The sequence below is a fragment of the Centroberyx affinis genome, unplaced genomic scaffold, assembly GCF_046629955.1.
Source record: "Centroberyx affinis isolate AG114_WGS23_722 - 3 ecotype Tasmania unplaced genomic scaffold, CSIRO-AGI_Caff_v1 ptg002190l_1, whole genome shotgun sequence".
Classification (NCBI taxonomy): Eukaryota; Metazoa; Chordata; class Actinopteri; order Beryciformes; family Berycidae; genus Centroberyx; species Centroberyx affinis.
Window position 1 is genome coordinate 1 of NW_027280498.1, and position 144,179 is coordinate 144,179.

Genomic DNA, 144,179 nt, shown 5'->3' on the forward strand with positions numbered 1-144,179 from the left:
TTTATTTTTTGTAACGCAATTTAGATCATTTGAAGTCAACATGTTTAACATTGCTGCTTTCTCATCATGAACATCTATGTGGGATTATGTGTGTGTAAATCCCACAATTTGTATCTGCCATTGACAATCAATTCAATATGTAGTCAGTATTAGATTTTGGATAGATATGTAAGATGCAAACCTCAGCACTACTGCCACTTACATTTATATCTCATCATTTATAGCATGTAATATCGGAAGGCTTTTGTCACAAAATGAGATAAACCTATCCACAATTTTAATTATCTGGGATATTATTGCTATAATACAATATTGTGGTATCGTATTGAGCTCATTTGCTATAGTGAAACAAAAAAAAAAAAAAATCACTAACCATGAACTGACGTCACAATTTTTTTCCCAAAACAGATTAACTGTATGGTAGTTTTCAAATGATTAATGCAAGCGTTTATGTAATTTTACTTTTTCCTACGTTTACTTAAGTATGTTTTGAAGAATTTACAAATTATACACTTTTATACTTTTATACTGGTACTGCTTCCACCCTGAGCAACAGTGTCTGTTCTGCCCTGGTCAGGTTCTGGGAAGCGTCGCAGGAAGCAGGATCAGTGCTGCAGTCACCTGAACTCCCTCTCCGCCATCAAGTACGCCATCGTCTCCCTCTACATCCTGGTCCTCCTCAGCATCTTTGGACTCTGCCTGGCAGGTAGGGCGTGTGTGTGTGTGTGTGTGTGTGTAATCAACATTGAAATCCCATGTAAATGTAGTGCCAAAATGAAAGATCCGTAGTCGCCCATAGCTGCTACCTACATCGTCTTCAGGACCTAAATATGTCTGATATCAGTTCAAAACAGTTTCCAAAGCTGGTTAAATGTGAATTTTCACCATGCCATAATATCATATTGTGGCCGTCTGTCAAATACTAGCTGGGTATGAATGAAAAGTATGAAAAATTATGAATTACAGCATGTATGCAGGATGTGCAAAATAACAGCAGTGGAACATAGACAGAGAAAGAAAATGAATGAAAAATATGCACAGTATGAGAATATACCAAAAATAAAGGATACGAGAGATACGAGGCATAGGAGAATATGAAGACTACAAATATGTGAATTACAGCATATATACAGGATGTGGAAAGTGTACATAGTGTTTCCACACAGTAAAATTACATGTACATGCATAATGCTGTGATATGAAGTGGAAGTTATCATACTGGTGCGGCACTCAGGTCGTCTTTCAGCTCTTCCAGACAGCTTCCCTCGATCACCTGTCCATCTGGCTTCACTCAAAGAAAGAAAGACAGAAAGAAAGAAAGAAATGAGACAAAACAAGAGTAGAACTACAGTATATTCGTATATTGTTCATCTCTTGTTCCCAGAACTCTGTGATGTCTTCAGCCATCCCTCAACGTTAACAAGTAATGACCAACTCTCGGTTCACACACACACACACACACACACACATGCACCATCACAACCGCTGTATAAAAGCACTTAGTCGGTCTTAGGTAACACTCTGGGATCTGGCCTGTAACCTTACTCCCCTCTCAATCTGAACAACTGTCTCTTCTGGTTTAGCATTGAGGAGCCCCACCCCCCTCTTACACACTCTCACACACACACACACACACACACACACATTCACAATGACAATAAACAATCATTTGAAGCAAACCTGAGCTCCAGTAATGGGCCTGTTGATCAAGTCAAATTGAGAGTGACTGTTTTCTATATCGTAGACTTTCTTAACTTGACTTGATTGAAAATGGAAATTTAACTGCAGTATTTGTTGAAAAGTTTGTATTATGAGCCTGTTTTAATGCCAGAAGTAGCACAGGACTGCAAGGAGGGTCTTTGAGGCTACACCATCTTTGGTTAGCTTTCTGATTTGCATGTGAGAAAGTTATGTGACAGCATTTTGGAAATAAGCGTGACCTTTTGCGTGTGTGTGTGTGTGTGATTGGAGGGGAACACAGTGGTTTTAACATGCCAGCTCTACTGTGCTGCATGCTTCTCATGCTCCCCCATGGCCGTAGGAAGGCAAAGTTTCATTCTGCCGATGTGGGATCCCACTGTTTTACATGAAGGCTTCTCAAGCTGAGGAGACACTACACGACTTTGAGGCTCATTCTAGCCACAATGTGGCATCATGACTGATTTTCAAGATCGGAGCAAGGCGCCAAATCCAGTCAGGACCATCACCATTATTTTAAACATGTTTGATTTTTATGAATCGAATCAGGAAAAGTGTTGACGTCCTCCTGTAGTGTGAGCTAGTCAGCGAATCACATCTGACATCTGCACATCTCACATCTGCACATTTTCAAAAAAAATCGTGATCAATTTGCACTGATCAAATATTGATGTTTGTTAGGCCCAAATATATTACAAGGCCCCCCCCACTCCAAGGCCCCGCAGTGATTGTAAGTCAGTTTTAATTGGGATACCCATCTGCTGCAGCGTGGTGGAAATCTCTGCATGCGTCTTGCCAGTTTCAAATAAGTCTTTAATTAAATTAGCGTATGTTTCCAGTGTGGCCATGGTGTCGATACCAAATTACTGATTCACTGACTTACAATCACTGCGTGATTCTGTTTTTTCAGGCTTTCTTTCACACTGAACTGTTGGCGAATTTGCTGCAAGCTTACCAAGTGCAACACACGAAGAAGTCAATAACTTCCGGGTCACACAAATCGGACAAATTAAATATCAAAATCAAGTTTGGCCCGTGGCCCGTTTTTTCATTTCCTATTTTTGATCTGAGCATAAAATCGAAAGTACGAAAAACGAACCGTTATTTGTTTTTTGGTATCAGATTCATAAACGAATAACGAAATAACAAATCGTAATTTTTCATTTTCCGATTTTGGATTCTCAATTGAATATGAAAAGAACGAATGATACACGGATTCCCAAATCCAACTGTGTGCTGCCCAAATCCATCTGTTTGTCAAGTGTCTGTTTCCAAAATGGTTGTAAGGTTTTAAGGTATGTGCGCCTCTTCGAAGCAACACTTATGTATTTACACTTTGTTGTTAATGAGGCCAAATCTCCAGAGGTGGTTTTGGTGATCAGATCTTCAATGCATCTTAAGTGCATTAACACCTGGATTTGACGCGTTTGTGATTAGAATCCGATCACCCAGGATGCACGTTAACAGCAGGTCCTTGTCTCTCCTTCCATGGCAGCTCTGTATTGCAGAGGTATTGCATCACGGCCACAGTCATCCACCGGGACACACTCATAATTCTGACCTAACTAACCCTTTTCTGTGTCAATGATCAATGTCATGACCTGCCTTACAGTCCAGGTACTAAAGCTCTGGTGAGCGTGTGTGTTTCTGTCTGTGTGTGTGCCTTAAGCAACCTGCTCAGTAAACTTCTTCTTTTATAGCAGTGGCCTAGGGGAGTAGTTTGAGGCAGGGTGATGCAGGGTTACACACATGAGCAGAGCAGGGAGCCGCACACAGTCTTATACTGTTGGCCACCGAGCAGCTCCACTGCAGCATTCAGAGGTTAAAGCTACAATACGCTATGTTTTCACATTAAAATAACAAGAAGGCTATCAAGGTGAGGCTAGCAGTCTCAACCAACCTGGCCAACCTCCCAGTCACAAGCCGGCTTTGTCTAACTTTCAGAGAAGTCAGTAGGCTAGATATGGAAGCACAAACAATATTTCTTTCAAACACCATAGTCCTCTGTGATTGGCACAAAAAGTGAAACTGTAATGTGGAAATTTGAACGTGTGAGCTATGGAAATTAGCATTAGCTGTTGTTATTTCATATCACTCAGCCTGTGACGAAGTGCCGTAATAAATTCCAGCCTCTTCAGAATTACACCATTGCAATTCTTTTTCCTGCTTGATTTGGAAAATCCCCTGGCGTGATGCCACAGTAGTCTCATGGCCAATCCAATCCAGAGTTCAGTGTGTGTGTGTGTGTGTGAGTGAGTGAGTGAGAGCCTTTGGAGGTATGTCAGATTTTGTCTATTACCTTCTGCAGAACCCTGCTGTGGCCTCCTTGTAAACGTCAAGTCGGTGTTATTAGAGGAGAGAGAGAGAGACAAGGAGAGAGAGAGTCAGATAGAGACAGAGTCACATGAGAGAGAGAGAAGTTGGACAGAAAGAGAGAAACTGAGAAAGATAGAGAGAGCGAAAGAGAAGGGACCCGGACACAGGTTTAAGAGCTTTCTGGCTCCAGACCAGCAGGATCCTGGAGGAATCGACGCTTTCTTCTAATCCTGATTTCATTTCAAGACCACCTCTCCCCAAGCCGCTCACTCATAACCACAAGGCTTGATGGCATTAAATGCATACGGCTGTGTGTGTGTGTGTGTGTGTGTGTGTGTGTCTTTGTGTGTGCGTGTTCCCACAGTCGCGAGGCAGTTAAGTCGTAGTTAAGAGGAGTTTGGAACAGCTCAATGCCGTCACAGAGGTATTTGGTTATTTAGGCCTTTTAGATGAGGCTGTTTTAGAAGGCAATCAAACCGAGCTTTTCAACTATAGCCTCTCCTAAATGAAATGCTGGCCATCCAAAAGCTAAGTGGCTCCAGTGTACCTTTCTCACACGCACGTACACGCACATGTGACACACTCGCGGCTTGTTGCCAATTTTCCGACGCGAACACGACCGCCCCGGCTCCCCCGCTCCGTGTAATCCGAGGTTTGCTTTTTGCCCGAATTCGCACTTGACTATTTATGAGGTTTTTTCAGCTCTGACGTTGCCCTTGGCCTCCGCCCCAAGCTCACGGTCCGGCCAGCGTCTCCCATGCACCCAGATGCGTTCATATTTCATCGAGGGGGCCACATCTTTGGCCCGAAACACATCCGCATTCATGGCGGTGATAACCGCGATATAGTATTTTCTTTGTCAGCACATCTGATCCTAAATCTTGGTTTTGGACAAGAGAAACGGGGGGGGAGAGCGAGACAAAGACACAGAAACGGAGACAGAGGCAGATAAGACGGAAACAAAACGACAGAAGATCAAAGATGCCAGATGGAGAGAGAAGTCTCGTGGGTCCATTTGTTATTTGGTTAAAAGCCGCCCTTATCGGCCCATTATTCCTACAGGCTTATCGCCACGCTGATAGGCGAGTGCTCCGTCAGCCCCGTTCAGGAGGCAGGGCGGCATTAGCGAGATCGTTCGGTAATTGGAAGGTCACAAGTTCAATTCCCGTGACAGCCGGCGTCCGCCCCTGCCAAAATGTTCTTGAGCAAGAGCCTGGACTCTTATCAGCTGCAGAGGCGCCTGCTGGAGGAGCTTTTGTCTCTGTAGTGACTTGGAAGGATGGGTATTATTACAGCAGAAACGTGTTGTTTTTTAAACATTAAAGCTGCGCTACAGGCAACGTCGCACATTGGCGGCCCCAAGTGGCAGCAAGCGAGAAGTAACTGTTTGAATTTTGAGGACTTCACTACCCAGAAAGCCTGTAGGGTGACGTCAGTAAACTAAATGTCTTCCTCTTTGTATCTGGTTGGGGTGGAGGTGGTGAAGAGGTGGCGAAGAAGTGGCTGACATGTCCGACCGCTCTTGCGTTATTTTCAGGTTTCAAATACAATAAATCTATTCTGCCGAAACGCCAATGAAAAACCGTCGCACAAACGGTTCAGACTTTAGTCCCGCCCACAAAGGCGGCGATTGGCTCGATTGTTTCTCAGAGCGAGAACAAACCGTGAGACCAGATTCCAGACTCTCTGAATCGCTCGACAAAATCTGAAAAGTGGGCGGGACGCGAACCAGGCTACTTCCTCACTTATTCTAGCATGGTTTTAAAGCTGAATGCCTATCAGTTTAAGAATTTCAGTACGTTATTCATATGCTCTAGGACAGTCCAATCAGTATTCATGGATAACTATCTCCCAAAGCCAGAAACTAACACTTAGAAACGTGATGTGATCAGGTATACAATGAATGGGACACTGATTTTGTGGTCCCACAGAAAGTTCAGGTTTTCATATCGAAATGAACTTTATTCTACCGTTGTATTTAAGTTCTGACTGAGAACTGCTGCTTTGTCCATTTTCATTCTGGTTGTTGTTTCTGTCATTGTTATCAACAGCTGTCTTCGTTGTGATTGGTTTTCATGTCATGTGTGACACTCTACAAAGTTGAACTTTTCTCAGCTTTTCTAAAAAGAAACCAGACATAGCGCTTTTTGTAAAGCAGCCGCTTTCCATCCTCTCCCCACTGACATTAATGTAAAAAGGGCGGTGGCAGTTCAAACAAAGTTGAGAAGCGTGAACCTCCTTTTTAGGAAGTTTCTGCGCTCCGTCGGACGTTCTTCTCCGAGTGGAACCAAAGTTCTAGAGTGTTCTAAAGTCATGTGTAGCCCTCGGGTACTATGAGTGAGTTCATATTGTGTCTGCCTGCATGTACATGGGGGCCTATATGTGTCTGTAAGTACATAAGTGCGAGGCAGACGTCATCGATGTTCGTCTGGCCACCGGTGCCATCGAGAGGAAAAACAGACCACTCAAAGAAAAGGTCACTGAGCTGAGAACGACGCCAAGTGTAGTAAAACTGTAAGAGAAATAGTGAGTGAGACAGAGAGGCATTAATCATGAGTTAAATGATAAGGAGGGCCTAACTTTGTTTTTAGTCTTTCGTTCTGTACTTTTTTTGAGTCGGCAGAAAAACAACTTAATTGAATTCCCCAAGTGGCTCTTAAAAGAAAATGTCTTTTTATTGGTTTTTCCAAAAGTACAGTGAAGATAAACAAGACAGATAGGTGAGAGAGATGTACGTGGCAGCAATGCATTGCGGGAGTCTAACCTATGCGGTCAACAGACTGGCATTTTGTTTTTGTTCAAAGGTTTCTCTCAGCACACTTTTTCATAATCTGCCGTATCTAATACGAGAGCGAGACATTTTCAGATTTTTACGCTAGTATTTTGAAGTATTTTCAAAAGTAAACAAGTTTGTTATACAGCTTCAGTAAAACCCAAGAGGCTGTTTTCTTACTATGGCACACAGGTTATATCAAGCAAATGAAATAATGCATCAGAAGTCATTATGTTCCCTGGAGCCCCGAAAGCCAAAATGCAAAAGAATTAAATTAAAACGTGTCTGTGAATTCCAGATTATAAGAAAAACTGATCCTCCAAAAAGGAAAAAAATATACAGAGAGAGGGAAAATTGTACAATCCCTACAACAGAGACAGCACCATCATCTTCATCATCTCAAGAAGTCTTGTCATCATCATCATACAGTAGTTTTATCGTTACCATCATCACCTTCATCATCATCTCACATGGTATCCTCATCACTATCTTCATCTCTTGTCGTCTTAATGTCATCACCATCTTCATCATGTCATGTAGTCCCATCATCATCTCATGTAATCTTATTTTATGCAGTCCCATTCATTTTATGGAACTCTAACAATCCCACTAGATCGTTCAATAGTACCTTAAAGTGTCCAACGCTGTATGGAACTGTATCAGCTGAGTGTTTGCTTGCATTTATTTGTGGACATAAAATTTAGTGATTGACCATGGCTTTAGAGAAAAAAAGTTTAACAACATGTTTTTAATCTAAGCCTGTGAATTATAATCAAATGCTGCCTTGTCATACTGGAAGGGTGTATGTGTGTGTGTGTGTGTGTGTGTGTGTGTGTGTGTGTGTGTGTGTGCATGGCTGTGGGAGCTATCAAAGGCAGTTCATATTTCAAACGTAGGAAAACGCCAACATTAGCTGGAAGCTGAGGTTGTAGCAGGAACCACTACAAAACCTTTTCTGTCCTCTCTCCTTCCTGCTCCAAGAAGGCAGATATTCTGATTTTCAGTCACTGTTTTGTTGGTCGATTTTATTTTAAACCTCAGTGGTAATAAAACACACACACACAAAACACAAAGGCTACATATGATTTTAGTTATATGCTGCATTACTCTCCATTCTGCTAGAATGCATGTTGACTCTTGCAAAAAGCGCATACACTCTAAAGAAAAAAGGGTTCTATACAGTACCGGAAAATTGTTCTTTTGGCTTGTACCATAGTGGAAGCCATTTTGGTAGCGTAAAAAACTATTTTAGAAAGGTTCTCTATAGCATTGTACTCATATAGTTCTACACAGGACCTTTATAGTGCTGTAAAGTACCGTTTTAGAAAGATCCTCTATAGCACCGGGCTCATATGGTCTATATAGAAGTCCCTAATCAAAGAATCCCTTGAAGAATCCTCCTTTTTCTGTGTGAAGGGTTGGGTTGTTTTTGACCATGGCACTGCTACAAATACCTCAGTCCTGCATCTGGAGACAGTTCTCAGAATAACAGGGTTGTGTAAAACGTCCAACAAACACACCTATTAGTCAGAGATTGGCCAATGTATGGCTCTTCGCAGGATATTTGGGTTGATAACTGCCTGGGTGTCCAGGATGGGAGGTTCCAGTAGAAAACACTGAACTGTCAGGAAACACAATTTCGGTATCCACGTGTTTTTTTGTATGAGTCAGATATCTAGTGGTCTTATCCACCTGTCATCAAACTTTGAGTGCATATGCAAAACTTGTGATTGAATAGATACTAATGACCATGCAAGAGATGGCAGGATGGGTGTACTTTGGTGATCCTATGACCGAAAGTTCCAGATCTTTTCGAGGTGCCTGTAAAATAGGCACGATTCCAATTGATTTGGATCATTTTGAACGATTCCTATTGAATCCTGAACCGCTTTTTGACTTGAGCCCTTCCTTTAAGGTTTATAGAATACCTTGGGCTTTCTCTCATGTCCTGACAAGGCCTCATACAGCCTCACTTTCGAATAAACTCCTTTCCACCCATCTGCCAATTGTAAACCCATGAAACGCATTTCATTTACTTTTAACAGACACCTGTAGTATTTTACAGTTACGGCGGAGGACATCAACCAGATATGTTTACTGGCTTTATGGGGTTATTTCCTTACCACATGCAAGAGAATTTAGAACATGGTCTGCATGCCTCAGTTTAACATATAGGTGCATTTGAGTCATGTTTTCCAGTCAGAGCAAACAAGCATGTTGCCAGCAACATGCAGCCCACACGTTTGGCATGGGTATGTTTTTTTTCCTTAGCAAGTTAATTAGTGGAAAACATGATGGTAGGTTTGTAATTCTTCTTTTAAGCCATGAAATCTTCCGACCAGAGTTTCCGTCTGTCATTGATAGGTAACAGCTATGTTACTGGCAAGCTGAACCACCAACTATCATGTCTTTCGTTGGTGCGGTCTCTGGGCTTTGAAGCAGCTTGGGTTATTATGGTCTCTGTCCTTTGTAGCATCTTTGTTTTAGTCTTGTGTTCATTATCATTTTCATATTGTCTTAGGCTAACATCAGAAGAGTATAACATGGGTGACGCAGAAAAAGAGAATCACGTACCAGTTCTTTAATCTTTCTTCATTGCCATTTTTCGTTTCAGTGTTCTCTTTGATTTAGTTTTTTTTTAAGTTACATTTTGTTTTACAAGTTTTAGTATTTTGTGTTTTATGTATCACGTTTGACCTGTTACAGAAATATCCTATTTTGGCTCTGATGAAAGAAGATTGGAGTTTTACTTGTACAAACATTTGTACAAACATTTCTCAGAGGCAGAAATAATCTGATTGCTTGACTTAAACCTCAGTGGGCGGAGCCAAAGAACCACTGTTTTTCAGAGCGCAAGTTAGCTAACTGGCAAACTTGAGTGGCAAAGAAGGAACTCTGATCAAAATAAAAATGAAAAAATAATATTTTTTTTCATTCACTGATGACCATAAGGCACCTTTGAACTTGGAAGGTCAGTTAGGCTAGATTGCGTTTTCATTTAGTAGCCTATAGCAGAATGCTAGGCTTCCTCCTCTCTTACCCCTTGCTCTTTTTGCTGGGTTTCAGTTTAATGTTACTTAGTCAAAAAAACAGATGAAGGCTTACTAGCCGAAATACGTTTTGCAATAGCTTATTTGTGGGATGTGCTGCCTTTTACTCCTTTTTGAGGATCTTCTGTGGAGTTTGTGTCCAGCACTTCTCATGAAGATATCTATTGTTGAGGTGCAGTGTCTTTCTCCCATAGAAACATCCTAGTCAGGCTAATATTAGGAGTGTGGGACACGGGCGAGGCAGAGGACATCCACATACCAGACCTTTAGAAAAATAATGATAAGTTTAGCACAACCACAAGCTTTAGATTTCTTTAGGTCCTTTGAGGTTATTTAAGAAAGCAAGTCCTCTATGACAACATGATGCAAGATAAAAAAAAACTGACAGGAATCTAGACCATATGTGTCTGGCTAAGTTTGTCCATAGAAAAACTTTCGGAGGGTCAATTTGACACCACAAAGCGCCACTCCTAACAGCTTTAAAGGGGAACTTTAAAGGCCCTCCACCACACCCGTATGAAAACAATAAGGATTTTATGCGCTCAAGCTGAGGTCGTCTCTGATTTTGGTGTGTTTATGTTCGACACGGGTGAGAAAACCCTCCCTCAAACACACATCGCCTGGCAACGGGAGGAGTTAATGCTCTTAAACACACACACACACACAACACGTATACTTAAACACACAAATGCAGGCACATATACATACATAGATACAGATACACACACATAAACACTCACTCACACATATACATGCACAGATATGCACAAAAACACACACATACACAAACACACACACATATGCATATACAGTGCACACACATAGAGCCCACACATAAAAACACACACATGCACATGTACGTGCATACACACGCACACATACATACACACACACACACAAGCACACGCACAAACATATGCACACACACACACAGTCATGCACACTCAGAAACACAAGAATACACACACAATCTCACAAACACACAAATACACACACATGCATACACCCCAGACACACATATACTCATGCACACACGCACATAACACATACACATATACACACACATGCAAACCCACAAGCACACACCCACAAACATAAAAATGCACACGCACACACACACACACACACAGAAATTCACACATGCATTTTCACATGCATACACACTCCCAGAGCCCCTAAAAAGACCCTGAGAACATAAAGCCTCTTCTAATGAGTTTCTGTACTGTGTTCAGGGTCCTTAGTGCAGAATAGAGTCTGGAGAAGGTCCAGTGCTCCCAATGGGAGTCTATAGTAGGAGGCACACACACACACACACACAGACGCACACATACACACACACAAAAGTCAGTCTCCTCTATTGCTGTATAAGAGAAGTCCCACTAGTCAGCAGACAAGCCCATTCAGGCAGTCAAAAACACAGGTCATTAACATGTCAAGCCTAATTGGACCAGACCTCATATTCATTCTCTCTCTCTCTCTCTCTCTCTTTCTCTCTCTCTCTCCCTCTCTCTCTCTCTCTCTCCCTCTCTCTCAAATATGTTTTGCTTGAGGTTTTTTGGCATTAAATACATTATGTCTTTAATGATAAATAGTGATGGAAAAGCATTTACAGTTTGAATAATGACAGCCGTTTGCAGCCAAAGGCTTTCTGTATGTGTCCACCACAACTTCCCAGAAAGCTCTTACACGTTGGCACTCCCATGTACAAGCCTCCATCAATGTTTGTGTGACCTTTAGTTACCAAGTGTATTCTTTGTTTTCATCTTCAGACACAGTGAAATATTGCCAACATTAGCTGACATTTAAGAACAACAACAGCTTGTCCAATGCTAATCAATTCCATTTTTCTCACGGACGTGTCTTTTTGGCGTTCTGGAAGCCGATTTATTCTCTTCTACCCGGCTGATGGAAAGTCATAATTTTTCAAAAGTTTGCTTGACAGTTGGATGGAAACATAACAACATAAGTCCACTGAAGTTTGCACTGCTACAATAAGGATACTTGCAATATACTTCATGCTGCTGTTCTTATATGCTTTATATATTTGTATATTTTCTTATGTTTTATTTGATGGCCTCTACGTTTCTTTGTCAGCTCCAAACATTCATCAACAAAAGCACCAATTCACTGCTCACCTTCCAAACCTGCTTCTAACTAAATTTGGACTCTAACTCTAACTCTAACCCAGCTAACCCATGTTTTAAAAAAAATTAAGTCCTCAAAGAATATTCCACTTTAGGCTGTAACCATGCAGAGCTTCAAGAGATTCCCGCATTCAGTTCTGTTCTAGACGAATGAAATCATTAGACGCAATAAAGCGGGACACCGGAGCGTGTAAATAACTACAACGCAAATAAAAGCAGCAGGCCTCACTGATGCAGCTCTCCGCAAAAACAGCTCCAGTGATTTTATAAATGTGCAGCAGAGGGGTTTTAAAGCTCCGGGGAATTCAAGAGCACAACAGCAGGCGCCCAAATTAGTCCTCTAAATGTTTTTTTTCCTGTTTTACGAGCGGACTAATTAAGCAACAACAGATTCCGAAGACTCATGGCAGGCCGCGCTCACGTCTTGCACACACACACACACACACACACACACATACACACCGTGGGGGAAGAGTGGGGCGGTTTCAATCTACCTAATTGCTGCACTGGAGCACAATGAAGTATAAAGGAACATCCAACGCAAAGTTATGAGAGCTGGCGTCGCAACGCTGCATAGTTGTTAGTTAACAACTGTGTTTGGGTGGATGATAACATGGCATAGATGAATTAAACAAATGGAGAGGGGGAGTGTACTGAGAGGAAGAGAAGAAATAGAAAGAGATTGTCTTTAAAGTACTAAAGAGAAATAATCCATGATGTTTTCGTATAAATAAATCTCCATTTTGCTACTGATTGCTATAACGCAATAGTGATTCAACCTATATGCAGTTCATGCAAGCTTTCACATTTGCTGTTCTAAACATCCTCTGCCGCACAGGAAGTGATGCGTTTTACATCTTCGGTTTGTTTGGAAGAAACAGAAGAAGAACTGGGTCGTTAGCATGAGCAGGGATACTCACCATGGCTGAACAGACGAAGAGAAGAAAGTCAAACTTCATCGACACAGAAAATTCAAGGAAAAAGACATCACTGTTTGATTGACAGGTGATGTCTGGGAAGAGCAGTGCAGAAAACACCACAGCGATGAGCGCTGAGCACCAAAGATGTCACTACATCAGGAAAATGAGTATCTCGAGGATTACCACTTTAAGAAGCCGTGTGATGGTCGGTTTGTTTGGTCCTTGTCTGAGCTACAGAGCATGGAATACAAGCTAAGTTAGATGTACTGTGATTGAGACATCTTGTACATATTGAGTGGTTTCTCTTCTCATTTCCTTGAGAAGAGGTTTTGTAAACCGCATTCATGACCTTCTTGTTGGGTATTTTTGTTGTTTCCAGCGGTCTGTGTTGCGGCAAGATGTTTTCCTCCCTCTTTTCCTGCCGTTGTCTTTAAGGTGAACCCATGAAATCACCATGACTCTTAATCTACTGCTTAGAGTAAACATTTTGTTGGTTTGCCTCTAAACTTGGATTTTGTTTTGAGCCTAGACCGTAAGTCTGCTGGGAATTTCCTGTCATGTGAAATGAGCCCTAAACTTTTGTTTCACAGTGAAGGCTAAAGCATGGTTAGATTTCACGGCTGAAATGGCCTATGGTAGGAAACATACTTTACCTCTTTGTTTGCATCTACATTTCAGTTATGCATACTTTTATGAGTGCTGTAAACCAATGGGAAGATGATAAAATTCTATAGCTTTGGTGCATTTAGAGGACAACTTAATGCTCGGCTCTCTTCTCTCATTAAATAACTAGGTTTCAGATAAATAAGTCTGTATTTAATTAAGTCAGCCTTTAAGAATGCAAGGAATCAAGCATCACTACAGGAAATACACAGTTACCCCACAGGGAGGCAAGGGAACAGGTGCTTTTAACTCTCTCTCTCTCTCTCTCTCTCTCTCTCTCTCTCTCTCTCCTCCCCCCAAACACTCACACACACACTCTCTCTCACACACACACACACCTAAGTCAATCAGCGTTTCACGCAGCAAGAGCCCCACTTTGATCTCCGCCACATCAGAGAACGTCCAGGGTTCGAAATCAAACAAACCCCACCACCAACTTTCTATGGACATTCCTGGTGCTGGGTTACAGCTGGCTGTTGGGAATTCCTACCCCCCACCCCCGAACCCCTCACTAGTTACAGACCATATTAGACTCTGCTAGTCTACCGCTCCCACCCAGCCACAGCAAAAACCACCACCTATTTGGCTAAAGTCCATTTTCTTCAGAAATCCATATGTAGTAAATTGACGAACAAAAATAAGCAATTCAAAGCAATCCTATTATCCTATATTTGCTACATGAAGGTAACGGTTGGTTCGGGTTCTTTAGGGCAGTGGTTCTCAAAGTGGGGTCCGGGGACCCCCAGGGGTCCTTGAGGGGGTTCCAGGGGGTCCCCAGCAAAAAGGGGAGTAATTTATTTTCACTATAATTCCAACCATAAATAACACAGTGACAGAATGTATGACTATTTTGGTCATGGGTTTCATACACTTTCTGTAATAAAACATCTGAAAGCAAAAATCTTATCAGATGAAGGACCCAGGGACAAAATCTTATCAAATGGGGGTCCGTGGTCTAATTTGTGTAAGTTTAGGGGTCCTTGACGTGAAAAAGTTTGAGAACCACTGCTTTAGGGAACCTAAACCCGTACCTAAATACGGGTTTCCTTAGGGAACCTAAACCCGAATGTAAATACCTCTACATACCCAGAGCCATCACTAGGGGGCAGCACCTCAAAGAACACTTGTGAGACTAAAGATGCTCCGTGTAGCATCTATCATCGTCAAATTAATAGTGATTCTTTGGTATAATTGCTGTAAACAAGTGAGACCATGGTGGAGACGATATCTCACATCAGTGGTATTGTTAGTGCTAGTCAGTTAGTCATGTAACTTCACTTAGCGATTCGTACATATTGGCTGCTTATTCGCGCACCGTGTATTTGTCCCATTAGGCCCGGATAACATTTGTAAGTCCAGGGCCCGAGTGCAGCGGACAAAATCCTCTCTTTCTCCCGTCATCCCCTGTTTAATGGATTTATCCTTCTTCCCTCTGGCCAAAGGTTCCCAGTCTCAGCCTACAAGAAAAACAAACTATCACTACTAAACAAGCAAAGTACATTCTTTCACTGCAGCTGCTCTGGAATCGACGGAGCCGTTGCTGTCTGTTGTGGTCGCAGCTTGTTTATTGCACCGTCCAGTATCTGGTAGGATCGTTTTACTGTGACGATCCACCGGTTTCAACCAAAACCAGGCCCGTTAAGCAGGTCAGAGCAGGGAGCACAAACAGAATCACTGTCACATTAGCTATGCTTCCATTCCAATTTTCAGTTCACTTTTGAAACGTCGCAAAAAATACAATGTGAATCAGGTGTTTTTGCAGCTGGGTTGAAGAGAATAAACCGGCTTCCTGAACGTTCAAAATACACATGAGAAGAATGGAACAAGTCTTTCAAGAATTGATTAGTATTGATTAGAAATACACTTGGTAATATTCTAATGCACCAACTGATGGCCATACAACCACAATGGGCACCTTATACACAGTAGCTACAGCATGTATAATATTGTCTAATGTTGATTCTTCATTAATATAGCACCACCAGCTTGAACGACTTTGCTGTTAATTTACTCTTCCTTTACTCTCTATTTAGACCAACATCACTGTAGTAAAGGGATTAATTCATAATGAAGGAGGTGGTTTTTCAGAGGTAAATTACTGTAGAAATTGTACACTGGTAATTTCTCATGTTCTTCATATTCTCATATTTTCTAATTTGCTATATATTGCATATATACAGTATCTATATATGCTATTGTGTCATATAGTACATATTTTTCATTCAATTTTCTTTGTCACAGTTTTAGAACTGCTGACATTTTGCAGACCACATGCTGTAATTAATATATTGGTCACACTCTATTTGGATAGTCCCATGTTGATACTCAATTTCATATTGACTATAATGTGTCACTAAAACGTCTTCTGAGTTTCAAGTGAGACTCATAATTGTGTGAAAAGTAGTCTATAACTTTTTAGTGTCTGGGCTAGGGTTATCTTAGGGTTGGGGTTCATTTTAGAATTAGGGTCAGATTAGGTTTGGGTTTAGGTTTAAAATTGACATAAGGGTTAGGCTAAGATCAAGGTTAGGGTTACATATTCTGTAGAGATGCACCAAATAGGCAAGTGACACTTTATTAAAACATCTACTCTAAGCATGTGTTTCTCAATGTGAAAACATGGTCTGTTATACAGCTTCTCAACCCATGACAAGTGTTTCTGTAATGACCTTAAAAAAAAAAAAAAAAAATCTACTTTTTGTCACCTGATAGCTGAGGATCAACATTGGACTATCCAAATAAAGTGTTGCCAATACATTTTCATGTTTTTCATTGATATATTTCCACTTTATATGTTCACGTGTTGAAATTGTCAGTTGTTCAGTTCATCTTTATACTAGTTGGTGCCGAAACTGGTGGAGTGGAACTCCGGTTAGGAATTTAGCCCTTTGTAGTCGTCTACTTGAAATTAACTAATGGCCGCCTTTTGATGTGATGTCAAGGAAAGCAGGTTGCTCCCTCTCGTATTTTAAGATCCTGTAATTTCATTCTCATTCACCCTGGAAGACTCCCAGGTCTGCCGCTCACAAAAAGACTCTTTCTTCTTTATTTCCTTCCCTCCTTCCTGCCTCTGGCATGCCCTCAAAGTCAAGTAGGATGTTGGTCAGGCTTTGTCTGGGTGAAGGTGACTGGTTTCTCTGTCTCGCACACACACACACACACACACACACACACACACACACACACAGACACAGACACAGACACAGACACATACACATCCTAACAAATGCAAACACCATAATGACAGATGTGGTCTGGATAGCTGACTTTGTGTTATTAGAGGAAATGGTTGCCATCAAAACGTGAGAGAGTTGGTGTGTGTCCATTACAAATAGAAGATGAGATGGTGCACTGCACACACACACACACACACACACACACACTCACACACACTGCAGGCGGTAAATTAGCTGGTTTATACAGAGAACCACTTGTTTTTGATATTTCTTTGGACCGCTGGTTCTCTCATCCTCCTCCCAAGGCAGATCACATTCATCTCTGGATGGGCAATTATAGAACCAGCATTCAAATGAAACATGGACCTGCTATTTTAGAGTCGGTTATGTTTATAGTATATGTATATACTGTATATGTTTACTTACTGAAGTTGTTTAGAAATTGGCCGTTGGAGAAAAGTCGTCTTCTAAGCTTCAGTGAACATGCAGCTTCATCCTCAAAAATCTGTCAATTTATAGAGCCAGCATTCACCTGAAACATCTAACCAACATGTTAAACATTTAATATTGTCATTGCATCTTAAGTAGAACCAAGCATCATTTCCCAGCCTTGTTAAGACATCTAAGACATCAGCCTTGTGGAAGTTATTGCAGTTATTCTCTGGACCAAACACTTGAAAAAGAGAACTGCTTGTCCCGACTGTTTATTGCATCTGTGTGGGTTGGAGGACTGGACAAGCTTGATAGGTTTCGCGGAAGCTTAATTCCAACAAGATGTGCTGGGGAAAGTCACGTCAACACCATCCCCATGTCACTCAACTTCACTTCACAAGAAGAGGCCGACAGAGGCTTTGTAGATGTGTCACAACTCTTCTATCAGCCATATGTCTGGCGCCATCCTGGAGCTCCAGTGAGAATTGGTTGTGTGCAAATAATGGCTAAATATATAACAACCAGGGAACAAAAAGAAGATATCTGAAAAAAATGTCACATGTGGGCCAAGGGTCCAATTGAATAAAGTTATAAGTAAAAGTGAATTGTCTGATAAGGTAGATATGTCTACAAATTTCCATTACTGAAACATAGAAAAATGTGTTGTCTGTAGCCTTAGTCTCTACTCCACAACACTGAGCTGTAGCTTGAGAACAGTCAGACAAAAAGTTGAATAACTAGTAAAGCTAAAACTAATAACATTACTGGGTAATTATATCATTCAACTACTGGCCACTACTGGCTACTAGCCGCTAGTTGCTACTAGCCACATAACATTAGCTATTGTGCAAATCAGATGTCGTAAGCTAACCAGATAATATGGTTAGCTAGCTAATCAAATCGAGCTGACGGTGATGAAATGATCTGTCTCCAGTTAATAAAAGCACAGAAATGAATCATGTCTACTCAATACTGTTGACATGGTTGTGTTGTAAGCTGTTCACAGATGTTGTTGCCAAGAGCTAAGGACCTCCAACATGGCCACCAGAGCTGAAAGCTCTCCAGTCATAAAGAAACCCAGTTTCCTCATGGGAATCATCAAAGTTTCATTTTGTATTAGCTTTTTATTTGCAAATGTGTCATATGTTTTATTTTTAGATGTGGTTTTCAAAGAGTAAGTAAGCAATGGTGCTGACTATGGGTCCCCAGAGCAGCCAGTTCTGATGGACTTCCTCCTATAGAGCCATGTGCATTAAAAGTGTAAATATTCCCCCAAAGTTAAATATCTCTTTGAGGTGTAAATCAGTTCAGGCGTCCAATAAGTCTGTTTGTCATGGCAGGGACCTAAATGAACGTGCTAGTCATGTCACGACCCTTTCCTTGGTAACACACGCACACACACAAACACACATACACACACATCCTATTAAGTAACTTTATTAAAAAGCCTGTGAGAACTGTGCTAAACAGGGAGATTAGTAACCATGGGTGCAGGGCCAGAAGGCAGAGCACTGCAGGACATTTGACTTGTACAACACTTTAACACGACACAGGGTCCAATGATGAAAGGCCTGTAATTCAGTGGGAAGGTGAAGGCTGAGATTAAGAAACTTCTCACCTAAACCAGCTATTAATACATCATTTTGCGCCCCTCCCCGCTGATAGAGAACTGGCACGAATGCATGTAAACGGAAACATGTACAGGTTCTGTACAGGCCCACGGCGCATTCACAGTGATGACATACAGACCTAATTAGATTATGTTCATTTAGATGAAACTTTAATGATCCCTGTCTGGAAATTGCGTCATTGCAGCAGCTAATAATAAAGGGACACAGCAAAGAAAAACATAGGATATAAATAACAGTTGAGCATATGGGGCGTATGAAACATAACACTGGCAATTACAACACATGAACATATAAAATTAAAATATATCAATAGAAAAATATGGAAATAAAAGAGTTGGCTACCTAGCTAATCAGCTGCGTTCATCTCATCTATGGACTTGGCTAGCTAGTTAACACTAGCAGCTGAACTGTTAGCAACATAGCTAATAGCATAGTTTTTAGGATGAACATGGAATTTATTATAGTTGGGAGGGCAATGTGACATCAAACAGTCTAGTCTAGTCTAGTCTAGTTGAGAGGAGGTCTTGGGATTTACTGCATCACTCCACACAACCCTTTTTACTGCAGCCTGAGTACAAGTTTATCCCCCCCCCCCCCCCGCACACACACACACACCCACACACACACACACACACACACACACACACAGATACACACACTCAAACAGCAGATAAAGAGATAGATGAAGGCACCATGTTGTCTTTGGCTTTGCCCACAGAGGAATGCAGCACTTATAGTCCTCCCTCTGTCTTGTTTTTCTGCCTTGACCATGACACTGTCCAGCCAGCCTGTCTGTGTGTGTGTGTGTGTGTGTGTGTGTGTGTGTGTGTGTGTGTGGTCCATGGTGGCTGTCGGGGGTCTGGCTGATAACAGTCTGTTTTGTCATCCTAGGCTCAGACAGAAAATGAAAGAGCTTGCTGTCTGTTTGCTGTCAAAAATACAACCCAGCCTCCATGTCTCCATGTCTTTTGTCTCCGTCTGTCTCATTGCCCCTCCTTCCACCTGGCATTAACATGCATCCCATATCCGGATCTAGATATGATTCAGCTAGATTATATTTACTATAATAAGTATATATTTACTTGACTTAAAGTTAAAGTTCTCAATGTCACCAATTCTGAAAAAGAAAGAAAATAATCTATCTTTGGGAAAGCCAGAGGTGTGACCAAGTCAACTTTGCTCGAGTCCCAAGTCAGTCTCAAGTCTTGAGGCACAAGTGTCAAGTCAAGTCTCAAGTCTGAATTTAGATTACCAAGTTAAGTCCAAGTCATTAATGTCAAGTCTCAAGTCTAAATGTAGAACAGCAAGTCAAGTCAGAACAAATCAAGAGTCCAGTATCAATTTAATATCTTAAAGAAAACTAAATATCTAGGACTTCAATGCAATACGGTTTTAATAGGATAAAAACTTGGTAAGAGCATCATGAGTTTGATTTCTATAATCAGTTTCAACTTCAATAAATTCAATCATTCCATATAAATTCAGAAAACAGAATTTAAATTCAGTCGTCTGCTGGATCAAATCTCATCACTTTCAATCTAAGTCATTTACACAAACACAAGATCTCAAGTCAAGACTTTAGAAACCTTTTCAAGTCATCAGAGTACAAGTCAGAGTCGAGTCCCAAGTCACCAGAACCCAAGTCAAGTCAAGTCTCAAGTCTTCTCTTCATGGATCAAGTCAAGTCTCAAGCAATTAAAACTGTGACTTGAGTCCAAATCATGTGACTCGAGTCCCCACCTCAAGGCAAATGTATATATATACTGTATATATATGAGAGAGACCATCCACAGGCTGAACCATTAATGCAGGATCCATCCACATTACATGCGGAAGCCCAGCTGTTGCGCTGGCTCGGCCATCCCCGGGCCAAGCCCTAAGCCAGACCATATGATGCATGGACGGATAAAGTGTCCTCTGCTCCCCAGACAGCCCTCCGCCGGGGAACTCAAACACCATGAAGCTGTGAATTTGGGAATACGACTCGAATCTGTTTCGAATACCGCCGCCATCACGCCATCGCCACTGTGTGTGTGTGTGTGTGAAAGAGAGAGGAGGGAACAGGGAAGAGAAAAAAGACAAAAAGATGACTTTCCCATCCCGGCGACTCGAGGACATGAACGGATTCGTCAGACGTACGGCTCGTCTTTCGGTCCGTTTCTCATCGTCCTTTTCCGGAAGTCGCCAAACACACACCTTAAACCCCCCCTGCTCCCCCCCCCCCTTTTCCAGACGTAACTCAACAGCAGTGTGACATTATGAGGGCTGATGACTGAAAGAGAAGTGGAGTATGACTCTTCTCCACGGGCCCTTTTCTCCCTTCCCTTCCCTATCACGGCCGTTGCTCGAAAATGTTCTTGAGTTCTTCGATTTACCGTTCCTCTTCCGATTGTTTCCAACGCTGGTCGATCCCCTCTAGTGTCGTTTATGCGTAGGAATCTCCCCGAATCCAAATTCAAATTGTTGTTGTCCATGTTTTTGCGGTCAAGCGGACTCCGGTCTGACGGCAGCGATCCGTCCCGCGGGAGGCCGACGTAAGAAACCGCACGAATTCCCGCCCGGCGGTTCAGACTGTGGTCGCATGACCGTGGATCCGACATGGATCCGATTTAATAAAGCTGACTTGATTTAGGAGCACGTGTTCCCAATCAGAAGTGAAACGGTTAGATTCCATGTGTTTGTTTTCTGTTCACTCCGCATTAAAAACATCAGATCTGCGGTGCATAGGACTCGCATTTGCTCATATTGTAAATGTTTTTTTTTGTCTAATTTTCCATTCACTGTCTTTGTGTCGGTATGTTCTGCAGCTGTCGTTTTACACAGTCTGCATAGAGGCATTTTCATTCATATATTTTTACTAAATGTTCTCCTGTTGAAAATGTTTAGTACCCCCCCGTTGGCTCGATTCCTCTTCATACTCTTATTTTTCTTGGCTGTATCCTATTATTTACTGCAGCAACCGCCCAATTTCCCCACAAGGGATCAGTAAAATCTAATTTAATCTAATCTAATTCCCATCACGACATGAAACAAAGGAACTTTGAACGTAAAGCCAAATCGTCTTGAGTGTTCGGTCAAATGAATGTCAGTATGACTTGAAACTCTCCATTCAGTTAACACGGATCTGGTGTCTGTGGCTTGGTCGGTTGAGGATGTGGGGAGTTAACAGACCAGCAGGTTAACAGACAACAGTGAGTGGAAATCAGATCAGATGATGGATGAGTCCTAATGATGAGTCCTAAGTGAGACACAGGGTGAAAATCGATTAAAATGTGTTAAGTTTATACTTTTTAGCCCTACTTGTACTGAATTGGAAGAAGCCACAGCGCCCAGCTCACACTCTATGGTTAAGAAATATGATGCAGCAACTTCAGCTCCAGAAACCACGCTGCGGTTCCTCTGACAAATTTCACCAAATGTGGAAACCATTCCTGAATTGCACTAAACCTAAAGCTCTGAACTGCCCTTTCAACTTTCTTGCAACCCTTACAAGTGTTTCTTTCTTCAATGCCGCATCAATGTCACTGCATCTCCCAAATCTCAACCTGGAATTACGTAAGAAAAAACAGTTTTCAGCTTGACCACCATGCGTTTCTGAGTTTATCCAATGAGTTTTGAAAGGGTTTCATAAGCCAAAGGGTTGTAGAGTTTTCTCAACCTATAGATAGAGGACTGTGCTATCCTTAAATTAGATTTAAAACACGAAAATCACCAAAAAAGGGTTTTTCACTACCTACAATTTAAAGCAACTTCATACCCCTTTTCCCTCATTCTTTTTTCCTTTATCTGTATATATATAGTAAAATGTTTTCTATGCTGATTGTACCTGTTACACAAGTGAAAGACTGAAAACTAATAAACCAAATCTTAAAAGTATATATATATAAAATATATACTGTATCATGATTTTTGTTTTCAAATGTACTGTCAGCATAGGAATCGTGTTTCGTGATGTTTTTCAAAGAAATGTTTTGTTAATGGGGTGTTTCCTGAGTGAAATTGAAGAATAAGGTTGGCTGTGTGTGTGTGTGTGTGTGTGTGTGTGTGTGAGAGAGAGAGATTGGAATGAAGTCGGTGTCTCCCAGGATGAGTGAAAGTTGTTCACCTTAAATCACCTCTTTCGCTGTTATTTTATCTCTCTCTCTCTCTCTCTCTCCCTCCCTCTCTCTCTCTCCCTCTCTCTCATTCATCCCCTTCTGGTCGTCCATCCATTTGCTGTTGGTTTTGTGGTTCTTGGATCTTGTCCCTTCACCACTCCTTCTTCTTCTTGCGGTACATTTGAGAACCCTCATACGAGCCCATCAGGTTCTGGTTAATAGCCATTGGGTCTTATCTATGGTTATGTGTGTGTGTGTGTGTGTGTTCGTACGAAAACACACGGCCTTTGACAGACCATCATTTAGCAATTAAGAGCTCTCTGTAGTGGGGCAATCTCGGCTTATTTAGTTTTTCAGGTCATTAGGAATAAACCTAACACACATAATGAGTGGGAATGCAGATGGTTTGTGTGCAGCCATGTGGCTTTGCAGTGTTTTTCTTGCGCTGAAGTCATTCCAATGTTTCTTGGCGTGGACGCAAGCACATGTAGGCACACACACACACACACACACAGAAACAGAAACACACATGCAGAGAGTGTGTGCTGTGCGAAGGGAATTATCTGCTTCCTTCCATTTCCCCGAGTATTCCCTTCTTCTTCCATCGGAGGCAACGGACGTTTTTTTTGTTTTTTTTCTCTTCTCTCGCACATGGGTCCCTGCTGTCCCGGGGAGAGGATGCCGTCATGAGGGTTCGGGTTTTCGAAAGAAAAAAAAAAAAAAATCTCCCGGGCTATCGTTGCCGTTACCGCGCAACGTGTTCCTCAACAGAACATGACGCCGCCGAGCTTTTTCTCATTAGGCACGGTCCAGAAAAGAGCAAAGAGAAAGGAGAGAAGAGAAGTGGTCTTTATACCTTCGCCAAAAACAAGACCGAGAACGGGTCACTGCCAATGCGTTCACCGTCAACAAATGATGTGATGCTGCAGCTAAATCTACACTCTTGTACTGCAGATTGTCCCGTCCTGATATCCTCCTCCCATTACAAATACTTTGCACAATATGCAGCCTCATTGCAACATATGCTATCTTTTTGTTTCTCTGTTTCTTTTATATTTCCGTTAAGACCGATGCAGAAAAGGCAACAAAATTGCACACGCCTTGCCATACCTCACCCTAAGTGGATCCAAGTTTTATTCTGCAGTTTTTATCATTATAATGGAGCGGAAAGATCAAGCAAAAAAAAGTGCCAGAAATCAATTTGGAAGCCACATCTAAAAAAAAAAAAAAGAAAGATCATTTTCTCAAGGACCAGTGATCTCTCCTAAGGCATTTGATGGACAGCGATATGTTGAAGGAGGCCAAGTTCAACATCAATCCAAATGAGCACGCACTATTATGGCACAGTGGAAATTCCTATTAAATCGGCTTTGGAAAGTGTTTGGAACTGAAGTCAGAAAGATATTTAGGTTCTGACTTCAAAACCATGCAGGTAGCAGACTATTTTAACTATTTCTATTTTAACCCTTTAACCCTAACCCTGGGTCTAAGGTGATAGTTCGGTCATCTACGTCTAATAATTTATCACACTGACCAAATAATATCTTCTCAGTCATCAGTCATTGCCACTTGTCCCAAGATATTTAGTATCAGTGGGTTTGGAAGTTTTGGTGGCAAATGATTTTAGAAGCAGGGACTTGACACCCTTGAACGACACTTCAACGCAACAACACTAACTCCTCTCCTTCTCTCTCTCTCTCTCTCTCTGTCTCTCGCTCCCTCCCTCCCCCAGTCTCTCGTTCCCAGGTGTCCTCGGAGCGGCAGGAGGTGCTGATGGAGAACGTGACCCGCATGTCGGAGCGCTCGCGGCTGCTGCAGCAGACGCTGGGCGAGGCGTCGACGCAGGCCGACCTGCTGGAGAACATCTGGAAGCTGGAGAACCTCTTCCAGAACCACAGCGACTGGCTGCAGAGGCTGGAGATCCTCATCAAGGTACGGCACACACACTGCGGTACGGTGGGCGGGGTCCGAACCTAGAAAGTGTTCCAGCACCTGAATAGAGTTCGGTGGGAACAAGTTCAGTTGAATTCAGTTCAAAATCAGTAACAATGCCTTCCCATTAACTTTTCCCATTCATTTCAATTTCAACAAAAACATTACAATTACCAGCTAACGATTAGCTGCAGCTAACGATTATTTCCATTACCAATTACCAATCTATTGATTTTTTTTTTGATTAATTGATTCATCATTTAGTCTATAAAATGTCAAAAATAATGACAAATGCCCATCACAAGTTACCAAAGCCCAAAGTGATGTCATAAAATTGCTTACTTAGTCTGACAAGCAGCCAAAAAAAACCCAGTATTCATTTTATAATGATATGAAACAGAGAAAATATTAGTATTTGTGAAGGTGTAACCAGCAAATGTTTGGTGTTTTTATTGAAAGATGATTAATCAATTATCAAAATTATAATCGATTAGTTTTCTGTCAATAGATTAATCAATCGTTATGGCAAAAGACAAATCATACTTAACAGGACAAACACAGCAACAATGAAAAATGACTAAACTGTGAAAATGTATGCAAATACTATATGTAACACTCACCAGAGACTTGAAGGGGCAATATGTAATCTATGACTTTCATTGACTTCTATCAGCAACCAAGGAATCGCTGCAACATCAACAGGTTGAGATGTTTAAATGTATAAAGAAGCTAGTTTTACCAAAGTTTTAATGCACTATTCTGGACAGAAACTAACTTTTCATCAAAGTTAACTCATGAACTGTGAATTCAAGCTGTCAGCATGATCCTACATAATGGTAACTATGAACAGTGAGCGATCGCTAATCTCTAACCCCCAGGGCCTGGAGGCGGAGCTGAGGAGCATCCAGGCTCAGTCCCTTCATTCGGAGGGCTACCTGGTGCAGCTGGACGACAGGCTGGCCTCTCTGAGCACCTCCACCAGCAGGAACCTGACGGGCCTCGGTGCGGAGCTGACCCGAGCCTCCACCTGGCTCCGTGACCAGGACCACCTGCTCAGGTACACATACGTTTTATGCAGAACTTCAGAAGTATGAGAAGATATGAATTACAGCATGTATGAGGGTGTGCAAAATAACCGCAGTAGAGCATACTGAAACAAAGAAAAAATGAATGAAAGTACAAATACGAAAACATGAAATATATCCCGTATGAAAATAATTATTAAAAAAAATACCAAGATACAGTATATGGATTGTATAGCAAATGAGAAACATATGAGACGTGCATTGTAAAAAAAAAAATATTCACCTTATCAGATATATGAAATTTACATATGTAGCTAACATATACCAGAATGTGCAGATTTGGATCAGTGTGTCTATCACCAGGGGGAAAAAAAAGTGTTATTGGATTATATTTCTGTTCTATCCCAGGGACACCTCAGGACAGGTGAGCGGGCTGAGAGAGAAGCTGGAGGAGGTTAATTGGACGGTGGGAGCTGTCAATCACACCTTCAGCAGTGACATCAGTGTTCACCACTTGAAGATACAGGACTTGCAGGTTAGCGGTTGTTCAGACTTCACAGCTGGCCTGATCCGTTTTCTTTACCCACCATATATACACTATTCTGACATCTTGGCCATGAAATTGAGTGTCTTTACCCCAAAGGCTATATAAAGGCTATAAACTGGTTTCACAAAATAGCTGTGGGCAAATAATAGCTAAATATATAACAACCAGGCTAGAAAAATAGAAACTGTGCTATTGCAGAACACTGGTGAACTACTGCTGCTTACACACTGACTGTATCTCTGCCTATATCCCATGCTCCTCAGATCCAGATCAGCAACATCACAGAGGACACCACCAGTCTATGGGTGACCCACGTCCACACGGAGGCCCAGCTGAGGAACGAGATGGAGATCCTCAACACAATCACGGAGGACCTCCGCCTCAAAGACTGGGAGCACTCCATGGCCCTGAAGAACCTCACCATACTAGAAGGTCGGCTAAGAGCTACGGCTGTGTTTTCAATGGTTGAGACAGGTTCAGGTTGGGTTGTTGGGACAGTAACTGAGATGATTGGCAGCCTCTATCTAACACCAGTGGTATTGTTAGTGCTAGTGTTTCTCTAAATGAAGACCACATTTCCCATAAAGTAGAGGCCGCCAATCTTATGTACCAGTCTTGTTTGTTTACAGTAATTACACTAATTTTTCATAATGTATGCACTAATGACCAATTAATGTAAAAATGCTATATGTTGCACCTTTAAACTAATGAAATGTCCAATTCTATCCCCACCACTTTTAAATCCTCCTTTGGTGGATTCCATAGTGGCAAAAGTGGCACCAAATGAATTTATTCCTTAAAGTAAGAATTTTGACAATGCCATTATAAGTATAGGCAATGTATTTTTTGCTAAATGGCCAGTTATATCATTATTAGACAGGGCTAGGGTTGGGATAAGTATGAGATATGAATTATAGTATTAATTCATGGTGTGCAAATAACAGCAGTAGAACATACTGAGACAAAGAAAATGAATTCCATGTAAGAAACATGAAATGAAAACAAAAATGACGTATGATGATGATGATGTAGTATGAAAAGAAATTACATTTTTAAAAGTATCAAGATATATGCAATTTATAAAAACAAGGAAATATGAGATCGTATGAAAAATATAAGAATACACTATGAGAACATGAGAATTGTAACTCTTAGTATAATGAATGCCTGGGTGGAACTCAGTGCTCCAAAAGGATCTTTTACGATAACTAGTCTTGGCCAATAGATGTTTGCAGTGTGATTGAATGCAAATGACCCTAGCACGCAAACCTGATTTTACACCCTGGGATTAGTACCCCGGGGTATTGAGCAACTCCGAATGTTCTTACTCCAATCGGTTCGAACCTGATTAGTCCCGACGTGGTTTCGCTCTCGCTGCCAGCGCACCAAATGACTTCGCTGGCTTGTTCAAATCAGAATAGGAATGCCGTGATGTAATGCTGGCAAGGGACACGGCCCGGGTTGACTGATGGGAATCTAAACCGAATGAGACCCCCGATCTCGTGTCTGCTTCACATGTGGGTGGGATGCCGTTTCTCCTGAGCCTGGAAACAATTGTGGGTTAAATTTAGACGCTACATCCAAAACGAAAACCCAACCACTCAGCTCTGTCATTAGTTTTTACCTCCCCGGCCCATTTGTTTGTTGTTAGCTCACAGTCACCTTATAGCCAAGAACACTTTTACATCTTGATTCTCTTCTGTTCTCTTCTGTTCTCTTCTGTTCTGTTCTGTTCTGTTCTCTTCTCTTCTCTTCTCTTCTCTTCTCTTCTCTTCTTCTCTTTCCTCATGGGTTTAAAAATCCCCCCCTTCTTTTCTTTCTTGCAGTACCTTTGCCTTCCCTCCATGACTCTGAAACTGATGTTCATGCCACACGTTACTTGTTCTTTGGATATTGGAAGGAAACAAGAGAACCTGTTTAAAACCCCCTGAAATCTCTTTTGATGGATGATGCTAAAATCTTAAAGGTTACCTCTCCAGTTAGTAAATTACATGATTGCAGGATTTGACATGTGCCCAGCGTAGGCAAATCAGTCTGAGACGATTTTGATGACAACTTACATGTATGAGGTCATCATCAGCTGAAGTCTCATCAAGGATTGGACCGATATGGTTGATGCCAATGCCAATATTTTTGGATTGAAGCTGCTGATAGCTGCTATTTTGTGCCGATATTCAATATCTATAAATTTGATCATGCTCAGAAAATTAGTAGTCAGTGTTTCCCGTAGAATTGTATTCTTGTCAGGGTGGAAAAGCCTCTGAAACAGCATTTAGAACATCATGGGACACTAAAACTCTCCATTGAATGTTATTGAGTGTTATGTTGAAAGATCACTATTTGTTGGAGAATGTATTGGCCCTGTGGGTGTGCATTGTAGAGCTCCAGAGAACTGGAGGTATGTAAAGCTCCACAGTGAAGTAAGTGATGAAATCTTGAACACAATCAATCGTCATGATGGCAAAAGCTAGGAAAATAAGGCCCAGATTGGAAATAACCGGAATTATCCTTTAAGGCAAACCCATATATCGGTCTAACCCTGATCTCATATAAGACGCAGAAGTGCAGAAACTATCCCGATTCCTCTTCCCCCCCTCTCTTTTCCTATCCTTCCTTCTTTCCTTCCTTCCCTTGTCTTCTCTAAGCTACTTCTTGGTAGCGTACAAGTGGAAGCGACGGAGGAGAGGAGCGAAGTTGTAGAAAGGTTTGGAGTGCATTTTTCTCCCCTCTTCTCCCCTCTCTCTTCTTTCCTTTCCCTCTTCTATGCCACTTCTCTTCTTCCACTTTCCTCCTCTTTCATGACTCCTTTTCTCCACTCTCCTCCCTTCTGTATGTTACCATGTTACCCTGGTACTAGCTAAGTGTTTAATTGGCGTGAAGCAAACGCCTTCTGCTAGGGTTTCAGGCCTATCTTTCAATTTGACAGCGGTATGTGTGTGTGTGTGTGTGTGTGTGTGTGTGAGAGAGAGAGAGAGAGAGAGAGAGAGAGAGAGAAAGCAGTTGTGTGTCTTCACATGCACGCATGTGAGTTCCCTTTATGCACATTTGTGTAGATCTTTGCATACATTCATACATACTATTATGTAAGCATACATCACTGTCACACTATGTCAGCTATTCAGGAACTAAGAAAAATACTTGCTTGTAGTTTGACCACCATGCATTTTTGAGTTTATCCAATGGGTTTTGAAAGTGTTTCATATTCACCAGGAGTTGTTGAATTTTCTCAACCCATAGAGTCTATGGGTTGAGAAAATTCAACAACCCTTGGTCAATCTAAAAGCAAGTATTTTTCTTAGTTCCTTAGTTAGTGATTCTGGTGGCCACCAATTGACCTTATTCACACGGCCGCCATTTTTAACACTCATGGTGGGAAACTTGGCATGTAGGCTATGTAAACCTAGCGTTACTTCAACACATAAGTGAGTTATCAAGTTAGCTAGCAATTTCAAGAACAAAAACTACTGCTTGAATTTAGCAGGGAAGTTAGTTAGCTGGCGTACTTTTGGTAAGCTATTAGCTAGCTACGCTATTCTGCTAGCTAGCGATTAAGGTTGTGCTACTTTTGTCCCTCCCGTCTCTCCCTGTATTTGAGCTAGGACAGAAAAGCTAAGCCAACATGGTACATGAAACAATCGCTGATGTTTAGTCTCATGATGGGTCTCACAAAAGTTTGCAGTATTAAATAAATCTACAAAAAACACTTTCGAAAATCACGTTTTTGACCATAACTCGGCAAAAACAAAACGCACAGTGTTGATTTTCTGCAGGGAATTCCTTGACAGTGATTAGCATCTGCTCACAAAGTTGCAAGGGTCCATGTACAACCGTACCGCTGCTACAGTCGACCCGGTTGTCCCCTACAACGGTTCTCCCCTAGTGCTTTTGCCCAGAAGAGCACAAGGTCTAAAGACAAGACAGTTATTTACTGTGTCACAGTAACCTAAATTTGGAAGTGACCCAAACCCACACTACAACAATATTTTTCATTATGTCTCTTTTTCTAGTGCGGTTGTTTGTGCAAAGCCAACTCTCCGCTGGACCTCCATGATGTTTCTTCAGGTTTTGCTACGAGATGACGTAACTTCAAAGCATGTATTAGAGTTAAAGTATGAAAATCACCAAGACTATAGTTACAAGGTGTTCTCATGGCAACGGCGATTTGCGTGTTTCTCCCAGCGTCCATCTCCTGTTGCTAAAAGCTGCTGAGCTAGGCAGCGGCGGTGAATTAGCGGCGCGTTACGAGTTGATTTGAGCAGAGCTGAGGCATGGAAACATTTACAGCTCTGCTTGTCGTCTGATGACCAGTAATGTACATCTGAGTGGCATGTTTGCTTTACTAGTGAAGAGTCCCTTGGCTCAGTCTAGGCTTACATATACACACACACACACATGCACCCGCACTCTCTTACCAAGTAGTAAGCGCACATACATTGCTCTGCCTCCAAATTAAGGTTTTATTTAGTAAACATTGATTTAGCTGTACTCTCTCGTTTTTATTATACTTGGTTGCTTAGGAAACTAAGGAAAGTTGGCTGTTCCTCTATGGCGGGTGACTTAATAAATGGCTGTCTGTTATGGCCTTGTAACTGTATCGCTTTGAAAAGCCATGGCACTTCTTAGTAAGGTTCTGCCCTAAATCCTCTATCAAAATGAATAGCTTTTCAACACAAGCCTTGTCCTATTCGATTAGGAACATCCATGTAACATTTCACCCTCTTTTTGACTACAGTTCTGGCCATCTGTTTTTTGTTACAATGTACTGTAACTTTAAAGAGCATAAACACTGATAATGTCTTGTGTCATCCATCATATTGATGAGATTTCCTACATGCTCTTTATCCACCCTATAAAGAATGTCTACTTGACATATTGTGTCTTTTTCACCACAGTGTTATGATCCGTCCGAGACGAAACACTGCGGTACATATGTAGCCATTCGCTCCACCTTCAAGAGATATTATACAGAGACTCTTACAGTAGATGTTGTATAGATGTAGGGCGGAGGGGCTTCTGCACTATGCTTGTGCTGTAGTGTGTCTTGGACGGAGTGGACCCATGCTGTCAGATGTTTTGAGGCTGAGCCTGGAATAGGCCATAGGGCTTGTTATTGTTGAAGCCCTCTCAGTTGAATGAAGAAATAGGACTCTGAGGGCCAGGAGATTAATAATGTGAAACTCTGTAAGACAAATTAACTATTAACAAGAGCGCATTTTCTTCAAGACCACCTGGGTGGACTGTTTTTTTTCCAAAACGCCTGCAAACACGGACATGAATGCATACGCACACGAACGCGCACATGCATGTTTGTATTACTATACTTGTCAGGGCTTTCCATTGACTACATTCATTCCCTAACCCGAGCCTTAAAGCTAGGCAGTGTCACAGCTAAGTCCTAATCCTGAACCAACCGTAACCTTAAAGCTGCACTAAGCAAGATTTTTATGTAAACATGCACACATCTTATCGGTCTAAATCACAAATTGGGGCTGCAACAGAGAAGAGTGTCCCATCCCCACTAACTGAGACCCAAAAGATTCACCCCATTTACCCAAATCAAATTCTGCTGTTGGGTATGGACTCTTCTGTACCCAGCTTTAAGCTTTACCCTAACCTAATCCTGATTCTAACCCTAACCCTAAACCCAATCGCCACCTGTGAAAGTGACAATCCACAAAAGGTCCTCAGTTTGGAGGATTCTCCTCATCTTTAGAAGTACAAGAACGCACACAAACACACACACAGTAGACGTCCAACCTCCCCCCCCCCTCGGTGTGACCCTTTCATTCACAGAGTCGGATGACCCGCTGTTGCCAGTTAAGTGTGTGCAGTAGTGCAGCAGCTCGGGGGCAACAACAGGCAGATCATTATCTCCAAGCCGCTCAGCAGCTTCCCGGCATCAGAAACGTGCAAATTAAGAACATTAGAGCGCCGAAATATCAGAACCGCTGGACATGTGCTGGACAAAAACAAGCCCCGTATTTCTAAGTATTCCCACAAGCTGTGTTGTGGTCCACCTTGTTAAACATGTGGTTCCCATTGTGGCCTCTCTCTCTCTCTCTCTCTCTCTCCCTCTCCCTCTCTCTCACTTGCTCACTCTCTGCTTTTTTCTCTCCCTCTCTCCAGAGTAATCCAAGTACAACAAACTTTTTGGACTCGTTCCCCAGACCAGTTGTAAGGCCCAGTTTGGCCTTCATATTGGCTGCTAAGTCCCTGTGCATGTGCACGCACGTGTGAGTGTGCATGTGTGTGTGTGTGTGTGCGTGTGTGTGTGTGTGTTTGAACCATAGTGGAAGATGTGATGAATTTAACAATGTGACCTGTAGGATTACATGAGTAAAAATCATTACCTGCTGGAATTAAAGGCTTTGCGTATCATATCCATCACATATCGCTCCCATGTGTTCCGTTTTAAAGGTACAACTGACCATCTAAAAAGATAACATTAGCGGTAGTGATGTCTACACCGGGACTATCAGACCCTACTGTTAATCTACTGATCTGGATGGCATTGCCTATATGTATTACTTATAAAGGTTATTGGTAACTGTTACTCCTGCGGGAATGCGCACTCTGTAATACAAATAAAGTTGGTCCAGACGGGATTGAAATCTCTGAATCATTCCAGTAAAAACTACATTATCAGACCTCGTCCAGTAATACTACCGCTGTCTGGGCAGGGCTTTGGTAACTAAGCAACAATCACAAATACAGTGGATTGGGAACACGATTGAAATCACTGAATTGCTCCCCAAAAATGACATTACCACTTACCAGACCTCCTCTAGTAATACTAATGCTGTCCTGACAGATTTTCTCAGGCTAAACTTCAAGCTGAACCACAAATGAAAATGTGAAAATGATTTTTGGCGACACCTTTGGTGATAAGCGGAAATTGCTTCGTTTTTTTGCGCTCGATGTAAGCACTGGCCCAACATACTGTAACAATAAAGACATTCAATGTAGACTGCAGCTTCTTATATTTCTCTTTCACCTTCTTATATGTATTTAAAGAGAGACCGGACCTCTTCATAGGTGTTTAGAAGAGCAAATGTTAAAGCTTTTATGGATCAATATATTGAGTAGCAAAAAGTTTAGATGTAGCCAACTGCACACCACTGCTACATTGCTGCCACTTCACCCTGAAAGGAACTATAAGTAAATCCTCATTTGGTTCACTTTTCAGGCAGCAATGGCTGCTATACTATCATATGTTGTTGTCAAATGTTGCATTGTCTCTTTATGGCTTATGTTTGTTTGTTTGTTTGTTTTCTCTGCAGGGCCTCCAGGGCCGAAGGGAGAAAAGGGTGATACAGGACCATTAGGGCCCGCTGGGATCCCTGGGTTGGCTGGCATGAGAGGTGGGTACAACCAGGCTGCCATTAATGCCAGAGAAGGTTTGATATTTGATATAGTATTGTCTATCAGTTAAACATAATAAAATGTTACGGATGCTTGTTGTCAAGTTTTGAAATGTGTTGTTTGAGTTGGCCTAAATGTCCAAAATTCATATTTCAATTCTCAAAATGATTAAGACAGTGAAATGACCAATGAAAAATTTGCATAAGAATTCAGGTTAAGGTCTTCTCATAGACAACCAGTGTAGTAGTGATGAATTATACAATAAAAATTTGATCAAACAAATTGCATCATATCAGAGGTGGACGACACTAATCAGTATATTCAACGGATAATCAAATCATTTAGTAGTTTAGTATTCTATTATTTGTGAATTTACTAAACAGTAATGTTAAGTGGGGTGAAATCTTCTGCATGGACTTAATGGCTTGAAGCACTGGCTCTGGAAGCATCATATTAATGGAAATCTTTCTAGTATTTACTACGGACAGGAAGTGTATAACCTTATATTTAACCTGTTCGCTCAGAACTATTGGATGTTTCAACTGATTCCAACGTGATGAGTGTCAGAAGCAGTCACCAAAGAGTCTTTGCTGTCACATAAAAACGTCTTCAAAAATTCAGCTTTCCAAAAAAATCCCTTTACTTTCACAGTCGTTCCCTTGTGTTTTTGAAAATCACAGCGTGGTTTTTGGATTCGTTTTACGGGCCCACGGGTCATGAAATGTACCCAGCTCATAAATAACTGTGTAAATGCCAAATTTGGAACAGCAGAGGGTGGAGGGTGGAGGGTTAAATAGCAGGAAAGGTGAGAGTCTAGTCACCTTTCATGCAGAACCAGCCATCGGTTGGTACCTGCCGCTTTGCTGTTTTGAAGCGGCATCTCTGCTTTTGCGATTACATCCACTGTCATTCATAATGCAGCGAGAGGAGGGAATACAAGATCATGTAAATCCTGTTTAAAAAAACAAGGTACAAGACTCGGGGTAGGGATTTATTTTCAGACAGGGTGTGGATATAGGGCCTGTGGGAGGGGTCATCTATCTTAGTCTAACAGGTAATTCCACTAAAACCACAGATACAGTGTGGTACGAACAACGCCGATATGAATCCAGATGTTTTGGGACCCCCTCCAGCTTGGTACCTCCTGAATCATCGCCATCTCCCCCCCCCCCCTTCACCCCCTACCCCACACACACACACACACTTGCTGCACCTCTGTCATCATCCATCCCACATTCCCTAGCTGATGTACTGTAACTCTCACATGACTTTTCCAAGAAGCATTATCCCCCCCCGTCCCCCCCCCCCCCTCCTGAAAATGAAACCCCCCGCTGTCATAGTTCCAGGAAAAAGTGAAGAAAAAGGAATTTCGAACTGCAGAGTAGACAAAAAAAAAAAAGGCTCATTTAATCTTTAGAATGAAAACACAACAAACCGAATGAGAAGCCCAGGACCAAAACAAGAGACGGAGCAGGGTTCAGCTCTTATTAACCTGTTGTCTTTAGTGAGCATGCTCATTTCTGAGGTTAGGGTTAGGGTTAGGGTTATATTTTCATTACAACAGGTTATCTTCCTCAGTAGGGTTCGACCAGTATGTGTTTTTGAAGGCTGATACTGATATTTTTTGGATTGAAGCTGCAACATTGTGTGCCAATATTCAGTATCTTTAAATTTTCATTAACTTTTCATGGCAAAAAATCAAATTCAATTCAGCTCAATGTAATGTAACACAACACTAACGAAAACACAAAGACTGTTATAACTCTCGCAGTTACGGTTCAGACAGAGCAAGGCTTTAATAATGTACAAATCTCCTGGTCAATTGTTCTGTATCTGACACGCGATGACAACATTTTACATTTGCATTTCAGGCATTTAGCTGACACTCTTACCCAGAGTATCTTGCAGTGAGTGCAACAGTAGAATAACCTTTAATTCCTACATCTCCAATATCACAAGCAACCAATAGTAAAGATGTCAACGCTCAAAGTAACAAGTCTTCCTTTGTCTTTTGAGTGCATGTGTTGTAGAAAAGCACTAGGTAAAGTAATAAAGGATTTTTTTTTTTCTACTTTTAATACAAGCATATGTCAGTTTAGGCATACATAGACCACTGTGTTTGGATGGAATGTTTAGTAAATGTTTTGACCATGTTTGACGAATTAAATATTAGGTTTAATATAAAAAAAAAAATCCTTTTGGGAACACTTTACAGTGCATGTGGTGTGTATAAGTGCATAAGTGCATTGTAATCACATTGTGAGTGCATGGTAATTATTATAATCAGAGCATGACAATGTGCATACTTAGGGAAGCTGTATAACTAATGACAGTAAATTGAATGGCATTTTCTGATGTGTTTCTGATGATTATATCGTAAAAAATTTATTATATTTATGCTTCCAGTGAGCCTATAATCTGCTTGTAATGCAGCACAATGCACTTCAAGTAAATAAAGTGTTACTGGATTTCCATGCAAGCCAGAGGAATCCGTCCTCATATCCAGGAGGGCTCAAAAGATCCTTTTGGCCTGTCCCGTCAGAATCGAATAATCCAGTTGGACTGTCCCGCTGGACGCCAAAAATGCTTACATACCGCTTCCAAGAAATGATTTACAGAATTTTCCTAATGGATTATTGAGGCGGGACGTCTTTACCATTAAAAACGTCGACACAGAAAGCCACAGAGAACATGACATCATCCATCATCCATCGGTTTAGTTTACGTCTCTGCCTCTAATGCTTTCAGTCCCATCATTTCATCCAGGGTGAATGTAGACAAAACAATGGAATCACTCAGAGCAGACTGGGGTACAATAACCATTTTAAACAGTGCTACGTTTAGCATTTTAGCATCAATTGATCATTAGCATAGTTCCCATAAACAAACAAGACTATAGCTGAGAAGATTGTCAGCCTTTATCGGCCTCTATATCGCTTTTAACTTTGTGTGACACCGGGCCGGATTTGGCGGGAAATCTGCTGGATTGCTTTACGGCACAAAACAGGAAGAGGGCGCCGTTCTCGATTCGTCAAATCACTGCGGGTTAGTTTAAATATTAGCTTCACTGTCAAATCACGCCAAAGTAATTCAAAATATTTCAGCTTATAACAGGCGGCGGTCACAGTGGTCAAGGCAATGTCAATAACATGTCATAGTTTGGGCCTGGGAGAGTCTTCGATGGCTGAGATAAAGAGTGACGATTGCAGGATGTTATGACCAGAGAGGTTTTACTATTGGAGAGATCTCAGTCGGATTAGGTTGTTTTCATCCAGATAAACACAGGCCACATACCCTGTTTATTGAAATCAAGCCTGTGTGTGTGTGTGTGACAGGGTTGATGGGAGAGAAAGGCATCCAGGGCCCTCGGGGTATAAAAGGGTCGATCGGGGTCGACGGGACTATTGGAGAGAAAGGAGACGCTGGACCTGCTGGGCCTAAAGGTATGTCAGTCAGTGTGTGTGTGTGTGTATATTAATCAACACATTATGTCATTATGTCATTAAACTACCCTATGTTTCTCTAATGAAATTCAGACAGATAATTGTAGATTTAAGCTCATATAAAAGCCTTCATCTCTTATTTAGCCCTGTTGAGATCAGGAATCTCTTTTTCAAGGGAGACCTGGCCAAGAAAGCAGAATCAAGACAAACATAAAAGTAGCAAACCAACAACGTATAACAATGGATAAAGTCAGAGTACAGTCAAAAGTCACATAGACAGAACAAAGTAACATTTTCCGGTAACTGAAGTGGCTCATAAGGCATCATAAGTGCATTATAAGCACATTCTGAGTGTGTGGTAATTATAATCAGAGCATGATATAATAAACACAATTTGGAAAAAGTGGAAGGGGTTGAATATTTTATGGGGCAACAATAACGTGATCTTAAAGTGAATGTATTTCTTTGATGTTTGTCTGATGATGATATTATAAAAAAATATATATATATGTATTTATATGTTTATACGTGGTGATTTTAATCCATCACGATGCACTTTAAGTGTTACCACATTTTCTCTATAAGGCGGTAGTCGAATCAAATCAACAACCAAATGGATCAAACCCACTGAAATCTTGAACAAAGCAAACGCATTCGTTTACAGAGTCTGCCACAAGATTCTTCGTTATGAGGTTAAGCTCACGAAGAGAGACCAGCTATTTCGCAGCAAGTTCTCTGTAGAGGAAGCAGAATACATTTGCATTTTTGCACAATTCAAGAACCAAAATGTGCACAACAGCTGCTGGACAGAATCTACAATATGATAATACAATATGAGGAAAACAGTATTTATTTCTTCATCATACCCCATACCCAGACTTAAGACTTGAGGGGGTTCCAGGGGGATGGTGCATAGTTTAGTGGTAATCCTTGAAATTTGGTCTCCATCTTTGGTGCTGTGGTGTTTCTGCACTGCACTGAGATCAGCTGTCAATCGAACAGTGTGTCCAGTTTCTGTTGATGCAGTTTGACTTTCTGTTGGTGGTTATCTGTTCAGCCATTGTATCTATCACTGTGTGTCCATTCAGAATTTCATCTACCCATCCATCCACCGGTCAGTCCACTCGTCCATTCATAAACCCATTCTAGTTTTTCTCACTCTCTCTCTCTCATCCCCTCTTCCCTCCATCCATCTATCCCGACAAACACCACTTCTACATAAGCCTCTAGGGTGTGAATGTTTCTCCTCTGGCATCACCAACTGGGCAATGCCAACACTAACAGGCATTCACACACACACACACACACACACAAAGACTCATATTGGAAACACACTGGCATTGGAAACACTGCAGTGCCTTATCATATTTGTCATGGATTTGTTTCTCCACAACGGACCTATTATATTTGTATTTGTGTGTGTGTGTGCGCGTGTGTGTGTTAGGCCAACAGCTGTTGCCGATCAGAGTTGGGTTTGGCTGAAATATCCGGTATTGGAGTCTCACAGTCTCTATATTGGCCCGTAACTCTCAAAAAACTGGACCTAGGTGTGTGTGTGGGTGTGTGTGTGTGTGTGCGTTTATATGTGAGTACATATGCTTGTCTGCATGCATGTGTGTGTGTGTGTGTGTGTGTCCGTGCATGTATCCAGCTTGGCTAACACGGCTCCACATTCTGCACCAGACTTCACTGCAGCTCTACTTGAATTGGCTTTTGGAGAGTTTAAAGTAATAATATGCAAGATTTATTTTCATATAAATAATTGTCCATTTTGCTGATTGCTATAACACAATAGTGATTCAACCTATATCCAGTTCAGGAAAGCTTTTACATTTGCTGTTCTAAACAGCCGGTGTCTGATAGCTCGTTTTCCGGTTTGTTTGGAATAAATAGAAGAAGAAGAACTGGGTGAGCAGCGATAGCCACCGTGGCTGAACAGACAAAGAAAAGAAATTCAAACTTCATCAACAGAAAATCCAAGGAAAAAGACGTCACAGTTTGATTGACAGCTGATCTCTTGGAAGAGCAGTGCAGAAAACACCACAGCAAAGATGGAGACCTGAAAAAAAAACAAGGATCTTGAGGATTACCAGCCCACAACTTCAACCCACAACTAAGACGTCAGGCCTTCCACACTCTGGCCGTTTCCAACAACGTCTCAGTGCTTTCACCCATCCGGGGCCTGGCTTCGGACTCGAAAAACCCACCCGAGGGTTTTTATAACCTGCCAGCGTGTGCGAGGCAGTTTCGCTCAACTGTAAAAGCAAAGCCGTGTGCGGGGAGAGGAGAGATGCTGAAAAGCTTGTGGAAAAACAGCAGTGTGAAGCTACATGGTTTCTGTGTTTAGATGGAGTGTATTCAGCTGTTTTTCTTTTGGTTTCTGTGATTTCTGGGTATTGAAGTCCTTGGATTTCAAACCTCGAAATGAGTCAGTGTTGCTTTAAATCAGTCTGTGGCTCAGCAGTAGCTCACCGACGTGCCTGGGTTTTTTTTTTTCAGTTGTTGAGGATGTGGTCAAACGTTGGTGACACCGACAGCTGAGGACTTCACAGGCAGGATGTGGCGGGCTATTAGCACAAGCTCCATTCCTCAGACTTGGACGCACACACACACACACACACACACACACACACACAGACACTCTAGGCGTACCGGGTGGGGACTGTGTGCCACCTCGGCTGGCATCCACCCTCGCGGTCTCGGATGTGAAAAAAAGGAGGCAAATTAAAGGTGGGGCAAACGCCGACTTGAAGCCGATCCTCTTATAGCTAGCACGGCAAAAACAGACCCTGCGGTTTCCGAAACGGTCCCGGCCGAAGATTTGGCGTTCCCGCAATATGACGCTAAACGAGACTCCGGTCCTGGAACAGAGACGTAGTTTTGAAACGAAAACAAAAACGAAGAACGGCCGTATCCAAGCTGCCGTTTGGAGGGAGGGACCGTGAGACCACAAACGAGGAGATTTTTCATTTCCAATCATCGAGTGGTTTTTGCATTGCTTTTCCACCGCTCAAAACATCGAGACTCTATGACAGTGGTTCTGGGAGTTACAGGGGTCTCCAGCAAATTGATGACGTGTTAAACTTCACCATTCTTTCATTTATAAGAAGTGAACTCAATTAGAGAATGTAGAAGAATGACTGTTTTGATCGTAGTTTCTCTGTTATCTCTCCTACCCACAATACAGATAGTCGTGGAATTCCGGAGAAAATCATATCTGACAATAAAAATATGACAACAAAACCTCATGAAATGGGGGTCTGTGGCTCTAATGTGGACTATATTAGGGGTCCTTGATATGAAAAAAGTTGAGAATCACTGGTCTAACATACTGATATTACCTTGACACTGTCTCTCTCTCTCTCTCTCTGTCTCTCTTCCTACCTCGCTCTCCTCCTACCTCACTCGCAGGAAAAAAAAACCATATAAAGACAACTTTCAGAGGTGAATTAATGCCCACACACAAGGGGGCTGTCCTCTAATTTCTACATCTAACACCCAAATTACAGGGCCGGCTATTTTAGGGGCTTGATCTTAATTTCCAAAGATTACACAGGAGTGAAGAGTTAATGGAGGGGAGGGCGAGGTAATGTTGAAATATTAAACTTGTGGATGGTTGAGGGTTTTTTTTTCTCTCCGGGTGTTTAGGCTATTTCTAGGCTCCTGCGCTCGACTTCAATCGCACACGTGTGCACACTTTTCGGGGGTTAGGTTACTCTAACTATTGGTTGATCGCCCCTCTTATCCTCAGTAGTATATTATCAGTGAGGCGGGTAAGCCTCGGTGCGCTAACCATGATCCCATTTTTAGTGTGTGTACATGTGTGTGTGTGTCTGTGGTTGCACTGGGATGAATCTGAGTTTTGGTTATGAGTAGGGTTAAGCTGATATGTGGGTCTGCCAGTATTGGCCGCTTATTTAAAATCGGATATACTCACAATAGTGTGAAAAGTAGTCTATAGATATTCAGTTTCTGGGGTTAAACTAGGATTAGGGTTAGGGTTAGGTATAGGCTTAGGCAAAGGTCAGTGTTAGGGTTACATAGTCTGTAAAAATGCAGCAAATAGGCATATGACCCTTTGTTGAACATCTTCTTTTTGTCATCTGATAGTTGAATATCAACATTGGACTATCCTAATATGGTGTTACTGTAATTACTTGGATTTTTTTGTCAAGAGAATGGCCAAATTTAAAGATTCTGAATATCAGCACAAAATATCAACTATCAGTATTGGCCTTCAAAAACCCATATCAGTCTTTCACAAGTAGGAGGAAGTCTTTTTTGACACTTTTATTGCATTTCATTGCTGCTCCTGTTACGTCTATATGCTATTCATTCTGTCGGTCTGTCCGTTCTTTCCTTTATAGGTGACAGAGGAGACAGAGGGATGAAGGGAGAGAAGGGCGACCGAGGAGACCGAGGAGAGAAAACAGGTGAGAGAGGACATTTGAACAGCTGCTGATGAAGGAGGGGAGAAAGGATTGGCAGCATTCGGTCCAAAATATAAAAGAGGGGACGATTTTTCAGTCCTCCTCAGACACTTGTATATAATTTTGATGTATCTTGTTAAATGAAGCATGTGACTTTCCAGTAGGTTTTCACTAGGAGCTGGAGAGAGAGATTTTTGACACCTAATTCTCAACACTTTTTAACATAACGCGTGGAACGCTCTGAAACGCCAAGTTTCTCTTTTGGTCTAGCGACTTCATTAGGCTGTGCTACTGACATCAGTAGCTGGAAGCTTTCACCACACACACACACATACACACAGACTAGTAAACACAGTCAGTAAATCCCATACCATTAAACAGTAGTGAACAGGGTCTGCCAGAACATCAAAGATGGAAATGAAGTGTTTTATAGACTTGATCACAGCAAGCATAGAGTTTAGCTCCAGACCTGCAGACTGGTTGTCAAATACATCTGGATAAACATGCAGGGTACTTGATTCCAAAAGTGTTGTGCAGTGCTACAGTAATATTATCACTTTCCCCAGTGATGAGGAGTGTAAAGAATTACTATTTCATTGTTATAATATTGCAATAACAATAAAAAAAATCCAAAATAGTATTCCCACTACTTTGATTTTATCAAGCCAAAGGACGAGAACACTGAACATCAGTGTGGTTTCCCTGATCATTCATAGGAGAGAAAACAACAGTTATTCTCATTTTTGAATTACTGCTGCCAAGGACTAATAAGTGAAGTTAGAACAATACTTTTGAAATGATACACAAATAATTAAACCATATTGATATAGATTTTGACCTAGGTCTGCTCAGCTCTGCTCACAGATATGAAAAGACAGAGGCCTGCTTTTTCCTGAAATCTCATATACATTTTGACAGAAACCAGACCGATCTGAACCAATGGCAGATATCTTTCCTTTCTGTCATCAAACTGAAACTCTGTACAAAATGTAAAAAAAAACTGGACTGAGTAGCTGTGTTGAGCTGTTGAGACAGTTTTTTGGCTCCAATAGAAATTTTGATAGTGATATTTTAAGAGCAATGCCAATGTTTACTGCTTACTGACTGATTTAATCCTCTTTATTCCCTTTGGAGTATACAGTAAAGCTGCAACAAGCCCACACTTAGTGGGCAAAGGCCAATGCTGTGTTGTTGCTATGTTGCTTGCTGCATAATAACAGTGAAGAATGCACTCCTTGGTATTATTTCTATAATCTACAGACACAGACATTAGTGGATATGAGCTGAAACTGACAGTCGGTGATACAGAATTTATGGGCTGAGGAGTTTATGGGCCTAATGTATCTCTGCCCCTCCTGATATATACACAGAGCCATGGGAGGTTTAAAGGATCAGTAGATCTGCTGCACAATGAGTAACCACATGGTTCACTGTACATCAAAAGGATTTCAAAACCATTGTGTGTGTGTGTGTGTGTGTGTGTGTGTGTGTGAACTCGTAGTGGTAAGACGATACCCAATAAAAAACCCACCAATCTGCTGTCAGGTGGAGGAAAAGAAAAAGCAACCCACCGTCATTCCTTTTCCCCCGCGGCCACAAATGTTATTCTTCCTCTGTTACATCATTATCATCATCATCGCCCGTTTTCATGCGATGAGATATGGAGTGGCGTTCATGTGGAAAACGACAAGCCCTCGGCCATCTGAATCCCATTTCCCCCCCCCCCCATTAGAGCAGCGGGAAAGCTCGCTTCTCCACTCGCAAATCATCATTTACAAGGGATTGAGGTTTGGTGTTTCGGAGTGTGTGTGTGTGTGTGTGAGAGAGAGACCACATGCGGCTGGGTGTTAGAAATATTGAATCCCCGTGTCGTGGACTGTCACAAGCCCAGTGCGGCTGACTTCTGATGTATGATGCATGACTCGGATCCTTTTACTCTTCAAAGCATGCAGAACATACCTGTATGAGCGTTTCCCAGCACAAGCAGCAGAGAGACCCCCGGACTATTGATGTTCTGTCTGTGGGAAAGTGCCAGTGTGTGGACACATGCTGGGTGTTAACACAAACTGAATCTGGCCGTTCAGGACTTTGAGTCTGAGTTTGAGTATTTTCCAGAAAAGCAACTAAATGGACCCCAGATTGTAGATGATTTGTGTGTGTGTGTGTGTGAGAGAGAGAGAGAGAGAGAGAGAGAGGCCTTTGGTCTGTGTCGGACCATTTCCCTCTTCCTTATCTGGACTGATGTTCGTTCAGTTCACAGTAAAGTCTCTTCTATGCGGCCACAGGCAACACACACTTTAAGAGAGAATAGAGAGGGAAAGGGATGGAGGAGTAAAAATTGAAAGATAGACATCAGCCACAAGGAACTTAAGTGATGAGAACATAGACACCAAAATCATCCATGTGTCCCCAGTAGATCATAGTGGGCAACTAGCATTATTCAAGGTAAGAAGACTGACCTGTTAGTAATAAAATGTTGTTTGTGGTTTATTTTTGGAACTATTTCAGGTGAGGAACCACGTATTCATCCGCTGTGCAGTGATTTTTAGCAGTACACAGTCTCTATCTCCCACTACCTTCACTTCCTTAGTAAACAGGGAAAGTATAGCTGCTAGTTCAAACTAGCATGTTATTTTTATGTCATATTTCCGGCACATTTCTACTACACAAAACTATCATAAATCGCTGTACATCATTTAAATTACTTACCATTTTGTGAGCTTGGAATTATAAGGTTCTGGTTAGAGTGCAGTTGTGAGATATAGAGCATCAGAGATTTGATAGCTGCTACAGGTCCTCATTTTCTCGTTTTTGAGATATTGCTAGTCGCCAACTATCACACAACATAGTGTATGCTAAAGTGTTAGCATGGAGTCTACTATCACTCAATATAGTGTACGATAAAGCGTTAGCATGGAGCCTAGTATCACTCAACATAGTGTATGATAAAGCGTTAGCATGGAGTCTACTATCACTCAGCATAGTGTACGATAAAGCGTTAGCATGGAGTCTACTATCACACAACATAGTGTATGATAAAGTGTTAGCATGGAGCAGCAGAGCCAAAGATCTACCAGGTACATATGGATGATTTTGGTGTCTATGTTCTCATTACAAGTAAGTTGGCCAATGGGACTAATGTCTTAAAAGCAATTTCCTCAATATAACAAAAATGTTTTTATGCTTGCTTGTTTTTTGTTAATAATAAATTGCAATGGAAATGCATTTGTGCATGCTGCTTCTCCCATGTGCAAGTCTCCATTGCGGTTGTATGACCGTTAGTATAGAATATCATTAGAATATCACTCGGTGTATTCTTTGTCTTCATTTTGGGATGAAAGGATGAAATATGTCCAACATTAGCTGACGCTAAAGAACAGCAGCTTGCCCAGTACTAATCAATTTTTGAAAGCCATTTTTGCATTGCATTTCATTTGGGAACATTTCAAAATTGTGTGTAATATTCCCTTGACATTTGAATGGAAATATAGCAAGCGAGAGTGAAGGTGATGCATACACACACACACACACCTCTGGCCGTCAGAGCGGAGGCAACTGACAGTTTGATAGTGAATCCCTCGGGTGCAGCAGAAAGTGTAGTGGGTTTAAGGTCTGACAGGTTGTTTTTACAGCGGCGCGCTCCAGCTACAGGGATCCTAACAGGGTGCGGCGGGGGGGGGGGGGGGGGGTTCTTAAACGTCTTCAGCCCCGGACACTAATGAGGATTTTACTTTCGCCCTGGGACTCCGGCTCGTGAAAATATACTGTTATTCTTTCATGTGGAGACCCACCAGAAGCTGTCGGCTCTATTTTGGTGTCAACCCTCCAGCACCAGGGACAGAATGAGAGTTGCATATTGTCAAGTAAAGGCAGGCAGCTACAGATTCACACATTTTGCATACAATTTACATATATTATATATATTTTTCATACTTCTTCTACTGCTGTTATCTTGCAGACCCTGCATACACGCTGTAATTAATATATTTTCCTACTTTTCATGCTTGTAGTTCTACTATACTACATTCTAGTGTTGTAATTGTCGGTTATTGTGTTTAATACCCCACATTTGTTCTATTCTTATACGTATCCTTTTTTCTTTTACTGTATCCTCGTTCTCTTTTCTTTTGCAATCACCCCATTTCCCCACAGGGTTCATTAAAGTTTCATTTAATCTAATCTAACTCTGATTGGGCGTACACACACACGCGCGCTCTTTAGCCATTTGGGAACTCAATGTGAAGTTAATTTATGTTGTAGAATATTCTCATATGCATGCCAAAATTTGAGTTTGCATGTACATCGGCCAAAAGCCAAATTAGAAACAAACAAATACAGAAAACCCCAAAAAAAGAAACAAAGAAAGGACCCAAACAAAACAGAGCAGAAAAGACCAGGATGGCAGACAATGCGAAAGAAAAGAAAATCTGACTTTCCAGGGGAACGTGTTGTGAACAGACTGAGCTAGTTAGCTGTTGTCCGGATGCCACGCAGTCCGGCCCAGTCCGGTCCGGTCCGGTCCAGATCCTCCCCGCCTGCCAGATAAACATTAGTAATATCACTCAGCGTTCTGGCCTTCTTCAGGTATTGACAATATGATGCTGTAGCGCCGCTGGCCTGCGAGGCCTGAACCACTTGGACGACGACCAGCACTTGGAGCTCATTCATCTAGTTGTCTCAGGACAGAAACAGTCATCATTTCACATGCATTTCACATTAATTTCTCCACTTTTACAGAAAGGGTACAGGGTCAGGTTTTTCAGAGCAGTACGTCCAAATTAGGGAGTGTTTCTGGTTTCAGTGTGGAGTGCTTTGCTGGCGGTCTGAAGTGAATGTGAAAACTGTCAGACTGTGGAGAGACAGGATCAATTAGAGACCAGGCTCCCTGCTGGATTTGTCTTTTTGCATCATCTCTCAAAGAAGTATTATTTTCTGTTGCCTGCTCTTCTCTCTGTGGCTATGTTTGTATTTGTGCACACGCTTTTGTGTGTCTGAGAGTGTGTTTGTATGTCAGGGTATCTGCCGCTCCTTAAAAAGTTTGAAAAAGTCTTAAACTATCTATACTTACCATGCAAATATGAAATTAGAAAGTGGTATTGACAGGTTGTTGACATTTAGTGATATTTATGTTTGTATGTATGTATTGATGTTTTGTTACTTAATTTGCTCTTATGATTCATAGTAACTTTGACCCACAGGCACGTTCAGACCCACACAGAACTGAGTTAATACAATATGATAAACATGTTGGACACAACTTTTATCATCTATGCCCAATCAGAAATAGGCTCGTTTTGCCAGCTCTGTTCATCTATTTGGGTTTTTAAGATGGTTTAAGTTAAATTCCATGTAGTGTTATAAAGGTCTTAAAAAGTCTTAAATTTGGCTTTCTTAAACCCGCAGATACCCTGTATGTGCGTGTGTGTGTGTGTGTATGTGTGTGTGTGTGTGTACTTACATTTGTGCCTATATACATACTAACTTGCTTGAATGTATGCATGTCTTCTGAGTGTTTGTCAATGCATGCTTCCTTTTGTGAATAAATGAAAAGTTCTATTCTATAGATCCATTTTGCTAAATCCAAATCATCATGTGTCATTTAAAAGTGTTGACATTTTCTCCACCAATGACTCATCTTACTGACTACCATTTAAAAAAAGTACCATAATTTAATTTTGTGCAAGGATTCAGTTTGTAAGAGTAGGTGTAGCTTTGATGTCTCATTTTGTGAGGCTATCTAAGGCTCTTGGAAGAGGAACTAGTATTCCCATGGTCCAACTCTTGTCTCTATGTTTGAGAAATTGCAGTGTTAAAGCTCCCCAGCCATCCAACAGCCTTGGGCTATATTGTAGTAGAATAAAGTGATTGATTTACCTTAACTCTCTAGTCATGCATCCGCCTGATTACTACCTGATTTTCTGGCAAGATAAATCAAGCGCACTTCCACCAGAGAGAACATAATTCAGCATAATTCACATATATCATAGTGCAGGTTCTCCATGGCAGAGATATGAATGCCTGTGAACTATGGCTGTATGGTTCTGATTATTCCCCAGGACTAACATCTACGCATGCTGCCGTCATACAGAGCCTTTCCTCTCCTCTCCTTCCTCCTCCTCTGCTCCCAAGAGTCTTTCGTTTGCACGGTGGGGAGCCTCAGGCACTTTGGAGCGAGGGAAGGAATGAAGGGAGAGAGAGAGAGAGAGAGACAGATGTGAGAAAGTGTTGAATCAAGTCTCCGGGGATATTCAAGCATGTGCACACTAGGGTCAGACCGATATATGGGGCTGAGAATCGTCTTTTGTTAAAAATCAAATATCAGACAGTCAGTAATATGGTGGATATGATGCAGTTTGATTACATATATATCGTATAATGCAATAAGTTTTCCAAGAATAAAATTCTGGGGGAAACACTGAATACTTCCAACTTTTTGGGATTTTTTTGGCGCGAAAATAATCGATTTTAACAATAAGCAATATCGGTATTAATATTGGCTTTCGGCAGCTTCAATCCATATTCAAAAATCCATATCAGTCAAATCCTAGCATGTGCACACACACACACACACACACACACATACAGACCTCACAGCTCATTGCACATTTACCACAATTGGACATTTAGTTGCGATTCCCACCTGTAGATGTTGAGTAGGGGCACAAAAGGAACCGGTTCTAGATCGTTGCGGTTTAACCCAACTGGTGCTGATTAGCCGGGACCTTGAGAGGAATGGTGTAGTTGTAGTGCTTTATGAGGGCCACCTACTGTACCTTGTGTACAGTAGGTGTCCCTGTACTGTGCTATACCTGTCCAGTAAATGCACAAGGCGTATTAGATGTCCAAGAATGCCTGTGCCAAATTTCAAAGAAAAATATTCAGTTTTTGCCGTCCTGTTGTCTTCAGAAATGAAAGAAATCAGCCCTATTTTCCTACATTTGAGCCTAGTTCTTGTGAAGGAAAACAATGCTGTTGGTGCTTAATGCTTCACAGTGGCTGTTGGATGGTAAAGCATCTCGTTTAGAACAGGAGTTCTCCTCTAAAAGAGCGTTCATCACTGTGGAGCTTTCAAGGCAGAGCTCTCCATCTTCATGCCAGCTTCGTCTCAATGAACCTGTCATACAGCTTACTCAGTTCCAACCATGGACTTTCAACATCCATTTCATGTAATTGAAGATTCAACTGCTCATCCCTAGTTCAAAACCCATCATACACTTCTGCTGACACCTTGTTCTTTCCTCTCTTTCCTCCCTATCTTTCCAGTACCGTCTGAAAAAAAAAGAGCAGCATACCGCAGGAGGTTGAAAAATAGATCTAATTTCTGCTGCCGGTGTGTTATGAGGATACGATACGAATATCTGTGGCAGATATGACAGTATAATGTTATGGTAGATATTAAATTATGATGGGCTAGTGAGTACCGAGTACTTTGCTGTATAATGAGAGGTAAATGGTACACAGTTAAAATTTATGATGGTCTGATGAGGCTAATATCCTGTCTAGATAATGTGTCTGGCCTAACTCTCCAGTACTTTGTCATCAGTGTCTCAGTCAGCGCGCATATCTTAACACCGACCAGCCGTCCAAAATACTGGAGCTGAACTCGTGTTGTGTGTGTGTATATGTGTGTGTGTGTGTGTGTGTTTACGTCTCCTTCTCATTTCCTCTATGCGTCCCGCAAGGTGATAAATCAAGTCATTTATATGAGTACAGCTGCTGCATAGTTTCAGGAATACGAGACGTATTGTGTGGATCCATGAAACTGTATTTCGCCTACTACTGTGACTCAACTACAACTACTAAACACACACACCTGATCCTCATTCTGTGAAGAGCCTCTTGGATGAGCCTAGTGCCCCTCAGCAAGACACCGCAACCCAAACTCCAAGCAATCTGGGTCACACCAAAGACTGTAATAATTAGGGATGGGTCGATATGCCGTATATCCCATGATACAATTCGATATGACGTTCACGATTCACTACAACCACAAGAAGTTCAATGACAACAAAGTCTGACTGTGGAGAATTCGGTTTATTTCTGAGACTCAAATCTTTCTAGCGATTGCATTGGCTTGCTAGAATGTAAACAACAATTTAAATATGTCACTACAAATTGTAAATAATATAATTTGGATGGAGAGCTTGTGAAATCAAGTTTTGTTTCGTTTTTCATTAGTCACAATGAAAAGGGCTGGGCGAGAGTCAGGTCAGCTCAGCAGTAAAAAAAAGAAAAAAATATAGAATATAGAATAGAATATAGAGCAGTATACATATGTAAAGTGAGATCTATGTACATAAAAGTGACAAGTGTATTGCGCAGAGGGTATGTATCAGTCCTGGTTGAATAGCAATAGCTCATTTGTGATTACTACAGCAGAATAAAATGCAGCCAATATTGCGAGTAATTTTTCTGCCCTATTGTCACATTTTTGTATCGCGATATAGTCAATTTCGATATATCGTCCCATCCCTATTAGCAGTAGAAGTATAGTAGGAGAGTAGAAAATTCCTTTGGTAGTGAAACACCACAAAAGAATGTTGATCTTTCCATCAATACCAAATACATGCAAATCAAATATTCATAGTACCAAGAAGTATTAGCACCTAGATGGCCCTTTCTGTGTAGCAGGGATTTAACCTCGGACTGAAGCAGCTGTTGGACCTAACGCAGCACCAGCAGCATCGAAGCCTCTCGCTGCCAGAGGTTTTTCACTGAGCGGAGAGAAGTTTGTTCAGCCTATAGTAATCGCTCACCAACTCCGTCCAGTCCAACAGCTGCTTCTCATCAGCAGAGGGGCCGGCCACATGGCCCCGAGACGGGCCGTGCCGGGCCGTGCCGTGCCGTGCTGCGTCAAGTCAAGCCAGGCTAGACCCTGACCCGGGTCCCAAGCATCTGCTGCACATCTAAACCGCTCACTAAACATCTCAGTTCCCGGACATCCTAAACGCCCCCAGCGTTTCGGTTTCTGTTACGTCTTCCCGAAATCTTGTCTCGTCTTGTCTCTTCTCTTCTCTTCTCTTCTCTTCTCTTCTCTTCTCTTCTCTTCTCTTCTCTTCTCATTGCATCTAATTTTCTCATCTCTTCCTATCTTTTATTCTCTTTTTGTCTATTTTCTCATCTTTTTTTATCTCTTCTCATCTCATTTGATCTTTTCTTATTTCTTCTCATCTCCACTTTTCTTATCGCTTCTCTTAATCTCTTTTTGTCTCATCTCCTCTTTTCTCATCTCTTCTCATCTCTTTTTATCTCATCTCTTCTTGCCTCTTCTCATCTCTTCTCATGATGTCTCTCCTCATCTCGTCTCATCTCATCTCATTGGAAAATAGTGTCTTGTAAGGCCATCAGGGCTGGGCATCAATCAGTCAATCAAATCAATATTGCATTTTATCTCGTCTTTTCTCAATTCTTCTCATCTCTTCCTTTTTCTATCTTTTCTAATTTTTAATCTCTTCTTATTTCCTCTCATCTCATTTGATCTTTTCTTATCTCTTCTCATCGCCACTTTTCCTATCTCTTCTCTTAATTTATTCTTGTCTCATCTCTTTTCATCTCTTATCTCATCTTGTCTTCTCATCTCATCTGTTCCCATTTCACCTCTCGTCTCATCTCTTTTCATCTCTTCTTTTCTCATCTCTTTTCATGTCTCTCTTCTTGTCTCATCTGTTCTTTCCTCTCGTATATTCTCATCTATTCTCATAATGTCTCTCTTCGTCTCTTCGTGTCTCTTTTCTTTTCTCATCCCGTGTCATCTTTTCATCTCTTCTCATCTCTTCTTATCTCATCTCTTCTCTTCTTGCCTCTTCTCATCTCTTCTCATGTCTCTCTTCATCTCTTGTCATTTTTTTCTTTTCTCGCCTCTTCTCATCTCTTTTCACCTCCTCATCTTCTCTTCTTACCTCTTCTTATATCTTCTCTCTTCTTGTCTCATCTCTTTTCTCATCTCTTGTCACCTTTTCATCTCTTCTCTTCTCATATCTTCTTTTCTCATCTCTTCTTGTCTCATCTCTTCTCATCATGCCTCTTCTCATACCTTCTCATCTCTTCTCATGAAGTCTCTTCTTCTCTTCCCTTCCCTTCTCTTCTCCTCTCTTCTCCTCTCCTTGGCATCCATATACAGCTGCTTGTTTTTAGCTTCCTAATAAGGTGAGTGGATAAAAGCTTGCAGATGCATATGTTGATGTTCCAGCGAAGGAAGTTATGAATTTCAAAACTCTTCCACTAGCACGCTGTCAGACTATTGCCAGACTATATGTCATGATGCTTAAATGATGGTCAGCAATCACTGAAAAATTACTTTTGGACAGAACTTCAATCGCCAAGTCGACTAACCGCCCTACTTTTTTTACGAAGCAGTTCAAAAACGAGGAAGGAAGAAAAAGTCCCTCAACTCACGGTGTAATTTTATTTATTCCCTCTCGTAGAATCAAAGACAATTTCCGTGGTTTATGGAAATTTTTTTACTACAGTGTGTTGAAAGCAGCCTATTCATCGAAGTTTGTTTTCGTTTTGGTTAAGATCTACAAGGCTTCATTAAACTCATAAACACTCTCAAGAAAAATAATCTACTTAGCATGAGTTCAAAGTCATGCCAGTAAATACTGGCTCGAAAAAAAAGCCATGTGTTTCCTCAATATAATGATGTTGGCATAAGTGATGAATACTCTGTTTTTTGTGCATACTTGCTTACTTACTTGTTTATGATGCTCTTCACTGGAGCATTTATATGTATGCATGGAACTTTCAATAGATGCACAATTTTTTTTTCCTGCAAACAAATGCAAGTACACAAACTATGTGTGTGTGGTTATTTGGATTTGAGCATCTGTGCCAATTCATATTTATATTTGTATACAGACTGTTCATGTGTGTGTGTGTGTGTGTGTTCCAGTGGACGAGACCCTGGTGCGGCTGGTGAACGGGTCGGGTCCCCACGAGGGTCGCGTGGAGGTCCACCACGAGCGGCGCTGGGGGACGGTGTGCGACGACGTCTGGGATAAAAAGGACGGAGACGTGGTCTGCAGGATGCTGGGATACCGAGGGGCCGCCGAGGTTCACAAGACTGGACGCTTCGGACAGGGTAGGAGAGGACAGACACACACACACACACATATACACACACAAAATTCACTAAACCCTAAGTCCTGGTATCTAATATCATTTGCCACCCAGACTTCCAAACTTGCTTATATGCACTAAATTTCTGGAAATAAAGTGGAGCAATGTGATAAATTATTCATGAAACTATCAGATTAGAGGGAACATTGGTCCTAAATGTTCCACTGATGCTATTTCTTTTCTTTAGATATGGCTTCCAAATAGATTTCTGGCTACTTTTGCTTGGTCTTTGCTCTCCATTATGACCCTACGGTCTTCGCCAGGCAAAACCTAAGAGTGTTGTTTTGTTTAAGGTCTTCATCAAAAAGGAGCTCATTAAGAGAAGAGCTCTAATCCAAGTGTACGAATATTCCTTTTTGAACCACTTTTCAATTACTCTTTTATAGGTTTGGGACGATATATTTATCTCAAGATACGATTCGATACGCGATATGGGGTTCACGATTCATTGAATATCATGGTCAGTTTCAGGTAATGGCATGGCATCTTAGTTCCCACTCCAGCGCCTTGTTTAATACACCTCAGTACTAACACTGTGACAATTCTGATACATATCCAGGTTTTAAGCATTGGGCTGCCCGAGATCAGTGGCCATGTCTTGAATAAAATCAATGACATCTCAATTAAAGCAAGAAATCGGAGCTTTTGTCTGTCTGCCAGCAGCACGTACCCATGGTGAAATTGAAATTGTCTGCTGGAAGTGGATGGAAGTGCTCCAAAATGCTGCAGGGATTAATATTCTGTTTTTATAGGGAAAGTCATGTGAGCCAGATGTCGTCAAGTAAGAGTCTCAGAGGTCATATCCATCTCTCTCTCTCTCTCCCTCTCTTATGCTTTTCTCTCTCACTCTCTTGCTTTCAATTCATTCACCAATCACAATTACATCATTCACAGCCTCCGTCCAGGCAGAGTTGTTACCAATAAGTCTGGAAAATTGGTGAAAACACTCCTTGGTTCCAGGGGACAAACTCCAGACATCAGCAGTGACTAACATCATCGCTGCTGGCAGTCTAGTTTGCATGCCACAGTTATTCACAGGATTCAATTTAGCAACAGTTGAAAACAATCTGGAATTCAAATGAGTGTTTTGCTGGGTTAGTCTCTTTTTTTCTGATTCATAACGTCTTTGAACCCAGGCCCAGACTCATTACAGGTTTGCACAGGGAAGAGCATGTTTTATCACTAAAATGACCAAATCAGAAAACCATGCTTTTTACTAACCTGTGTGTAATGGGTGGAAAGCAGCCTGATAGCGCCGGTCAAAAAACAAAGGCTCTTTGTGCCTGTCGTGTATATGTAAGTTGTATTGTAAATATCATTATTTTGCCCACATAATATTTTTTGTAGACAAGGCCATGAAAATCAAGATTGCACCCAAATCGCACTTCAGAGAACGCTCCAATTATAAAGGTCACTTGAGGGCGCAGCCATGTCGAATTAGTCTTACAACTGATGCAATTTGCACTTGCAGTTGGTGATGAACATCTCTTATAGATCTCTTATAGTTTGTATTTATCTCTTACAGTTTTTGTTTTTGGTCCAGCACCTCATGAAGACTTCTTATCAAGACTTCTATTGTTAAAAAATGAAAGTAGAGCAGACGTCCGTAGTCGTCCATAGCTGCTATCTTCATCTACCTACCGCAAAATAAGGACCTAAATATCTTTCTGATATCAGTTCAAAACAGTTTCCAAAGCTGGTTTAATAGGAATTTTAACCGTACCAAGACATATTGTGAAAATGTTGTGCTTGAACTTCCACCTCCTGCACGTCCTTGTCATGTTGGGTTCTTTCTTCTCTAGTGTTAACCCATTGTTCATGCAGCTCGGTCTTGTAAGCTCAGTTTCTTACAGGGGAATTCCATTGAATCGAATAGTAGCCCGTTTCAGTTCAGTTTGCATAGGTGAATCATTACTTCCATCTCCCATCGCTAGAAACAAAAGAGAAGAGTTTGTCTGGCCCCATAATCAGCGAGGAGACGCAGGAGAATCAGTGACAGAAGATAGAAAAAGTGGCCTTCAACAGACTCCGGGATTGGCTGACTTTTGTTGGACAATTTTTGGTACGTTTTCAGCATTTCTAAAAAAAATATGGCTCATTTGGGACTTGCAAGCAGGTTAAACAAGCAGCCTTTCAGTCCACAAAACCAGCCTGTTAAACCGAATCTCTTTCTCCTCTTTAAGCTCTCCCTGGACGTTGCCAATGTGTTGATGTTCGAAAACACATTTGCGAAAAACAATTGCAATGTGTCATAAATTCGGACGGAGAGCGGAGGGAGCGCGGCCTGCAAACAGCGCCGTAAAACGCGCGTTGAGACGCAGAGTAAACAGTTTAAAGGTCCGTGTCCATTAAAGTAAACCCCCGGGAGGCCCGCAGGAACAGCTGGGGTTCATGTACAACAACACTGGAACCTGGCTACCGCCCCGGGCCCCACGCGCACGCTCCCCGCGCACACCTCCTTTTCCGTCCTGTGCGAGACACGTGCGCGTTGTGTTTCACGCTGCTTTCAAGATGTCAAACTTCCCTGCCTGTTGCTCTTTGTTATGTTACGTTGTCAGTCCAACCGGGAATGTTAGAAGTAGAGTTAGACTCACATATCAGTTTGGCGATACTGGCCTTTTATTAAAATCCGATATCAGCCTTCTAATGTGCCATTTTGATCACACAAGTATGTCTGAATATGTTATTTTCTGACCAAAGAAATCAAAATCTGCCTAAAGGAGCTGCTGACCCACCGAGGATTTCATTAGTCTGGCTTTCAATGGAGAGTTTTAGTGTCCCATGATGGTCTAAATGCTGTTTCAGAGGGAAAACACTGAGTACTGAATACAACATTTTTGGCATGAGAATGGTCAAATTTAAATATATTGCATGTATCGGTCTTCAAAAACTCATATTGGCTGTCTTGAACCCTAGCTGGATGCTCCAGTTGCGGTTTTAATGTGGTAGAAAACAGGCCGGGTCGAAACAGGCAGAACTGGAAACACACCAGTTCTCAAACCCTGGCTGGTACTCTGAGGGAACATATTACTCACAGTAACACACACACACACACACACACACACACACACATGCTCCAGTTCTCCTCACTACTGATGGTTGTAAAGTTCAAGGGCTAGAGTAAGGGATCTGGTCTTGTTTCTGTAAGGCAAGGAAAAGCTTTTCTTCCTCATAAACTTAATGGAACAACACAACATAAAACACTTACATCAGTAGAATAACGTGCTGTATAAAGTAAGCACAATGTGGAGTTTTTAAAAATATGTTTCCTTTGTATGATTCGTCAAGCTTTTCTGATATCTGTCTATACATTGGGCCCGTGTCTCGCGTTTGTGCTTTTGTGAACTTTGTGAAATGTGCTTCCAAAGGAAACGTAGACGGTTTGATTTGCCAGTGAAGTGAGTTATGCCAAGGAAAATGGGGTTTATACGCCATAAATCTCACTTTGCCTCAAGAGACTTGTGCCATAATTTTCTCGCTGTTATCATTTTAATAGACTGCGTTGGACATGTCAAACCTGTGAATTTATTTGTGAGGAGCATGTCTTTATAGTGATAATATGATGCCATTGTCTGCTGTCGGAAATATAGAATTTGCTTGAGTGTACAAGAACAAAGTGGTAAGCACAACTGGGAAAATGGGAATTTTCCATGATACCCAAGTTGCTAAGTTCAGTCAGGAACACTTTAGTCACAAGATAAAACCACTTATTACAACAAATGGTAATACATTTATGTTTGGCGATAATGGCTCTGCTCTAGCAGCGCCCTGCTTACTCAGCAAGCATGCTGAAGGTATAGCAGGGGCGCCATGCAAATCCCCCAAACCACAGAACCATATGCCAAACATAACTGGTGCAGCCAATTCTTAGTAAGTTACCGGCTGATCAGTAATAGAAAGATCAATGTGTAGCAAAAGCTTGTTGCAGACCTCAAGCAGTGGCACCAGACAAGCCTATATGAGGATACAAGCATGCATCCTGATCCTCATTCTACTGTTATGTGAGTAATCCATGTGAAGCAACAGCCTGTTGCTGACCTCTGTTAAGTTGGAAGTTAGACTTAACAGGGAAAAGATACAAGCATGCCTCCTGTAAGAGGTCATTCTGCAATTAGACAAACCTAAGGTTGGTCCAGTGAATCATAGGCAAAATATAATGCAAGCTGCAGAGTCTAGAAACAAGGGAAATATATAATAGAGTCAGTGTAAGTGAACCCAGTCAACCACCTTATGCACCACGTCTTATGTCATATGCAATTTATTGACAACAGCAATATGTATCAATTAGGCTATATGCACTCATGGCTTTGAGCTGAGACAATATCAAGATTCCAGTCGAATATAAGGGAGAGATTATTTGTGGAGCGCAATAAATCCCCCAAAACAAAATTGCTTCTCACTAAAATTAGCTGCATTTAATTATTTCTGACCCATGTAAAACAACAAGCAATTGTAGTTACAAGCTTACAAGCCCAGCTAACCAGCAGCATGTCAGCATTATGCTTAAATACACAGCAACACTGAATGCCAGCCATAATGATGCATGCTTGCACCATGATAAGAGCAAATATTCAATGCAAATACTCATCTTAGGTGAAATGGAGCAATGGGAACTACAACTCCCGGCATCGTTATCGGCGCGTGACGTCATTGCTTGCGATGAAATCCAAGCATACCCAGCTGCAGCCTGTGGAACGGGGCGGGGCTACAGATCGAACCTGTAATCCGGCCCATTGATGATTTCATTGGTTTAGCGAACCTGTAATCCCGCCCACTGACGATTTAATTGGTTTAGCGGTTGAAACAGGGCGGGACTACAGATCGCCTGTAATCTAAACTGAGAATTCATTGTCTGTATTAGAAATGAGTGGTTTGTTTAGTTAGCGGTAGTTATTCAAATTCAATTTAGTTTCTCACCGTATATTCGCACCCTGTTGCATGTAATTTTCTTACATGCAACACCAGCAAGCTGGTAGATGAGAGGCACGCGTGATGTCCGTGTCCTGCCTGAACTAACGTGATGCTTCATGTGTGACGTTTTCGGGGGCGAAGAGCATGGAAGCCATATAATAAATTCATAACAAAACATCAGTTACATGTCAGTTACATGACAAAGTGCCGCTTGATTTAATAAAATCAAGAAATGAAATGGCAGCCACATAAAACTACTTTTGTCAAAGGGTCCATTTTGCGATTATTTTCAACCAAAACCTCTTTTTTTATGACTTCCTAACCTTGGAAATAGGAGCTCACGATGAGCACTTGAAGGTAGCAATGCTTAGTACAGTTTTCCATTGCCATTATTGCTATTAGGTTGTGACCTCGTCTTGGCTGTCTCTTATTTTCCCCAGTTAACTGGCTAGTAAATTCAAACAAAAAGTACAGACAATGGACTCTTCTCTCATGAGAAATAAAAAAACAGGGTTGACTGTATTGTTCCCGTCATCCCTAAATTCACATCATCTACCCCGAACAATGAGATGTCAACTGCTACATTCTCCTTTTTCAAACGGGCCTAATGCAGCGATAATTTACTCTTCAGTCGTCTTGATGTTGACAATGCCTTGAAATTTTTGCCAGTTGGAATTGGAAAGATTAAGAGGCTGCCTGAGTGCTTGGAAAACATAGCAAACAGAGCCTGAGCGAATATGAATTGTGGCAGATTCAGTAAGGAGTGGTCTTTGCTTTGTTTGGTTCAGAGTTGCATAGGTTTGGCCCCATGAGCCTGCTGGTTCATACAAATTAAAATCGCTCCGAAAGACACTAGGTCTTTCAGAGCGCTTATAAAGACAATTTTACTTTGTTCTCTGTTTTCCCTGACTTTGCTTGTATTTTGATTTTATACTTTGCTTTACCTTGCTCTTTCTTTTATGTGATGTTGACTGTAATCTGACTTTACACATTGCTGTATGTTGTTGGTCGACAACTTTTGTTTTTGTCTTGATGCGGCTTTCTTGGCCAGGTCTCCTTTGGAAAAAATATATTCTTAACCTCAACTCACAAACATCTTTCTCTCTCGGCCAATTCAATGTGCTTTATTGGAAAGAAAGTAAAGAACAACATTGTCAGCGCATCAAGATAATAGATTAACATTTTCACATCAAATCATCATCAATGTGTGTTAGTGTGTGTGTGTGTGTGTGTGTCAGTGCCTCGACAGTGGAGTCTCAGGATTTCTGTGTAATGAGCTTCTCCCCTACTCATTATCAATAATCTATGCAGAAGTAGTGAGTGTCTGTGTAGCAACAGAGATACAATGCGAATGAATGAATCTACTGAACAAAAAACAACAATTGATTACACTAATACCTTGTAAGTACACTACTCTGAAACTTTCTCTTCATCTCTCTCTCGGTCAGATATCTTCCTTCCAGCACCATAACATATCTCCCCAGTTACAAGACTCCAGATGCTGCTATAACAGCATTAGCATTGAGTAGGCCCCACTTTTCTCCTATGGGGAATAAACTCTTGAATCCTGAATCTTTACATCGGAGTATCAGAGTCTGAGCACAACCAAATGTTACTCTATCAGACTCTTATTCCCCCACAGCTGAGGACAATCTCCTCCACTATCTAAAACTGTTTCAAAATTGAAGGGTCTTGGACTTTCTGAAGCCCCCAGTGATTTAGTTTTTACTATCAGGAACTGAAGTTTATAGCTTTTGGCAGTATGGTTTAGCTATAAACTTCAGTTCCTGATAGTGCTTACCAGCTGGAATTGTGTATTTGTTACCGGATACAATATTATCTTATCAACAATTGTGTGAGAAAGCATTGGGAATCATTGCAGCCTCAGTGACACAACTCTTATACATAGACAAGCTCTGTCTTCTCCTAATGATGTCTTCTTTAGACTTCAGGGTCTGATCTATGTGGACAGGGGCGTCGATTCACTGAAGTCCCTGCATCTAATATCATTTGCCACAAAATACCGCCCAGTGGTTTTGATTTCTCTTCATTCAGCCAATCCTGGATGGAGGCGCGTTCATGTATCTGTGTCAGGTTCGTTTCAGACTTCAGCTGGGGTTCAACCTCGCACGCAATCCCCAACGGCAGCCAATGCGCTTAGTCATTCAAAGGTTTTGGCTGCAATTGTGTATTTTTATCAAGTGCACTCCATCGCTTCCTGTGAGGCATGAATGAGCCATTAGAGGGAACATTGATCTTAGGAACGATGTCCAGTTTGCTTGATCTTTGCTCTCCATTATTGATTGCACATAAGGTGTAGCAAGTGCCAAACCTTCACATGCCATATTGACGCCTATGTATGTGGACACAAACATCAACTGTTTCCTTGTCATTTGTGCAAAGAATTTATTGGTTTTCATTGCAACACGATGAGTTCCCACAAGGCTCCTCAAGGGTCCTGAAGCGGAAATTCACGAACAGCAAACACTGATCAATCTCTTTCTCTCTCTTGCTCGTTCCCCTCACACCCCGTCTCTCCTTCTTTCTCCCTCCCTCTCTGTCCAGGTACTGGTCTGATCTGGATGGACGACGTGGCCTGCACAGGGAACGAAGACACCATCCACGAGTGCAAGTTCTCTGGCTGGGGCAAAACCAACTGCGGCCACGTGGAGGACGCCGGCGTGACCTGCACCACCTAACCGTCGCCATCCCGACACTGTTGCACCAGTCGAGCGTCTCCTCAAACACTGAGTGCCTCCCACCCTAACAAGCTACAAGGCGCACGACGTCTTGAGCCGGATTGTTACCTTACCACTTGACCCATGGGTGTCATATTAGCGGTACGCTGCCTTTTTTTTACCTGCAAGAAGCGCCACCCCACCGTCTCGTCCATCAAATCTGCAGAACTTTTCAGAGGTTTACTACTAAACACGTGACTATTTTAACCACAAGGCTAAATCTTGAGGCCTTTATAAATACAGGTGTACCACGACAGGTGTTGCCATTTCGAACTCTTTGACCAACAACATTTTCTTTTTCCATTTACAAGCCACACCAGATGAGGTGTGGCCTGAGTGAGCTGGTGGACAGCGGCACGATCGCACGATGGGACTCAACCTGCTTCAGACTGAACCAGAGAGGTCACCTGTCCTTTATGAAGGGTCAGAGGTCAGGGGTGAAGTTGCCCTCAGAGGCTAGTCTAGGGTCAGTTTTGCTGTCTTAACCTCGAAGGCGCGGGAAGCTGATCCTCAGTCACTTAGGGACAACTTCATTACGGAGTACCTTTCATTTCTCAGCTTGTTGAGGAGCTGGTCCGACACGCCCACGAAAAGAAACTGGCAAGACTATTACTTTGAGAAACTGATCTTTCATTTGCGGGTAGCTGCTCTCCACAGTATTATTATATGAATGATGCTAAACATACCACAGTGTTTGCCTATGCATATAGCAGGCTCAACCATTGCTTAACACTTTTAAAAAGAAAATGGAAATCAAAAAAGATATGGTGACTAACAAAGGTTTTGGTAAAGGTTATCAGTCACTACAGTTGGTCCGCTTGTTAACGGATGAAGCGATTAGGAAGAAGAGAGTACAGATGAGTATAAACAGATGGATGCATGGACCTCTGCCGCGTACGATTTATAACTGTGGGTCTGTCAGCGTTTAGTGTCTCTGTCCGCAGAGCCAGAAGTTGGGTTGTTTCAGCGTTACCGCATACACACATAAGCGCGTACACACACACACACCAAACCAACCACAGTGGACAAGCTTTGCTTCAGAGTTTTATGCCTCTCTCAGTGGGCCTTAATCTTTATGGCTGCAGTCAATTCCAAAAAAGCTGGTACCTCCCATGTGCCCTCGCTCACTTCTCCTTCGCAGACCTCAGCCAACGGGAGACATCGAGTCAAAAATCGCAATACAGTAAAGGCAGTAACCTTCCTCTGTACCCAATCGTGTTATATATTTGAAGAAGGGTTTAGAGGGGAAACATCATTTAGCGCACTCCAAAAGTTGGCAAACTCTGAAACCTCAAGTATGAATTCTCCCCTGAAAGCCATAGTTGAATTCCCTTTGCCACTATTATCTGTGCTGAAATTTCTCTTATGTGTTTTGTCCTAGTTTAAACAAAAACACACTTGCCTTTCTGCACAGCATTCACTGTATGTATGTCGTCCTTTTGAGACCTTGTGTCCTTGTCTCCGTGTGAGAGGGAACAACTGTTTTGGAGGGGAATTTGGCTTTTCGTGGCAACGCAGCAAGAGATGACTGCTTCTACCTCATGGCCAAGTGCAGGGGTGGTTGTCGAGGCTGATGCTCGGGTTTATGTATGGAAACCATGACTCTGACCACGGGAGAAGACAAATTGCAGAAAGCAAAGGGATAGAGAGTGTGGAAACAGAGAGAGAGAATGAAGTGATAAAACAGACTCAGTGGACTGAGGTATCTCATAAGAAATGCAAGCAGAAATGTATATAATAGGCGAGATTTATTCAAATTTAACGGGATGGTGGGTGAGTAAAGAGTTTCCCCTTATACATTTTCTGCATTAGCATTAAAAGTTGACAAGGATGATTCATTCAATAGCTTGTGCTCAATTTGTGTTTGATTTGAGGTTTATAGTTCCTATAAACCATGGCAATGACAACTCTTTTGGTAACCAGGAAGCTAGTTAGCGATCTTGTTAGCTATAGCAATCCGTTATCTCGTTTTTTATTCTTACTTATATACAGTACCTCTGAAGAATACTTTTCAGACAGTTCACATGCATCGGAAACCATTGTATAAAAGGAGTAATACACTTGAGGATATTCTTTAAAGTGACTATGGGGACTTTGGTAATGCTAATGCTACTTGGCTGCCCCTTTGGCCTAATGCATCCCAGTCGTAAGTTGCGTATTATCATTGCTATAAAAAATGCACATGTGCATATGCATAATGTTTGTTATCATAAACTCTTAAAGCTGCGCTAGGCAAGATTTTTATGTAAAAATACATCCATCTCATCAGCCTAAATCACACAGTGGGCTGCAACAGAGAAGAGCGTCCCATCCCCATAATTGAGACGCTGCAGTCATTGGCAGGAAATGTATATATATTTTATATATTTTATATAGTGCAAGATATATGCAGACTGATGCTTAACACTCCTTTTACATCCGTATCTATATACATTCAATATATTAGCACTGCGGCATACAGTATGGTTGCCCCTGTATGTCCAGTAGTGCATTTGTTCAGTATGCCATGAGGTAAACATACTGAATAGAATGAATGGCAAGAAATAAGTTGAGCATAATGGAACAAAGAAATAATTTCCAAGGCTATAGACTGTGTTTGAAACACCTGTACGCAAGCCCATGATAGAGTGTAATACTGTAGAACACACCCACACAAACACATATTTGTACAATATCTGAGCTATTTTTCTCTGCATTATCAGAGTACAGCTGACAGTGCGGCTGAGTAGTGGCCAGGCTTTTGTTTATGGTCCTGATATGTCTCATTCGTCTTGTGGAGGTGTCACACTCGGGAGTTTGCCTATAGAGTTGCTACAGAAAAGCTCTCCCTTTCTACAACAACAGCCAAAGATAACACCCAGTACTCCATCGGTATATTTTCACTCTCCTTATTCGTCATCCCCTCTTTGAATAAAACAAAGACCCTCTTTTCAGCAGTGTGGCAAACAAAATATTATCGAGTGACATTCCTCTGAAAGATTTTCCCAGAAAACAGACATGTATTTACACAGGTTTTGTAGAAATATGTATTCTGTTGTAGAAGTACATAATCTTTGCCTCCGAGTGTACAGTATCCCACAGTGACAGTGGCAATGCAAATGGTACAAAAAAACAATGTAGAACAATAGGTTGTTTTGATAGCAATATAGAGACCCAAATAATACAATACAGCAAGATATGGCAGTGGTCCTCGCTGTTCTGTTTCAAGCCTGTCTCTGCCATTGAAGAGAGATGGTTTATGAACCTTTTTCCATTTCCTCTTTTACTTCTCAAGAAAAGGTCTATGAGAGAAGCAAAGGAAATGTCACAAGGGATGGAAATGGTCACTTTTTTGACAATCTGAATGCAGTGTTTACTTAGCAAGTGGTTGCGCTGGTTGGTCTGCACTGATCTCACTTCTCATTGTCTTAGTCCATTACCAGCAGATTGGAGCTTTTGTTAAACATTTTTTGGAGACAGAGCTGCTCTGGAGGCAGAAATCGTAGTGGATGAGTTAAACCTCAATAGGCGGAGGCAAAAAACAAACAAACAGTTTTTTGGAGCACAACTTAGCTAACTGGCAAACTTGAGAGGAAAAGAAGGAACTCTGGTCAAAATTTAAATAAGAAATATAAATGACAATTTATACATTTATTCATGACGATGGTCTGATCTTGAAAGGCAGCTAACTAGCTTACCTAGATAGCTACAGGCTAACATGGCTATTTTGAACCTGGAAGGTCAGCTAGGCTAACTAGCTAATTTAGTTTGGCTAGACTACATTTCGGTCAGTAGCAGAGCGCTAGACTTCATAATATTAGCTTCCTCCTCTCTTACCTCTTATCTTTTTCCACTGGGCTTCAGTCTAATGTTACTTAGCCAGAAAAACTGTGCTTCTTTGTCTCTGCCCATTAAGATTTAACTCAATCAGATTATTTCTGCTTTCAGAGCAGCTCTGCTTCCAAGTAATGTTTGTGAAGCTAAAACTCTAATCTGATGGTAAATATGTGGATTGTGAGAAGTGAGATTATATTATATTAGGCCTACATCATAAGTTTATTAGCCTCTGAATGAGGAGACACACTTTAGCAGGTTAATATCACAATAAATCTTATATGCTTGTGACGGACTGGCCTACAACTGGCTTGCAGTGTCCCCTCCATTTGACCCTTTTCGCAAAGCTATGCATTTTGACCGGTATTCCTTCCTGGTGGAATAGTAGCCTATCACATATTAGCAAGGTAAAATTGTGATTTCCTGATTGGCGATGGGTTCCCCTGACCTCAGATCAGTGCTTTGGCCTCATTGGGTCAAATAACTCAAATGCTTTGGATGTGAACGGTCCCTTGCTTTGAAGATGCAAGGCACCCTGATGCCGTTCCTTTGAAAGTGAGAACTCCACATTGCAAGGCAAACTAAATCAAGTGCACTTAACCACTTCAATATGTACTTCTTACCCAGAACTGATTTTTAAGTTGTCTGATTGGTTTTTAATGTATACTTGATGGTACGTCATTTGGATTACAAAGACTTTACTATGCTCCTTTGGGGAAATGGCTCTAAGCAGTTCTGTATAGATATACATGTCTTTTTTACATTGTGCTGGTCATAACACCTACAAAGGCTATGCCTGGACTTAACATAAATCATGCAAAATAAATGTGTAAATCAAACATGATTATGTCAAGAAGATACTTGATACAGTATTTCACATTTGCTTAAAAAAAATACACGAAACTTTTTACTTGATACGTTTTGTTTGTACCACTTAAATGCTGTATATGCACTGTTGAAATAATAAAGTGTAGATTTGTTTAAACAGGTGGACTTGGTTATTCCTGATAACATTGAGGAGAATAGAGAGAGTGGAATTGAAAACAGACACTTTGTTAACTCAGATGTCAACGGAGCAGGTGAGGAGAGAGGGAGGAAGTCCACATGGATGTGTGTGTGTGTGTGTGTGTGTGTTGTGCACATCACTAGCGCTCACGTGTGCACACCGCCGTGCATGTATGCCCCATGACTGACAGCTCCGAACAGCAATTACAAGTATGAATGTTTCCACATGTTGCAAAGCGGATATAGAAATTGATTGGCTGAAAATCACCTGATCTCCAACACACATGTCAGAACAAAGGCTGTAAGCCGGTGTGACTCGGGTCAACATGGTTTCACTTATCCTCCCGGACGGTAAGGCTTTGCTATTTTTCAAAGGGTACAGTAAAATGCATAGGTATGTAAGGTGGAACTCCCATAGCACACATGCAGATGGTTGGATGGATGGATGGGTTAGTGCAGGGCTTCCCAAACGTTTTCATGTCACGGACCCACAAAAAACACTGATGAGGGCCACAGACTCCCATTTGATCAGATTCAGTCCCAGTGACCCATAAGGGAAGATTTTAGCTGTTGATTTAGCATTGAATTACATTGTCTACACTGTACATGGGGGGATAACAGTGGTGAGAATTAAACCTATGATGAGAATAGTCTTCCTTATACATTCTCTAATTGGGATCATTTCTATTTAATTATATTATAGTGAAATTAAGCTACTCCTCGTTTTGCTGGAACCCCCTCAAGAACACCCTTGAAACCCCTCAAGAACCCCTCTGGAACCCCAGGAACCTCCTCAAGGACCTCTGGAACCCCCTCAAGGGCCCCTGGAACCCCCTCAAAGACCTCTAGAACCCCCTCAAGGACCCCTAGAACCTCCTCAAAGACCTCTAGAACCCCCTCAAAGACCTCTAGAACCCACTCAAAGACCTATAGAACCCCCTCAAAGACCTCTAGAACCCCCTCAAAGACCCCTGGAACCCCCTGAAAAACCCCTGGAACTCCCTCAAGAACCATCGGAAACTTCCTCAAGAACGCCTAGAACCCCCTCAAGAACCCCTGGAACCCCCTCAAAGACCTCTGGAACCCCCTCAAGGACCCCTGAGTGTCCCCGAACCCCAGTTAAGACTGTACTGGCTCTATTCATTCTCTTCTTATCCTGTCAGGACCATTTCCAGAGTGTAGAGACCTATAGGGTTAGCCTAATTATTAAAGAAAGAAAGAAAGAAAGAAAGTAAGAGTTACAGTAATCAGCGCATATAAACTGTAAGTACAGCTTTCCCAAAATGCCCTTTAGTCGACTGGGACTCTGCCCCATTATTTTGCATGTACTCCCTCTTCTTTGTGGTCTAGTGTTCACTTCTGCTCAGCATCAACTCCCCCTCCCCTTAACCCATCTATTAGAGTCTATTAGCGTGCTTGTTAAAATGTGGCTTTTTACTGGCTTTGAAGACTGATCTAAAAAAGAGAGGATTTTGTTCTGGTATTGTACATGCAGGAGAGAGGAGTCCAAAATTAATTTATAATTTTTTTTTTTTTTTAATTATCTAAATTCAAGGCTTTAAAAAGTTTAGAATATCATAAATACAGATGTCAGATGTGTTGTTTTTCTTTCATGTAATGGCAGGTTTGTTTTTAATTTCAATTCAATTAAAAAAATAATTTAAAGTTTCATTTGGATACAAATATGACATTGGATAGAGATACTTTACATTCAAGTTGAGGCAGAGGTGGTAATGAAGATGTGAATGGGACCGGCAGTAGTATTGCTTTTATTACAGAATAGGGTTAATACAAAATGACAAAGAGCTTTTGTTTCCATTACATCTGTTTTAATAAACACAACTTCATGTCCCTTAAAAATTAATTTCTTATTGTCCTTTTTCTTATTCCGCCCATTTATAGTTCCACAACTTTCATTAGCTACGTTCAGTTTTGCCAGCTTTGTTTCTTTATTTTTGCTCTTAAAATTGGTTTCAGTTCATTTCCAGGGAGCATTAAAAAGGTCTTAAAAAATCTTACATTTGGCTTTCTGAAACCTGCAGATACCCTGGTACTAAATACTAAAAAAAAACCTTCATTAGACCAAGTTTCCAAGCAGGGGAGCAGAACATGTTGCAGTCAGAACAACACGCCACATATTAACACAGACTGCCCTTTCCATAGTTCAACACTCAGAAATAGTCACAGGGCATAAACCTGCAAGTAAATGAAAAATGACCTTATAGACTTACAGTATATTCCACTTATTTTTGTAATTGAAATCAAGCGTGGAATGATGTATTTGCTCTTCAGTTGACTATGACAATAACTAAGGCTGGGCAGTCGGCACCCCACCCTCTCTCTCCCTCTCTCCCTCTCTCCTTCTCTCTCTCCCTGGTTCTTTGTGGTCTGACCAGAGAGTAACCCACCCCTCATTTCTATAAAGGCCCGCCACAACATGTGGCAGCGGAGCCCACAAAACATTAGCTCATTTCCCTTCAGGCGAACGAGAACCGGGGAGAGAGAGAGAGAGAGAGCAATAGTCCCAGTCTTCCCATCCACATCCATTTGTCATCGAACCACATTCCCGCTCCTCTTCCTCATAATGAAACGGTTATCCCTCCCCGTACAATGGGGCGTCCAGAACGGGACCATCTGCTGGACGCTGAAGCAGATGAAACAAAAAGTGGGATGGCGAAAGGGCCGGGGGTCAGCTTCGCCATCCCCGGCGAGGAAATTCTTTCGGACAAGCGTCTGACATTTAAAAATAAGAAAGAAAAAAAAAACAAAGAACAGAAGAGGCAAACGCAATAATTGAAATACCACAAATCTGTGCTCAAAGTCACCCACACTCATACTCTTTCACATATAATCACCGCCACTTTCTATTGGCAGGATTACCCACTTTTTCAACCACATGAACGCATAGCCAGAAGGAAGCAGGGGTGTGTGTGTGTGTGTGTGTGTGTGTGTGTGTGTGTGTGTGTCTCTCCCATCTGATGAACACATGTCACAAGTTCACACAAGCCAGAAAAGCAGGCGTGTGGATGATAACAAAACACTGAAGCTGGCACAAGGTTAGCAATGAAATGTAACCATCGCCGAAAAGATTGGCAGACTCCACGCTGTGTTTTACATCGTGAGCCACCGATTCGGATCTGGCGGGAAATGCTGCTGGATTGCTTTACGGCACAAAACAGGAAAGTGGCGCTGTTCTTCCAGAGCAAACAGAGCTAAAGCTTTCAGAGTTTCTGGCGGTGGCAGATGGTGGAAAGGAAGATGGAAAAGTCATTTCCAACATGTTGATCCTCTTAAGTAAGGCCAAAACCTTTGACCGAAAAAGCAAAGATCCTCTTTGTGGCAGGAAACAAAGGGAATAATGAGAAATGTGGTCTTAATTTAGAGAAACACAAGCACTAAAGATATCACTGGTGTGAGACAGGCTGCCAGTCATCTCCACTATGGTCTCATTTGTTTATGGTAATTATACAAAGGGATTACAATTAATTTGACATTGATGTATTGATGTTTAAAATGCCTTTAATATAATGGGGTTCCTGTAATGCACTTATAAAATCTCAAAGAAACCTCCAAAACAAATGAGCACACACAATTCTGTAGGATTGCAATCATAGGTGGAAATACAGGCCAAAAGGAATGTGGACACACACACACACACACACACACACACACACACACACACACACACACACACACACACACTCGAGGCATCCCAAAAAGAGACGGTCATAATTGCCTAGGGTTATTTTGCATGCATTGTCTTATAACGCGACTGACCCCTGCTGGTACAAAGCCGTATTACACTTGTAAAAGACACATTTAAAAACTTGATATAGTCACTTTACTGTTATTTTCAATGTATCTTTTAGTAATAATAAGTAATAATATATAAATATAGAAATCTTTAGAAATTCATATTAATTACTTAATACATGTACCTATAATGACGTCTATGTGCTGCATTCGGTCCTGTATTATCCCAACCGCATTGATAGTTTCAGTTTGTCCCTCCGCGGCGTCCGTACATACTGTCAGATACGTAAACATCAGTTTGAAAGCTCGGCGCGGATTCACTGCAGCGGTTGTGTTGTAATTTCATTCAAGAACTACGAAAAGAGCAGGTACGTTAAATCGATAGATGACTGAGCTATTGTCTCAAAACACGCATAAACAAATAAGTAACACTGAACTTCGTCGACATGCTTGCGCGTAGATTAAGTTTGCAGACGTTCATAGTCAGCTGAGTTAAAGATAGCGGTTAACGTTTAAATTAGCAAACGTTAGCTTACTCTGTTAGCAAAGCTTTGATAACGTTACGCTTTTGGTGAATTGGCTGGCTAACGTAAGTTCTTGTTGAATTTTGCATCGTTGCTATAACTGCCAAACGCTGGCAAGACTACTTAGATTTACGTTACTTTGAAGCACTTCACTCAACACTAAGTTAGCCCAGCTCGGTGTCGGGACTACTTAGAAACCATTTACTATACGTTATCCCATTCTGTGTCTTCCCATTCTGTGTTTCCCTCTGACATTTTCAGTGACAGAATGGATTCTCCAGCCACACTTAGCGACGAGGGCACGTTTAAGACCCCTAAACCCGTCCGGGTGAGGAGCTCTCCGTCTGCAAGCTACGGCGGGACCCCCGTTAAAATCCCCGCCTCACCTTTTATGAAGAAGCTTGGCTGTGGGACTGGAGTGAACGTTTATCTCATGAACAGGTAGATTTACACGTCTCCTCTCCCTCTTCTCTCCCTATCCTCTTACAGTCCGGTCTCTCTCGTATGGACAGAATGGCACACCAAACTCCATCTGTCAAAGTGTGTTGAAATATTATTGAAATAAATGTTGCCGAATTGAAGACTGGACCCTAACCATTTGTAAAAGATCAGAAGTCACGTTCTATGAAGTGTGTACATGTGTTAATAAGTAAGCCTATATTTATCTGCCAGATGTTTGAATGGAGTTTCGTGACGTTCTTTCCCTACGAGAGAGAATGTTTAAGTCCCTGGATAAATAATGTCAAAATCAAAGTATTATTGAACACAATTGTTGTAGAGCGGGTAAGCTGAACGCGTCCCCCTGGGCTGTGAAGAAGATCAACAGCAGATGTGCTGCCAAGCAGGTGAAGGTCTACCAGAAGAGACTCAACGAGGAGGCAAAGATCCTGAAGGGAATCCAGCACCCAAACATTGTCGGTGAGACAAGACGGCAACCACACATCCTCTGTAATACAACACTTTATACAGTGGTCAGTGTAACAGTCAATTCGTAGCACCAGCCGTGCTCCTTCATGAGATTCCTAATCTGTAATATGGAAGGGTCAGGGTGGCATGAGATCCGTAAATTACAAGTCTGATTTCACATTGTTTTTGCTTCATTCTGTCTGACGATTAATTTTAAACTTAATCCTGTCCTAATTGTGATTCTGTGTTGAATTCCTCTTGTCGTTCTGTCCGTCCATGTCTTCGCCGCCAGGTTTCCGCGCCTTCGCCACGGCCAAAGACGGCTCCAAGTGTCTGGCCATGGAGTACGGAGGAGAGCAGTCCCTCAACGACCTGATCGAGAAGAGGAGAGGGGACGGCCTGAAGGCTTTCCCCCCCGCCAACATAGAGAAGGTGGCGCTGCATGTGGCTCGAGGCCTGCAGGTAAAATAATAGGACCCTCTTTACCTGGTATATTAACATGAATCTCATATCTAGATTGTAGATTACATGTACAACTGGCCTTAAAATGCATCCCTGGTATACAGATTGAAATTGGATTTCTCTTTCCCTTGCCAAACCCAGATTGTGTACATCACTTCCTCAGTTTATCTCCATTTAAAATTGACAGTAAACACCTCATCTTCCCTGTTAACCATCCACCTGTATCCTGACAATCCATTGTTGACAAGTATGTTACTATCTGAGCTGTTCTGCCACCTGTTTGATTGGCATGTGTTTGCAGGTTGAATCTATGTGCAGAGCTTTATTTCTGTTTACGTAGTTGCTATATGTGGACTGGGCTCATATTGCATTTATAGTTTGTTGTTAATGAGGCTAAATGTGTGTCTAACTACCTCCAGAGGTGGTTTGGCTGATCAGATCTTCAATGCTTATTGGGTGCATTTACACCTGGATTGTGTGTTTTTGCTCTACTTGATAATAAATCCATCATCCAGGACTCATGTTAATGCACATAGTCATGATATTCAAAAACAGCTTTATAACATATGTAGATGATATGTACATAAAACCCATATGGATTCATCCTCCAACAAAAAGGGAGTTATTTTAGATTCATAATATAATTAGGATAATTGAGAAACACAGAGAAAGAAAAATTCAGTATGTCAGTGGTTTTCTCTCTCCCAGATGACTCCATTGTCTCTCCTCTCAACATCAACCATGTTCTAATTTGATTTTAGAATTGAGGCTGGTATGACAGAACAAAATAAACTCAGAGGGATCGTTGTTTAGACGTGGACGTCACGCACGTTTTCTCCGTTGCTCCCTCCAGTACCTTCACAACGAGAGGAAGCTGCTGCACGGCGACATGAAGTCGTGCAACGTGGTCATCAAGGGCGACTTCGAGACGGTCAAGATCTGCGACGTGGGCGTGTCTCTCCCGCTGGATGAGAATATGAGAGGTAGAGACGGCTGTCAATCATGGCATGCACAGTGAGGAGTCCAAACATACATAACATTATAAAACCACTGTGACTTAGCCTGATAAGACAGCTGGATTTTCACGTAACAGTGTTGCCTAGTGCAGCTTCAAGGTCTGGAGAACGAATGGAATTTTGAAATGGAAATAGTGTAGGAACCATGAAAGCCAGAAACAGAAGGCACACAAAAGCAAACACTTTCTGGACCTGCTGCACGGTAAATGAATTATTATGAATTGGGGACTTTCTCTGTGGTATACTGCAAGACTACCTAAGGTGATTTTTGTTGACATATGAGTACATTTTCCTGTAAGCACTCAAAACATCCTGTGGATTCACAAAGTCAGTCTCGAACGCATTTCCAATCCACATTGTTTCACTTCGGTGTCATTATAGATTAGTCTTAATTCTGGGGCGTGTAGCTGTGGGAGAGAGCTGCTCATGTCGACAAAACTGATTAAATCGTCTGAAGCCAGAAGAAAAACTTTGTGACCTTTTTTGAGTTCCACTTGATGAGAATAAGAAGTGGGAGGACATGTGATTTTCAAGGGCTGGTACCGATATGTTAGGACTGATAGTGAATATATTTAAATCTGACTCTTTTTACAAGTACCCAGTGCTTCTTGACAGTGTGGGTTGGTATTTGGGGGAAAACCCTCTCAAATAGGACACTAAAACCCTCCATTACTATTAGTACGACGACTAATAATAAAATATTCATTCATGTATATTTGTGTGGCATGTGATCAAAATGTCTCATTAGAATCAATTCATGTGAAGGGCTTCCAATAGACAACCAGAGTAGTATTGTTGAATGCATCATATCAGAGGTGGACTGACTGATATCCCATTTCTAATAAAAGCCCTGTATCCGCAAACCAATATTCATGTATTGGTCTAGCCCTAGTTTGTATGTGTGTGTGTGTGTGTGTGTGTGTGTGTGTACAAGTGGGATTAATTATAGATGGAGACACACAGAATTGGCAGGGACATTGAGGCGGATACCACTGTTTACAACAGTCGAGTTACTTTGTTTCTCTGCCCATACACAAACACATCAATTGTTCAGCTTTACTCTTGTTAAACTTCTTGTTATGCATACATGGTGTCCACCGGTGGGGTCCTCTCCCATATTTTGGTTTGCTTTAAATTACATGTAAACAAATGAATCTTGATTTGTTTCAGTTTTTAAAAAAAAAAGGCCCAAAGCGCCCACGAGCTTCACTTTTGAATAGGAATTTGAACCTTGGCTACGGTGTTGTTGACACAGACAAAAATGAAATGTTGACATCGTAATGAAACGACTGTCCGGTCTGATTTGTGCTTCGTTAACGAGTCCCTTTATTTTTTTTCCGTCCCCCCCCCCCAGTGTCGGACCCCAAGGCGGACTACATCGGCACGGAGCCGTGGAAGCCCAAGGAGGCTCTGGAGGAGGGGGGGGAGATCACCGACAGGGCCGACATCTTCGCCTACGGCCTGACTCTGTGGGAGATGATGACGCTGGCCATGCCTCACCTGGAGATGCTGGAGGACGAGGAGGAGGAGGACGAAGGTGAGATGCTCTGTGGTCGCAGGGGTATTTTAAAATGACGGGATTCTCTGCCTTAAGGAGCTGATAACACACCTAAAAGAATGTCATTAGCAGCATTTAGAGCTGAATGAGAATGATTAATCGATTAGTTGTCAACTATAAAATTAATCGCCAACTATTTGGCGATCTAGTTTGAGTAATTTTTAAGAAAAATAAGTCAAAATTCTCTGATTCCAGCTTCTTAAATGTGAATATTTCCTGGTTTCTTTCCTCCTCTATGACAGTAAACTGAATATCTTTGGGTTGTGGACAAAACAAGACATTTGAGGACGTCATCTTGGGCTTTGGGAAACACTGGCTCTGTTCGAAACCGTTCCCTATTACAGAAATAGTGCACTATATAGTGTATCCGCCATTTTCTACTAGTGTCAGAATTCTCAACGGTTAATTTGATTCACTAAATAGTCCACTATAAGATACCCACAATGCACTACAAATTGAAGTGAACAGACAGTGTACCCTACATTTTCTCCTGTATACCACAATGCAATGTGATCGTGTCTTACCGAAGAAGAAGAAACAGCTAGCTAACATGTTAGCTAATAGAAACTGGTCTATTTACCGGTTGACAGCGTTAGCAAATCAACAAAAGATTAGACACCTCATTCGAGTTTCCTCCGTTTTGAACCAAGAGCAGCAAAACTGCAGGAATCATCGTTACAGGTCAGCTGACTACTTTATCCACCAATACAGGAGGTGATATGAAAGCTTCTGCTAGTCATTAGCTCACAAGCTTGTTTACCAAACCAAAACAGTTTGCTGCCATTAGCAGACAGCACCAAAGTTGACAAAACCACACGTGCACATGATTAGAATTTCAACAATTTATTTGTAATTTAATGCTGAAAACTTGTCAAAATCAATACGACCTGAGTCCATTTCAACCTGCTGTCATGATGCTTGGTTTATTTACGTGATGCTGGGCGCATCCCGGTGCGTCACACGAATATCCAGCGCATTTTTTTGACGCAATTATATTTACTGTAGTGTCCGAAATTTCGTTTGGTTGTTGCCCATATAGTTCACTATATGATAAACACTACATGGGGAATAGTGAGTGAGGGAATGAGTGAACCATTCCGAACGCAGCTACTGATCCACATTTTTCACCATTTTCTGACATTTTATAGACCAAACAACTAATCGATTAATCGACAATGAAAATAATCGTTAGTTGCAGCCCTAGCATCATCTAAGTGTCCCATGCTGGTCTAAATGCTGATTCAGACACTTTTCAACCCTGATCATTTTCATTCTTATTATTTTCTGGCATGGAAATGGTCATATTTAAAGATATTGAAGATAGGCACTAAATATCAGCATCTCCAATTAGCCTTCAAAAACCCGCATCCGTCAAACCCCACAAGCAACCAACAGCTGGGACCTTAGCTTATTATGTCATAGTGTGTTTTGACTCTTGAAACCCCAGAGGATTCGCCGGAGGAGAGCTTCGACGAGGACGCCTACTACGAGCGGCTGGGGACGCGGCCGCCGCTGGACGCCGCCGCCCTGGGCGACGCCTACCGCAAGATGGCCGAGCTCTTCTGCCTGTGCACGGAGGAGGACCCCGAGAGGAGACCCTCGGCCGCCCAGATAGTCCAGGTCCTGGAGAGCAACGCCCCGCCGGAGCCGACGCCCCGCGAGGTCATCGTCATCGACTGAGGCACGCACACACCACATGCTAGATAAGGAGGTTTTCTTAAGCTCATCTGTTTTCCAGTCTTTGATGGAGTTTGTCAAGGGATTTTTCAGGGATTCATTCAATATTTCACATTCCTTCTCTGTTTTTCTTCATTACCTCTTCGTTTTTTTTTTTTAATCTTGTGCTGGTTTTAGAAGAGGAAATGACCGCAGCTTAGCCAAGTAAGGACTTGAAGGCGATAGAAGTGGTCTGGGAAACCTGGACCAGATCTTGAATTTTTGCTGTCCAGACACACCACCTCAATGGAAATGTCAGTTGACGCAGGGCTGGGCGATATGGTTGAAATCAATATCATGATAATCATAAGGATTTTTCTCGATATCAATATATATCACGATATGGTTCATGTATGCAAAGTCACGTTAAATAATCAAATGAATGTTCATCTCACTGAACCGAATGGTAATGTTAGGTGTGATGTCAAACAAAACAGAAATATTCAAATAATATTCCGACCATACCTCATTTTATCAGAGTTTTTAAGTAAAATTTGCTTGTCATCATCAATTCAGACAGCAGAAATGTGTCACGATATTAAAATATCTTCATATCATCACGATATGATTCCACTGAAAGACGATAAACGATAATATTGAATTATCGCCCAGCCCTAAGTTGACTTGGCAGCATAAATGAGCCACAGAAGTTCACTGTAGTTACTGTAATCTTAATCATACATCTGTTTCTTTTCTGTCACTTTCAATAGCTGTTTATTGTATATGTTCATATGTCTTCCTTTCCTGTATGTCAGTTTGTATTGTATGAATGTGTCGTCATGAAGTCAGTTGGACTGTACTTGTGTTTTGTTGTGAGTCATGATGCAAGTTGTGACAATGTACTGCTAAAAAAAAAAAAAAGTCCAATGTTGGCAGGTCTGGCCTATTTAAATAAAGTATATAAACCTTATCAATCATTTTTCAAACCGGTCATGTCAGAGCATCCCACACAGTGATACAATAAATGAAAAAACAAACACTTTGCATAAGGTGATGAGGGCTTTATTAAAGAATATGGCAACTACAATAATTCCTAACAAATTCCTGACAAAAACACATCTACAAACACCAAACCGCCCCAAACCTGTGACCTGTGTCACAGCAGTGGTAAAACAAACTATTTACAATTTTTTTTATTTTTTTTTATGTAATATTCTATTTTTATATGCTTATTTCTTTTAATTTCTAACTTTATTTCTAACATCTTGAACCTATTACTCTTGCTGCCAAAGACCTAATTTCTCCATGGGCATCAGTAAAGTTTCATCTTTTAATTTAATATAATTTCATTTAATTTTAATGTCATCTAATATTTAAATGTTTTGATATGTTAGGGTGAGCATCCACAAATGAGTTATCCCTACTTTTACGGAAGTATACGTTTGAGAATTTGTAAATGAATTAGTTGATAATAATTTGATCTATGTTTTACCGTACTATTTAATATAAAACTAAGAAGAAACAATGTACCGATGCCCAAAGCTAGTCTAGCAGCCTAGATTAGTGCCTGGCCCCCTCATCGAGCTGGATGTCCGGATCCAGGACGTCCCACAGGTCTCTGGTCTGCGAGCCTCCCTCCTCCTCCTTTCGAGAGCCTAACAGATGGAAGGAGAGAATGAAGGGACGGGTCAGCAGTGGTGTCACTTTGTTTGGGGGGGGGGGGGGTCGCAACAGGCTGCAGAGTGATGAACAGTTCACCCAAAAAATGATTTTCCCTTTTCAGGTTGTTCCATTTGATTAATTATAAAGAGGCGGCCGAGAAATGAAAACTATTCATTATTAAACAAGAGAAAAGCAAAAATTAGAGAAACATCTGAAAAATTAGACATGATAGTAAGTCCCAGTCCCATTAATCATCTCACAACCCCTCAGAATGATCTCGCGACCCCCTGAGGGTCCCGACCCCCATGTTGAGAACCACTGGTTTACAGCAATGTTGCAAGGAAACATTTCAACACTTTTACATGATTGATTTTAAATTAAATAAAATTTTAAATTGTATGTTTTTTCATTTATCAAGATGGAGGATACTCTGAAATCACGTGTGAAAAATGATGAATGATGATATATTATATGATATATGACATGATACGATGTATTGTATTGCAGTGTAGTGTATTGTACTGTACTGTACCTCAGCACTGAGGGAGGAGTCTGCCAGCTGGGGGAAGAACTGAGCAGATGCAGGTCTGGAGTCAGTCCATCTCTCAGCTCTGGACCAAGAGCCTTCAGGGCCTTTTTATGGCCAGCCAGCCTGGATCCAGGGGCGCAGCAGAGACCTGGGAGATCTGCTCTCCACTTTATTAATAAAAAATAACAATAACAATAATAAACTTTATCTGTATAGACCCTTTCTTAAAGAGACTTTATACAGTGCTTTAGGCAAAGGAAAGGATGAATTAAAACTATAGCTGAAGTAAAATAAAATAAATAGTAATGAAATAGTAGAAGAATCTAAAGTCAGTTTTTAAGAGAGACTTGAAAGATGAGCCTGCTTTTTACGGTGACCCTTGACCCCTGAGGCGTTTGGCTTAGGGGCGGAGGGGGGTGAGGCGGACCAGCTCTGTACTCTGTGCTGGTCCTCAGCCGGGAGGGAGCGAGGGGAAGCCTGCCGCGGGCCAGAGGAGAGGAGCGGAGGGCCACAAACAATGACAAACAACACTACTGCATTTCTACTTTTTCTTATGAGTTTTTCAAGGTACCAGGACTTTTTCCTCACAATACAAGGCATGGCAAACCAGATTTAATATGTACAATTGAGAATAAACCCTGTCCACATGTATACATTCAGTAGGAATATACAGAGTAGTACTTACAGAGAGTGTTTAACCTCTGTCCTGTCAGCGGCCTGCGGTGCCTCGCTCTGGACAGCTTGCTGTTGCTCCTCCAGTTTATAGTATGATAACCAACAGGCATTTTCACACAGCTTAGTGACACTTCATGGAGCAATTTGAAAACAAACAGCCTACATTCATTTCAAAATAAATAATTTTTTAACGCCCTATAATTTCTCTGTGCCTCACCTGGTCCATGAGAAAATTGAAGAAAGTCTTAAGAACGTTGAAAATGGTTGAAAAAACGTCAAAAAAAAAGGAAGAAAGTCGAAGAATGTCGAAAAAAAAGTTGAATATTGGCACAAAAAAAAAGTTGAAAATCGTCAAAACGTCGAAAAAGTTATGAAAAATGTAAGTAAACTGAAGAAAGGCTAAGAAACGTTGAAAATCGTTGAAAAATGTAAGAAAACTGAAGAAACGTTGAAAGAGCGTTGGAAATCGTCAGAAAACGTTGAAGATCGTTGAAAAAACAAAGTCCAAGAATGTCAAAAAAAGCATTGAATATCGCTGAAAAAACTTTGAAAATTATTGAAAAAGTTATGAAAAATTTAAGAAAACTGAAGAAAGGCGAAGAAATGTTGAAAATTGTTGAAAAAATGTCGAAAAATTTAAGAAAACTGAAGAAACGTTGAAAAAACGTTAATCTATGAAAAAACTGAAAATCGTCAAAAAAAGAAAAAACTTTTAAAAATTGTCAAAGAGCTGTGAAATTTCTCGGAGGTTTCCTTCTTAGTCTCAGAGCCGAATGACTGATGTTTTGGACGTGGTTGCCAGGGATTTCAGAACTACCATTAATCAACCTATGAATATGGTCTAATGAGTCGCCCACTAGGGGCTCGTTCCTAATGAATCCCCATGCAAATTCGAAGAGTGCTGAAGACTGTGATTCATAGGGGCTAGACACCAGGCTAGGGTTGAGGCAGAATCAGAATCAGAATCAGAAATACTTTATTGATCCCCGAGGGGAAATTGGGTTACATTGCAGCTGCTCACATTGTAGAAGTGAATATATACAAGCGTAGAGAAATTATAAGAAATTATAAGAAAAATAGAAATACGAAAGTAAGAAATATGTAAAATATGTGCATTATACTACAATATATAACAATGAGAATAAAAATAATAATAATAATATAGAAATAAGAGAAATAAGAATTCTGTACAATATGCATCATACTCCAATATATACATACACCAGTGTAAATAATTAAATAATTAATAAGTATTGCACAGTTCAATTATTGCAGTTGAATTATTGCACAAAAAAAAAAAAAAAAAAATTGGTATTGCACAGTTAGATATAAGTTATAAGTTATGGGTTATAACTGCTGACAGGATGAAATAAGTTCAAGAGCCAGTCTACTGACTCAGAGTGTCTGACACTCTGAGGGAGGAGTTGAAAAGTTTGATGGCCACAGGCAGGAATGAGTTCCTGTGGCGCTCTGTGGTGCATCTTGGTGGAATGAGTCTTGCACTGAATGTGCTCCTGTGCTTGACCAGCAAGTCATGGAGCGGGTGGGAGAATCACTCACAACACGTGGTTAGGCTACAATCTAGCAAAGACATCCAGCTGTTTTGCTATATCTTACCTATATTTTAAGGGAACGATAGGCTAATATTTGATTTCTCTAGCTGGTTACAAGCTGGTTGCTAATAGCTGCTAATAGACACACACACACACACACGCACTTGTGTGCGGGACCGATGAATTATGGCCAATAAGAACTTTATAAGCATACATCTATTTGCTCTATATAACACACATTCAATCTCAATGAATAGGATTTTAGACACATAGAGTTTTAAGCGTTTGATACAGTGGATCATGACATTGACATTGACACAGATCTGCCCCCTCCATTGATTCTTTCAAGTCCAGCCTCAAAACATACTTTTATTCTTTAGCGTTTGGATCCTCCTGATGTGGTTTGATATGTGCCTACGCCAATGATTTGTCAATTTGTATCCATGCGCTGTGTGTGTTGATGCTTATGTGGGTGTTTTTGTTTTTAGTCTTTTTTATTGTGATTTTACTGCCTGCTCTGGTTTGTAAAGCACTTTGGTCAACGTGAGTTGTTTTTAAATGTGCTTTATAAATACATTTGACTTGACTTTATCAAAACCCATCCAACTGACTGTAATAACAGCTGATGACAAATAAACAGATGGGTAAAATATAACCTCCAGTCGGTGATCTTCAAGCATTCATCTGTGTTTTATCCCTTAAAAGGACCTCATCCTCATCATTTGCATAAGTTTGATTCTTCTTCCTGTTATGTATCATATCAGCTTAGGTCATAGAGATTTACATCACCAAACATTTGGGTAAAGTCTCTTCTGCAAATAAAAGGTGAAACCAGGATTACCCTCCACTACATCTCTGCATATGTTGGTATTAGCATGTGTTGTGTTGAGAAGTAATAGAAATAGAACGCAACTAGTCCAGCTGACAAATTTATACTCAAAGTCAGGTGTCAACATATATATATATATATATATATCTGTGGCATTGTGTTGTGTGATAAAACTGCACATTTTAGAGTGGCCTTTTATTGTGACCAGCCCAAGGCACACCTGTGCAATAATCCCGCTGTTTAATCAGCATCTTGATATGCCACACCTGTCAGGTGGATGGAGTATCTTGGCAAAGGAGAAGTGCTCACTAACACGGATTTAAACAAATTTGTGAACAAAATTTGAGAGAAATAAGCCTTTTGTGTGCATAGAGAAAGTCTTAGATCTTTTATTTCAACTCATGAAAAATAGGAGCAAAACCAAGTGTTGTGTTTATATTTTTGTTCAGTACATCTTCATTAGGGTAAGCTTACGCTTCAGATTGTATTTGCATAGAGAAGAGCTTTGTCAATAATGTCTCTGAAGCTTTATAGACTGATAACTTGCAGCTTTTTTGGATGCGAACAATGATGCCACACTGGGGACAGCACATTGCCTCCCCCGACCGCACCAGAGTCTATGTGTGTGTGTGTGTGTGTGAAAGAGAGACAAAGAAAGTGAGTGTGGGATAGAGAAAGAACAAGACAAAGAAAGAGAGAAGACTTTGTTTGCTCACTGAGGATGTAAAACACAAAAATATCCAATTCTATGTGTTGAACATCATTACTCTTTGCACTTAGGTGACAATGCATGGTTCTTTTTCTTCTGCTTCTTGATATGAGTGATGCCTGCCTTCAGATTGTCCTGTCTGACTCCTCAAAGCCCTGTGTCACTGTGAACACAGAGGATTGTTTACCTACACACGATTGCCTTTTGGTGTATCTTCTAGTCCTGCTGTCTTTCACAGGACCATGGAAGGGATTCTGCATGATTCCCCTGGATGACACTTATCACTGGTCCAAGTGAGGTTGAGCATCTCAAGACCCTTGATATGGTGTTGCAGCATCCGGAGGACCATGGACTGAGACTCAGGAGGAGTAAGTGCACTTCTCTTGAAAAAGAAGTGGTCTACCTAGTGTTCAGTTTGAATATAAAGAACCATTTTCTTCATATTCAACTTCTACTCAACAATTGAAAAATTGTAGCTTGTTATTTGGAAATTGCAGTAGTCAACATTAAAATTTAAATTTTGTTTTACAATTATACAGATAATATTCCTAATTCCTTTAAAGCAATTAATTGTCTAGCCTAGGATCTTTTTATGCATCAGTTTCAGAAAAAAAGCTCTGGGTTCATAAAACAAAAGTAATAACTTTATTAAAACTATTTACATGGCAGAATGCACTTAAACATCGATGGCATCCACTTTTCAAACAGGTCAGTGTCTAGGAAGATATTTTCCTTCCAAAGTGTCCAGAAAACCTGGAGCTGTTAGCAAGAAAAATGTAGACAACAAAGGAGAACGTATCTCGTCAAAGAGGCACCTAATTTCCTTTGTAATTAACTCAAAGCTAAGATGCAAAAGACAAAACAACCCAAAGACTCCAATTCCCAAGATGCATCAGGGCAGTCAACTTATGAGGGCGTTTCAGAACTGGGAAATATTTGATGGGCTCCTCCTTATCAAAGCAAGATATAAAGACATCTGAACACAAAGCACTGGATATATATACACAACACTTGATGAGTAAATGAGGCAGTACTGAGTCTTTATAAATACTGGGTGACCAGACTTGTTCTGCTTTCTGAACATTTTACAACGCAAGACCTACTTTATCCTGAACAAACTCATCACATCACAATATTTGTCAACACGGGCCTGGGTCAACAGTAAGTATGAACAACTTTGATATGAAAAGCAATAACTAGACAAAGAGAATCCAACAATTGCAGTTTGATCATTTCTAATCCCTAGAATGTAATAAATCAGCCAATTCTTGCATCATTAGAATATCTCCACTCTACTTCTTTAGTAGCTGAATTCGGTCCAAACCTCTGTGTTCAATCACAACATTAATGTCAGAGTCCTTCATGCGATGAAATTGTAGACGAGGAAGGTCGGTGTGTTGCAGTACTTGGTGGCGAACAGTTTGCCGTCGGGCGTCGGGTCAGAGAAGGCGATTTCCTCCTTGGTCAGGTGACTGCCGTACATGAAGGTGCTCCTGGAAAACACAGGGAGAATCCACTTAAGAGAACAGAACAGAAAAAGAAAAAGAAAAGCCTAGTGAAACACATGTTCAGTGTGGTGTTGTACCTGACGGTGTCGAGCATGCGGGTGGCGATGGCCTGCCGCCTAGCGAGGCTGAAGACCCAGACCCGGCTGACCCCGCACAGGGCTTTCTCTGGGACGGTGGAGCAGCACCAGGCCCGGTGGGGCTCCATGAAGTCCTCCTTGGTCAGGTCCTTCTGCCGGTCCGGCTGCTCCAGGACCCGGTACGCCTGCGAGGGACGACGGAGAGCGGATCCATCACTACCCCGTCAGTGTCAGTACAAGATACTAGGGCTGAACGATTTTGAAAAAAATATCTAATTGCGATTATTTTGACTGATATTGCAATTGCGATATGATTTGCGATATTAGAGGGAATGATCATTTTTACATCATTATTCTCATTTTCATTGAAAAACGTATTAAAATGATTATGGTGTGATTTTTGCGGGGATCTGTACCAAACAAAGATGTTTTCTTAAGTCTGTAGAATATGATGTGTAGGCCAGGACATCTCTGCAGCACCACAATATTTCATTTAAAATGGTATTTTGACACACGTTTATGTTATTTTATCATTCGTTTGTAATAACAATATAAAATCATTTGTTTATAAATTATATATTGTATCATAGCTTTTTACCCTTTTTACCGTCTCTTATCAGCTATGATACAATATATAATTTATAAACAAATGATTTTATATTACACAAACGAATGATAAAATAACAAATTATAGCATTACTAATAATTAGTAAACATTATTAATGATCATTTCATTGTTTGTTAACAGTAAAATAACTATTAACTAAAGTTGAATTAACTATCAATTTACCATTTATTAATGATGGTTATTATAAAGTGTTACCGAAAATTGCAGTAGGCCATATTGCGATTTCGATAAAAGTTTGATTAATTGTTCAGCCCTACTAGATACTGCTGTAGCACTGTTCAGAGTTTAGAGTCTATGCCTGCAATCCCAACTGACAGAGGATGAGATGAACCTAACAAGCCCTATGGGGAAACTGGGTTGTTGTAGCAGAAAACAAATAGGACAGTATACGGCTATGAAACTATTACCGTTACTACACTAGAATGTATTGCTGCACTAGATAATTTGGCCCAAATGGCAGCAAGAGGTAATTGTTTACAGTTTTGTTGGCAGTCAATGTTGGCTAAGCACAGACTAGTTAGAACTAAGCTAAAGGCTACAAGGTGTGTGCACAGGTTTTCCTCAAGTGGCACAGCTACAGCTATTCTTGGCCAAGATTCTCACACATGCCATAAAGACCTCATGCTCCATACAGAGCCAATGAGTTCGGAGGAGTAGTCCAGCTTGTAGCTGACATCACACTGGGAAAAGTGTCATTTTTCTTCATATCATACATTTCATTCACGTATTTCTACTTAATACTATGAGCTGTTCGTGATTTTTGTATGCAAGAGTAAACACAGTTTCTCCTCACAGACTTCCGTCATTTGGGACACAAAATAGACTGAACAGGCCCGTCTTTGCCCCCCCCCCCCACACACACACACACACACAGCCCGTCCTACCTGTCGTATGTGTTCGGCGATGAGGCAGCCCACCACCATGCGCTCTGTGTTGATGAACAGGTAGGTCTTGGCCTGTCTGGGGCAGCTCAGAGTCACCTGCTGGAAACCCAACTCGTTGTCCGCCACGCAGCGCACGTCCTCAGCCTGCACACACACACACACACACACGTATGAGGCATGAGAAGCTGCGAGCATGAACGCTTACCACGTTCCTTAAAGAATGAAGCAGAAAAGCATGCAGTGCCCAGACCCACACCTTTTTGAGAGCGTATTTGGGATCGTCTGGTAGAACCATGAGGATTTTTCCGTCCCAGAACTCGGCCACCACCCTCTCTTTCTTCCAGCCCTGGCGACACAACAGAGAGAGAGAGGAAGCTGCAGTTACAAACCCACCTCCCGCTCTACACACACTCATGCCAGCAGCCTTGGCAGAGCGTCTGCAGAAAACACTCACTTCCCAAGTATCGATACTGTAACGAAATGCTGTTCGGAGGGGAAAAATGTCCCTGAAGGAGGAGTTACCACAAATTTGATGCTGTCGAGGAAGCGCTGGTGGAACTGGGTGTGCTGGAAGTTGTCCTCTGGGTTGTCGGCGCTGTACACCATCCCACAGGAGCCGCAGGTGGTCGCTCCGAACTGCTTCTGACCCGCATCCTGCATGGGGGAAAACACAGAATTACACTCAACACACACAGAAACACAAACACACTACATTAAACCAAATTCCACTTCCATCTCAAATGTGTTTGGACACTCTTTATCACTATCTTCAATTGTGCTACAAAATCTAGTAGGTCTCACTTATCTCTTGTTTCATTATCCCTGGTTAGGGCTGGGCTATAATTCAATATTATCGTTTATCGTCTTTCAGTGGAATCATATCGTGATGATATGAAGATATTTTGATATTGTGAAACACATTTCTGCTGTCTAAACTGATGATGACAAGCAAATTTTACTTAAAAACTCTCATAAAATGAGGTATATTGAGGAATATTATTTGAAAATTTCAGTTTTGTTTGACACCACACCTAACATCACCATTTGGTTCAATGAGATGAACATTCATTTGATTATTTAACGTGATTTTGCATACATGAACCATATCGTGATATATATTGATATCGAGAAAAATCCTTGATAATCATGATTATCATGATATTGATTTCAACCATATCACCCAGCCCTATCCCTGGTGACATTCTTTTTTGCATAAAGACAGAGTGACATGGATAAGTTGGAAGCTGAAATTCACTTTCAAATAAACAAATAGCACTTTAGAGGATTATGTGAAATCTAGAAAATATAGCTAACTCCTTGCAAAAACATAGCACAAATATGTTTGTTAAGAGTAACTGGGAAACACTGTACTGATCACCAAAATGGATTGGTACTTATTATAAATCAGTAATAGTTTTTGTATTATACAAATACAAATAATCCAACACTTTAATATGCATTATATATATATTGGCATTAGCATTCAAAAACCAATATTGGTCAAACCATAGCCAACAGCATTAGCATACCGATATAACACATATACTATATCATTATTCTAATGCCAAAGTATATAACAGAATGTCCTGCTCCCAGAGACAATATTAACATACGATAATGAGCTGGTCGTCATCCTGTTTGTCTTTCTTCCTGCGGGCGCTGCGCTCTCTGGCTGCAGAGGCGCTGGGCTGCAGTGTCACCACCTGGCCAGAGGGGGTGCTGCAGGACACCGGAGGCCGCAGAGACGACTTCTTCTGTAACCTGCAGGGAAACACACAGCAGCGCAAATATGGGTTATTATAGGACATTAAGACATGACAACTGAGGATATGGTATTTCAAGTGACACGAGAATGATGACAACAAACGATTGAAAAGGTTAAATCAATATATCATTGCCAATTTCTTAGTGATACCTTGGTATAATTACTGTAAACAAATGAGACCACGTTGGAGACAATTGGTAGCCTCTATCTCACACCAGTAGTATTGTTAGTGCCACCGTTTCTCCAAATTAAGACCATAAACCCTGTCGCGTCCTGTCCCCCCTGCCTGAAGAGGATCAACATGTTGGAAGTGTTTTTTCCATCGGCCTTTCCCTCCTTCCACCATCTGCCGTTGTGAGAAACTCTGGAAGCTTTAGCTCTGTTTGCTCTGGAAGAACAGCGCCCTCTTCCTGTTTTGTGCCGTAAAGCAATCCAGCAGATTTCCCTCCAAATCCACCAGGTGGCACCCAAAAAAGCAGTGTAGAGGCCGGTAGAAGCTGCAGCTAAACAAACGAGCTACTCGTTTGTTTATGGTGATTATACTAGTGTCTCAAAACTAATGTGGCAATGATTTACTGAGGTTAAAATCTAACATGTAGCATCTTTAAAGTCTCTCACCTCTTGGAAGCAGAGCCAAAGATGGGATACACCGCTGCAGATTCTGAGGAAAAACAACACGTGAAAGCATTAATGGAGCAACGGCGTCATGTTCCGTTCAAAACCATACACCAACCAACCAAATACAGGGCCCATTCAGACAAAGCATGTTTGAAGAGGTTTAGTTTAGACCCTCAATGAGAAGGAAAAACTCCCATGAAAACGTGGATATGGTGGACTGTAGTGGTGGCAGATATCACTAGGTAAAGTGTTTGCTCAGTGTTTCACTGGACTGGACTCAGTAACAGAGGAACTGATATCTCACAGTTCAAGGCTATTATGCATTCTGTGTGCGTGTACCTTTGGGTGGGCTGGAGGCAGCACTGGAGGGGCTTATATCACTCAGGTCAAAGACGGGCTCAGAGCCACCGTCTGTCAGACAGTCATCCTGGAGACAACAAAAACAGACGCACTGAAGTGTTATGAACAACAGCAGAAATACCAAAAACTTCAAAAATCACCAAAAATACTAAAAATCACTGGTCATGATTATTATTCAGCCACAATCATAATTATTAAGAACCACAAGCCTTGTCGGACCATTGGAGAATAAAGTTCATACAGGTTAGAAAAGCTTAAAAATAAAAAACTGAAGACTTTAACGCCTTGTTAATGTCAGTTACATTCAAAGAAATTCTGCTACAAAAACAGAAATGTAGGTCTGCATAACCAGGTCCAAGAGACAACACAAAACCTTTAAGAACCCTGAACTGGTTAAGCCTACATTTAACCTGCAGATGCCCAGTACAACAAAACACATGTACATGTATGCAGGCACACCTGGGTGTTGATGGTTAAGGCTGTGGATGCGGGGCTAGGTGTTGGGGACCTGGTCAGTATGATCTTCAGCTGCTTGGTCACCCCATACTTCTCTGCCAACACCATAGGAGAACTGAGGGGAGAAGAGGAAGAAGATTGTTGTCCACCTGGATATGTATCATTTCAAGCAAAAGTCTCCAATGGACCAACAGTCTGACAGCCCTTAAAGCACCTTAGTGGTAGTGGAGTTTCTGGTTGGTTGTTACAGGAGTCCATCCAGTCTGATGGGTCAAACATGGTGGACCTGGGTCTGTCCTCTCCTCTCTGGCTGGGCTGGGTGGCACTCTGGAGACGAGATCACACCAACTATCACATTTAAAATTCACCACACACACACACACACACACGTGTACAAACACATAGCAGGGCTGCATTTTTCAGCCATTGTTTTCTGAAGCATCATCTGATTTGGCCTACAATTAGCTTCTGTTAATGTGTTTGGTGGTGTGTGAATGAGTTTTTCGGGTCCGTCACAAGGCAGCCCAACTCCCAACTCTGGGAAAGAGAACATATATAGGCAACATAGTATGCATAGTACAAACAGGAAAAAAGGTGCTACTCCTCACCGCCTGAGGTTCTTTCTGCTGTTGGTTCTTCACAGGGCCGGGTGCCTGCTGTGATTTCTCCCTCTTAGGCTCTGGCGGGGTGCCTTGGCTTTTCCCCTGGGCCGGAGCCGGAGCCGGCCTGGCCGAGGCCTTCGGCGTGGATTTCTTGTACATGGAAGTAGGCTTCTTCCCTGTGCCGAAGAAAGCGGCTCCCACAAAGATCTTGGGCTTGGGTTTGAGGCTGCTGAACATGATGGTGATTCCCTTCTTGGGCTCTGCTGGTTTGACAGCGGCAGCGGCTGGAGCCGACGCTGGTTTAGCAGTGCTGCTGCTGAATTTAAAATCATTCAATTGCACATTGATTAGAAGACTAGATTACAGATAAATTACGACTAAAACTAGACAAAAATGGTCTATAACACTATAAAACTATCTAGTAACAAACATCCATGATGTCCAAGAAATTAAAAACCAGTATTTGCAAGTATCAGAAAGCCAAATTCAATGCTTTTTAGTGCTACCTAGAATTGAATTTAAAACCAATTTAAAAACAAACCTGTTACTAAGTTTGGTCAGCCTGATTGTCTTGGGAGACGTGTGGTCTTTGAAACCCATCTTCCCCCCATAACCAGACGCTGCCGCCATCTTCCTTGGCTTCTTGCCTCCCTTAACATTCTTCCTCTTCTTCTTCTCTGCCTGTTTGGCCTGGGAGGGAGGGAGAGGAGGAGGAGAGGGAGGCTTGGACTCCTTCAGCATCTTCCTCTCTAGCGGAGTAAGGTAGAGGGCCTTCCGCTTGCTGTAGAAGGAGCCTGTGACCACGACCGGTTTGATGGGAGAGGTTTTACGGGGGGATTTGGCCGGCGAGCCTAGAGAAAGAGGATGAGAGATCCCAAAAACAAGAGAGAGAGAGATGTGTGAGAGAAAGTAAGGGAGTGGGAAAACAACACAGAACAAAAACCTCTATCAGCTGAGCCATAGTTAGTAAAAACATAGCACCGGTTTCAGCAGGCCACCCTACCTGCCAGTCTGCGAGGGGATTTGTGCGGTGAGGGACAGGTCTCCTTCTCCAGCCTGGTGGCCGGCTTCTTCCTGGGCGACCTCCTCTTCATGGGAGACGCCTGCTCCCTCACCCCCTTCTTGGCTGGGTGACTGGGACGGGTTAAAGAAGACAGACGATCAGTCGGATGGAGAGCTTTCAAATACAAGTGTCTGTAATGTGTGTATGTGCCGGTATATGCGTTAGTATATGTGCAGGGTGTGCAATGTGAGTGGCAGAGCATGAATGTGAAAGAAAATTAATGGACAATATTAACATGAAAATTTTGGAAAATGTTACAATATATACAGTATGAAAATAATGAGATACATGCATATGAAATGAGAAAATGAATATGAAAAATGTGAATTTATTGCCAATATGCATCATTAGCTGTCTACAATGTCAGATCATACATATGCAGTCACCTTTTCTGCACATATGCACATTTTGAGAGTAAGCCAGCCAGTCAAAGACTTTAAACAAAGCAAAACACTTAAAATAAATCCAATCTGTTGATGGCTCACCTGTCAGAGTCCAAAGAGGGGAGCTTTCGCTTCCTAGTGGTATTGGGCATCATTTTCCTGAAACCCACCTGCACATACAAGACAACATTAGCAGCTATTCTACCTGAAGGCACAACAGATAACACCTCTAATGGTCTAGATGGTCACTTTTGCTATTTCACCAGCCAACTATGCTTACAATACAATATGACCTGCCAAAGTGGCTGGAAGAGTAAACAAACTTATCCCATTCGAAGTTTATTAATTCCTCACCTTGTAAGCAAGGCAGCATTAAATTGCTATTTTTTTTATGGAGTTTGGCGTGACACTCCGTAAGAGAGACCATGGAACGTATTGAGGCTACCCTGACGCCAGCTGAATGATTCCTCAAGACCTTACTGACACTATTGATAGATTAGACTAGTATTATTCAAGGTAGCCACTATGGCGACTGTATCTCAGGCGTCAAGGTAGTCACTATATGCCTACAACGGCAACCTACTTTGTTGCGTTCGTGCAAAACGCATTACCTAAATGCCAACGTTAACTTAGTCAGCTAGCGTGTAACGTAACATGTTAGCTACTGAAGCGCTTATTTAACACGAATCGCCTGGCTGAATGGATAATTGGCGGGACGATATTGGGGTGCCATCTGCCTCAAGGAGGTTCTATATATCTGCCTCCACAACAATTTAGTCAGCATGAGTCGCTACGAAACGCCACGATATCAATCATGCGCCAGACACTGAACTAACGCCGACATGTTTGTTTTTATTGCGCAGTTTTAATGCCAGTGTTTAGATAAATCGTCAGGCTTGAAAGGCAGAATGACTTGTCTCCGCCTGGCAAAACTACTTTGTGCCACACAGATGAGAAGCAACAAAAGCATATAACACTAAAAACATAATCAACAACTATATAAGAAGTACTATACAGCTTACCGAGAGCAACTGTGCCGTCCGAAAGATGTTTTAAAATAAAGTTTGAGGAGCTCGGTGTTGTTGGCGGTTCTCCGGCTCTGCCCGCGGTTCTTCTGAATAATGTTTTGAACAGCGCGCGCCACTCGCAAAAAAATGTTTCACAACCTCCTGGGACCGGAAGCGGAAACGACCCAGCGACCACCAATGTGAAGTCAGTCAGAATAAAAACGTAACAAGACTTCCGGTCACGGGCTTCAAAATAAAATGGCCATTAACGAAGTGTTTCAACGTTTTTTGAGAAGTACAGAGGTGAAAATGAAGAACGTGATTAACACTCAATAGTAAACAGTTGCTGTTTTTTTTTTTTGGAGAAATGTCTTTTTCATAGCATGTAATAGCCATATACGCAGTGATGTAATGGTAAACAAAAAAATGATAAACTATCATCTCCGGTGGATGATCATCATAAGGCAAACAGCCACCAATATAAACACCAATAATTATGTTTTCATAAAAGCATGAAAGCATAATTTCAGGTTTTGCCTAAAAGAACTTGCCCTCATACAACCTACATTAATTTGATACAACTTACAATGATGTATAGTCTATTCAGAGTTTAGGTCATGAAGATGTTAATCTGTAAACTGAGTTTAGGTGGATTTACCCCAGAAATATACAAAGAAAATCTCAAACACTAAAACGTATTAAAGTCATCCAGTAGCGCAATTGTTATGAAAGGCTATGGAAGGGAAGCCCCTTTTCCAGGAGTGACAAATTTTACGCTTTTATTTTGAATAATCGGCTTACTTCCTGTGTTTTTCTAGCTAACACTGGCTAGCTTAACGCAGCTAACAACTTCCTGGGTCAAGTTGTACATGCGAAAATTGACAGCAGCATCAGTAGCTCTCGCATGCAGCCGTTAGTTCGTTATGAACATTAATAATTAGCGCGTTAGCTCGCAAAATATATATATCTAATTTCAGAGACAGTTCGCCGTTTAGAAGCTAGCTTTAATTTACTCAAGATGGTGTTTTATTTCACAAGTGCCGGTGAGTAAAGCAAAAGAGTTAGATGGCTTTGAGGTAGCCAACGAGAAAACTAGCATCGCTAGCTATAGGCTAGCTAGCTTTAAAGATTGCTTTAAAGATTAATGTCGTTAACATTTTCCTCGCTGTGTGTGTTTTGTGTGTCTGTCTGTCTGTCTGTCTGTGTGTGTGTGTGTGTGTGTGTGTGTGTGTGTGTGTGTGTTGTGTGTCACTGCCAACTGATAATGCTGTCATCTTCAGTCTCAAGTTCTAACGCGTTCCTTCTCTCTCTCAGTGGTGGATCCTTCCTACACTATCTATATGGGAAAGGACAAATACGAAAGTACGTTTATTACTTTATTAGCTGGATGCTATAAGATTTTCGTACAGTGTTTCCATTTCTATCTCTGATCATTGTAAAGTAAACAACATTGAAGTAAACAATCAAATGAGTTCATATTTGACATGTGCTATAAACGTTGCCAAATCCCCTCTAATTTGCTGAGGTTGTTTTTACCAACAGATGAGGATCTAATCAAGTACGGATGGCCTGAAGACATCTGGTGAGAGATTCTTGTCTTTTTCTTACCTTTCTTTATTAATAGGAAGCCACTGTAACATGTTTGATCAGCTTTGCTGTGTACAATGGTTTAAACACACAATAGAGAAAGTAAAGGTATTCCACATAAAAAGTGATTCAGATGTGTGGCACATAAAACAATAGTAATAGATATCGCAATAGAGAGGATACCTTCTATTTTTATGGATAGTTGGAGTTTTGAAACAATGCTTAAACACTGGGCTAATGTTGGTTCTAAACACAAGGCATGCAGGCCAAATGGTTTGATGACTTGCTGTTAACGTGTTTTTCACTTGATTATGCATTATTAGCAATGCACCCAGCACATTTTGGTGTCTGTTGTTTGGAAAATTAGTATTTTTTTTCCTGCTCCCAGTAGTGTTTTATACTCACAAAACTGTAATAGTTTGTATTTTAACGACCACACAGTGTGGTCTTAAACGCACCATCATGCTGATTACAAGTGTCATTTCCTATCTGGGAATAATCTGAGATAGCCTGGGCTTTACACCCATAAAAAGTTAACTAAAAATCAATACCAGTATCACTGAAGTCTGTAATGTCTTGTTGCCATTTGAACTGAACAGCTCATTATTTCCATCTCCAGGTTTCATGTGGATAAACTGTCTTCGGCCCATGTTTACCTGAGAATGCCAAAGGTGAGGAGTCCACACAGCCAATGAGAAACTGAAATACTGATGATGATACCTGTTCATGGTGATGTTTAATTACATTAGGGTTGGGCAATTGGACGCATGCATCATCTGAATCCATCACCAGTGGAAAGTCCCTTGGCACTTTTCTCTTTTTAATCAGCATTAATTATTGGTCTTTGTCTGTCTATTCTAGGGTCTGACCATAGATGACATTCCCAAGGAGGTGCTGATCGACTGTGCACAGCTGGTGAAAAACAACAGCATCCAAGGTAAGGCTCTCCTGACAATGTCATGTATAGATGGACGGGGAGCAGAGACTGCCACTGCATTCATTTGCATCATAAGCCCGTCCTGTGGTTTGAGCTTCTGTTTAGGTTAACTGTGTTGTTTGCTGCCAGGCTGTAAGATGAACAACATCAATGTGGTTTACACACCGTGGGCCAACCTGAAGAAGACCGGAGACATGGACGTGGGCCAGATCGGCTTCCATCGACAGAAAGAGGTCAGTAGACCAGCAGAGAGCTCGGTTTTCTCTGTTAAAGTAACAATCCACAACATTTTCAGATTAATAAAGGTTTGTTTGACTACTCTCTCTCACTGATTATTATAATACAATAGTGATTTAAAGCTTTTACATTTGCTGTTCTGAACACCTGGTGTCTGGTAGCTCTTTCCTTGGAAAAATCCTCTGGCTCACAGGAAGTGATGCGTTTTATGTTTCTGGTTCGTTTGGAATAAACAGAAGAAGAAGAACTGGGTAGTTTGCATGAGCAGTGATAGCCATTTCTTGGCAGAGAATTCAATTTCTTCCTGTGGGTGTCAGGTGATTGACAGGAAGCAGAGCGTAACATAATACAGCACTGATATGGAAACACTTAACTCGGCGCACTGAAATATGGATAAAACAAAACGTTTGACCAAACCAAATGAAGGCTTCATGTTAACTGTGATGGATTCTCTCGCTCTGTGGAAGTTGATTTTCATACTGGACAAGAATGAATGGCAGCAAATGGCTTCTTCTGAAGGGAGGAAATGACCCCCGATATCTTCAACTATGCTGACTGTGTGCAAACACCAGCAGGAAGAATGAATAGGAGCGGGGCAACCTAGACAATTTGGCATAAATTAAAAAAAAACAAACACTGGTATACTACCCTTAAGTGCCATGTGAAGTGTCAATGAGAGATGAAAAAATATTTCCACCTATCATTTTTATCATTTAGACCCTGGAATTGTAACTTTGGAATGGAATTTACAGCAGTCATAACATAAGGATTAATGCAGCACTTGGGAAGACTTTCAGGTTTTCCAATTTCTGTGTAGTTTTTGATGTAAGATGGCACCTGGGTGAATAAAGCGAATTGTGGCCACAGTGTCCTTTAGCAAAGCAAATGAACTGCTTTAACTGTGTTACATTTATTGACAGGACAGACCGGTAAAGTTGATTTGTTCTTTGCCCTGCTGTGCACAGGTGAGGATCGTGGCGGTGGAGAAGAAGATCAACGAGATCGTAAACCGGCTGGAGAAGACGAAAGACGAGCGCTACCCGGACCTGGCGGCGGAGAAGGAGTCGAGAGACCGAGAGGAGCGGAACGAGAAGAAGGCCCAGCTCCAAGAGCACAAGAAAAAGGAGAAGGAGGAGCAGAAGAGGAAAAAAGAAATGGAGGAACTTAAGTAGGTTCACAACTGTTGTTCCTTTCAGCAGAAATTCACCTCATTAGTTGGGTTGTCACCTTCTATAGAGTACAACCGGTGATGACATCGTCTGGCACCAAAGATCAGCCAATAGCAGATGGTCCTTTCAGTAGCATGCTGTTTACCATTAGATGTCAGGCTTTACACAGATTTGAGTTTGGGGTTTAGTTGCTCTTAAATGAATGATTAAGATCCTTGATGTCAGTCTTTTGCTTGTGCATTTCAGTTACAGCTGCCTCACTACAGCACTACACTGATTGAACATCCTGTGGCAACTATATCAACAACATACTACTTACACATTTGTATTTTGAACTCTTCTTGATTTCCTTGTCAAACCCTCCATTTTGGTTTTTCCCTCTCTAGGAACTATACTTCACTGTTGAAGAGCGACAACATGACCACTAATGAGGTGAGGATGTCCAAGTCTCTCCCTCTGGAATAAACAGACGAGTCTCAACCCCGGGGGAATCATACTAATACTCGCCTATTCAAAGTCTTGATGAGTTGTTTGGACAATATGTCTTGGCTTGCTTGACTTGCTTGACTTGATGGGTGTTCTTTTGTAGACTGTTTAGGTTATGGAATTCCAGGAATATCATGGAATTGGATAAATTCTCAGGGGAAGTCAGGGAATATCAGGGAATTTGACAAATGGGTCACTTCACAGGGATATAGCAGAATGTATTTTCCAACTTGTTTCACACATTTTTGTTTCACGCAACATTAACAAACCATGAAAGAATAGCGCCTAACATTTTCAGGTCATGGAAGCGCTCTGACTTAGTTATGAAAAGTCATGAAAAAGTTGTGGAATTTCACAGGTGGGAATTCTGCAGTTCATTGAGTCAAAGAGTAATATTTGAATGGCATTAACATTCGCAATATTGACTTGTGTGTCTTTTGCAGGGCGGCTACGATTCTGATGACTTCATGTGAAGATCCTCCTCCACCAATCAAATCTATTGCTGGGACGCTTCCCCGCTGCTTTGCCTACTCTTAACAGTGCATTGACATTGTACAAAGACGAACGGAAACTTTTTGCTTTTGGACACTCGGAGCAGCAAGCGAGCCAATGAGAGACGGCGCCGGGACCGTTCCGTATGCTGATTGGTTCAAACGCCACTTCCAAAACCAAGCCGATTGGGTCGGCCTCCGCATAATGGGACGGCACCGTAGAAGCAACATAGGACAACTGTGTTAAAGCAACGCTGAGGGTTGTTCCCAACAAACCTTCCAGAGAGCAAACCAGTTCTGAATGGGTTTTCACTGCCATGTCCGGTCATGCTGACGTATAATAAAAAAAAATATGCAGTCGGGGTATTAAAACAAGCGCTCCCGTTCTAACAGGGTCTGATTCAGGCTGCAGATAAATCACCGTTCTACTCACGTTCCTCATACTTGATTTGTTCGTTACTGTTGCATGTCATCGGTTCCATTGAATACAATTCAGCGTATGCATTAAATTCACAGTTTGTTGATATGTCACTATATAAAAAAACGCAGTAAAATTTTAAAAGAATTGGCTCCCCACAACTTGATTATTCAAATTGTTGAGACGTTTTCTCTGTTTAAATTTGATATTGTTCATTTGTCAAGTTTGTAATGGTATGTTTTTGCTCTGTAATGTTTAAAATCAGAGTAATGGTGTGGAAGTCATGGATATTTTATGATGAAATAGTCTAATCAGCAAAATTGTAAGGGGTACCAATAGTTTTGACCGCACATGTACCAATCTATCTACTATTACATCTATCTCATTGGTTCAGTCATTTAGTTAAAAGGTTATGATGTAATGAATGAGCTGCTCTGGGACAAAACATATTGCGATGTCTTGACGTTTTGAGGAGAAGAAATGTTTGTCATGAGCATTTGAACATCTTGAACGTAGCTTTATGATTACATGCTGCCGTTACCAATAAAAACAACCCTTTCCCCCCATATTGTTTTCCAAAAGAATTTAAAGGATTCAGTAGCTTTTTATTTAGCAGTTTTATTTGAGTGTGATTGTAGTATTTTTGTACATTGTTGTATGGAGTTCGTCTGGAAATTTTATGTTGTTTTCATGCTGCTCTTGGGTCAGGTCTTGAAAAGGACACTGAGTTTCTTCGACAGTTAGTTTGCAGTGCACCGTGCTTGACGCCCTAATACAGCTTGGCAGAGTTAACAGGTGTGAGATACATGTATGCGTGTATAAAGAATTAAAGTATTTGGAGGATGCGGGCATCGATCCCGCTACCTCTCGCATGCTAAGCGAGCGCTCTACCATTTGAGCTAATCCCCCATGATGCACCTCGGCGACAAGCCTAAGCCATTTAGCCATACAAACACAGCCTGCTGAAACAGCGGCTTGTTCTACGTAATTTAACAAAACTGTTCATCAGGAAAGACGTCAGGTTTTCAATGTTTCAATAAACAGAAAATAAATTGCAATTCTTGGAGAAAATATGTGGGCTAGCTCAAAGCAGCAGTCGTTTAGCTATTAATACATTGAGGAATACCGAATAATTCAAACGTTACAGGAAAAAATATAAGTAAGGATGAAGTCTAAAGTACATTTCAGGAAGGATAAAGTATGAAGTTAGCCTTTAGCTAAGTCAGTTGAGTTTAGCATTCAGACTGAGAAGCTCTGAATGCAATTAAAGCTGGACAGTTAGCTAAGAAGCAGGCAGTGGACACATTCGCATGATATCAGTACTTAATTGAACGATTGGACGACCCGCAGCAATGGACGCGTGGACTTTATAGTCCAATAAAACTGCAGAAAGAAAAGGTGACCCTCCTTCGAGCCGGATTCGAACCAGCGACCTAAGGATGTCTATTAACAGTCTACAGTCCTCCGCTCTACCAACTGAGCTATCGAAGGGGATAGGCGGCATATTGAAATGTTGCTTTAAATAGTTAGTGCAATTAATGCAATCATGACACTTCCAAATAATATAAAATGAAGGAAAATCGAAGTATCAACCGGAACGCAAGCGTATGTAATGAAGAACTAGGAGGCTCCTTCGACGTGGGTCCGTGTACGTCGGACCGACGTGCTAAGCACATTCGACACTTTTACAAGCGAATTCCTACAACGGCTGTGTACCTGACCAAAATTTCTCATTAGTTGCGTTATCAAAAAAGGAAAAAGTGGATTTTAGAGTACTTTCACTCACTCGTGTCGTGTGCCTACCTAACATTTGTCCGGTATCCAGTCTTGAGAAGTAAGCTAACCTCGGAGGAAAACGAGTGCAAAACATCGTTCATCAACGTCATTATCACTGTCAGCAATTCAGGTGTGGTCCCGTTCACTTGAGGCAGGCGATGGTGTTACTTTCATCACACTTGGCACCGAGTTACACACGAAACTAGTATATAAAAAAGTTTGTTCTTTATTTTTCACTGCTAAACCGTTATGCCTGGCTGCCCTCGTCTTAATTAAACGCTTCCATTTGCTATGGCTCATACTGCCACCTAGTGGTCAACACAATTAGCAGGACATAACACATTTCTCTGTCATTGATATTTTATATGGAGCTCTGTCAAAATTATTTGAGCATAAAAAAATAATCATTTGAGCATGGAAAATGGATTTGTATTTGCAGAGAACCAGTTTCACTTACAGTTTACACGATTGTCTATTTACAGAAAATTCCATTGATATCCTTTATTCATACCATGCAATCTCTTGGTTTATGTTAAAAGGCCTCATTTCCACCTAAACAAAACATGCTGTTGTATCCTTGTCTTCCTTCCCTTTCACCTTGTGTACAGAGCTAGATACAGAATTATGCATTGATCCATTTGACTGGTGTTATTTTGAACCAAAGCTATGGAAAGTCAGTACCCAACACTGCTTTGTAAGCCTGTCTGTATCCCATTAAGCATCCACTGTCCAAGTGCTTTGGTCTGATGCTTCTTATTCTTTCATAAGATTATTTTTGATATTTTTCTGCTTTATTAGATTAATTATTATTATTATTATTATAGCATAATAAAATGCTATTATGGGGTTACATTTTTCAAATCACACTAAATCTGTGGCATTTAAGGCTGTAACATATTGGATTTAATTAATGGATGTCATTTGACGCTTCCAAAGTACCAGCAAGTTGACTAGTGTTCATATTTTGTCCATACATCTAAGCAATTGTATGCTAGAAGCTACATTTTTGTATCTTGCTCATAACATTTCCCCCCATATTTTGGCTTCCTGTGGCCTACTTTCTTTAGAAACGTTTTTGGCATCTATGTTTGGCAAAATAATAATAAAACCATAATCTCACTATTCCAAGCCACCATGCTTCCATGCTGCAGCTGTCTAGGAGAGGTGGCTAAAGATCTAGATTAATTGATCCAAAAAGGCACTCAATGGGGTTGAAGACTTTATTATAAATCATTTACATTAGAAAGTAACAAATTAATCATTGCCGTCTCCATCCAAACATATCTCTTTTACAGGAGGGGTTAGGGAATCAGCTGGTCAGAAAGGCTTGCTTTGCCCAGAGGAGGGGGACTCCGTCATTCTGGGGCGAAGAGGAGCATGTCGGCATGAGGTCAATCATCACCCCATTACCAACACAGGCATGCAGATCCACGCACACACATATACACACACACAGAACATCATCAGCCTTCAAGTTCAAGTCGATAAGGGACGCAGCAGTAGTCTTCCACGGTCTCAGTGTTGTTTTTCGCTCAGCTGTCTGGCTCCCGATGGCGGAGGAGAGGGAGAGGAGGGGGGAAATATATGGAGAAGGGTTAGACGAATGTGCCGTGTAGCTAGCAGCAAAGCTGGGAGAAGAAAGGCGACTAGATGAAGTGCGGGACAGAAAGACAGAGGGTACATTCCTTCTCCTGGACCTCCTCTCTACCCCGACAGCTGAGACTGCTGGACTGGCTTGAGACTCCTCCTGTCCCGGTCCAGCTCACGCTTTCATCTCTCCCGTCTTCTGAGGGCGTCAATCAGACCAGCGGATGTGACCCTCCCTCCTCATCAACACGTTTCTTCACTGCCTCATCAAGGCTTCGTATTGTCAACTGTCCACTGGAGGGCTTCCCGGGCTTGATGAAGGCTTTGCACAGCCTGACACACACACACACACACACACACACATACTGTATCTGAGCAGGCTCAGTTAGATTAGGTGTGAGAGATGAAGTCGCCCTCAGAGCTGAAACGGTGGCTTGGAGAAGTCTGGAATATCCTAGTTGTCCGTCCACACCTCTTTCACAAGTTTTCAAAGAATACTTCTTTATATCTATAAATAAAAAAATGGTTTATAAATCATCTACAAACCTAAATTTTTCTATAAATTACATAAATTTAAGGGAATCCGTCTGAAATTCAGGCTGTAGAAACTCGGGAGGGGGGAGGGACGACCTCTGCATCCAGCGGTGAGAAAAGGATCGGTAGAAAAAAAAACAAAAAAAAAACCTATAAAACAGCATGCAGATTGATAAAATTGAGCCAAAAACAAGAAAAAGAGACAGAGAGGGTCCTTCGAGTGAGAGTCCGCTTGTCCGACCCCAGAGTGTCCCATCACGGCTTAAGAGAGCGGGAGCCGACGCGTCCAAAGGCAGCCTTAGATTGGGTCAGTGTGAGTGTGCGTGTAACGTTATGCGCGTACATCGGTGTGAGTGTGTGAGTGTGTGTGTGTGTGTGTGAATAGCCGGCCATCCATCATGCTCGCGTCAACAGCTCCTGCGCCCAGGTCTTGATGGCGGAGGTTGTGTGTTGGAGCAGGTGCCACGTTGAGTTGGTGAAGGACAGAGCGTGACTCTGCAGACACGACACCGACACTTCACCACTGCAGGGAAAACACAAACACGGGACACATCAGACCATCACATTATAGATGATAGATGAAAGAGACAGATAGCAGGGACGGATTAAATAGGAGAAATCTGATTTTTGATGTAGACCCTGGAGCTGTTTTAATGCCAGGTGTTAATGTAATCCTGTAAAACTCCTATGTAGACACAATCTGGACTCGAGTACTGACTTGCAGGAGTCCTGGAGGCTGGTCCACGCTCGCTGTAGCAGGTCGGATGTGTATGCCCGGGCAGGCAGGATGTAGTTCTGGTGGAGGAAGAGCAGGAGCTCCTTCAGATACTCCAGTGCCTGGAACACGCTGTCTGGAGTGTTGGTGCTCACCTGGAGAAAGACACACAGAGGGAAAAGTCAGTCACAGTGAAATTAAATATGACTCTTTCACCTTGTTGGCCAATTCTCCAAACATAATACCTCAGATTACAGTAAAGTAAAACGCCATCAAACTGCTGTTTCCTTGTGACTTTAGTATTTAGCAATAAGCATTTAACAAAAGCAACCGTTATCGTCTCATCAAAACTTAAATTAGAAACCAGCTTAATTTGAGTACGTGGCACAAGATAAAGATCGGCCAACGGCTTTTTTTGCATACTAGGAAAATCAGCCTTACCCAGTCTATGAGCAGCGGCGTCTTTTCCCTGACCCACAGGATGAGCTGGGTGGTGTTTTCAGAGATGAGGATGGCGGCTGCTTTTGCCTTTTCCAAACCTTGCTCCATTAGCGGCCCCAGCACCCGCACGCACTCAGAGTAATAGTACGGAGTGTTTGTCTCCAACCAGCTACAGGGGAAACACACAGAGTCATACAAACACAGGTGACCATTTATTATACATAAGCTAATTTCAGACCCTGGGGCTGAGGAAAAGGGGTAGTTCCATATATAGGTCAAAGGTCTGTTTTACACACACACACACACACATATACGTTAGGGGTAAGGAGGCATGGAGGGGTGAAGGTGAGGTCATACCCGAAGCCCTGCTTGGAGTAGAGGGTCACCTTGCTCCAGGCCTGCTGGGATACTGCAGTAATCCCTGAGCTGTGCAGATACCTGGCTGTGGTGGAGTCTGAAACACACAAACGCACATACTCGCTCACTATATATCCTTTAAAAAAAAAAAAAAAAAACTTCATATTTTTCAAATGCTGGATATCTCATTTTGGAATGAAACTCTTCATTTATAGGCTCATAACGTGACAGATCGGGCACAGAGATTCTGTATTTTCAGCTGCTTTAGTCGTCCCGTTAAGTGTGAACCCTAGCCGGTGGGATGAGCGAGCGGGACTGGGGACGGACCTGCGAAGGAGCCGTGGGACCGGATGTCGTGAGCGATGAAGCCGGCGGCGAACACCAGCAGAGCCATGAGCAGCCTGGACCAGGGGAAGCCGTGGCCGCGCATCTTCACCTGCAGATTCTGGGGACGGGAGAAGGGCGAGTGAGGGCGAAACTTGACAAAGACACAGTCCCAGTTTATCCATCTGTGGTCTGGAATTTCAATACCTTCAGAAACATTGAAAACATTCACGGAAACATTGGAGAACATTTGTGTAAGCAGGGACAGTGTTTGTCTTACATCGCACAGGTTATTGCACTCATTGAGGTCCGGAGAGTCGACGTTGTCTCTCATCTCCTCGTTGGTCACTCTGAACGACTGGACGGTTTCGTGAAGGTTCTTCCGCAACTAAAATATCAAAAGGTAAAGTGTGCATGAAGTTATGCCAATTCTCTGAGAGTCTGAAAAAGCAGAAGAGTGTGAACACGCCCTAATTCCATTATTTCCCAAGGAGGTGAGTGTGGCTTATAAAACCATCGGACCTCACGGCGGGAGTCGTACCTTTGGTGGCAAGATGTTCCAGGACTTCAATAAATGGTTCAACAGTAGACTGGGGAAGAAGGGAGAGGAATAGTCAGCCCCAAGCAAAATAAGCAACACACTGTTTTTGTTTTGGCTTCATATTCATATTTGGAGCCTGAAATGACACAGTGATTATGGAGATATTGTGCAGATTGTGCAGATCAATTTAAGGGGATTTTCAGCCACACTATGAGATCATGGCCCCCGTTTCTGGGTGCCAAAAGTATTTATACACATTCAGTAAAGTAGTCAATTTTAGTATAATAAATGGCTGAAATGCATAAATATCACAAGACTCTGGATATCCAGTCTTTCTATTTCTATGAGAATTAAGCTATGACTACACTATATTCTACTGTGAGTTAGGCTCCTGCCACAGAGTGTCAAGACTGAGTTGTACAACTGGCCATTTTTTTTTTTTACAGAAAAAACGTTTAATCCATAAAAGGTTACACTGGAAATAGTATCAAAGTTTTAAAATCGTGAATGTATCAGTGATCAATCATTGAATGTAGAAGAGGCAAGCGTGGGTGTATAACACACCTGGACTGGGGTAAGTGTTTGGTGTACAGCTGCCTCCACACTCCAAGACTCTGAACATCCACACACAGACACTCCGTCATACTGCTGAGCAGCTGCAAGAAGCATGACAGACAGAGACACAGAGACAGAGAGAGATGAAAACCTGATGATTACTGTTGATGTTTTAGATAACTGAAAACATTTCTACTATCAAACTCCATTGTAGCTCCACTGGAAATATCTCAATGTGCATCACCAATAGCTGTTTTTTTTTAACAGCGTTTAAGTGTTTTAGGGTGGATTTTTCCTTTAAGATTTGCCATCAGCGAATATGCAATCACTACTGTTCATGACACTGACCACTGTAATGAGGCATATAGTGGCTACAAATGACAATATATGATAGACAGATTAAAAACCTTAATCCTACCATTATACTGAGCCGTATTGCACTCACACTGGTGTAGTGATTGTAATAATATGTAGAAGAGACAGGCTTAAATTAGAACACGTGTGTGTGTGTGTCTTACCTCTCTCTTCATGTCGTCCGGGCAGTGTGGCGTGGCTCTGGACAGGAAGGATGGCAGGTACGTGTGTAACGTGCTCTCAGGTTTGGCTCCAAATGCAAGGGCTTTCAGTCGGGGGTACAGACGCCTCAGCTGCTCCTGCAGACTACACCCAGACAACAACAACGGCTATATTATCATATTACCTTTTACACGGGGAGCGCACAGCCATTCAAGGGTAAAAAAAGGTCAAAATCACTCAAGAATTGCACAAAGCTGTTATATTGAGAGTTTAGGGAGGCAGTCTGAATCCTGGTTTGAATAACCAACTAGGGAACGAAAAACATGCTGTGTGCTTTCTACATGAGATCAGATGCTGATGGATCGAATGTTATGCTGTTGTGTATTGGCATCTGTGCACAATAAACTAAAGCTGCATACTAAATAGTCATTGTTGTTATGTGACTGGATGCAGAGGCTGATGTGTTCAAATTTAACCACAGGGAAATGCTTTTCTCACCCAGGTATAGTGTTCATGAGGGGGGTGACTGAAACGTTTTAGATCATTTTGGACATGACAGTTACAAGTTTACATTTTTCTTTAAACAGTTGCTGTGTGTGCGGGGGGGGGTTGATGTTCTCCATTTGTCCTTCAGTTCACTTGCGGCCAGCGGTGCCCCTTGGTTTCAGAGAAGAATACCAACAAGCCACTGAAGGGAGACTGAAGGACAAATGGATCCCGTTTCCCAATGTGACCAGTGTCTGGAGAAGAAAAACAACAAAACATTCAAAATGTCATTGTATCCCTTTCACAAGAGGGATCCCATTGCCCTTCTCCTCTCAAATTCCCGCCAATGACTAACCGCATATGCAGACCAAGCAAAACCACTCCACTTTTAAACTTTTGCTTGTTGCATCACAGGCCTGGTTTGCCTCACCACCTATGTTGTGGGCATGTGATTACTCAGCAGTAAATGGAGGCGAACAGTTCACCTCATGAAATTGCATGTGGTGTACAACTGCTGTGAATGTACGATTGCATTTGTTGATATTCACCTTGATGACAGGGCGTTCTTGGGCATGAAGGCAAAATCCAGCAGAGGAAAGAACTCTTTAGGTCCCATGATGCCAAATCCCTTCGTCAGGTTAGCATGAAGCCTGGAAAAAACACAGTGAACACACATAGATATTATAGAGGCGGAACACCAACCACATAAAAAAAAAAAAGGACTAAAAAAAGAATACTATAATTTTTTTTACCAAAGTGGAAAAAAAAGTATTTAATGTTCATGCGCCAATTTGTGAAATGTGAACAATAATTAGACCCTCGTCACTGGAGACATCGTCACTGTTCTAATAGCAACATTGTTACGGTCACTTGTTGAAAAATAATCTGTTCATTTGTTTGTATCTGTTACCTACATCCTTCACAAATATGGATCGATAGGCATGAACAGAAATGATTTTAATAATTTCATAGTTGGTATAATAGAATGTCATGCATTTCTCCATTCTGATGGAGTGTCTCCAAAACGTGTTAAGGCCATACATGCATCAAAAGTCAACATGTCAGCCACATATTGCTAAAGACAGACTTACAGGAGGAGTCTCTCCAGATAGGCTATGGCATATGAAGACAGAGACTTCACTCCCAGCACAGGAAGCATGATACCCAGCCACACTGAAACACAAACAAAGCACTTAGGTCACTTCATAGCACTCTTGGTTATGGCACTAGATGTGTCAACAGTTGGCCTTTTCTGCTTTTCACTGTAAACAAGCAGAGCAGATGCAGCCAGCAAACCAACCTTGCATGCTTAGTTATTTAAGTTACACAGTGAAATACAACACAGAGTCAGCAAACATGATGAAAACTGGAGCTGCATGAGGGAGGATGGGGGGCTGAGGTCAAGATTTCTGTTGTGTAGTGTTAAAGGAAAAATCCCCCTCATATCCTCTTACACTGATATGCATCATCAATCTGTGATGTTCAATGCATTTCAGGAGTTTTGTGATCAAGTGTTTTTAATTTACTTTGGTGTACCCACTTTACCTCAACTCAACCTGCCTCATCTACTTCTACTTCAGATACTGATTTCCTACATTTTCCTGAATGCATTTTGACAACCCCCAGATATGGGGGTCAAACTCCACTGTAGCTGCGCTGGAAATATCTCAGTGTGACGTCACAGCATCTGCGTTTGACCATTGTCCACGTGAATAAGAAAAATACACCAAACAACAAAATTGACCCAGGAATGCAAAGTACATCACCAATAGCCGTTTTTAAACAGTCTCAAAGTGTTTTAGTGTGGATTTTTCTTGTAAATGTTATTATTACATTCATGTATTAGATGCTGGGTTACAGAAGAATAAAATGGGGATATACAATGACAGTAAAACAGGTAAAACAAAAAGAATCTAGGAAAGCCAAAAAAGTGTAAAGTGTTTAAGAGGTTATTTAAAAGATGACACTGATTTTGCCAGTTTAAACTCTTTAGGCAGGGTGTTTATTCTGACCACCTATGGGAAATTTGAACCTCAAGATTTTATGCTGAATATTTTGTATTTTTTATCTTTGCCTCTGAATGAGTTCAATTGTGTCTTTTCCTTGCCTTAGAGCAGCCAAGTGGAATTCAATAGCCCTATTTTGCAGATGAAGGTCCTTATATAATCTTCCAAGAATATTCAACCTCCCATGCCCACATAACACCCACCTCACTGCTAACTTTACCACCTAAGCTTCGCCGGAGCATCTGATTTTTGGCGCTTGAGCATGTGTTTGGCTTGCAGATGATCATCAGTGTACGTGTCAGTGTTACAGTGTGCGCTCTTGCTTCATTAACCCCCGACCCAGAATCCCTGCCAGCGCTCTTTCACCATGTTGGGAAAGCGGGAGATAGGGGAAAGAGACAGACTAGCAGCAGTAAACGTCTGTGGACCATGAAATATTTACATACATAAAAAGGATTGTATGGCATCAATCATGTATGAGTGAGGGAGCGAGTGAGTAAATCATATGCCATTGTGTGTGTATCTGTTTGTGTGTCACCTCGTAGTCCCTGGCTGAGGTCATAAAATCCGGCCTGGCCGAGAGCCCACATGATGGTCAGACACTTCACTGGACGATTCTGAACCGACCGCAACAACTCCAGATACTAGAAGGGAGGGCAGGCAAGAGGAGAGGGTATTACAACATCTGAAGAGAGGTTACTGCTGATTGTAAATGCCCAGTACATGGGATAACAGCCAGTATACACATTGGCTGGCTGCATAATTTACGGCCTGTCATCGGTTTTTAGATCAGATGCAATCATGCAATGCAATTTGTTGCTTAAGATTAAAAAGTACAGCCAGAGACGGGTCAGCAGACAAGGGCAGTGGAGCAGTAACCCACCAGTTACATGCAGGACTCGAGGACACACACACACACACACACACACACGCACACACACGTACTCTCACCTCAGCCAGGTTTTGGGTGGCTATCCTGGGTTTGTCCTGCAGGATTGCCTGAATGCAAACTCTGTAGCCATGCAGCGGCTCTCCTGGAAACAGAGGAGGAAAAAAAGGTGTTGACTGTTCTGACGTGAAACACAACTCTATTGTCCTATCTTGTGCAAATGGAATGAGTGGGCAAGTTTTAAACTAAAACTCTATATCTGCTCATCTCTTCATTGAATTTCACACAGCATCTGATTCCATACAGGATATAACACTGAAAAACCGTAGCCTGACATTTCTATGAAAAATGCATCTTAATTACTTATTACTGGTGACAGCAAAAGGAGGAGATGACATGAGAGATTTTAACCCTCATCACTGCAAATGCACGACATCTCTTATGTCTTGGTCTGCTGCACAAACCATTAGTTCGCCCTGCATGTAACCACTTCCATCTACCTGTCTGTCTGTCCAGCTCCCTGAGCATGGTGTAAACACAGTGGTCGAAGAAGTCTGGCAGAGTGTCGTTGCATCGGCCGATGAGGCCCTTGATCACGCCCCTCAGCTCTTTTCCTGTAAGGCAGTATGGGTAGTCTGGGAACAAAGTACACAGAAGGAGCTGGACATTAATGAGTTGACTTTTGATAAGAGTAGTGTCAGCGTCCAAAACTTTGAATGTCAAAAAGTCAATATGTAAGGAACTGAGACAAACTGGATGATTTGCCCATTGACACCAGACACCCCATTGATTTAACTTAATAGGTTTCTCTTTTCTAGTTTATTTTATTTTGTGAAGGAATAAAAAGCTTTGTAACAATTAATGCAGTTTTTCCACATCTACCTCCTTCTTTTTTTAAATTAAGGAGTACAGAAGTGGGATTTGACTGGGTTCATGATAGAAAATAGAAAATGAGTCCTCTGAAAATGCTCAGTATTTTCTTCTTTTCTTTATATTTAGCTGATTAAAAAACCAAGTGTCTTAGTTTGACAGACCGTGAGCATAGCTGCTGAGTGTGGGCTCGATCTCTGGGGCAGTCAGCTTGTGGTTGAGGTATCCTGCCAGGTCTTTGACCCACACTGATGGGTTTTCTGGGAACAGAGTCTGACTGCGAGCCAACTGCTGCTTCAGCTCCCCGACATCCAGCTAAAAGAACAAGATAGGGAAACAGAGAAAACATCAAGAGTGTACTCAAAAACAAAATGTCCATTATGCAAAGATGAGACTGTGATTCGGCATGTGATACTTTGTCCTCAAGTTGTCTCAATGCACCGTTGTTGCTGTGTGTCTGAGTGTGAAAAGATACTTCAGATTTTCAAAGCCCAAATCACTTTGTTGGAGAATTCTTTCAGTGAATTGACAAAGATCAACCAAGTTCTTACATCAGTATTTTGGTTGTGAAATTGTCTGGATTTTGTACTGCAATTTTTAGCAAAGAGAGCATCTTCCAAACATTTCCATACCTGTTCCTCTTCTCATAAAACTAAGAATTTTCAGCCCTCTTTGAGCCCTTCAAACTTACACTTGAACTGGAAATAAATACAAATGATTTATGCTGCCAATTTCTCAGTAACAGAATAGAGTAGAATTTTTCAATACGTTTTTAAATGGCCTGAGATGACATGAAAATCCAAAGCTATCCCTTTAAGAATGTGCATTACTCACAGCTTTGAAGGCCTCCTCAAGGCTCTTGTGAGTTGCGGGGGCCTGTGTATTGCTGGGGCTGACTTTCTTGGATGGTTTGCTGGACGAGGGCTTCTTGTTTTGAGGCTCGGCCGGCGGCGGAACCTGCTCCTTGTTCTGTTTCTTCCCCATCTTCTCGAGACCCTCGAACAGAGTCTCTGACATCTTCAGGGGCGCTGAAGGAAACAAGGGAGTGGTTAAGTGGCAGATCTGAGAGCTTGTAGTTTGGTGATGCAGTGTCGTTTCAAACTTCTGTGGGCTTCTCTATCCCTTAGCGATCCATTCCCCCACCGTGTCCTGAAAATCATGTTAATCCTTGAAAGCATAGCATTCCCTTCCCCTCTCGCTCTCCGCCCTTTCAACGCTCTCCTTGTCCTTTCCACCCTCCCTCTATGGCTTGCGTAATGGCTTGTTATTATCCAAGACAATATTCATGCAACACTTATTGCAGTTCCCAAAGGAATACAGTTAAGCACCAGCAGCATTGTGGAAGCAACCTTTGAATAAAGATTTACAAAAAACATTATTGAACAGATAAATGAATGAATACAGTGTCACTGCAGATTTTACAGGCTGGGAGGAACCTCCATCATATCAGCAGTGGACCACATCTGATGTTTGATAAAAGGCCAATATTGGCCCGATATATAGGTAAACACAGTAGTCTAACCCTAGTTCATGTACCAACAGACATGTAGCTATGGCTCCACATGACTGCACACAAGAACACCACCCACAAACTTGAGAAGGTGTTGACAGGGGCCACCAGTTGTTCACTGATCATTCTATATGTTGCTCAGAGAGCTAAATCTATATCTGGTGTGTTTGTGCGTGTGTGTGTGTCAGCGGACTACATAGGGTTATGACACAAAAGAGGAACTGTTTCATCACAGCGTCTCTTACCCCTGTAGAACTGATTCAAAAAAGGAACTGGAGGATTTTTATGCACTAGCCATGCTTCTCACTGACTGCAATCTCCATACCCTCCACATTCTTCACTTGCCTACACGGCCACCATGCCCAGTAGGCTGTGCCTTTTTTTTCCCACACTGAACCCAGTTTTTCTCAATCTTCTTCACTGTGCATGGCTCAGCTTAAGAGGGGGGGCTGGTCAAGGCTTGGCCAGGCAGGGTATGTAATCTTAGACAGCTTAGTAAGCATTACCACGGTGCAGAGCTGAGCGGTGAGGGAAGCATGGCGAGGCTGACAATGAGGTAATTAGCGGAAGCAAGACAATGAGGGAGGACAGTGAGGTTGCCGGCCAGGGTCTAATCAGGAGGTTTAGCTGGCGATCACACCGACAAGCTGAAGAAAGCACTAGTGCACATTCAACATAGTTTTCTGTGGTTTACCAGCCGATACAGGGCACCTCATAAAAGGTTGGGAACTGAAGTGTGTAAAGGCTAGACTACGGTTTTGCATAGCGAAGCTTGCTTGCTGTGTGAGCAATTATAAATCTGCACTGGTGACTTTGCACGTGGACTGCTGGAATGCTAGAAGGCAGTGTCGTGCTTTGTTGCATTCTGTCTAGAAGAAACACGGATGTAATCATGTATACTTTCTCTGAAACAGAACTGTTTCAGAGAAAGTAATGTACTTTGTTTGTAATTGTACTTCGGTTATTACATATTATGTGAAACATGCCATGCTTGACACAAGAACACATTTTAGTAAAAACTCTTTGATCCAACACACCATTGTGTGATAATGACTTATTACAGCATTTTCCCCTCTGTGTGTCCAGTAGTAATGTACAGTTTAGCACATTGTACTAAAGTTTAGTGGATAGTGCAAGGTAGCTTAGTATCATATCAAAAGCATAACATGCACCACAGTATACTAATATACTGGACATGCAGAGGTGAAACTGCCATCCCATCTTCTCGCCCCACAAGTTTAATTTGATCAAAAATCTTATTTGCCAAAAGTCTGGCCATTCCTTTAATGGTGTGGAAAGACACGGGGCTTGGGGTCTGTCAACAGGGGTTGTTGGTGGAGTGTAATCTGAGGAGGTGGTCACCCAACATGGCTCTCCAGCAGGGTGGACTGTAATGGATTCTCACACCAGCAGAAGAATAGCTGACAGGATGCCTCACATACAGTATAGATACAGAGTGAACAGACACTTCTCACTTACACAGGACTGACTGAAGCAAGGCAAGCCTTTCCCAACTGACCACATTTCTTTCTCTGTCTTCTGTCATTCTAACATACGGATTCCTCAGCTTTTTCTGGCAGGTAACCCCATAAAGAGGTTGGTCAATTGCCACAAATCCAACACATAAAACTTGATCAATTGTGTCTTAACTTTGGGCTGGCATTGTATGGACAGAAATAAAGATCCTTGGCACCACAGATATTAACCTGCTCTTGTGAGATGATCAGTACAGTCAGGATTTCACAATGGCTTCTATAAAGCCATCATCCTTTGGAGATAGTAGTAGTAATAGTAGTAGTATAAGTAGTAGCCATTTGAATTTAAGAAAATTTAAAATGTAATAAATTTTTCTGAAGGACCAAATTTTCTAAATCAAGTGATCCCCTTGTAGACACACAACCCAAAAGGCATGGAGAGAGTCTGCTCTAACAGATACAAAAGCTTCAAGCAGACCATTGACTGGAGGAATAATTTAAATATGCCAAAACCACAAAGTCAACAGCAACAGTCTCATGATTCCAGTGTTGAGAGCCTTAAAGGAATATGGGCCTACCTACTTCCGGCAAATAAGCTCTTTGATAAAGTCACCAATGTGCGACAAGATTCATCTGTGGTTTCATCTGTGTGTTCGGTATTAATCTATTTTTTTGTAGTGCATGCTTATGCTGCTGCTCACAGCACATGTTTATTGGACAGTACGACAGTTACATAATGTCAAAAGCAATGTGGAGAACTATATACTAACAATACTATGAGATTATTCAACTAAAAGTCACTGTGCTCTTTTTAGACCACATCCTGAAACTCATTTCTGTGTGCTTCACCACCATTGGCACAGACACTGTTGGTATGCTCCCCTCTTCCAAAAGACAGATAGACTTTGCACCAGCTGAATCACTGAGTAAAGTGGTGCACAAACAAGTAACAGCTGCCAAGATAGGACTGATCTTTTCAATCACCTCTGTCTTGTTGCACAAAATTGACTAGTAACCATACCTAGAAAGAGTAGTGTAGCTGAGGGTATACAAACTACACCCATCTCTTTCTCCAGTCATCTAGAGAAAAAGCAGCTGCCAACTTGCCATTTAAATACATCAATGTGTGTTAACAGTATATTAATCTCTACAGCACACCTTGCTCAGATACATGCCATTCTCCACTACAGAGAACATCATGCCAAACTCTTTAATGCTGCCATGCTTATCAGCAAATGTACTCACCTAACAGAACATACCTTCAGGCTTTTCACAAATCATTACAGTGTTCTGATAAATTTGGCATATAGCTAGATAATCCACAAAGTGGCACTTAATTCAATAAAATCGCAATTTGTACAATTATCCACGCTGCTCACTCACCCTATGTATTTTGGTGGAGAAAAACTGTAAGAATAACAGGCAAACCAATTCTAAAAGATGGAATTTTATTGGAATAAGTGCTGCTTGGTGTATTGGATGTATGCCGAATTGAACAATGGATCCTAACAATTCATAAAGGTCTTGAGTTATGTTCTACCGGGTATGTAAGATAATAAATGAATCAACAACACATTAAATTGCCAGAGTTTTAAATGGAGTTTGGCATAATGTTCTCTCCATACAAGAGATGGGGCTACAGCAGTAGCAGTATAAGTGATTTGATTTTCACTCGTTGCTTAATATCTCATGAATAGGGAGGGGTCTGTTGGAAAATACAGGCAATCAAATTAATAAACAAACACTTCTGGTGGATAACAAACCAGTATGATCACTCAGCACCTGTGACAGCTGTCACTGTGGGCTCAGCGAAAATAGGCTGATGCCGAAGTCCTCTATAATTCATCTCAGCAGCCTATACAGTTCAACTGCAATGTAACAACCCCGTAGAGATGCACTGAACAGTTTAACATGACCTTAACAGCAGAAGAACTATTCAGTGACACAACGCAGCTAGCATGCTTCAGAGATGCTGCTGCTCGCTGTGATGACGTTACATTTGTTGACACATTGCTTTAATGGCTAGCTCGCTAGCTGCTAGCAAGCTAACTACACATGCTAGCTAACTAGCCTTCGCTACTTGATGTACATGACAGGGACTCGTAGCCCAGGAGGTTTCACTAGCCAGTTAGCTTCTAATCATTTTGTCATTCGTATAAATGCTAACGCTACACTGGCTACCAACTCAGATAAACTGAGCAAACCGCGAACGGAGGAAGTTAGCGGACCAGAAGTGTGCGAAGCTATGCTAGCTAGCTTGTCAAACCTGCTGACACTAAATGAGCCATCTTTCTTTGCAGCAGTAAAATTACAACGTTGACCGACAAACCGTTAATTGTAAGCTAGCCAGTTTGAGCGATGTGTTAGGCGTGGACCCAGCTACAGCTAACCGCGTCCCACAAATGTCGATTCAACTTTTGAAATAAGGTAAGTGGGTCACGACACACGAAGTAACCGTCTACAGCGGGCCGTGTTCACTTACGTCGCGACGGCAGGTTAGATTCAGTCAGGGCTTTCCGTCCACCGCCACCGGACTTCTTGTCAGCCGTGGGTTTTCCTGCTCCCGAGCTGCTATTCTTCTTTCCTTTCTTCACTACTTCCCACTTGCCGACTGAACCATTATTTGAAGCCATGTTTCTTTTGCCGAAGGGGGGTATTAGTTGGGGATACCGTGACTTCCTGACTCCTTCCACCCTGCTGAATGAGAATGACGGGTCGCTCGGTTAAACGGTGCTTATGATTTAAATCGTCCCCGTGCCACGTCTCCTTGTCGGCATGACGTCAGAGCTGATATGGATGCACCGTTACTTCCCTGTGCTGTGGGGGACTTGATATGTAAAAAAAAAAACAACATCTTCTTAATGGTTTATTGCAAGTCGCTATTTTTTATTTATCTATTTTATACCTGTTTATCTGATTTTGCTTCTAATCTTTATGTCATTTTAATTAATACAGTGATATGTGATGTTACTGCTGTTCTGACAATGAGTCAATCTTATTCAATTATATATAAAAAAAAAAATCAAACTGAATATTTAAGTTGGGGACTAGAAAAAAAAAAGAAATGTCTTCACCACCAAATCAATCATATTTTATGTCACATAATGGAATCTGTCGTTCATATCACTGTGTTGTCTGACAGTGAGCAGCTTGGTGTGCAAATTAAGTTCACTTACTAGTTTGCAACTTGTTGGCTATGCCACAGTCAGTCCAGCTGTTATAGGACGTGGGCATACTGAACAGATATTTAAAAAATTTTAGGTTGAAAACAGCCCATTTATGTGGATGACAATCTGTAGTGTATTATCCCATATGATCCCAGCCCCAGCACCTTATGCATGCCATATAATGTGGTCTAAAGGTGCCTAAATACCCCAGAGAACGAAGCAGGTATAAGGTGTAAACCCTAGACTACATTACTGAGTATCATCCACATTTTTCAGCCTAAAAATTTGGGCAGAATCCTAAAAAAAAATCAGTCCAAAACCAGACTAAGCCCAATGTGGACAACTTTTTGTGAACCCAAGCTTGACTTAAGCTCAAAAGTGTAATAATTTTCCAATCATACATTTTTTAAATTATCGTTTCAACAATAATTAGAAGCTTGAAACTTTCCAATTCATTGGGTCCAAAGAGGTTTATGCCCCTTGATACAAGCTGGGATCTGGGAAGTGATCAGGACAACACAGCAGTAAGTAAAGGGGAATACCAGAGAGCAGGAAATTGGCAATATCCATTGGGAATTTTGTCCAAAAACGCAATGAACTGCTGAAATGTAACTGATACGTCTAATCCCTGTGAGATCCCCGTTGCAGGTTCCACCATCGTGTCTGATCCAGTTTGACCGTGGGCCTGCAGAGTTTTCTCCCTGGGCAGCAGGCCACCATGCTGGGGAGCAGACGGTTGGTGTTGGCTGCTGCCGTTGTCGCTCAAATGAGGCACTTAGTGGTTGGCACAGATCTCCTGGATCGCTCTCAAGATCTCTTCCCTCAGATCAACAGACCACAGTGGACACGCTGGTTTATTCAACGCAGAGTCAAGACCTGAAATAGTTTGCAGGCCTATTGTTGGGTCCTCACAAGACAAGAGGAGTATTGTTTTCCTTCGCTTGTGCTCTAGGACAAAGGAGTTCATCTCTCTCTTTTGGGTCACAGGCTGAAGTATTTTTGGAAGCCATGGTTTATGGTAAGGAGCTACACATGAGAAAGAATCATTTGACAGGCTCAAGTTCAACAAGAGACGGCTTTCTGTAGATTCTGCACTTAAGACAGGAGAGGGTAACAGCCAGGCAGGAGTGTCTACACCATGTGATTTGTTGTAGTTTTTTTTATATATCACTAAAACAGTGGTTGCACATGAATTTGCAATTTCTACTGCAAAAGAGATATGCATGATTATTGAGTTTATACTCAAAATGGACTGTAGCTTTGCTGCCACTGCAGACATTCAAATTGTTAGAGCTGATTTCTTGGAAGCAAGATGGCAGGACTGATGTATACTAGAGATTATGTGTGTGTGTGTGTTTAGTTTGAAAGGCCTCTTTCAGTGGTTAGCAGCGAAGTGACGGTTGACCTGATGCCCCCCAAGCTATCTACACAAGTTCACCCAGGGAACAGAGATCAGAGAGGAGACACACATGATAAAAACAAACAGCTTTTGAGAAATACAAGGACAAAATGGCAGATACCACACACCGTTCCTATTGGGCTTGAATCCCAGACCTTTATTTCATTTCAGCAATAACTCCAAATGATGCAGGTATATCACATGGCTGCCATGGCAACAAACAGTGAGAGAGCGTGAGATGTTCTGTTCTCTCTGACTGGCCCAACTAATGTCAATCACACTCAGCCTTGCTGTCAATCACAATAAACCACACCCACTAGTTCCTAGGCAGCCACTGTGGCGTTTTAACGCTATGCAACATATCAAAACTCAATTAAATACGGCAACTGAAGAATAGAAATAGCAGCTAAAACTGTTCAACTCAATTAAACACAGTCAAACATTAGTATTTAGTAGTGTCTGTCTGTCTTTTTTTCATTCATATAATTCATATAACTCCAAAGCCTGACATTTCTCTGATAAATAAGTTTTACATTGATGTCTCTCACTTAGCCATTCAATGCAAATAAAAAACTCTGCAGATTTAAAACAAATCTAAAAATATAAAATTGCATCTTCCTGTATATCCTTCTGGCTGCAGCCAGTCACTGCATGTTGGCATTATAGATCGTTTCAACATTTTGCTACATTTAGTGCAAGACTTTCAATTCCCCCAAATCCAAAACCATATATTTTTTTTTTTTCATAAAGTGAAATTGTAAAGAGCAGATAAAAAAAAATAAATAAAAACATAAATACATCATGCTGTCTCATAAACAAGCTGTCAAAACAGCTGCAAGAGCAAACCCTCTGCGGTGGGACAACTTGATGAATATGAACATACTTTACTGTTTATGTATGTAAATGAGTGCAGCGGAAAGAGTGCGATATGTCTGTGGGCTAAAGTTCACGTGTGTCATCATATGCGATATGTTCGAAATATATATGTGTATAACAGTAGTGCTGAACTTATTGAATTTCCATCTTGGGAAATTCCCAGCCCTCATATCCTAGAATTGATCACATTATATGGAGACGATGTGGTTTCGTTGACGGCATCCGAGAATCCTGTGGAGAATCCTGATGCGTGCGTGCGTGTGTGTGTGTGTGGGGTCACCTGTCAGTGCATGGTGCTTGGTGAAGGTAAGACGATAGATAGCGCTGCTGGCTCCGGGCTGCCAGTGCTGGAACCCTGTAATCTCATTGCCATTAACCTTAAACCTTAGACGGACTAGCATGCAAACAGGAGTGAGCCTCGCCCCGGCTGAATTAGCCCTGCGGTGCAACAACCTCCCCTCTCGCAAACAGATTAGAATGAGTCGAGTTAGCCAAGCCGGGGCTGCCGGGCCCAAACTCCAGACAGGTCTGGGTTAAGTGTCCTCCGCTAGTACGAGTTTTGGGAAGCTAGGCTGTATGAAAAAAAGTCATTGTGTAGTGCGTATGGACAGCCGTGGGGAGAGGAGAAGGAGAAGGAAGGGGAGATTGTAAAAAGAAAAATGAGGGGGGGAATGACAATAATGATCCAGTAGATCAAAGGGAGTGGGAGTGGAGGGGGGGGGGGATGGATAGATGGTGATGAAGAGAAAAAGGAGTGTTCAGAACTCCTCTGGGTCTCCTTGTGCCCCCTTGATGATTTCCTCGTCCTCTGGTGGCGCAAATCCCTCCTGCACAAGAAGGTCAAAGGTCAATATATGGTGGAATGAGTCTTCTTAAGTTACTACTGCTACTACTAGTGTGTCGTGTGCACGTGTCGGACGGAGGGGGGGGGGCTTTACCTCTGTGGCGTACAGTATGTCTATGATTTCATTGACGACGGGGTGGGGTTCGCCTTCGCTTTCCTGGCAGATGCGCTCGATGTCTCTCAGCTTGCTGAAGTAGAAGTCCCTCTCCTTCTCCAGGCCGTCCACAGTCAGCTTCAGATCCAGCAGCTGCGCAGAGGGACGGAGAGGCACAGGTCAAACAGCGGAAGGGCCGATAACCAGTACATCCCAGAAAACAGACAGACTGAAGAAGAAAATAATAGGAATAATAAACTGCTACCACTAATAGTACTACCACTAATAGTACAGAACTGAGCGCTGGCACCTGCTGGTTGAGTTCTATGAGTTCGGCGTCTCCTCCGTTGCGGGTCACGGGTGTGGTCCTGCGGGCCGGCGCCGTGGTGATCTGCCTCTGGGGCGGGGGTACAGTCTTAGGTGCCGTGGGGGACGTTCTCATGGGGCCTGGAAGACACACACACACACACACACACACACAGTTATTCATCCTCAATTGGATGCAGTTGCAGTGTTGCAGTGTTGTTTCTGATTTTAATAGATTAGGGAAAATTTGCAAGGTAAATTACTTTGTCACCCATTCGCTTCTATCTGCATTTGGCCTTTGAAGTTTACCTGCATTGGGCCTACGCATGGATTCCACTTCCAACAGCATTATTTTTCCCAAAAAGCTTGTAAGATCTTACATTACAGGGTGCAGAGTAGTGGAACTCAAGCACATCAATCAGTGCCCCCAATTTCAGGTTTTGCAGTGCTATAATTTTAGTAGCATATGCTCCCAAAAATAGATTCATGCTACCTAGAGAATTGGAGCTTGTTCTGTAACCTTTGCACTTACGCTAACTTATGCACCTTATTTTTTTTTTCCTGTTCACTTTAGGAACAAATGTCACTGCTCTGCCCTGATTTCGCAACTTGTCTCGGTCAACACTCATCCCCAACACGCCAAGACAAGCCGATCAGGTCATTCAGAACTCGGTCATAATGCGGCATGCCAAAACAAACAAGGAAATAAATATGCAACAAAGGTATTGTAGGCTGTAAAAACAACGCAATGACAATATGCTCATCAAGCCTATTATTGCATTTATGCTGTGAAAAGCAAACTGATGGAGGGAGGAGCATACACGCAAGCAGGCTTAATAATAAAAGAGCATTGAGTGTGTTGCCTCTGACAAATTGCATAATACATCCTAGCGCATATCATTTGTTGGAGGCAGCATGGCATGTGTAACCCCACGTTCTCGCACACACATACACACCTACACACATACACACACACGCGCGCGCGCGGTGGAGTGGATGTTACCTGAGCGAGAGGGTCTTTTGGGTTGGTGGAGAATGGGTTCACCTGGGTTAGGGGGGTGGGGGAATGCGGTTGCATGAGGAAGTGAGAGCAATGAAATGAAGCACATGAGTTCACACACCTGACTGCGTCTTATGTGCTCGCACACGTGTGTCTGTGTGTGTGTGTGTAGTACCTGGGTTGGGCGGGGGTGTTCCTTCCTGGCCCTGCCGTGTCTGTAGCGGGTCGTACTCCTTCCCGTCGTAGTTGGCGTCGAAGAACTTCTTAAACCACTGGACGAACTCAAAGTTATCCTGGAACTTGCCCTTCACTAACCTCTCGACGGGGATGATCTGAGAGAGAGAGAGAGAGAGAGAGAGAGAGGGGGATGGAGAGAGTGTGGGGGAAGGGGGTGCAGCGTCAGAAAACTGTTATTGCTGATATAACTATTTTAATAGCGGAACAGACAACCTGCGGATATGGATCAAAGAGAAGCAGTTATTTCTGGAATGCAAGATCGACGATAGCCTTAGGGTGAGAGAGACAAGCTTGTGATCAAAAGGTCGCTCGTTCAAATTCCCGAACCCGATAAGGAAGTGTGGAGATGGAGTGACAATTAGAAACTAGGGAATTGCTACTGTCACTCTCCGCCTATAGATAGCACTTAAAAGGGAAGGGTCAGGGATCACTAATCAAGCCCTGTCTTACGGGCAGCAGGGTGACACAGTCAGCTGGAAGACTGTCCTTAAACCGAAAGTCCGCATTGGAGCCTGAGTAACAGCAGGCATCCGCACTGCTGAAGTGAATCCCTACCAGCTGCTGTGTGGCTGACCCTGCCCTCTGACCTCGCTGTACAAGGGGATTTCCTTGAATGCGTGTAATGGTGTTGAGTGTGAAGCAGGGCGCTGCTGAAAACGAGTAGGGGTTCTGGAGAAGTACTGAAAACTACTCAAATCTATGCTGTTGAATTCTGTATTACATTCAATACTTTCCATGATTTCCAGGCTTTAGTAACACTGGTTCATGCCCTGGGTATAGTATATTTTTAATAAAATATTGGAAAAAGCACATATCTCTCAACCTATCCATTTGTGTATGCATTGTGTATTGTCTTTTCTCATATTCCTTTCATTGTTATATATTGTATATAGGGCTGCAACTAACGATTATTTTCATTGTTGATTAATCTGTCGATTATTTTCTCGATTAATCGATTAGTTGTTTGGTCTATAAAATGTCAGAAAATGGTGAAAAATGTGGATCAGTGTTTCCCAAAGCCCAAGATGACGTCCTCAAATGTCTTGTTTTGTCCACAACCCAAAGATATTCAGTTTACTGTCATAGAGGAGTAAAGAAACCAGAAAATATTCACATTTAAGAAGCTGGAATCAGAGAATTTTGACTTATTTTTCTTAAAAAATTACTCAAACCGATTAATCGATTATCAAAATAGTTGGCGATTAATTTAATAGTTGACAACTAATCGATTAATCGCTTAATCGTTGCAGCTCTTATTGTATATATATATTATTTTTTAGAATTTTATAATTCACCACCTTTTCATAATGCGCACACCTCACACTGACTTATGTCCCAGTAAATTCTGCTGCTACAGATACTCCCTCTTGCCATGGAATTGTTGGAATGTTTATACAGTGTAACCCCCTTTTGCTATGTTCTTATTCATATCCTATTCTCTGATGTATCCGATTACTACTTGCTGCTGCAGCAACCCAGTTTCACCAGGGGGATCATTTAAGTTTCGTCTAATCTAATCTAGACGTGTGTGTTTTCTCACCTTGTCCACATTCATTCTCTTGAACGCAGCCTGTAAGACCTTGAAATTGTGGATGAATTCATGTTCCAAGCGGGCGTTGAACTTGACTTTCTTCAACAATATGCACCCCGGAAACAGCATGTCCATGAACTGGCAGTACGCACCGCCTGAAGAAAAACAAACCACACATACGTTTAATTTCAAAACAAATTTAAATACAAGCTAGACTTACCAAATGTGTGTGTGTTTACCTGAACATAGTTGTTCTATCTTAGTGTAGGTGAGCTGTAGAGAGTCGTTGACCCAGGCCAACATGTCATGACGACTTAGGTTCTCTATGGTCATAGAGGTGGAGTAGACATTCACCGCCATCCTCCTGCTTCAAACACAAACACACACACACAGATAGTATTTTTGAAGTTTTGACCTTTTCCGTGCCAAAAATGTACAAGTATTCAGTGTTTCCCACAGCCTTGTATTCTTGTCAGGGTGGAAAAGCCTCTGAAACCGCACTTAGACCATCATGATGGGACACTAAAACTCTCCAAGGAACCCCAGACTAATGAAATTCTTTTAGCAGCTCCGAGTCTAGTCCTCCTACCCCCTGCTCTCCTGGTGCCAGTGACGTTTCAGATAATCTCGTTATACAATCTAGACTCACTATCTTCTCCACACACACACACACACACACTAGAATGTGAGCAGCAGTCAGCTAGAGGCCTCGTCCAAACCCAGACAGCACAGGACGAGTGCATTAGAGCAAAGGCTGCCACCAGTTTCCAACTCTCTCCTGTATCCTTGCTCAATGCTGCTCCAGCCTCACTTTCCTTCCACCTCATCAGTAGGCTCCTCACATACACGACTGCTGCTGTGGACCCAGATTAAAGCCTCATTTCACTTTCATAGATGTTCATTTTCTAGCGCCATCACTTCGACATGACTAAGGGGAACAGTAGATTCCTGAAATGAGTTGTTTCTGGAGTGTCTATTTACCACCAGAATGCGTGTGGCATTCTCATCTATAACTGCAGATGGGGTATGGGGCTTGTAAACATAACCAGTCACTTGAGAATTGATGCTATTAAATTAGGTTTCTTACAGGTTTCTTTGCTTTTCTTGTGGCTAGACCAAAGGTATATTAAGACAACTATTCATAAACACACACACACACACACCTTACTCACCTGTGTCGGGTATGTGTTGGTGTGATCTGTTAAGAGTTGGGCTGTGGTGGTCCACCTAATACAGAGACCTGGAGAGAGAAACCAAAGCCATGTGGAATATCAGTCCTGCTACCATTCATACTGCACTATATAGATTAACATAGATAAAAGTTACCTTATGGTCATTCTATAGTGATTTAAGCAAATTGGAATCTGTCTTTCTGCATAGCCTTTTTTTGACATAGCTGCACATAGACCCCTATACATGTGCATTTCTCAAGCGGTAGCAGCCTCCGGTCACCCGCTCACTCACTAGCCCATTAATCTCTATCTCGGCTAATCCTCTTTGAACATGCCGTAACCCATCGTAGTTCACAGAGGCGTCCGGGATGTCAGTAGGTGCATCCACTGGAGGCCACACACACACACCAATGCAGCTACGGTTCATCGTACTCACCGCACACTGACAGATAAGGAGGAATATAACAATACCAGAGCATTTCCTGAGGATCAACCGACTCCAAAATAAACACGATGCAGGATGCTGCGCCGAACAATCACTTCCTGACTCCAGGGCGTCACATCAACACCATCTGCCAGGCAAATGCTGCTAATTTGGCTGTGGTTGGTGAGTGTGTGAATGATGCTAGCCTTATTGGTGGGTGTGTGCACTGTGGTCCATCAGGCTTGACTATATTCTAAGAAACTACTTTGGCTACTTAGTGGTATTGTCTAGTTGATGTAAGAATTTGCTTCATTCCCTAGTTGTCTCAAGATGAAAACATGAATATTAATATCAGTACAGACAACAAGCCAGTTACTAAGGTCTCTACAAACAGTTCATTTGTAGGCAAATTTACCCGGAGTGACACTACAACCAGTCAGCTACTAGCTGTCAAGTGACCAGTACAACCTTCAGTTATCAGCACACTGCTTTGCACACAACCAACACCTACCTGCTTGTGTGTGAAAGGGCAAGGTAATGACTAACACAGAGTCCAGTTATTACACATTAATGAAATCCATAGGCTTTGAGAATAGGCTCAATCATTAATAAGTATGCGTAATAGGCTTCGATGTGCGTGCCCCTAAACCTGGACTTTCTCCCTTTTTTTTTTTTTTTTTTTATCTCCAGAACATTCTGTCGATCTCAAAAACATGGCATCACTTGTTACTACACCCCGCACGCGCCCACACAAGCACCACCACCATCCACCACTTTCTGAAGTAAGGCTCTCTTTTAAGAACATATCTTATTAAATTTAGGCTACTTCATGTCTGCCCTCCCTCCCGCCCGCTTTCTCACAGACAAACACACACAAATGGAGTGTATTCACCTCGTATTTCTATTCTTGGTAGGAGTAACTGTTCACCAGCGGCATTAGTAAATAACAAAACTGTATAGCAACAGACTGCAAAGCTGCCATTTGGGGTCAGCAAATATAGTATAAGCGGTCTATTCTGTCCGCAAAGTTAGATACCTCTAAATTAATCTTCAGTCCGTTCGTCAACTTGAACTACATTTTAAAGCCCAGTGCTCACCCGAATATATGGGTCAGCTTGTGTATCTTGACAGTTCTGCTTGGCGTTAGAGCCGCTGAAAGTGCGACAGGCTTACGCCAATGATTGTAGCTAGTAATGCTAGCCAGTAGCCAGTTACCTGACGTTGGCTGTCGAGCAACTGTGAGCTAACTTAACGACTGGCTCGTGCTGACAAGTTGGAAAGCTTTCCAGCTAACTTGTTTTCTATAATAGTGATATGAATTGACTCAACATACATTCAACTGTGACTGAAAACGCTACTTTTCTAGCCTACCGTTACCCCCCTCTGGAGGCCTTTCAGATAATACACACACACGCACTGCCACTGAAAGAATGACTGCGCTGTCACCCACGGGATGGTACAAGTCTTTATCTGGAATGTAAATTAAATCAGCGATTTAATGGCCCACTCTCAAACGGGAAGAAACATACTGTAAGCTAAATTTCCCTCAATATTACTCACTGTTGTGCGACAGCTGCCCTTAATTCTCACCCGTCCCGTTGATTCCGATGAACAGCTACTCCGTTGCTACAAAGCTTGCCTTTTCCCCCAGCAAGTTGCGCGAGATTGCTCCCCACCTAAGCTCCTGGCAGTGCGCCTGCGCACGGCAGTTGCAGGCGTTTGACATAATCCTAAATGAAACTGATGTCCCTTGAATCACCATGTTGGCTCCTGGTGAACCTGACCTATGGTCTTTAGCCTATGGACTTTAGGTCTCTCTTTCTAACCGGAGAGAGAGAGAGAGAGAGAGAGAGAGAGTTTTCTGTCTTTACTCTCTATTTTTAAAACATGTATTATATAATCGAACAGAATCATTATCTGGGCTACAATAATAGTATAGCAGCTCCCACATTGAGAGCATAGGTATAGGCTGCCAAACCTCCTATACGTAAACATTACTTTTATAGTATTTATGATTTATTAGATAGTTTACAGTGACAGAGACAGTAAAGATGGGTGAAAGGGGATAACATGCAACATGACGTTGCAAGTGCATGGTATGCACCTTAACTGAACCATGAGGACTTTAAAACCAGTTCCCCACCTCTAAAGAGATCCTCTATACTTCATCAGGCTTAGTGTATGGGTTTCACAAATATTGTGTTATTTTAAGTCTACTGTTGCGCTTATAATTATAATTCTACAGATTATATATATTATTTATTTTTTTTTTCTTTTACAAATTCTTATCAACATGCATGAAATGGGCCACAAATCATTTTAAAAATGACAGACACAGACAGTCTCAAGAGTTTTTTAGTTTTTTTTTTCACTTTATTTTTTTGCACTCATTCTTGTGGTAAGAAACAAGCAGCCACTTACAGATTCAACAGGTTCACTGTCCAACACAACAAGAGTCTACGAACACACACAGCCACTGACCAGTCACAGTGCCTTCAAAACAACTAAACCATCCAACAATAAAATAATGTCATTATAGGTAATCGTAAAAAAACAGCACCAGTTGTTGAACCTGTGGCGTTCCATAGAGATTCTGTTCCTCTCGTCTCCATGTGGTGCTCTTCATGCATGGGTGTCGGTGTGGCACGGGTGATTCACATTGGCACGTTTATTCTTTCGGCTAAAAATAACCCTAAATATATAAGTACACAGACGAGGAGACGTGATCATGTATAAATATAACACTGTTTAGGCAGGAATGAGAGACATCATCAGGAGGTGAGCGGATCAATGAGGAGAGTCCTAGTGGTTTTTTTTCAGCCTGTGCAGCTCAATCTTCTGCCCTGTGGAGAAGGATCCCCTGTTCCTTTACCAGGGACAGCAAGCTTACTTTCACAATACGTTATCCCCAAAATACTGAACCTCATTAACATAATCTGATTTTGGGTTATACTGCTCCAAAAATCTGTAGAATATACATGTAAACGGTGACCCTTATTTCAAGATGTGTAAAATTTGACATGCCTTCTTCCATTAAACATGCCACTGATTCACCCAACAAATAGTAATAATCTATATAGCTAATTTTCCAGTGTTAATAAGTGTTGATTTTTCAGTGACAATGATTTAGAGTTGTTTGATCTGGTTCTGGGGCAGCTGTTCAAAACTACCTCAAAGTGTTAATTTACTCTAATGGGTGTAGTCTTGTAGAAACACTAGCATAGTGTTGATTTTTACACTCCCAGAGTTAAATTAACACTGACGATTTTGCTGTGTAGTTTTTCAAAAGCATGCATAAGCTGGTTACTGTGTTTCCAGTAATCAAACAGCTCCCATTTTCAGTCAGAAGGCATGGCATTCCCTTTTATTAATGCACATTATAAAGAGCATCCCCCTTGTTTATTACAGATTATCAGTAGCGAAAGTACTGGAAAGCATTGCTTTTCCTCCCCACCATCCCCACTGTGATCTTTAAACAAATCAACCACTCTCCACCCCCCTTGTTAGAAAACTGCACTGACTTCTCTTAACTTTTCTAGTCCTTTGCAAGTGTCATCGTCTGAGGATATGCAAGTGTGTTTCAGTCAGAGGCAGTGGAAGTACAGTATACAGATGGATGGGGTGAAGTCTGACTCTAGCTAGAGAGTGCAGCGGTAAGATCACAGGGTGTTAGAAGCAGTTGGATGTCATCACCACACAGCACAGTTCATCCGTAGGAAATACAACCCAAGACGCAGCGGGAAGCCGGCCACAGTGGGCGGCTCAATCACGAACAGAAACCGGGGGGAATCCACACACATCTTCACATGAGTCTAAAGCTATGGTGTCTATAGTGTACTGGATGTTTGTGCGTGACGGGGGGTATAGGTATTTCACTGAATTCAGTTCCTACTATTGTTTAAATAATTCAGTCAACATCGATTCAGTTCAAACCATCAAAAACTGTACTGGTTTTGATCTTTCACAGTTTGTTTAGTTTGTGTTTCTTCACGGGATACTAGCAGGGTGATAATGCGCAGAATTTATCTGTTAGTATGATCAGTTTGAATTTGGTAAAACGTTTGAATTCATAGATAGCCCTTCACTCTCATAATTAATCAGGTCAGTCGCTCCAATTAAGACACAAATTAGATTCGTAAAGTCACTTTGGCAAATTACTGATCATCAATTAGATCTCCAATCAATTAGACTGTCCACCAATCACAGACACGTGCTTGATTTTTTTTTTGTTTCCCCTCTAACGCTAATCCTGTGATTGAAAATCAGTGCAGTTTTCCTGGTTGCTCAGAAATGTACAAAACGACGAGGCTCGGACCCTCGGGGGGCTCCGGGATCCAGGATTTACCAGATGCCGCTGGAGCGACCGCCGGGAGGGGCCAGGATGCGAGCCGAGGACCTCTTGGGGATGTGGTCGTCCACCTGGGAGCCTGAGAGAAAAAGAGACGCGGACGTACATTTAAAATTTCAGACTCCTGCCTTTGAAAAGAAGCTCCTCCATCGATTTTACTCGGACCGACCTGAGAGGCTGAAGGAGGACTCGTGGAGGTCTCGGACCCCCTGGTGCACCCGAGCGCAGGCCTTGGTGGCCGCTTCTCCGTCTATGGGGCCCAAGCCGAGCTCCTTCTTCAAAGAGTTGGCCACCTTGGCCACATCGCCGGAGTAGGGGTCCCTGTCAACCCCTTTCAAGGCCTGACTCTGAAACAGAGAGGGAAGTAGGGAAAGGTAAGGAATGAGTCATGATTGCTATAACACAACAGTGATTTAACCTATATCCAGTTCATGAAAGCTTTTCCATTTGCTGTTCTAAACACCCAGTGCATGTTAGGTAGAGGACAGAAACACAGATACAGTACGAACGGGAACACACCTTTTCTCTCTGCACCATCTTCTTGTAGAGGTAGTCGGGGAAGGTGCGCATGGGGTAGAACTTCCCGGAGCCCTCGGCGCACATGAACACGCCGTTCTCGCACACCAGGCGGCCTCGGCTGACGGTGACCAGGGGGACGCCGTGGCAGCGCATGCCCTCGTACAGGTTGAAGTCCCCCCCCTGCACTTGGGTGCTTACAGAGATGGTCCTGGCGCAGAGAGGACAGGCATCAATGTGTGTTGACTTTCTCTGGGTGGAAGTATTCCCTCTAATTTGATTTTATCCAGTAAAAGGACATCAACGCTGTTTGGTTTCCTGATCATTCACAGGAGAAGGAGCTGACTTATCCAGATTTTTGAAGCTAAGAGAGGACGCATTGCCAAACTTTGCGGTGTAACGGAAAAGTAGTGAAAGAAATTGTGTGTTTTGTTGTACCTGGTTGCGTCAGGGTCCCAGACCACCACGTCGGCGTCGGCCCCGGGGATGATGCGACCCTTGCGAGGGTACAGGTTGTAGATCTTTGCGGCGTTAGAGCTGGTCACCGCCACAAAGCGGTTCTCATCCATCTTTCCTGCGACCTGGAGGGATCAGTGCATCGGAAACATGAACACTCCCGCAAAGCAACAGGCAGCATTTCACAGTCATGATTACTCTGTGTGTTTATGATGTGTGTACTGTGTGTGTGTGTGTGTGTGTGTGTGTGTGTGTGTGGGTGTACACCTACCACTCCCCTCTCCCAGATGACACTCATCCTGTCCTGGACCCCCGCCACTCCGTGGGGGATCTTAGTGAAGTCCTCCTTGCCCAGAGCTCTCTGCTTGGTGCTGAAGGGACGATGCTCAGACGCCACCACACTCAGAGTGTCACTGGAAACAGGATGCACATATACAATTAATTCCGTTTTTTTTGCCTGACAACAGCAATATGTGTATGAGTGTATTGTGCACACACCTGCCCAGCAGGCCCATGAGGTAGTTGGGTGTGTTGGGGTCGAGGCGGAGAGGAGGGGCGATGACGTGGGCGGCGGCATGAGCCCAGTCCTGGTGGTAGTACTGCATCCCATTCAGCACAGCGTGGGCTACTGTGGTCTCTGCGTGGACCACCTTACCTGGAGACAAAGGGGAGGGAGGAGGGAGGGGGAGGAAGGTGAGCTGTTACATGTACATCATCATCCTCATCATCACCACCGCTGTCGCCATCATCAGCTACTCACCCTGCATCTTAGCAGCCGCGATCATGTCTCCAGCGGACATACTGGATACATTCACCAGGTAGATTGGGCAATGGGCCTGCAATCACAAGCACATTCACTCATTCGTTCAGTATCAACAACACATGGGAAGCCATACATAGACACTGGATGTTAAAGTCTGCTTACCCGGTTGCCGATGGTGACGGCTCTGTGAGTAGCCTCTGACTCCAGCTGTAGACAGGAAGAAGACAGAGACATAATCACACAATGAGAATTTAATTATTACATTAAATTACATTTTAGGCATTTAGCAGACACTCTTACCCAGAGCAACAGTAGAACAAAGGAACAGTAAACCCAATGCTTGTATAGCATAGAATACAGATAGAATCCTGTGTTCTTCAACAGAGCAAATATCCAAATAAAAAGCAATAAGCACAGAAAGGAATTCACCTCCTCTGGTCGGCTGATCTCGATACCCTCAGGTCCACTGATGCCCAAATCCAGAGATTCTTTGGCACCCTGAGAACACACACACATACACACAAACTAAGTTCCATTTTGTCATTCATTGTTGATTTCAAGGGTTTCACTCCAAAATGGTTGCCTGCTGCTCATTCCTCAATATTAAAAAAAAACCACACATTACATCCTCTGAAATGTTACAATTCTGTCACTTAAGTTCCCAAAATAGCTCAGAGCTTCAATAATATTCAGTAGTGAGTTTTACTTTCATGTCCGAGTACAAAGGTGGATATGTCCTTTTAGAAGAAAGGGAGGGAGGGAGGAAGATAGGGAGGGAGGGATGGAGGGAAATGTGTGTGTGTGCATGCTCCACCTCCGCCACCAGCTCTCCGTTCTCGGCGTGGACGCGCGCGATGGCCCCGATGTCCTTGCAGGTCTGCAGCGTCTGGTAGAGCTCCGAGTCCTTCAGCATCATCATGTCTTTGTAGGCCATGTACATCTGGAAGGAGTTGACCCCGTGCTCCCTCACCAGGGTCTCCATCTCGTTACGCACCTGAGGGCAAAGGTCAAGGGGTCAGGGTTTGGACTGAATCGCAGCTGACTACTGGCGAGTTTTCATTTGTATTGGCAAAGGGAGAGAGTGCAGTTGTGCTCTAGTCAATGTGAATATGAGCATGGAGGGAGAGAGAGGCTGCGTGTGTGTGTGTGTGTTTGTTATATGGGGCATGAAATGAGCTTGGAGAGCAGCCAGCCGGAGACCACATTCCATTCACACTATCACAAACCCTCAGAGTGACATTAGCCACATAGACAATCTCTTTAACTCGCCCAAAATACAGTAAACAGAAACTATATGGTCTTTACCCATGAAAATATCCTCTCTCACTATGGCAGTAAATGGGTTGAAAGGCCACAATACCTGGGCAACTACTCGAGGCAACATCTTTTAAAATGTTGTATTTTACTTGTACTCTATTTCTTAACTTTATTTTTATTATTATTCAGTGGGTTTTATTTTCCATCTTATGTTATGCTCATTCTATGTCTATTTTCATGCATGTAATTTCTTAGTTGTAAAGCACTTTGAGCTGCATTTCTTGTATGACAGTAATAAAGTTTATTATCATTATTATTATTATTATTATTATTACTATTACTGCAATCAGCAAGGATGAGGATGGTTGTGGTACATAATCAACATTGATAACGAAATGCACTTTTTGAGTGTAATGGTTTCATATCCCATTGAAACCCCAGTGAAAAATCTTGAGATCATGTTAAGAAACATGCTATCAACACCTCACTTTAGAAAACCTGACGTAAAACAACATGAATGCCAAGGGCTGTAAAAGGCCCGCTGACTCAGAATCTGCCTAACGTGTCTAATGAGCATGTGTGTTAACCTAGTTCCTGGAAGGTTTCGTTCCAGGTCATTACCCATTTTCCCCATAAGAGAAAAGGAGAGGCTGTTTGATCGTTCGTTCAGCGAGGGCAGTGGGTTCACCTCGTCCCGTCTCGGCCTCACCTTGGGTCCCCACCAGGTCACCCCGACATGCAGAGCGTAGTCACAGCAGGCCTTGGCGTCGGCCAGAGCCCGGCACTTCTCATAGGCGTCCAGCAGGGAGCAGTGTTGTTCAGGCAGGACCAGAGACACCACCATGGTGGTACCACCCATCAGAGCCGCCTGGCGGGGTGGGGTGGGGTGGTAGGTAGGGAGGGAGGGAGGGAGGGAGGAAAGAACGAAGGAAGGAAGGAAGAGAGAGAAAAGAGGTTGATTAGAGAACAATGAATCCATTGTAAACCAAAGACAGTGTTCATCATAGTGACAGTGAACAAAGCTCCTTTCTTATTAACTGTTATTCACATCAACACACTTGTTTATCACATACAATAAATACAGAGGACAGCAGAGACAGTGGCAAGTTACACACTATGTATTTCAATGAGACCAATGCAGAGCCCAGGTAAACGTCATCTGCTAACGGACTTCATCAGCCAATTAAATTTGTTGTACAGACTGCTTCAAATGTTTCGCGACTTGCCCACAGCAACGCAACCTAGGTGGTTTCAATGCAAACTTGTCTGTCAGTGTGACAGATGATAAATGTCCAATGTGAAAATTGGCCATTTTTTCCACATGATTTTTCCCACATGATTTATGAAGAAGATGTTAGGAGTCAATAGTAGATGACAACAGGGTCTCCTTTTCACTGTAAAGGGACAGTGTATGCCATACAATAGAGAATAAACAATACATAGGCCTATCACTACATATACAATCTCTATTCACTATGTACATCCTATATGACTGGTAGTACAGTACAGGTTACTTAAGAGGAAAATGTGGAATTAAGTGTCTAGTACTGTTAGTCCAGTGTAGGCAGGGGCCATATGCACAAAACCTTCTTGAGAGATGTAAGAAACCAAGAAAAGTTCATAAGAGGTGACTAATATTTTGAAAATATTGGGGAATTACACGTCAAGAAGAAACTCAAGATGATTCTTAAGAGCTCTTTTGTGAATCCAGGCCCTGGTTTTCATGGCAACTGCAGATAAAAAAAAGGAGCAAGATGAAAAAAGAGAAATAGATGAGGGAGGAAGTAACTGAGGAAGGATGGTAGAGGAAGGAGGGGGGGAAGAGGGAAGGAGGGAGTTAGGGGACAACACGAGAAGACGGATGAGAGCAAGAGGGGCGACAGGCAGGAGAATTTATGAGGTGGAGGGAGCGGCTGCGGGCGACTCGGCTCGGTCGGCCCGAAAGGTAAATGGCACTTTCTGTGTCGCCATGACGACGCGGATACTGCTCAGCCATGCCTATCGCGCGCCCCTGTCCTCCTCCTCCTCGCTCCGTCCCTCCGTGTCGCCCGTGCAATATCCTCCAACAAGGAAATTGAACGGCGGAGCGAAGGGAAAACGAGCGAAGAGGCCGATAAACATTTATTGAACGCGAGGAGCGGGGAGATAAACGGAGAGATGTTGAAAAAAAAATTGTCCCCCGCCGTCTCTCACGTAACACACACACAGCTGAGGCTTTCCTAATCTTTCGGGGGTTCATTTTCAATTCAATCATGTCAAAATAAAGAGCGAAACTGCAATTCACTAACAATAGAGCATTCATTCTCCATCATTTTGAACCTAAAGTGAACTGAGCCCGACCCTGCTCTCTGTGTCTGTCAGTGTGGACTCATTCCTCCAGACGAGCCTCAGACGGGGGGCGGGGCCTCTGCCTCTTTTTGACTGGCGGCTCCGTCGGCCAGCGAGCTCTCAGATTCCCTATTACCATAGAAACCAGACCGCACCATCCGCAGCGTCAGCACCTGGGCTCTTGCGTGTCTGTGTGTGTGTATGTATGAAGAGTGGAGTATCATTGATCACTGTCTGCGCGTGCGTGCGTATGTGTGTGTGTGTGTGTGTGTGATGGAGATCAGAGGACACGGACACAGCTGAGGATTTACTGACTGGGGGATTTAAACTGTCTATCTGCACGGCTTTAATTAAAAATCTACTGCCAGTCCACTTCTTAAAACGAGAAAGAAAGTCAGAAAGAGAGAGAAAAATGAGGCTATTGTTTCGTCTTTGTAACCGCCTGTCTGGTATAGGTGCATGCATGTGTGTGTGTATGTGTGTGTGTGTGTGTGTGTGTAAGAGTGTGTGCACTGCATCTTCCTCAGTGGGAGGGTTTCTGAGGCCAGCAGCAGACTGTGTTTTCCTCTGCCAAGCTGGAATAAAGAAGCTGTCAGCTGCTTGAAACGCCTTTCATCCCGGCCTGTCTCTCCTCTTTAGCCTGCATCTGCGACTGCCTCCTCGCCACTGTAATGGTTCCAGTAAAGTCACACAAGTAAACATCTAATTTTAGACCGTTTTTTAAACCATAGATCGGCTTGAAGGAGATCTAAGAAAGTTCAAATCGTCCCTGCCAGACAGTTATATAATATGAAACCAGTCCAGACTATCTACACTGGTGCTGAGCGGAATGGAACCAGCAGACCCAGCAGAGAAACCAGACTGACCAGTTTGGCCACATGCTGCATGGAGGTTTCCACATGGGAAAGTCCGAAGAACATGTGTTTTTCTTGTAAGGGTGTAAAAATATGGGTGTAAAAACATGTAATTATCAAGCTGACAGAAATGCAAAGTTATTGTTTATTGTCTGTATATATTCTGTATATGGTGTAGTCCAGTGTGTAGTCTGTGATACTGGACTATCATACTGTCTGCATGGCTTTCATCTGGTGCCTCTCTTGTCAAGCCACAGTAAACCAGACCAGTAAACCAGAGTCCTCCCTTTGGTTCCTTTAAGCATATTACCGATCATTGACTTTACAGCACATCTGGATGATGACACACAAACTCCAAACAGGGTTTTAAAATGAAACCCCCACTCCATTAAACACCCCCAACTCCTACTGTGAGGATAATCCCCTGGAGAGAGAGGGGGAGAGAGAGCAAGTGCATGTGTGGTTTTGTGTGTGTGTGTGTGTGTGTGTGTGTGTCCGAAAAGGATCAATATGCCCCTAAATATGCCCCTTTTTACTTAAAAATCAGATCAAGGGGGCAAAAATGTCCTGTGAAAAAATGAAAAAGGGTGAGAGACAGAGAGAGAGAGAGAACGAGAGACTTTGAGTGTGAGTGAGACACCGTGGCTTTGTATGTTGTCTCTGGGAGAGGCTATCAGAGTCGGTCAGCTTACCGCAGCAACTCTCTGATCTGCCTCTATCAGCCCCACTCATACATCACATTACAGACGACGACCCCCCCCCCCACCCCCCCACCCCCCCGCCTCTCTCAACCCCCCTCCTCCTCGCCTCCCTCCCTCTGTCCCACCTACAGAGGCATCAAATTCAACTGTGCACACATTGACTACAGGTAATAGTCTGCATTAAACAGGAAGCATTTTCTTAAACCAGTGGAATAAATATATATTTGCATATGCTGATATACAATACAATCCATATTTAACCAGATAGTGGTCACTGCAAACATTTACTCACACAAAACCATGCATGTGAGTTAAAGATACACCATGAGTTGAGTGTTTTGATATGTGATGTATGTTATGAATGTTCCCTCCACTGTAGAAACAGCATCACATACAGTAAGCCTACAGCTTATTAATTACAAAAACTTTATCTGAAGAAACAGGAGGTTCCTCCATTTCATTATCAGCTCTATATTCACAATATGTAATGACTACAATAAATGCTGTAACAGGGCTGTCTTTGTTTTGAATATTTATTGAAGAAGAGGTGTTGCAGAGATGTTTTCTGCTGCTGTTCTCCTCAATTGGTCCTTTATTTGAAATAGACCGTTCAGTCAGGAATCTGCCTCTTCATTGGTGGAAGTGGTCGATCCTCCCGCTCTTCCCAGTGCCTCTTTGTGGGAACTTTTTCCACAGAGGAGTCCTGAAGGTGGCAGACACAGGCTGGCATGAAGAATGATCGCCTGGTCTTTGGTCTGTATGAAGGCCGGCCTGCCTCTGGCTCGTCCTCGAAAGTCGCATGTTTCCTCTTTGTCGAGGGCTTCGGTCCCTCCGGGATGGAGCTGGAGTTTGAGCTGTGGCTGAGGGCTGGAGGGAGCTGTTTTGGCTTCCTCCAGTGATGCCGAGGTTGACAAAGTCATTACAGAGATTGTTTATATCCCTGGAAGGCATTGGTCGGCGGTTGGCTCTTGGTGGGATGATGGAGGGGTGGAGATGTGACACCAAAAACATGTCCTCATCATTCTCATCATCGTCCTTCGTCTGTCCCCTCAGGACAGAACTGGAGCCGGAGTACGACTGAGCCCCAGAGTTGAAGCTGCGTCTGTTGAAGTGATGTCTCCTGTTTCTTCCAGTGACAAAGTCGTCCCTCCTGTTTCTCTCAGTGAAGTCGCAACAACAAAGATGAACAGCATGTAAGCAGTGTTTTATAAATCTGAAGAAAAGACATTACAGAGATAATAACCAGGTGTCGTTATAATGCATAAGCAGTCTTTTCTTCAAATATATAAAACACTGCTTACATGCTGTTCACGCATTATTCTCTTTTATAAATCTGCACACAGGAATCTGCACCTAATGCCAACTCCCACAATTAGCCATAACTGGGTGTCAACACACTCATGAGTAGGTCTAATTTATGATCCGATATGTGTGATATTCTAATATCCACTTGTTGCTTTGGCAGCGCTCAGGAATTGGAAGGTGAAGTTGTTGGATTAGTAAAACAGACTTTGAACATATTTTCTTTCAGAAATAAAGTTTACTATTATATTAATGAATTGATCAGCGCCTCCCTCTTGCCTATGGTGTTGAAAGACAATGCGTGTACCTTTGTATCAATCGTTTTACTCATTTAAGTGCAGTAAATAAAAAAGCGATTTCGGTGCCGTTTTGCTTTTTGCAATTGAGTTGACGCCACAGAAAAGGAAAGGGCGATGTGCATTTTTTCTTTTTGCTTTTAGTTTCTCAGCACAGAAAAGCAGCAAGTGTTGCGGGGGCATGGACAGGACAGCTCTGACTTCCGGACAGGGCGCACCTCAGCTTCAGAGTAAAAGCCTTGTCCGTTTGAACCAAGTTGTTAAATGGTAATTAACATCTTTATTCCTGTCCACACTGAGCATGGCAGAGACAAGGACGGTAGTTAAACTAGTCAGCCTGTAGGTTTGAATAATTAATGCTATAACTACGTTTTAAAGTGTTTCTAAGCTCATTACGACCAGAAGTTTTTATTGGACTTTTATAACTGTAACCCACAGAAGACAATCTGCATGTGTGTACCATGTTCCACAAATATTTCAGCATCCACAAACATGTATTTTTCACTTGTGTTTTGTAAAACCTTATCCACAAAAATATTGAATGATTTGCTAACATTCATAACTCATTAGCAATAAATGTACTTTTAATTTCAAATAAAAATAGTATAGGTTTGACAAATGTGTAGAAATTGACACATCTAGAGCAGAAACGCATGTAAAATGATCTCTATGCATTTGTGGATCAAAAATGTGCACGTGAAATGGTCTGTATGCATTTGTGGAACCCTTCAAGTTTGTTTGTGGAGCATGTGGCATTTGTGAATATAATATAATCCAGCTATCTAGACACAGGTGGAGTATCAACACTGCATGTTGTCTCTCTCCTCTCTCTTCTTGTGTCTCCCAATGTTTCACAGTAATCTGCTCCACCATTTGACCCTGTTATATAAGACGCCCTCCTACTGTAGGACAGTGAGTGTCTATACAGCGGGGGGGCAGAGAAAACAGTGGGGAGTCATTCCACACAGAGGAAAGAGAGAGGAGGAAGGGAGGCAGGAGAGGGAACAGAGTGTTCGAAACGATGGAGGGAGGGGAAGAGGATGCGGAGGGAAATAGTTTTGGGGTCCGTCGCGATTGCGCATGAGCCATCGCCACGGTAACGCAGTCACCATAGAGACCACACAATACCACCACGGTCATGCGTGCACACAGCCAGACACACACACACACACCACACACATTAGAGGGCTTCCTGATTTCCACAATGAGAACGCGGATGCATGCTAGGGGGTTAGTTACCATGGCAGCGAGGTCAATGGGTGGGGGTGAGCTGGCATATGGAGGATTCAACCCCCCACCCCAACTCTTCTCACCCCACTTCAGTTGGCATTCCATTAGACTGAAGGCTTGCCAGGCTTGTCATTTCACTAAGCTACAGTATGGCATCCGATATTATTTGCCACCAAAATGTCCAAACCCCGCTGACGGTATTCCAAAGAGGAAAGATACTAGTAGTGCTTTTACTCACATATGCTAAGATAAGGCGAGTGCCACACCTTGCCGCGCCCAGTTGACATGAGTAAAGCCCCCAGCGACAAGAATAAGCCAGGCAACAACAACTACTTCCTACAACATCCTCCAACACACACGTACCGCTGTAAGCGACACTCAATTACACTCCCACTTTTAAATCTCCTAATTATCCTATCATCCTCTCTCCTCTGAGTCTCAAGGGGATCACTGCATGCAGAGCATCCTTAGGAATTGAACTAGTAAACCCAGTATGAATGAACAGCTGTGTGTGTGTGTGTGTGTGTGTGTGTGTGTATAAAAAGAGAACCCTTTGCTGTCAATCGGAAACTAGTGACAGCTGTTTGGTTTTGCTTTGTGTAAGAGTGACAACAGATTATACAGTGGTTATTGGTCTGTGTGAATGTATGGGGCTGGAAGCAGGGATGATTTGAACAAGAAGAAGAAGGGGGGGGGGAGAGAGAGAGAGAGAGAGAGAGAGAGAGAGATTGTGTTTCTGTGTGTGACAGCTGTCTCTGGATTCCAAATATGCAGCAGCATTAACACAGGCATGCTGGCGGGCCCAGTCACAACACAGCCCAGTGTATGTGTGTGTGTGTGTGTGTATGTACCTTGGTGCCGCTGTAGAAGTCATCCTGGATAGCGGCGTTCATGAAAGTCTCCTCCAGATGCACGCTGGTGTCTATTCCGCCCGGCAACACCAGCTTTCCCGAGGCGTCAATCACCTTAGCACCGCCCGGTATCATCAGCTCCTTTCCCACCTGCCAGAGAATACATAAAAAACACAAAAAATCACTCAACTTTATAATACCCATGACACTAATACCCTTTACATGTATCTCAACCACAGAATGTATCATGAATATAAAGGACATTCCTGTTAGGGTCCATTCACTATCACTGTAACCAGAAAAAGGAGGGTTCTTCAATGGTTCTTTGGTTATAATGTTCTTATATGGAAACATAATGACTTTTTTCAAGGTTCTTTCAATACTGCTGATATGGAACATTTCATGCCTCCTTAAATAGTTCTTTATGGAAGCATGAAGGTCTCTGCAGAACCATTTGAGCTTGGTGCCATAGAGAATCTTTCTAAAATTATTCTTTACAGCATTAAAATGTGTTCTGCTATGGTACAAGCCTAAATAAACATTTTTTTATTAGTATATAGAACCCTTTTTGTTCAGAATGTAGGTTATTTGGTAATGACTGAGAATTTATTCTCAAGTATTTGTTAATAGGTTGGACCTTCTCATGCCAATTTGACAGACAGTTTTCTGAATTCAGAGTCAATTGACCTCAACTCTGATACTGTTGGTGTCATGGAAATAAGCACTGACAAAGTGTATGGGAAAGCTGCTGTGTTGCCATGGTATCACATGGCTGAATGCTTTAGTAGCAGTGGAGCTGAACTTTCCAGGTTTCTGAGTCTTATGCATCCTCTTCACATGATGCTCAGTTCCATGGCGACGTGATCAAAATCCTTTGGCAGCCATCTTAGCTTTACCAAAGATTACCATGATACGCCAGCAAGCGTCCAGTGCATCATTCTAACTCAGTGAGTTCATGTACGGTATCATCATGTGGAGCTTCATAATGTTGTGTGATGAGTCACCCCAACAGCTGGGAATATACAGTGTGTGTGTGTGTGAGAGAGAGGGAGGGAGAGAGAGTGTGTGTGCATGTGAGAGAAAGAGAAATAGAGAGAAATAAAGAATGCAGTACGTGTTTGTATGTGTATGATACTGTGTAATAATACATTTGTATATGCATGTGTGTGCGCATGAGCGAGTGTGTGTGTGTGTTAGTGCTTTACGCGGACTACCTGCTGAATGATGCCGTTCTCAATGTAGACGTCGGCTTCCTGGGTGAAGTCATCATTGACCACCTTCCCTCCCTTGATGAGGATGCGCATGGACCCCGCGTTGGCAGCCATAGTCCTGCCAGAGGAACAAAAAGGGACATTTAGCGTAAATATTACATCATGAAAACGTTGCTGCATGACATATTTAGCGTCCTTGAGTGAGAGAGAGACAGATAGGAAGATCAAGCCAGAAAAACAGAGAATTTGTCAGAAAACAGTATTATAAGTAGAGTTAGATATGTTTCGATAGAGACTTGTATTGTCCCATGATGGTCTAAATGCTGTTTCAGTGGCTTTTCCACCCTGACAAGAATATCATTCTGGGGTAAACACTGAATCTTTCTCATTTTTTTATTATTTTGGCATGAAAATGTCAGATTTTGAGATAATGAATGTTCAGCTTCAGTCAAGAAACCAGCCTTCAAAAACCCTAATTCAGTTATGACAGTGAGTAAAAACAGCAACAACAGTTGCTTGTAACATCGCGGGGGCTCAGCAGGCGAAATCCCATAAGTCACATAAGTGGGTTGTGGGCGGGAATCAGTTTCACAGTTTTTGGCGCAGAAATGCTATAAAAAATAATCTCTGAGAAAAAAAGGATAGAGTCATTAACGGAGATGCTATAACACAGACCGGTACTAAGCTGCCTCTGACTGTCACAGCACAGAGGGAAAAATGCGTATTCACCCAAGTCTGCTCTTCTGCTGACCTGCACATTACAGCTCCTGACACACATTCTGTCTCTTTCTCTCTGGAGACAGAAAACTTTCTCAGAGCTTTTAGCGTGTCGGCCCGCCCTATGAAATATTAAGTGGAGAACAGCGGATCTATAATTCACAAATCTATTATCCACACTGGATATGACCGCTTCCCAGGGTGCAGCAGGGGGCTGATGGAAAAACTGGAAAGGCAAAAGGGTGCGTGTTATTTGCTTATAAATGATTCCTTTCCTTGTCCCTTCTCATACTATACTAATCTTCTCATACTGTAGATGAGCATGTGGACAACAACGATATAAAATACAGTGAACTTTATTGATCCCTGAGGGCCAAAAGATGAGGTTAATTAGATACAATTTTCTTGTATCTAATTAACTTCATCCTCAAGCATTTCTATGTGTGCATTTTCTGGCCCTGCCCCCCTGCAGTTTCAGGCTATGTTACATGTGGCTCGTGGTACCTGATTTGTGTTGGGGAAATTCTCACATACTAGGGAGCTTGAAAAAGGGCTTACATGTTTTACTGTTAATGAATGTTGGATTTGTAGACTTTTTATTGTGTTGTCTGCTTATTCCAAGCCCATGGATCTTCAATGGGAATCTGCACTCACAAGGATAAGACTAATACAGTGGATGTGGCTTAAGAGCTAGTGTTCCACTTTACCCCAATTCCCACACAGAAAAAAAAGTCTCTTTTACCAACATCCCACTGTGTGTATGTTTGTGCATGTGTACGTATCTGTGTTTGTGTGTGTTCACATGCTTCTGTGTGTGTGTTCATGTGTGCATTCTGCATGGATGGCTGTAACACAATGGCATCCCAGGCACACAGAATCAACTCAAACAGATGGGGGGATGGAGAGAGGAAGGAAAAAAGAGAGGAGGGGAGGGACAGTGGATGAAAGAGAAGAGAGAAGGGTATAATGGAGAGAGGGGGAATCTACAGCCTGGCATTTATGCCCAGACCTGATGGGACTAAAATGGACCCAGTGGGGTGGGGCAAGGTTGGGCAGGATTTTGCACTTAAAGGAGTACACCAGGGTTTTAGGTAGATTGCCCCATTGGTCAACTTATGCTTGGATTGATGAGAGCGTAGACACCAAAATTATTCATGTGTTCCTGGTAGATCATTGACTCTGCTACTACATGCTAACACTCTAGCATAGACACATATACTAGGGGCACATATTTGGCTCCTAGAGGCCAAATATAGTAGTATTCTCTCTCACAGAGAGACCAGATAGAATGGGGCTCTATGGAGAATTTGTATACATATAAATGTGTCTTGTGAATGACTGACACCTCTAATTGCGGACTTCATTTACCAACATGTATAATACAACCCTGGTAGCATTGCCTCTAGATGTGAAGCTTGATCATGTTCTGTTTTTTAATAAAAATCAAGTGTTTGTCCATTACCTCGTAAATAATGCATATACATGTCTGATGACATCAATCTGGCTTTAGTCTGGTTTGGTCACACATAAAGCCATACCCTAACCCTATAGCTTCAGGAGTGAACAGAAATTGTTGGGGGTAAGCCCAGACTCCAGTCGAGCTCTGGGAAGACTGTAATGAGGCAGAAATTGGATGAAGGGGTGAAAAGGAGAGAGAGAACATGAAAGAGAAGTGGAGGAGTGAGGATGGCCAGAGAGAGAGATTAGTCCGCTGACAGAAAAAGAGAGGAAGGGATTGATGCAGACGAAGATGAGCCATAAAGCGATGGCAAAGAAGATGGGGTGTGTGTGTGTGTGTGTGTGTGTGTGTGTGTGTGGTGGTGGTGGTGGTGGTGGTGGTGGGGGGGTGCAGTATGGAAAGCAGTGCCCCTAGGCCTGGCAACCGGAATAGAAGATTGGTTTCCCAGGAGATGGGAACTGGAGAGGGCTTTCAGCAGAAAAAAAGCCTATACACACACACAATTGCACATCATGGTATGGCTAAGCATACTAAACACCAACGCTGATTTACCATTTGTACTGCATATTGTTAACAAACACAGATGAATATGAAGGAACACATTCCTCCATTTGTTTCACTACAAAGGCACCCCTCGGGCCAATCAGTAACAAGATGCTTCATTCCTCCAAGTTGAATCAAAATGGGACCAGCGGATATCACTGTAGTGTATTTGATCAGCACTGAAGAACATCAAGTGCTTCAGAAACATGTACAGCAACACTGGTATAAATAACCACTCTTATCCTCCCACATCAGGTGGCCCTTCAAAACCAATTGGCAGTATTTCATTGGAAAATGTGTCACGTCATTGAACTCATCATCATCATCGGCTGCACTGCAGAAAAATAGTAACACATGGAATCATGCAGAAAATCATCAAAGAATTCTGCAGTTGCGTATCACCGCCTCTAGATGTCACTGAAGGACGGCAAGAAGTTAGTCATATGCAAAGAGAGTTTATTCCTTCTGATTGATTATTTGATCCATCAGAGGAAATCCATAATTTAAGATGATAGCTGAATGATGTTTTCTTGTTGAAAGGGACTATGTAGAGTGCAGGTGACCCCTCCCATTCTTTATCTCTCTTTGACATGATCACAGAAAGCGGGCTGACAGTCGCTAACTCGGACGTGAGAGCCAAGATGTCAGCTTCACTGTCCAGCCGTCCAGCCCTGCCTGAGAGAGCAACTCGCGTCTAATCCAATATACACTGACACCGTCTTGGCTCAGAAAAGATTAGATTCCACTTAGAAAGCATAGAGGTTTATTGTGAAGGCAGGCTCGGTGCCAAATGAAAGGATGGCTTTCGTATTGCTGGCTTCGGGCACAGTCAAATATCCTCTCATATTAAAATCTCTTCCTGGATGCTTTATGTCGCCTCTAGTTATTGCCAAGGCAAAACCAACAAATAACTGATTTTAACCAGATTCCAGCAGCAACCATGACAATGTAACAATAACAGCAACAATAGCATACTAATCAATCACTAAATCAATAGACAAATGTATTAAAGGACTTACAATATGAGTCTGTTTTTCCAGTTGTTATATTGTCCCTCCTGTCTGAAGATGTAACCAGTTAAAAAAACATTTCCTGCAAGTGTGGCACACTCTTTTTTCTCCATATTGTAGTTTTTCATTTGAGTAGGTTTTCATCATTGCTACATCGCATTTTGAATTTAGATACTTTCTTATCTTCTTATTTCTTCATAGTTACTGACATGCAGCAGGACTGTCTCTATCCACCACCGCTGACCCTCAGAGCTGTACTTTTATCTGACTGTCACCAGAAAAAGACAGAGTCAACAAAACACGCAAAATCGCAGTATCAGAGTTAAAAAAAAAAATCCATCATTCATCAAACAGCAGACAGATCATGCAGCCTTGAGGGAAAAGGGGGAGAGGAGGAGTGAGAATGAAAGAGTGAAGTTGACAAGAGAGAGAGAGGGAGAGCGAGAGAGAGAGAGAGACAGAGAATGATGTCTACATGAAATACGGGCCTCTAAAAGTGATATTTAAAGGATCAAGCCGCTGCTGTTGCTATTTTCCAGTCAGCTTAATCCAAACCCACACAGCTGACTGTGTGCGTGGGAATGGGAACGCTGGATCAACAGACCGGTGGACACTGGAGGCCTTGTGTGACTCTGAGGCCAAAGGAAATTAAAGTCAAACTATATAACATATTCTAACACCTCTAACGCTCACATATACAATAATAGTCCCTCTAGCTTTCCACAGAAAAACAAAAATCACATTCTGCGGGTCACCTGTCACCTTTAAAATCAAGGTAAAATAGAGGCAGAATATCTCAGTATATCTCAATATATCTCAGTGATCATCGTAAATTATGTATTTCTTTTGATGGATCAATAAATCCATCAAAAGAAATACGATATCTCTGCATATAGCCAATTTGTTGTCGAATAAATGAAATAATGATAATAAATTACCATAGGAATGTAGCTTTAAAAACTCAAAAATAGGCCTATAAGCTGTCATGGAAGTCTAATTACCATTCATCATAACCACATTACAAAGTGCATAGGATACAAATATGGAAACTTAGATTATGGTTCAAATTGCTGAGGTCATGTCATATATAACCTATTAATCAAAGGGCACCAAACTACTGTCATAGGTTAACATCGATCAAGTATGACAAATGACATCATATCAAACTGCCTAACCCTCAGTGTGTTTTTATTAATGGTTCATTTTTAAATCTCAAAATATCTTTTAATCCAACAGAGAGGAAAACTGGACATAAAACACTGAATTCACATTTTTAGATAAGCTGTAAAACTGTTCTTTCCCTACAGTTACCTCTTTAATCTTCATGCACACCTGTCGCTACATGATCTGTGTGTATGAGTGCTGTAGTTCCTTTGATTTCTGATTGTTGTCAAACTTTGATTGACACGTTTGAAGGTTAACTCAAAGCTATAGAGAAGTCAGTTGAGTTTGGCTTTTTTTCATCCAAGCTGCACAGTTTCCTCACAAATTTCTCATTCATTTGAGCATCAGTAAAGGGTGGGGCTATTCAACATAAAAGCTTTATCATAAGTAGGGCTGGGTGATGTGGTTGAAATCAATATCACGATAATCGTACAGATTATTTTTCGATATCGATATATATCACAATATGGCTCCTGTATGCAAAATCACGTTAAATAATCAAATCAATGTTTATCCCATCAAATAATATTCCTTTAAAATGTTTCATACCTCATTTTGTCAGTTTTTAAATAAAATTTGCTTGTTATCGTCAGCTGAATTGTGTGCCACGATATCCCAAAATCACCATATCACCACCATATGATTCCACTGAAAGACCACAAACGATAATATTGAATTATCTCCCAGCCTTCATAACATACCTGTTTTCATATTCAAACAACACGGCTTGAATTTTCCTCTTATGCAATCTATATAAGCAGCCTAGCTACTCATATAGGCTCGTTCACTTCTTTACAATCATCAAATGAACAGGCTAAAGTAAACGGGTTAATAAAATGAAAAGTATTAATTATGAAAGCTACAGATCACACAAACAGTTGGCCTATACTAACACGATTGAAGCACACATATGGTAGCTGAACAGAAGAAATACATTTAAGAAATACAACATAGATGCTCATATTTGCCATGTATATTTGATGATGAACCTACTAATGTGTTTACTTTTGCTGTTGTTGATTAACACATCTGCACCGATGTCACTTTTAAAAGAGACACAGTCATTACCGTGTAATGAGCATCTATTATGTGGGTCAGGGTAATGAATCAGAGAGGTTTGAGATGGGGGAGGGGACGATTTATTCCACTGTATTTCACCTTCTTCTGGTTCATGAACAGTAAAAATGAACATTCACAGATGTATGTATAGAAGAGAATAAATCATGATTTCTTTATTTTAAAGATTATTTTTTGGCATTTTGTGCCTTTAACTCATGATAACTCACGCCCATAACTCACGATTTCTGTATCTGTATTCACTTTTTAGGCAATTTCGCTTGATTGGATGATGCCTAGATGCTGCAAATATTAGAAAATAAGCAACATTATGATAAAGATTATGAAATGATCATGTATTTTTAGATTAGAATATATTTTTATCTTACAGCCCCTCCAAAAATGATCGTGCAAGACCACCACGTTGAGGATCTATTCTGGTCTTCTTTGGTGTAGGTCTATACTGTGTGTGTGTGTGTGTGTATGTGTGTATGTCTTTTGCTGTGTCATAGTGGGCCTGGCAGTCACACACACACACATGCGTTTCTCACTCACTCTGAGACCAGCTGCTTCTGCACGCACACACACACAGACTAACAAATGCACACACTCTCTCTCTCTCTCTCTCTCTCTCTCTCTCCCTCACACACACACATATGTTCGCCCCACACACAAACACTATGCACACAACTGCACACACACCAAGACACACCCTGAGTTTTTTTCCTCTCCATGCAGACAGTTTTTTTTTTT

General features: G+C 42.0%; 7 protein-coding genes and 2 non-coding genes across 13 annotated transcripts; 3 read left to right on the plus strand and 6 right to left on the minus strand.

Annotated features, from left to right (window-relative positions):
* Positions 1–577: 577 nt before the first annotated feature.
* Positions 578–60,399, plus strand: scara5 (scavenger receptor class A, member 5 (putative); the record flags this gene model as incomplete). The annotated part of the gene is made up of 10 exons (XM_071532455.1): positions 578–706; positions 24,633–24,832; positions 25,711–25,889; positions 26,266–26,392; positions 26,668–26,836; positions 33,685–33,765; positions 37,102–37,209; positions 41,577–41,642; positions 52,531–52,719; positions 60,234–60,399. Coding segments are annotated over 10 exons (1,382 nt in total), but the record flags the coding sequence as incomplete, so codon positions are not given.
* An 8,869-nt stretch (positions 60,400–69,268) lies between these two features.
* pbk (PDZ binding kinase) lies at positions 69,269–76,037 on the plus strand. Its single transcript, XM_071532458.1, has 7 exons — positions 69,269–69,345; positions 69,763–69,942; positions 70,280–70,419; positions 70,700–70,869; positions 71,723–71,852; positions 73,240–73,422; positions 74,891–76,037. Exons 2-7 carry the CDS (start codon positions 69,770–69,772, stop codon positions 75,121–75,123), a joined length of 1,029 nt encoding a protein of 342 aa, XP_071388559.1. The 5' UTR covers positions 69,269–69,345; positions 69,763–69,769; the 3' UTR covers positions 75,124–76,037.
* Positions 76,038–81,724: 5,687 nt separating this feature from the next.
* Positions 81,725–90,510, minus strand: esco2 (establishment of sister chromatid cohesion N-acetyltransferase 2). 2 transcript variants are annotated; one of them, XM_071532457.1, is made up of 15 exons: positions 90,423–90,510; positions 89,503–89,570; positions 88,958–89,088; positions 88,496–88,805; positions 87,961–88,267; positions 87,567–87,679; positions 87,356–87,467; positions 86,876–86,963; positions 86,537–86,579; positions 85,767–85,914; positions 84,676–84,807; positions 84,410–84,499; positions 84,154–84,297; positions 82,642–82,826; positions 81,725–82,549 (listed from the first exon to the last, which is right to left on the minus strand). In XM_071532457.1, exons 2-15 carry the CDS (start codon positions 89,553–89,555, stop codon positions 82,417–82,419), a joined length of 1,989 nt encoding a protein of 662 aa, XP_071388558.1. In that variant the 5' UTR covers positions 89,556–89,570; positions 90,423–90,510; the 3' UTR covers positions 81,725–82,416. The 2 variants fall into 2 exon arrangements, with proteins under 2 accessions (XP_071388558.1, XP_071388557.1); XM_071532456.1 differs by having other exon boundaries at positions 87,961–88,270.
* Positions 90,511–91,277: 767 nt separating this feature from the next.
* On the plus strand, positions 91,278–96,298 carry ccdc25 (coiled-coil domain containing 25). Its single transcript, XM_071532454.1, has 9 exons — positions 91,278–91,450; positions 91,722–91,769; positions 91,950–91,989; positions 92,614–92,665; positions 92,856–92,931; positions 93,061–93,164; positions 94,134–94,336; positions 94,724–94,769; positions 95,267–96,298. The coding sequence occupies exons 1-9, from the start codon at positions 91,426–91,428 to the stop codon at positions 95,294–95,296; spliced, it is 624 nt and encodes a 207-aa protein (XP_071388555.1). The 5' UTR covers positions 91,278–91,425; the 3' UTR covers positions 95,297–96,298.
* Positions 96,299–96,568: 270 nt separating this feature from the next.
* Positions 96,569–96,641, minus strand: trnaa-agc (transfer RNA alanine (anticodon AGC)). Its single transcript has one exon. It is a non-coding gene; the product is annotated as a tRNA-Ala (tRNA).
* A 496-nt stretch (positions 96,642–97,137) lies between these two features.
* trnay-gua (transfer RNA tyrosine (anticodon GUA)) lies at positions 97,138–97,223 on the minus strand. The gene is given in 2 exon segments: positions 97,138–97,173; positions 97,187–97,223. It is a non-coding gene; the product is annotated as a tRNA-Tyr (tRNA).
* Positions 97,224–98,714: 1,491 nt separating this feature from the next.
* On the minus strand, positions 98,715–113,006 carry tmem214 (transmembrane protein 214). Of its 2 annotated transcripts, XM_071532453.1 has the most exons (18): positions 112,797–113,006; positions 108,788–108,792; positions 108,164–108,346; positions 107,494–107,644; positions 106,960–107,094; positions 106,522–106,604; positions 106,109–106,214; positions 104,656–104,737; positions 104,113–104,214; positions 103,081–103,222; positions 102,572–102,663; positions 102,008–102,056; positions 101,747–101,854; positions 101,470–101,587; positions 101,143–101,239; positions 100,786–100,954; positions 100,348–100,499; positions 98,715–100,152 (listed from the first exon to the last, which is right to left on the minus strand). In XM_071532453.1, the coding sequence occupies exons 1-18, from the start codon at positions 112,945–112,947 to the stop codon at positions 100,026–100,028; spliced, it is 2,052 nt and encodes a 683-aa protein (XP_071388554.1). In that variant the 5' UTR covers positions 112,948–113,006; the 3' UTR covers positions 98,715–100,025. The 2 variants fall into 2 exon arrangements, with proteins under 2 accessions (XP_071388554.1, XP_071388553.1); XM_071532452.1 differs by lacking the exon at positions 108,788–108,792 and having other exon boundaries at positions 108,164–108,357.
* A 2,010-nt stretch (positions 113,007–115,016) lies between these two features.
* LOC139655133 (microtubule-associated protein RP/EB family member 3-like) lies at positions 115,017–123,012 on the minus strand. 3 transcript variants are annotated; one of them, XM_071532449.1, is made up of 9 exons: positions 122,925–123,012; positions 120,941–121,008; positions 120,008–120,135; positions 119,778–119,923; positions 118,176–118,332; positions 118,004–118,045; positions 117,005–117,141; positions 116,695–116,847; positions 115,017–116,583 (listed from the first exon to the last, which is right to left on the minus strand). In XM_071532449.1, the coding sequence occupies exons 3-9, from the start codon at positions 120,126–120,128 to the stop codon at positions 116,515–116,517; spliced, it is 825 nt and encodes a 274-aa protein (XP_071388550.1). In that variant the 5' UTR covers positions 120,129–120,135; positions 120,941–121,008; positions 122,925–123,012; the 3' UTR covers positions 115,017–116,514. The 3 variants fall into 3 exon arrangements, with proteins under 3 accessions (XP_071388550.1, XP_071388551.1, XP_071388552.1); XM_071532450.1 differs by lacking the exon at positions 118,004–118,045; XM_071532451.1 differs by lacking the exon at positions 122,925–123,012 and having other exon boundaries at positions 120,008–120,132; positions 120,941–120,956.
* Positions 123,013–125,705: 2,693 nt separating this feature from the next.
* LOC139655131 (dihydropyrimidinase-related protein 5-like) lies at positions 125,706–137,591 on the minus strand. Its single transcript, XM_071532445.1, has 13 exons — positions 137,481–137,591; positions 136,267–136,416; positions 129,414–129,572; positions 128,262–128,441; positions 127,877–127,945; positions 127,610–127,654; positions 127,445–127,520; positions 127,183–127,339; positions 126,956–127,097; positions 126,667–126,809; positions 126,232–126,439; positions 125,882–126,059; positions 125,706–125,791 (listed from the first exon to the last, which is right to left on the minus strand). Exons 1-13 carry the CDS (start codon positions 137,589–137,591, stop codon positions 125,706–125,708), a joined length of 1,704 nt encoding a protein of 567 aa, XP_071388546.1.
* Between the last annotated feature and the right edge of the window lie 6,588 nt (positions 137,592–144,179).

Bases quoted from the DNA above. Each gene is read 5' to 3' on its own strand.
- ccdc25 (XM_071532454.1), top strand. From the start codon at position 91,426: ATGGTGTTTTATTTCACAAGTGCCG. The intron at 91,770-91,949 runs GTACGTTTATTA...TTTTACCAACAG, and splicing joins GGGAAAGGACAAATACGAAA to ATGAGGATCTAATCAAGTAC. The intron at 92,666-92,855 runs GTGAGGAGTCCA...TGTCTATTCTAG, and splicing joins TTTACCTGAGAATGCCAAAG to GGTCTGACCATAGATGACAT.
- LOC139655131 (XM_071532445.1), bottom strand. From the start codon at position 137,591: ATGGCTGCCAACGCGGGGTCCATGCGCATCCTCATCAAGGGAGGGAAG. The intron at 128,442-129,413 runs GTGAGGCCGAGA...CTTTGCCCTCAG, and splicing joins TGACCTGGTGGGGACCCAAG to GTGCGTAACGAGATGGAGAC. The intron at 127,098-127,182 runs GTGTGTGCACAA...TCCTGTTTCCAG, and splicing joins CTCATGGGCCTGCTGGGCAG to TGACACTCTGAGTGTGGTGG.
- LOC139655133 (XM_071532449.1), bottom strand. From the start codon at position 120,128: ATGGCGGTGAATGTCTACTCCACCTCTATGACCATAGAGAACCTAAGT. The intron at 119,924-120,007 runs GTAAACACACAC...GTTTTTCTTCAG, and splicing joins GATAGAACAACTATGTTCAG to GCGGTGCGTACTGCCAGTTC. The intron at 118,046-118,175 runs GTACTACACACA...CCCCTAACCCAG, and splicing joins AACACCCCCGCCCAACCCAG to GTGAACCCATTCTCCACCAA.
- pbk (XM_071532458.1), top strand. From the start codon at position 69,770: ATGGATTCTCCAGCCACACTTAGCGACGAGGGCACGTTTAAGACCCCT. The intron at 69,943-70,279 runs GTAGATTTACAC...CAATTGTTGTAG, and splicing joins AACGTTTATCTCATGAACAG to AGCGGGTAAGCTGAACGCGT. The intron at 70,420-70,699 runs GTGAGACAAGAC...CTTCGCCGCCAG, and splicing joins CCAGCACCCAAACATTGTCG to GTTTCCGCGCCTTCGCCACG.
- esco2 (XM_071532456.1), bottom strand. From the start codon at position 89,555: ATGATGCCCAATACCACTAGGAAGCGAAAGCTCCCCTCTTTGGACTCT. The intron at 87,468-87,566 runs GTGCTTTAAGGG...TTCTCCCCTCAG, and splicing joins GAAACTCCACTACCACTAAG to TTCTCCTATGGTGTTGGCAG. The intron at 84,808-85,766 runs GTATGTTAATAT...TCCCCCATGCAG, and splicing joins ATGACGACCAGCTCATTATC to GATGCGGGTCAGAAGCAGTT.
- tmem214 (XM_071532452.1), bottom strand. From the start codon at position 112,947: ATGGCTTCAAATAATGGTTCAGTCGGCAAGTGGGAAGTAGTGAAGAAA. The intron at 102,057-102,571 runs GTGTGTTATACA...CTTCTTCCCCAG, and splicing joins AAACACTTACCCCAGTCCAG to TCTACTGTTGAACCATTTAT. The intron at 101,588-101,746 runs GTAAGACAAACA...TCCCGTCCCCAG, and splicing joins AGTGCAATAACCTGTGCGAT to AATCTGCAGGTGAAGATGCG.